This window comes from Cyprinodon tularosa, unplaced genomic scaffold (genome assembly GCF_016077235.1).
Source record: "Cyprinodon tularosa strain WSP-4 unplaced genomic scaffold, ASM1607723v1 ctg383, whole genome shotgun sequence".
NCBI lineage: Eukaryota > Metazoa > Chordata > Actinopteri > Cyprinodontiformes > Cyprinodontidae > Cyprinodon > Cyprinodon tularosa.
The window spans coordinates 195-143,639 of NW_024039100.1; the positions used below are offsets into that span (position 1 = coordinate 195).

Consider the following 143,445-nt stretch of genomic DNA (forward strand, 5'->3'; position numbering starts at 1 on the left):
TCATTCAGCAAAAGCATTCCCACTTGCTGTTTCTCCGAAACAGCTTTTTCTAGTTTTTTTATAATTTTCCCCCAAAAAAATATTTGTAGGTAAGGCTGGCCCACCTGTACCTCCAAATATATTTCTGTCTTAAATTGTTTTTTTTTTGTTTGTTTGTTTTATTTTGTTATTATTGGGTTGATTTGCATCACTTTTCAACTTTTCTTAGTTTCACTTATGAAATATACTCCAAATATTATATAAATATAATATGCATCTACTTTTGAATTAAGGCCATTTTTATTTTATTTTTATTTATTTATTTATTTATTTATTTATTTATTTTGAGGTGCGAGAAAAAAAGTGAGAATATTGAAAAATTACAAACAAAATGAAATATTCGCATATTTAATTTTTTTATATATTTTTTATTTATTTATTTATTTATTTATTTATTTATTTATTATTTTTTTGAGGTTCCATTTTACTGCGCTTAAAAAAACAGCGCCACCGTGTGTCTATCAGAGCAGCTGGCCATGTTTTCATCATAGACAATGGCCGACGTGCCTAGTGGGCGGCCATCTTGGATCGGACCACTGTTCAGACAGCTCCCGTCAGAATGAATAGAAGGCGCCTTAGATCTCATTTTAATCACATGGAAGCTGTGTCAGAGATAATATTACAATAATCTCTTACATGTCACAACCCCTTAAAAGAACAAAACGAATTCTAAGATTAACTTTCAGTTATATTACATATATTTATTCTGATTAAAAACTGTTTAAACTAAAGTCAAACTGGATGAGATATATGCAAATGTATATATTTTGCAAATAAATATTAATATGATAAAAACAAAGTTTTATATTAATATATTATACAAATATATTTTTTTAAATATTATATATTTATAAAGTATATTATTAATATAAAATATCTCTTTGATAATGAGTGTTATCAAATGAGTATTAAATCCTTATTTTTAAAGAGAAGACGGTGGTTGAAGGGAGGAAAGATGGATATTTGGTAAGACAAAATGGAATATATTTAAATATACATGTGAGAAATACATAGATTAATTCAATGTAAATCGAGATATAAAAAGTAAAGAGGGAAAGGTTAGGGAAGTTATATGGAAAGCAGCAAAAACAACATTTCCTATAAGGAAAGGTAAGAACAAAAAGAAAGCGGTACCTTGGTGGACACAAGACTGCAGTGAAGCAATAAGGAAAAGATATCGAGCTTTTAGAAGATTGAAAAGAACAGATAATTTTTAAAACAAGTAGTGACAAGACATGCTGGTTTAAATAAAAATTTACATTTGATAGGTAAACATCCAATCGGTAGCTCTGAGTGTGGTAGGGATATGGAAACAGTAAAACATGTAATAATTAATTGTGAAAATATACAGTAAGTAGAGAGAAGCTAAAACAAGAAATTAAGAAATATGATATACAGACATTGAAACTTAACAAAATATTAGTTAAACATAACATAACTAACCAGTTATATATATTTTTAAAGGAAACCGGATTATTTAAAATCTTTTTCATTAAAGGGAGATACTCTAGTCCACACTCCAGAACAGCAGGTGGCGATAATACATCTTAAAGTTAGACGTCACCCGCCAGCAAAACAAGAACGAAGAAGAAGAAAACGTCTCGGACGGGGCGAAAATGGCGGAGTATCTGGCATCCATCTTCGGTACAGAAAAAGACAAGTACGTTTTATTTGATATTTGTATATGTCGACAGTTTCAATGCAACTTTAACGTAAAGTTTGTTTGAAGCAGAATTGGTATTTATCACTTGGACCTTAGTTAGACCCTGCATTCTTTCTAAAATTCCTGTAGGAGGTATAGTTAGCCAGAGTAAGCTAACAGGCAGCTACCGCATTGAATGAAACTCATGTAGTTTCAAAGTTAAGCTAATGTAGGCTTTTAGTTTTGGCAAATTCTTATAGAACTAATATGATTTTATATTTTTTCCACCCGCTTTCATTGTATATCGATTCCTAAATTAAGGCCTTTGCAATGTTAGTCTAAAACCCGGGTTATTCCTTAGCTAGCTAGGCTAATTAGCTAGCTAGCTTGCTAGATGGTTGAGTTGTTCTGCTTTTCCAAAAAGGAACAGTAAATATTAAATGCTGCCTTCACTTCTTTCATTCATGCTGTTCTTTTCTTTTATTGAGTTGAAAAATATTTATTGTGGTTCATGGTCACAGTTCATTCAAAGTCGTCCATGTTAAGAGACACTGTTTAGCCACTTAGCATGTCTAGGTATTTATATAACAGTGGGAAAAGAAAGCAGTATCTTGTCTTTCAAAACACAAATGTCAGTTGCAGGCAATTATATATAACCTTCTTTATGGTGTTTTTATTTGTTTACAACTATAAGTATAATTCATTTCAATTTATACGTCGTTATGTTTTTATTTTGTTTTTTTTTTTTTTTACTATTTTCTATATAATATATTAAAGTATTATGTGAATGTGTCTAATATGCAGTTTAGTTATGATAAATGTTTCTTTTTATCATGGAGTATTTATTAATGATGGAGGTGGGTGGTTCTTATCAACTGAAATCTAAAATATTGTTCCTTCATTCATGAATAATAGGAACAGACTTTAGCACATAACACTCACTGAACAAGTTTTATATGCCGCTCACCTTTTAGCTACACATGTATCGCATACATTAGACAGTAAATTATGTGCCGAGCCTGAGTTAGCTACTAACAAGAGGGAAGTAGAGAAAGGAGACAGATAAAGTTTCTTTGTTCAATTAATTATCTAAAAATATTTTCATATTGCTTGTGTGTTTTTTTAGATTATGTTTTGTACACTACAAGAAATGGAAATATAAATGAGCCATTTTTATATTCATAATAAGTGAATTTTTTCATGAATTGAGGAGGCAACCTAGACATTTTTAACCTGACAACAGCCAGATGCATGTCTCGCTCCGCCCAGCTCCACTCACAGACATCTGGGAACCCGCTCATTGAAAGTGATTTCCCCAACCGAATTTATGGTCTGTCCAATCAGGACGCAGGGCGGGTGTGTCCTGGAGTGGAGAAGCGACCGTGAGATTCCAACAACAATGGCGGCTCGCATTGAGGAAGCAAGCGTTAGCATTGATGCTGCTATTTCTTCTGTGTTGTCCAATCTATCTGATATTGTTTAATTAAAAGAACATCAGAGAACGGCTTTGAAGGCTTTTGTTGGTGGAAACGATGTTTTCGGCCTTCTCCCGACCGGATTTGGCAAGAGCTTGATCTACCAAATGGCTCCTCCTCTCACAGCGTCACGGGTTAGCTTCGGTGTGAGTGGTTGAAATAGCACGTCAATAAAGATGACAGACAAGTGGCTTATCCAATCATATGCAAGGAGTTTTGATAAGGCCCAGCCTTCAGTAAAGGCAATTCCTATGGCGGAGTGAGACATGCATCTGGCTGTAGTCAGGTTAAGACATTTTACCAATGGAACCAGATAATTTACATTTAAATTAAGAAAAAATTAGTTCATTATCTTATTTGTAGTAAATATTATCTAATTATCTTATTTTAAGAGTAAAAATACTAATTCCATTGGCAAACCATCTTATTTGCATACTCAAATTCAGGGAAACTACACTTAAGTTAACAGTTTTTAACTTATTTGCACATCGTTTTTACAGTCTAATGTATCACACTGACAGCCATGGATTACTTTCAGATCCCGGGTGAAAGTTTTCCTTGCAGCAAAAAATTTAGGCTACGATAAACCAAAAATACATGTGCAGAGGGAATGGAAGGAAGATGTTTTATGTTCCAGAGATTAACATGTTTGGGTGTGAAGGTGAAGCTGATTAGCAAGGCAGAGGAAGACCTAACAATAAGTATCAGGGCGGCGGTATCATGTTGTAGGTCTTTAGCTGCAGTAGATAACAGTGAGTTTTACATCTCAAGATGTTAGCCTTGAAGTTTTAAGCTTGCTTACAAAATTGTGTAAGGTTCATAACTTTAAAACTGAATTGGTTTTAAAGCTTTAAAAGCTTCTGGAAACAATAAAGCTCAGATTGGGGCAAAACCTTCTCTTTTTTGGTGTATGTATGAAATTCCACTTTTAACTGTAAACATTTTTTCCATTTACTTATTACCTTACACTTATAGTTTTTTATTCTGCTCTATGCATTTTCAGTGTTCTTTTTTAATTGATCCATTCCTTTACTCTTGGTTGTGATGTTTAATATAACCTGTTAATCATATTAAATGTAGAAAGGGATCATAAATGCTCCACTTCCGCATTGCAGTGCTATCAGAGCTGTTACATTTAGATAATGACACAATATTAGCAAATGCTTTTAACTTGAATCCCTTGATTGTTGTTGGGATCAAAATAAAAGATCAAACATGATTGGATGGGAACATAGCAGACCTTAACAGATTTGTTTACATGAGCAATGACTATATTTCTGTATATTACAGCTGAATACTTTAGTAAAGTCTTTCTTAATGGGGTTAAACTCTCTTTCAGGGTAAATTGTTCCTTTTATTTCAAAATCGGAGCCTGCAGACATGGAGACCGTTGCTCAAGATTGCACAACAAACCAACCTTCAGCCAGGTGAGTTTTATAACCCTACAAATTATTATTTATTCAACAACTTTCTGGGCTGTAATAAAAACATTGTGAACCTTTCGGCTCCGACAATCACTTCCATACATACCAGACGTGTGGTGTCGGGTTATGGCTCCATTTGACTTGAGTTCTAGTGAAGTTCATATCTTTCAGACTTTTTTGGGGGGGTTGGGGGTATTTTATCCATCCAGATTTAAAGGTTGTTTAATTATAAAACATGATTATTTAACCAGTTTCACCAGATATTTATTTATTTTTTATTTTCTTGCAGACCATCTTGATCCAGAACATCTACCGCAACCCTCAGAACAGCGCTCAGACTGCAGACGCCTCTCGCTGTAAGCCAAACAGGTTTTTCCTCAATTCTTCTGAGGTTCTTCCTTATTCCTGTTAGCTGGCTTTAGCCCCTAACCAAAAACTCAGTCCTCATTCAGCTAAATTAGACATGTATCTGGCAGGAAAACTTTGCGTGACTCACAGCGATATGATATAAAAGAAAACAGCACTTCCAAGTAGTGCTGATTAGTGTACTTAGAAGCAGGAGGTGGGGCTGTCTGTAGTAAACATGAGGAGCTTAGTTAAGAGGTGTCAGGCCTCATACAGGTAGGTGTGTTAATTTTTAATATTTAAATGAAAAATCTACCAAAAAATGCAAAAATCAACATTAAGGTGAGTAGAAATAGTCAACAATAGCATTTAAAAATGTGTTTAAAGCTTAAAGGATACATTATACGTTCGATTCCCTCCTATTTATTTTTTAGGCACTCATTTGAGTCGTAAACGAGGAGGAAATGCTTATTTTTTTGCCTTAAATCCTTATTATTATACCTCATCATATCCCCTTTTGGCTCCATTGTTAAGACCCTTCAAGACGCCTCATTGTCCTCCCGTCTTTTTAATGCAAATGTATCCTTCACACCCCAAAACCGTACAGGGTACGGATTCGCTAGCTCCACCAGGGCTAGCCATTTTGTATTTTTCTAGTCATTAAACATTTTTCCTGCCTATGCTGCATTCGTTATTGTTATAAGACCCTTCTTTAACCTGTCGCAAACATTAGAAGATAAACAGTGCTGAAGAACGCACTAGTAAACGGATAGCTCAATGCTAATGTTATTGGACCCCAATAAGGGCTTAATATCAACGCTCAAATTGAAAAAAGTGGTTTTCCATTTCATCTTTATCGTGAGTTTAACTCAGAAAAGTGCCAGTTGTTCTCATACATCGAAGGTATAGATCCATCAATAAGCTAAAGAAGACCAGAGGTTAAATAACTTCAAGGAGATGCAATTTTAGCCATTTAGTTTGCACGTCTCCAACTATTAGCTGTGACAGGTTAACATCTCATCCTTTAAGTCACCGTGAAGCAGCTCTATGAGATCAAGATCTGGACTTTTATTTATATATTTTGGCAAAGTGAAAATTCTCCGTCTCTGTTTTACATTTCACTTATGTATACAGACAGTACAAAGTTTCCTAGAAATATAAAATGTCAAATTAATAGTTAGATCTATGAGGGAGGGCAGGCCAGGTCCCTGTGTAGCAAAGCATCCACAGATGATGACACTTCTGCCTCCATGCTTCAAGGTTTATATCAGGTTTATTTCATTTAATACTTAAAAACATCCCAGGCATCCCAGGCAGGTTAGGCTTTTCCTTCTGGTTGTTTACCTGTATTTTTATGTTTAAAATGTTAAGATAATCAAGGCAGATTTAAGACGACTAAAGTATCAACTTAAGCAAAAAAAACAAAATAAGATCGTCCTTTTAGATACAGCTTAATGTCTGAACCACTTAGCCGTCACTCGAAGCAGTTTTAGCAAAACATACCTAATAACATTCTTTTCCCTCCCCAGCTTCGTATTTGGTTGGATTTTTATCACAGAAGCTTATGTTTTGTATTTCAGACCATTTCCCTCTTGAACATTTACCTTCATAACCTTCAAAACTGCCCAGTCCGCTGATGGTTTACACTGTAAGTTCTATCTTTATCCACAGGACCCTCCAGCACCGACTGCACTCAATTCATTTTATTATACCTCCCCAAACCAAACTGCTACAGCGTACTGAGAGAAAAAAAACTACAGTTAGAGTTAGCTACACTGGCCTCATGCTGTTTTGCATGTCCTCTGGGCCTGTTTGTCATTCATTAGAGCCAACTTACAAATTTGGTCAGTGTGTCTTTGTCATGACACAGTTGTGCAAATAGTTCAGCTAAAAGAAAAAAAAAGGGTCAGAGTTTGGCTAAAGTCATTTTAAAGCTAAGCACCACAAACAAGCTGAAAATGGGAGGGATAAACGTTGTTTTGACTCTGCTTCTGAGAGAGTTAGATTCATTAAAGTATGTGAACATTCCTACAGTGTTTTTGAAAAGTGTTCACACCCCCTGAGCTTTTAAACCGTTGATTGATCATTGCAACCACAAACTTTAGTCTCAGAGGTTTGGGATGCATTTATGTGATTGTGGTTGTAATGAAAAGTGGGGAAAAAAGGTCCAGGGGGTCTGATTGCTTGTTCAAGGCGCAGTATGTTTACCATTTGAAGACTCCTAACAGTTCTGTCCATCCAGCTCGTCCTTTACTGTCTGTTGTTGACGTTCTGCAGGTGCGGTGAGCGATGTGGAAATGCAGGAACATTACGACGAGTTCTTTGAGGTGAGCGACCGTTGGTGCTCGTTTCTCTCTGCTGACTCAGATGTTGCACCGTGTGACGTCACTGACCCTGTTATCTGCCTTTTGTACGATGTTGCAGCATTAAAAGAAAGCAAAAAAGAGCGGCCAAAACGTCTCCTTTTTGCTGATTGGTGGTTAATTTAATGGGTTCTGGAGCCAGAATTGTGCAATACCTTTTATTTTCCTAGTAATGGAAATTTTTGGTATATGGTGACTCTAAGCTTTAAGACTTTTTGTTTGATTTTCAGATATATATGAATATGGGCAGATTGTTGTCTGATTTTTGATAAGCAATACTTTGTTGTATTAAAATATGAGCTAAATGTTGGTTGTTTTTTTTTTGTGTGTAGGAGGTGTTCACGGAGATGGAGGAGAAGTATGGAGAGGTGGAGGAGATGAATGTCTGTGATAACCTAGGTGATCATCTGGTTGGAAATGTCTATGTGAAGGTGAGTGAAATACAGCTAAATGCAAACATACAGATAAATTTTGCTAAGGTTATTTATTATATGCTAATGTTTCCTGCTTTAGGTCAGGTAGGACAACCAAACGGATCTCTTAATGCCAAAAGTCAGAATAATTAGAGGAAAAAGTTAAGGGTGCTTCATTTATCGGTACTTTACACACAACTGAGAAATATTTAGTGACCTAATAATGAAATCTTTCTGTCAGCCAGATACATTCTCTGATTTATCAGGAAAAGTTTAGCTTTGAGGGTTTTTTGTTTTGTTTTTAATGGGTTTGACTTTTCCTTCCATCTCTACGGTGTGTAGTTTCGTCGTGAGGAGGATGCAGAGAAAGCCGTCATGGACCTGAATAACCGCTGGTTCAACGCTCAGCCCATCCACGCAGAGCTCTCTCCAGTTACCGACTTTAGAGAAGCCTGCTGCCGCCAGTATGAGATGGGGTGAGTCCACAAAAATCATCATACAATGCGCACATTTTTTTTTTTATTAGAAAAAAAAACCCACATCAGTTTGCACTGCAAAAAAAGACCTTAAATCTGTATTTACCCTCAATTTGAGCTGCTAATTTACATAATCTCTCAATGGAAAGAGTATATTTGCCCTTAAATGGCATGATTAGATGTTTTGCACTTAAAATAGGACAACCGAGATTTGTTATTGTTATTTAAAAGAAAATATTTCTCTGTTAACATTATCTTATCTGCTAAAATTCACAGAAAATCCACTTTTTATATTTCAGTTTTTGCAGTGCGGTTAGGATTTATTTCATTTTTAACTTATAACTGATCCCTTTTAACATATGTCACAGATGAGTATAGGCCGTTATGAAAATCTGGTGGTTAGATAACCTTGAGCATAAAAACAATCCTGGTATCACGCTATTATTAAAGCAATAAAATGAATTCTTTTAAAATGACTGAATTTAAACTGGAAAAAAGGGGGGGAAATGAAATTCTTGCAGAAGTTTGAGCTCATCAGCTAATTTTGTGTATGGTGTGTTTCCCTATGCGCCACAGCTGTTCTATAAATTATTAAAATGTAAATTTTTATTTTACTGACGTTTCCATTTAGCTTATCTACAAAGATAAGGGGGGGGGAAATAAGATAATAAAGCAATTCTAATAACCTAACAGGGTTTCCGTGCCATAACCCAGCTTGCTATCTGTGCTAGCTGCAAAAACTAAAATATGACTAATGTAATAGGATAGATGTAATTTACTTACCCTGCAATGCATATCAGCATGGTACTTATGGAGGCATGGTAAGATAATTAGTTTAGACATTAATGGTTATTTTAGGAAATAAAGGAATGAGGTGAAAAGTTAAAAGACAAAAAATCCACCATTATTAGACATACAGGGACATTTTAGCATCTTCTTAGATGAAAAGACAATAATGACTTCAAAGGTAGACCTTTTACTGATGACGTTTTCCATCAGGATTTAAAAAGGCTGAAGAGCCTTGAACACAAATATGCTGCTCTCCCCACTTTGTTTAGTGGTCGAGGTTCACAAAATCCAGGTCAATAGGTTTTTCTATGCAGAGTGCAAAGACTCTCTGTGGAATCATTTTTAAGTTCTCAGTGTTATCCTACCTTTGAGGAAGTCGCAGCTCGCTGTGTGGAAATTAATCAGAAATCTGAGCTAATGAGGGCAAACCAGAAAAAACACACATACGCTTTCAAAAATTACTACCTGCGCTTGTTTCTGTTTACCTGGTGTTCCCTTCTGTTACCCAGTGTTCTTTTCCATTACTTCAAGTTTGTTTTCGTATAAGTTTAAAAACCAAATTCCTCTCTGTGCTTATGTTTGGTTCATACTGCATCATAAAATGATCATAAAAGTAATTAGCTTGTGCTTTAGGTCTCTTTTAAATTGGTAAATATGCCTCTTGGCGGTTTAGAATATTCCTTTAGCCAAAGATAATTTGAGGATATATTCAGCTGTTCCCTCAAAATAAAATCCTTTTTTAGGGGTAAACAATGAACTTAGATGGTATGTTCTGTGGATGTCTCACGAGTTTTGCAAACGGGACTGAAAGGCTTCATAAAAAAGCATAACAGAATAAAATCACCTGATATTGACCAGTGCCCATTTTGAATAGTTAGATATTACTAGATTTGGTGTAAATTATAGTCTTATTATAAATAAATTATAAGGCAGACTATAATCAAATGCAGATTAATTGGTTAAACGACACTAGGCTGGGTGTTTTTGTGTGTTTATGTTTTATAGAGGAGAAATGCATCTTTACAAAATAATCTACTGAGAATGGAACTATTAATACCTGTTAAATGTTCTGTTTTTATTAGAAACACTATGTTTCCTTTTCTAAGATAATCGGGGGGCTAATAAAGTCAAAGGTTACATACTTATTCACTTACTTATTAAAATTTATACTGCAGTTGATTAAAATCGGTCTTTTCTGCATTTCTTCAAAGTGGGCCCAGAATAAAGCCTTGAGGAACCCCACATGTATCGGCTTTGTTGAACGCAGCACTGAAATAATTCCAACAGTTCCAGTGGCTCTAATTAGGGCTGAAACTATTAACTGGATTGGAGTTTAGAGAGTCTAAAACACAACAAAAGAAGTTTTAAAAACATATGTAAACATTTTGCATTTAAGATTAAAAAAATAATAAATTTTGTCTAATATTCTCTATCCAGAACTCCTCCGTTGGAAAAGTTTTAGCTTCACTTGGTTTAATTCAGTAAAAAAAAAAAAATCTTCTTTAAGAAACAGTCCGATTATTAATCAAAAAAATAATCAATAGATGAATCGATTAGCAAAATAATCATTAGTTGCAGCGTTCAGTTGTTTTAGATGAAATCTATGAACAAAATGAGCCAGATAGTTGCACAGGGCTGTGGAAAGGGTTAAATAGTTTTTGGACCACTGCTTGTAGCGTTTGGCCTTCACTGTCTGGACCGGACCTTAGAGAACAATGTTGTTACTCATTATAAATCTGCTCTTTGTTTTCATTTCTAAGGCCATAAATCTTTAATGCTCTGATAGCCTTTAACCTAGAACAAGCCTCTATGAATCGACATGTACTTACCTCTGTCAGCATGCAGGAACAAGTGTTTATTACCAGCTTTGATTAGACAGTGTGAGGATATTAATCAGCAAGCTACAGAACCCACTTTTTATTTGTTTCCTATGTTTTTTTTACTAAATACAAAGCTATGAGGATATAAGAGAAACAAAGCAAACATATTCCTTTTTTTTTCCATGAGCAAAAATGGAAACGAAAGGAAAAAAAACTCTTATAGTATTTTTCACCTTTTCAAACATCTTAAAGAAAAACCTGCTGTCTTATTAATGAATATAACCTCAATCCTGACCAGACAAATTGCCAAAATACCATTTTATCCAATATCTCTTCTATAAACTCATTTGTCTTCATCTTGATTTTTTTTCCTCATATAATTTTAGTGGGGAAAGTAGGCGATCTGGTATGTGTAGAAAAAAGGGGTTTTTGTGTTGGTTTACACTTTGACAAAGCTTCACTGTTTTCTGCTTATCTGAGGTTGAATTACTTGTTGGCCTGCATTGCTGCTTTTAAATCTGAGAAGCACTGAAACCTTGCATGACTTTACCAGAGTATATAGAGATCTGACGAGGCAGAAGACGATCCATTCAGCTCTGAGAGCATGCAAAGAGTCATAAAGTTTCCCTTTTGAAGGAGTAAAACTGTCCCAGCTGCAGTGTGTTTGTGTAAATGATCACATTTTATTCAGAACCAAGATAAGCTTTGTGTCCTTCTGTGTTTTTCCGTTTGATTCTGGCTTGTTTGTCTGCAAGTCGCTGCAGGAGATAAAACTTGAGGCTTTTTCTGTTGGCATGTGTAACTAGGAGGGAGCGTTTTATGGTAGAGCTCCATCTGAAACCAGACCAGGAATTTAAACCCTTTCATGTCCCTGACTTTCCCACAGGGAATGCACCAGAGGAGGCTTCTGCAACTTCATGCATCTGAAACCCATATCACGGGAACTTCGTAGGGAGCTCTACGGTCGCCGCAGGAAAAAGTAATGAACCCTCAGAGGAGAGAAATGTTGTAGGGAGAGTGTTTAAAGGTTTTAAATGAGCTGTTTGTTCTCCAACAGGCACCGCTCTCGTTCCCGCTCCCGAGAACGACGCTCCCGCTCCAAGGATCGACGACGGGACCGCGAGAAGCGGAAGTCGAGGGACCGGGAGCGTTCTGGGAGGTTCTGAAAGAAGCCGGCACTGATGCATTGAATCCCTCCTTCCTACCCTCAGCAGTGATGATGTTTTAATTTTTTTCCCCCCTTTTTTCTTTTGGTAAATTGTTGAAATTGTTATTTTCTTTTATTCGCTTTTTTTAAAAAGACAAGCTTGTGTCGCTTTCTCAATAAAACAGATTTGTAACTGCACCGCCAGAATATGATGACATGGAACTTTTTCTTTATACATAAAGTCTGAAAAAGTGATGCCATTTTTTATGCATAATGTCCCGTATAAAGGTAACACTGCAGATTCCTGTTTCGCATCTGAAACTGAGTCTTTGTTCTTAGAAGTCATTCAAACCAGATCAAATGAAATAATCTGTGTGTGATCTGCTGTAATCCAGGATATAGATGCTGGAATTAAATCAACTGTCCTGCCACTAAAAGTCAGGACACCACTTGCTCTTTAAATGTTGCGGTCACTAGCGAGGCTAACCATAACTAGAAAAATAAATATTATTGTGGGTTAAGTCATAATGAGAGCTTGGGGGCTGCTTCATGTTAGTCTGTCACAGTTATGACCAGGTGTCCTTTAGAATATCAACAACCACAGCTGGTTTAAGCAGCTTTTCAGGTGTGGATAGTAGAAACAAATAGAGCAGGGGAAAACATTGTTTTATCCTTTATTCCCAGTTTATTTCCTTTCCTTTCTCTCACCTCCATGTCTTTCATATTTTTTTATTTGACTCTTCCTTCTGTGATTTATTTTCTTCTTCATTTCTGTGCCTTTCCTCCTTACCTTCCTCATGTCCTATCTCTTGTTCCTAGTGTCTCTATGGAGTAAATTTTGCTCCATTTTTATTGCAAGCAAAGAACACGATTTGTGGGGAAATTGCAAAAGCAGCTAATTTTGTCCAAAAAAATTTTTTTTTTTCAAAATATATTTTTTCTAATTTTTTTTTTTTTTTTTTTTTTTTTTCAAAAAGAAAATATTCAGATTAATCTGAAGGAATTTCATTCTTTTTTAAAATGCTTTTTGTAGATCACATTTGCTTCACTTCTGGGGACAGGCTTTTCGTATGAAATGAGACTTGTTCCTTTCTTGGATAAACTCATTTTGTATGAACAGAGTGCATACAGCTTTTTGATGAGGATGACATTGTAGCTGAAATAAATGTTAAGATGTATCAGTGCAAGGAGGGAAAAAAACTTTTAAACAAAAATGTGCAGAACAATGAATGTTAGTGCATTGTAATAATATATTGGTCAATGTGTGCATCAAGATGGAGCATCTGTAACGGGTCTAAAGTGAAGAGGATGTGATCTGTGAAAAGCAATTTGTAACTTAGTCTAAAGAAACCAAAATTATAAAATTATTAAGAACACTTTTGAAAATATTAAACCTAAAAACATTTTAAAAAATTGACAAATACATTTTGAAAAAAAATAATTGGAAATCATTTGAGAAAATTGTGAAGTTACTTCCAAAAGCCATTTTTAAAAGAATATGTATGTCAAATTTTAATTTATGGATTGCATTATTAAAATTTAATGTTACACATTTCCATTTATAAAACTTGATTTTTGCTTGCATAAAAAAGTATACCTCCTGAGCTCAGGTTTTCTCCATTTTTTTATTGCATTTTCTTTGCTTACCTGCCTGTGTCCCACATCCTTTCCCTTCATTCCCTCTGGATCCCTTTTCTTCACTATTAGGCTTCTTTCTTCTATCTATTGTTGAAATGTTGCCATCACCAGAGAGCAGGGTGTTACAGGACCAAAGCCTGCCCAAAAATAAATATTTGCTATTAATTACAGCTTTTGAAATGGAGCTAAAGGAAATATTCAGCTAAAATAGTTCAGTGAAGAACAAACCTTTAATTACAGACCTGGTAGGTTTTGGAAATGGACATATTTTATACTTTTGGTTAAAACCTCCCCACAATATTACCTGTTTATTTAATTAAAAGCAGTAACAATGTCAGCCACAAGTGTACACAACCTGACCATCAAGGAAAATAGATTGTTTTAAAAGTTATTCAGGAAGTTAAAGATCACAGAATGAATTTGTGATAAAAAAATTTTTTTTTTTTAAAAAGCCAGACAAAAAGCACCTTAATAGGGACTACCAACTGTCATGTGACATAAATGTCTTACCTGGGATGCTGGACAACCTTTTAACTTCTCTTTAATGTCAATTACTGAGGCAGGGTGTCTGAATCACTTGAGGGAGGTGTTGTAGAGATATGGGGGGATTTACCATTATGCAAAACTAGGCAGTTGCCTAGGGCCCCAAGTTCCAGGGGGCCCCATAAAACTCTGTTTACATGTATGGTTAATACAACTATTCCTTTTTTGTGCACATTAATTATGTTTTTGATAAAAATCCTTTGGCTAAAATGCCATCAGTACGCTGATAAATAGAGAGGAAAAAGGGACAAGAAGAGAGGGACAAAACCTAAAACAGATAATGGATGTCTATTCTATTAACATTTCTCTCAGAATAGGTCTGTTTTATGTTTTGTCTTCTTATTTCAGAAGGGCCCCCTGCCTGTCTTTGCCTAGGGCCCCAAATTTCCTAAATCCGCCCCTGGTAGCGATTGATGACCACAGGCAGGAATGATTTCCTGTGACGCATCTGGGTAAAAGAACAGACGTTCCCATACCGGGAGTCGAACCCGGGCCGCCTGGGTGAAAACCAGGAATCCTAACCGCTAGACCATATGGGAAGTGCAATCATCGTACACTGTCTTCAATAAGAATCGATCAGAATTCCGACGTTTTTCCTCATAATTCTGGTTTCAATGTCTCTATTCTTCATTTTTTTCTCAGAATTCTGACTTTTTTCTCGCATTTCTGACTTAATTTACGAATTTTGGATCTTGATGTAGATGGGCACCACGAAGGAAGGGATGTAGGAGCACACAGCTTCACTGAGAAAGATTTGTAACATATTGGTGGAAAATGACAGAATTAGGCACCTTTTTACGTGCCAAAGTGGTCCCCGGTGATGCTATTTCATTAATAGAAGGGTAGGAGGTGATTAAAACAAGAGAGCTAGATTATTCTCTAAAACAGAAATGACTGCGGCTTGATGCTAACATGTTTGTTAGCTGGCAGCATTCAGTCTGAATTCTGAAATTAAAGTCAGAATTCTGACTTTTTTTAAAATATTATACTGAAATAAAATGTAAAAATCAGTTAAGTCTTTTTTTTTATTCAGTGGCCCTTATCCTCTTCCGTATTATATCCTTAACTGTGGAGAAGGACAAAACCTGTAAAGTAAATCCAAATTTACATCATCTTTTTATTTTTGTCAACTCAACATTCTGATAGCAAAGGTAAAGCTCGTGAGAAGCCATCAAGATGTCACACTCAACCACGTACAAACGATGCGTGTTTGGTAAGTGAAAGGTAAACAGGTGTTGCGGGGAAAAAAGCCACCCTGTTTTTCCCAAACCCCGTATCGGAGAAATCTCCTCGTTGACTGGTCGGCGCCGTCCAAACAGACGCCCACGCGACAGCCAATCAGATCGCGGCTTTACTCGCGTCCTCTCCGTTTTTCACACGTGCGCAATCCGTTCCTAAACCGCTGTACCTCCCGGAAGCTCCTCATTCCGCTGCTTGGGGTCCTGAGCTCACATCTCGTCCTGAAGCAAATTTTTTATTCTCCTCCAGAACTGTTTCTGGCTGCCTTTAATCCTCCAGGTGAGTGAAAGCGGAGGGATACAGAGAATTAAGACTGGGGAGGATGGAAGAGACGTGGTTTGTGGGCATTGGCTCTGTGGGAAGGGGCTCTGAAGGACGGTGAGATGATGCAATATCCCTGCATAGTGCAGGCTTTCTGCTTGGGATGCTATCAGTTCAATTAACTATCAACTATCATTTAATGATTCGTTCAGTTTGTTAATCTTTTAAGCTTAAAATATAATTTTATTTCAGAAAAAAAGGTATATAAACCAAAAAAAAAGTTCTTTTGATTTTTTTGTTCAATTCACATTTTTTGTTATTCCTATATTTTAATTGCGTATTAATTGATTATGCTCTCCAGGAAATTCAGATGTATATGCTCATGAATATTTCTCTTCATTTTGATATATATATATATATATGTGTGTTTTGTTTTTAAGGCAGCATTCCTGATGTCTAGATTAGGGGTGGGTATTGGCAAAGAAGTCACGATTCGATTCGAATCACGATTCACATGCCACGATGCGATTCTATCACGATGCATCACGATACTTGAAATATTGCGATGCATTGGGATATTTTCACTGAACACTGTAAGAAAAAGATACACCCCTTACCAGTGGCTGACTGGCTGGGTGTGATCTGGATAGTGTCTTCAATTGATACATAACTGAAAGCAACTGAATTCATACATAGCTGTATTTATTTAAATTACTTGTGGAGGTGTTGCCATGAAAACAAATACTGGACAGAAATATTACTATTACTGGCATGGACACACTAACAAAAAGATCTTAGGATTCATCAAACTTAAAATAACAAAATGAGGATAATCAGTCCGGACATGCTTATGACACAAAGCAGCAGGCGTCAACACATCCGCAGCGACATCTGCTGGACTGGAAGTTGCATTCCACTTGGTTTGATTGATGTGCGCCAACCATTAATGTATTTTATTTGTTCATTTTTTTTTTTTTTTATAATCGATTCTTGCCTTCAAGAATCGATTCAGTAGATCACAAAAATTAGAATCACGATGCATCGATTTGACGATTATTTTGCACACCCTTAGTCTAGATATAAACTATTCTTCTTTATGTGTGCTCCAACAGCTGAATTTCATTAATTCATATTAAAGAAAATAATCATACTTAAAAAAATTTAAGAAAATGACAAAAGGCTGTTTAAATCTTTAAAAATAAGGAAAACTTTTCCCTTCAAAATATGTATTTCTGAGCCAGATTTATTTTTATTTTTTTTAAGTAACTTAATGTCCAAATTAATTCATTTATATTTCACCAGTCAGCTTCTGGTTAAGTTCTCGGGCTTTCACAAGGCAATTGTTTAAAAGTTGCAACATCAAACTGTCTTTTTAACATTTGCCAGAGTGACCTTAGTTGACTCTTAATTGTGAAGCAGCATTGCCCCTCCCCCACTTGTTGCTGCAAGCTTCCGATCAGATGGACGGAGACATGGTTTTCACCCATGTCTAAAAAGGATATACTGGTGTAAAGAAATATTGCTGCTCCTGATTAAAAAATGCACAGTCATGGTGATTAAAAAAAACACCTAAAGAAGCTCCACCCATTATGAAAAAAAAACTGTTTTACAAAGATAAATAGATTTAGATTATACGTCATCCATCAAAAACAGAATAGTAAAAAAAAAATCTTATGATTGCATCCTTTATTCATCATTTTTACCTTTTTTAAAATGAAGTTCCAGTTTCTAATCTTTAAAAGTACAATAAATGGGATAAATTCTTTTAATATGGCTGCAATAAATAATTAGATAGAGCTTGTTACTGTACAGAGAGAAAGAACAACTATCATTTTATTAAGTTAAACAAAAACGTTTAAAAATATAAACATTTTGACCTTTTTAATTGAAAGTAAAAAGTTTTTTTTAATTAAATAATGTAAAATGTAACCATCTTTCTTCACCTTACCTAACACACGAATCAGAAGATCCGGCCAAAGGTGATTTTTCAATATTAATCAGATTAAATCCCGTCTGGTGAGGGATTTCTTATTAGATTGGGTTTAATGTGGTGATCCTTTGTTGGGGGGTGAATGGGTCTCTCTGTGGGTAATCCTGGCTCTGTTCCCTCACCCCGCTCCCGGTCACAGAGGTGGGGGGGGGGGTCGAGTTACCTTGTTGAACCCTGTCAAGCCAACCACACGCTGCTCGCCACATTTACACCAGCAGTTGTAGATCTTGTCACTTTAATTAGCAGCAGCGAGCGTGAAAATGGAGTCGGCACATGTGTGCTTTGGGGGGGGGGGGGGGGGGTTAAATGCATCAGAAAAAAGTGGATGGAAAAAAGGTTTATGTTTGTCCTTTTTCCTGGTTGTTTAAACCCTCGGGGGCCCTCGGCCATGACGTCTGGCCTCTGATGTTTGTCCTGTGTTAGAGACGGCTCATCTGCTGCTGTTTTAGCTGGGGGTCCTAGGCAGCCGTATCCATGTGGGCCCCTGATGAATCTTTGCTCTGTTGGTTTGACGACGAGCCCTTCTTTGAAAAAAAAAGAACATACGTATCTTCTATGTATGTGTGAGGTAGATATGAAACATTGGAAATATCAGCATTTAGCTGATAACCAGTGATCAGCGGTGTAGCTTTAATGACGACTCGTCTCCAGGTTAAGGTTTATTTGGAAATATGGAATAATTCCTTGGATTATTTCTTTTTTTTTTCTTGTTAATAACTAACAACTCTTCCCTTTTGTTCTGTGTAACAGCTGATGCAATATTAGCTGGCGCCAGATCAGCCAGCCTTCCCTCTTCTTTCTTAGTCTCGGTTCTGTTTTCAAGTGTAGATCAAAGCAGACGGCTACTGGTACCAACTTTCGTGACGCTTTTAGAGGATGTGTGAAGGTGTTTATAGTGTCAAAGGGGCCAAAGCAGGATCCTGCTTGTTTTTCTCTGCTGATATGACTCAGCATTAGGATGAGGAAGTTGTGTAATGTTTGTATTCGGAGGTATGGACACATTAATGGCATTTATATTCAAATTCCTGTTATTTGATGTCGATACGCTTTTAAAAAGCTAAATTAAAACACCAGAAAATTGTTATTTTTTTTTTTTGTTTTTTTTTTTATCCCATTCCTACTTATATGTTCTATTCAAGCCATTGAGTCCCAAAGATTTGAAACTTTTTGCTCTGGATGCCTTTTTTTGACACAACAAAACTCCATAGAGGTTTTATTTTCCTTTATCTGTTTATATAAAGCGTTGAACCGTTACATAATCCTGCTTCCTGTTTTTGTTCAGCCTAAGCCATGCCGTCTCTTCCCTCGCCCAAGGAGGCCTCCGTCAAAGTGTGCCCTCACTCCACCAAGCTGCACGCCCACACCAACGGCGGCGGCGGCAAGCTCCGCGACGGCTCCTGCCCGGTCAACGGGAGCACGCCGGAGGACCTCGACGACTCCAGCAGGACCATTCAGATTAAAACGAAAAACCCGGCTGTGGACAGGAAGTGGATCCGGCCAGACCTCCCAAGCCGCTGCACATGGAGTCTGGAGGCCTCTAAGTCCGACTCCCCCCACGCACACGTTTCAAAGTGAGAGCCGCTCTTCTTTTACTTGAACTTTACGCCAGTGGTGACTCGCTCTGAGGCAAGCCGGCACATGAGCCCAAATCAGAAAAGGTTGTTGATTTTTCCATTTTGCTTCCCCCTCCATCAGGGCCGCCTCTCCTACAATCCTTCCCAACATTCTACACAGGATTGGCGACACTCCTATGGTGCGACTCAACAAGATTCCCAAAGCCTTTGGCATCAAAGGCGAAATACGTGAGTTATTTCCCACACAAGCCAAGACACATCAGCTGAACAGGTGAAACCTGTCGCTTTGGGATACAGTGAGGAGTGTGTAGACGTGGGAGGGTGTGTTTGATGTATAGTTCTTTAAAGGACAAAAGATGATCTAGGTTTGATTGAATGTTTTTTATTTAGTGGCCAAGTGTGAGTTCTTCAACGCCGGAGGCAGTGTGAAGGACAGGATCAGTCTGCGGATGATAGAAGATGCAGAGAAAGCCGGAGACCTCAAGCCTGGGGATACGATAATAGAGCCCACCTCAGGAAACACGGGTAATTTCAATGCATGTGCTGCCAGGAAACGCTTTTGTGTAGCTATGACTGGAATGTAGAATGGTTTAGAAAAGCGGTGCTGTAAAAACTCCTCACATGTCCTCAGGTATTGGATTGGCTCTGGCTGCTGCTGTTAAAGGGTACCGTTGCATCATCGTCATGCCTGAGAAAATGAGCATGGAGAAGGTGAGTTCTGTTGGGCCGGGTCAGGTACCTGCAGGTTGAAGTTTTGTAAACCAAAGATTGCAATTATTATTATTATTATATATATTTTTTTTGTTATGACCTCTTCACAGATTGGAAAACTAGTTATTTTGGAATGTTTTCCCACCCAGTTCTTGATTGTTTAGAAAAAATACGGGAAAAAAATGTACATTTGATCTTGTGTTTTACCAGAAGTTGTACGTTCCAAAAAAAAGTTAAAAAACAATCCACTGGATTTGTTTTCCAGGTTTGAAGACGTTTCGTGTCCCATCTAGGGAACTTTCTCAGTTCAAAATGTCTGGATTAGCGTTAAGTTCCAAGCTTTATAAAGTAGCCCAACTAAGCCTTATTATGGCTTAGAAAAAAAATCAAATTGAAGTGAAAAAACAGTAATGGGGAGTGCTTGAGGTCGTTGTTGGCCTGCAATACCCCCCAATACTGGCCCATGCCTTTGAAAAGGGATTCTTTAGGGTCATTGTTGGCCTGGCGGACCAGGCGGGATGTTTTGGTCCCCTGCATTACGATGAGGGTTGAAGTTTGTCCTAGAAGTTGTGATTCCTTTCACCTTCATGTCTTCTTTCATCCTTATGTTTCTATTTATAATCCTTTTTTTGTTACCAATTTCTTTTTTGCATGATTCCTTTCCAGTTTTTACCCTTCCTCTCCTTTCCTGTTTTTGTATTTTCTTGCTTTCTTTCTCTCCTTTTCCATACTTCATTCACTCCCTTACCTCGTTGCTTTTTGTCCTTCTGTTTCCTTGAACTTTGCCATTTTGTACACACAGAGTGTATACAAAACAAAATTTCGTTCAGTACAGCTCTCAAAACATTTCCATTTCTTAAAGTGCAGCAGTGATAAAATATAAACATGGGGATCAGATTTAAACATAACACTGAAAACTTTATAATCATATCTCAAATATTTGGTGCTTTTTTTTTTAACATTCCGCGGTCTAATGGTGGAGGGGAAGAAGCTTGTTGTCTGGATTCCTTTCCCGTCCTCTTTATCCTCGTGTTTCAATCTGTTGCAAATAGAAGCCGTTTTAATCAATGCATCAATTCACACTGACTCTGTGGCACCGCATGATTGAGAGCCCTTCTGAAAGATGGGGATTTTTTAACAGTTGATGGAGCAAAATGTTTTAATTTCCAAAAAACAGGTAGAGTCCGACAGTAAAAGTGAAGCAGATCATTTCAAAATGAGGAGACACTCGGCTACAATGTAAACATAACCTCAGTAACGGTGACACGAGGTCACAAATAAGTTGGTCAAAGTGTCTCAGCAGTTATTTGACACCAGAAGCTCAGTCTGAAAGTGGAAAAATCCCCCAAATGTTGTATGACACCACCTGAAGGTTATAAGGATCTGATGGCTTCTGCTGCTGTCAGCCTTCCTTCCTTCCTTCCTTCCTTCCTTCCTTCCTTCCTTCCTTCCTTCCTTCCTTCCTTCCTTCCTTCCTTCCTTCCTTCCTTCCTTCCTTCCTTCCTTCCTTCCTTCCTTCCTTCCTTCCTTCCTTCCTTCCTGCGAGTCTTTCCTTTTTTACCAGGATGACGGCTCTGTTCGAAAACCTAGGACGCATCCTTAGAAGACCGGATTCGAAGGCCGATTACGTCATAGCGTGGCGCCGAGGTCTGGTCGGATTCCAAGAGTCCTTGTTATGCGGCCTTAAAATGCGTCCTTCTTTTTGCCCGATTTGAAGGACGGGTCTGATGTATCCTCGGTATTCTTGGATATCCCAGGATTCATTGCCAGACCAAGCAAGCTGTGATCAGAGTAAAGGTTACTTGGCGCCGAACAGTGGTGAAAATTGGAAGTTCAGTTTAACATAATACAAGTCATTTAATAGTTCCGTCTGAGATTAATGAAAAATAGTTGTTTTAATGGTTATTGAGTCAGATATGTGGCGGTAATGTTTGGTTTATCTAAAGGTTTTAATCTGTTACTGTGTAAATGGGTTTGGCTGGAATTTAAGGACAGATTCTAATATATTTGCAGGGTGGGGACTATAAATCTGATAGGATTTTTATCTTTTTATTGCTGTTTTGCACAATATGCTTAACTACGTATTTTTTGTTGTTGAATATTAGAGATTTTGCAGATATATTTTTTATAAATACATTGTTTAGATTTACTTATATCTTTCTACCCCTTTTATAGAATAGAAAATCCCTTTATTGTCCCACAATGGGGAAATTTACAGCAGCAGAAAGATTATTGAAAATGGTCACACAAATGTGGACCTTAAAAAAATGTATAAGAATAACATAATAGGGAAGAGTTAAAATATAAACAATAAAATACTGTAAAGTGTTTTAACAATATAAAACTGGAGAATAAATAACCAATATGCAGCTATGGACATTTTTACAGTAATGGATATTCGAAAATAGCAGCAACATCAGAGATGTGCAGAATGACAGCAGCAGGTTATTTAACTGACTAAGGTTATTATCATTACATTTGATTTGATTTGTTCCTGCTCCCGGCTGTTGGAACATTTATTCCATTCTGGATTCTTGTGAGTGTAGTCTTTGTTCACTTCACAATAAAAAAGAAATAAATAAACAGTTTTGAAAACTTCTGTATTCATTCTTTTCCTGCTTTGTGTGTCAACGTTTACGGTTGCTAAGCAACAGAGCATACGGTGGTAAAACCCGTCGAAGGGTAGACTTGGTCGAATTCACAGCCTAAACTCTTCCGGTCTCCTTATTTTCAAGGACTTCGAAGGATCCAGTCTAGGTAGACCGCGTCCTTGGAGGACCCGTCCTAGGTTTTCGAACAGAGCCAATGAGTCTGTAAAGTCTTGAAGTGTTGGCCCCCTTTAGCTTTGTGTTGCCTGTTTGCAGACAGCTGGTCTTTTTTTTTTCTCTAGTTGTAATTTACCAGTTACCCACTAGATGGCGAACAAAGCATACAGTTGTGATTGAAGATCATTGAGAAGCAATATTACCTGTACCGTTTGTAAACTTTAGATCCAGCAAAGGGAAACAAAAGGCTGACTCTTACAAGGTGGATGTACCAACATATGTTCTTCATTATATACCCCCACCCCTTTCTGTTCAGGTGGATGTCCTCAGAGCTCTTGGAGCCGAAATCGTCCGAACTCCCACCAGCGCTCGTTTCGATTCTCCTGAGTCTCACGTAGGCGTGGCCTGGCGCCTGAAGAACGAGATCCCAGACTCTCACATTCTGGACCAGTACCGCAACCCGAGCAATCCCCTGGCCCACTACGACACCACGGCCGAGGAGATCCTGGAGCAGTGCGATGGTGCAGTCAAACGCTTTTTTAGTGGAAGTCATGTTCTTCTAACATTTTTGATGAGGTAATTTCACTGTTTGCTTCTCTGTCCAAACAGGTAAAGTGGACATGCTGGTGGCAGGAGCAGGAACAGGAGGAACGATTACAGGCATCGCTCGTAAACTAAAGGAGAGATGCCCAAACATCAAAGTAAGCTAAATTCTACTAAACAGTGGGGATAAGAAATGCCTGGAAAAGTGTGGATTCATTTCTCCAAATTCTCTTTTCCTTCCAGTATGGTTGTCTGGATATGTAGAAAGAACAAAATGTTTTTATGGAAGTGTATTTCCAGATGTTATTCTCTGTCTGAACTCTTATTCTACACTTTCTTCCTTGTTTACTTCCCTCTATTTTCTTCTTGTTGCTTCCATAATTTCTGACTGACATCTCCTTCCATATTTCCTCGTTTTCTTTTGTTCGTCAGTTTTCTTACTTTTTGAGGTGTTTGTATCATGATAACTTTTTTTTTTACTTCCTTCCTCCCTCCTGTGTCTCCTCTCTCCCTTCCTTCCTTCCTCCCTCCGGTGTTTCCTTTTTTCCTTCCTTCCTCCCTTCTTTGTTTCCTCTCTCCCTTCCTTCCTCCCGCCTGTGTTTCCTTTTTTCCTTCCTTCCTCCCTTCTTTGTTTCCTCTCTCCCTTCCTTCCTCCCTCCTGTTTCCTTTTTTCCTTCCTTCTTTGTTTCCTTCCCTCTAGAAAAGCTCCTATTCCATGACTAATGTCTCTCTGTAATAATGTGGACAGATTATCGGCGTCGACCCAGAAGGATCCATCCTGGCCGAGCCTGAGGAAATCAATAAGACTGATAAGGGCCCGTACGAGGTGGAGGGGATCGGGTACGACTTCATCCCCACCGTGCTTGACAGATCTGTGAGTTGCAGCCACTTTTTTCCTCTTTTTTTTTACTAAAAGAAAAAGCACATTCTTCACAACATTGTTTTTTTTTCCAGGTGGTTGATACCTGGTACAAGTCTAACGACGAGGAGTCCTTCAACATGGCTCGGATGCTCATCAGAGATGAGGGCCTGCTCTGCGGTAAATTTGCATTTCAAGTTAAAGCAAAGAATTTAATTGAGTTGACAAGCTAATGTTTTCGTTCTTCTTTTTTTTTGTCCACTAGGAGGCAGCTCTGGGACCGCCATGGCTGCTGCTGTGAAGTTTGCCAAAGAGCTGAAGGAGGGCCAGCGCTGCGTGGTCATCCTGCCGGACTCCATCCGCAACTACATGTGAGGAAGCATCATATTATTTCTTTAGAAAAACCTTAGATGTGGTTTCACCGCCTCAACCTTTAACTTCTCTCCTGCAGGTCAAAGTTCTTGAGCGACAAATGGATGGTCCACAAAGGCTTCCTTAGAGAGGAGGACATCATGGTGAAGAAGCCCTGGTATGTGTTTAAAAACGCTTTTTATCAAAGAGTTGAATCACACAGCAACTAGAAGCATCACTTCTCCTGTTCTGTTAGGTGGTGGAATCTGAAGGTGCAGAGCTTGAACCTGTCGGCCCCTCTCACCGTCCTGCCCACAGTTACCTGCCAGCAGAGCATCAAGATCCTGAAGGAGATGAGCTTCGACCAGGCGCCTGTAGTGGACGAAGCAGGGTGAGAGGAGACATTTGCTCCACCTGTTATAGTCGGGAATCAATAGAGAAGCAAAATTACCATTGATGGCTGTTCCTTTTTTTTTTTTCTGTAGGGTAATCCTTGGGATGGTGACACTAGGAAACATGCTGTCATCAATTCTGGCAGGGAAGATCAAGCTGTCTGATCCCGTCAGCAAAGTGCTCTACAAACAGTTCAAACAGGTGCGCTAATCAGCTAGTTGGTGATTGAAGAGAGGAATTTTAAACGCCATATGTTTACATTTCTGAATCGTTAAGACTAAGCTAGATGTATAGCATCCTGAGATGTCTGACATGCTTTCATTCTCCAACCTCAAACATTAAGATTGTTTTTCCTGCAGCATAATTACTCTTATCACCAGTGTTAACACACAGACCCACACATACTCGTTCTGCCATTCTAGTGAGGACCATGTGTTGACTTCCGTTGGTTTTCAGTTATTTTTAACCCTTTCTATGCCCTAGCCCCAAAACTAACCATAAACCTAACCATTGCCTCTGCATACCTCACCCTAACCCATTGACGCCTAAGCCCCAAACCTAACCATTAGCAAAATAGCATGTGAGGTTCAGCAAAATGTCCTCACTTTGCAACAACTGGTCCTCAATTTGATGGTGAAATTGGAAAAATGATCCTCACTCTGAGGGCTAGATGGGTACACACACACATTAAGACAACAATGGGGGATTATTTAATCTCATGACTAGAGCATCTTCATACAATATCTGATACATGAACCTGTAAATTATCCTCTTTAATGTTGCTCGGGAAATGTATTTTTATTAGAAAGGCACTCTGAGAACACCGACCCAGCAGCAAATTGAGCCTTAAATGGTGACTTACACCTATAGCTAAAACTGATACATGGTCTGAAGCATTACCAAATTTTAATGAATTATTCCTTGACCTGATGCACACCTCTAGTAAAGATGTCATTAAAATCTATTCATGACTTTTCAAGTAATCCTGCTAATAGAAAAAAAAACATGACAGAAAATATAACCTAATTGGGGTTGGGCTGGGGGGGGCATTGTTATAATTTCTTAAAGTCTTCAGGTTTAAGGTTTATGCTCTAATAATTGTGTTAAACATAAGAACTCTTCCCTATTTCTTTAAGTCTATAAATGACCATAAAAATTGTGTTAAAACTCGCATTCATAGCAGCTAAAATATCTGTTTTATTTTTGCATTTACTATAAAAAAAGAGCTTTATTTTTGTGTTTACTCTGAAATAATCTGTTTCTCTGTTTTTTTTACTGTTTTTGTTTACAGATTCGCCTGAATGATAATTTGGGGAACTTGTCTCACATCCTGGAAACGGATCATTTTGCCTTGGTGGTGCATGAACAGATCCAATGTAAGTTTAAAGAAACCTTAGATATGCTAATCTTATTGCTCAGACCGGTGACTCCAGCTGACCTCTAATGAACCTGCCAGTCTTTCAAATCAACATTTTTTTTCAAGGGTTAAACTCTGCGGGTCGGCCTCTTTTTGATCAAAGGGAGGAAACCAAGTTTGGAGAACCTTGACCTTAGGAATCCGTGGTAATATTAGTGTTTTCCTCCCTCAGACCTGACCAATGGCTCAACCGAACTAAAGCAGATGGTTTTCGGCGTGGTGACGGCCGTCGACCTGCTCAACTTCGTCACCTGCCGGGAAAAGCGAGAACGCTCCGTGTCGGAGTCCACTGACGAGCTGTGATCAGCCGTGTTGCACAAAAATAAAAGGGTAAATACTGATGAGTTCAGCGGACTTGTTCTAAAATTGGCAATAGAAAAAAACAGCTTTGAAGTGTTCGATTGTGGTTTTTTTCCTATTTTGAGTTTAAGAGAAATATTCTTTTAGGTTCTGATTTAATGTTTTTAATAAGGAAATCTAAATAATTGAGCTTTTGTGGAGTTTTAGTTTTTCCTGCAAGCTATTTTTTATCATTGTTTATACTTAAAGCTTTTTCTTAAGTTTTTTTTTTTTATTTCTGAACGGCTTATTTCTTTTCTGTAACGTCTCATCAGAGGCTGTTTGAGTTGTGCTTTAACTGTTTGATTGTAAAACTGTGGTGTTTCTGCACGAAGCAGAAAAAAAAAATGGCCACATCTGAGAAATGGACTGTACATAGGCATACATTGTGAGTTTACTGTATCTTTTTCTTGTCTGCCAGGCAACTGTAAGAAATCTTGACTATTTAATCTTAGACTTGTCTTGGAGGAAATATTTTGTATCGCATTGCTTTTCTTCAATGAATGTATGAAAAAGAATAAAGGTTAAGCAAAGTGAAACCAGACAACTGTGGTGAAGATGCTAAAAGCTGACTGGTGGGATCTTAAAGCTCCTGTCTTGCCTTTTTTCTTTTACATTTTTTTTTTATGGTAGAACTGCTTATTTTATTTTGAGGAATATATAGAAAATAGTTCACCATTATGCCAATTTTGTAAAGCTGGGTGGAATACAATAGAAAATCAAAATGAGGAAATTATGGTGTTACAGCAACAAAAGATTTTAGCAAAAGTGGTCACACAATGTGGACTTTATAAAGTGTATAGAAATAACAGAATAAGTGACAGACTTGCAAAAACAAATAAAATACTGTACTGTACAGTGCTTTTACAATATAAATACTGTATATCTTGAGAATATATCAATACATTTTTACAGTAGTGCATAAGGGAAAATAGCAACACCAGAGATGTGCATAATGCGAGCAGCATCTTATTTAAATGTCTAAGACAGAAACCGCAAAAAAAAGCATGAATGTAACAACGTATTGTTGTTGGGAACAGTGGTGGTTATAGAGTTTTACAGCTGCAGGGAGGAAGGATCTGTGATAATGCTCCCTGGTGCATTTAGGGTGCAGCAGTCTGTCACTGAAGGAGCTCTCCAGTTCTGAAACGGTTTCATGCATGCGGTGGTAGACATTAATCAACAGAGATGTTGGCTGAATTCAAATTCATGGGCTGCGTCTTCCAATGACGCAGTCTACCTGGACTGGATCTTTCGAAGTCTGTGAAAATAAGGAGACTGGAACAGTTTTGGCTGTGAATTCAAACAGGTCTACCCTTCCACGGCTTTTACCACCATATGCTCTTTTCGCTTAGCAACAGTTTAGCAAAACTGTATTTTATTTATTTTCTATTGTAAAGTGAACAAAGACCACACTCATGAGAATACAGAGTGGAATAAAGGTGACAACCACTGGGAGCATGAACAAATAAAAGCAAATTTAATGATATAAAAGGGGTAGAAAGATATAAGTAAATCTAAACAATGTAAAAATATATCTGCAAAATAGATTATTTTCAACAACAAAAACTATTTAGTTAAGCAAATTGTTAAAAATTGAAACAAAAAAAAACCTGATTTATAGTCCCCACACTGCAAATATGTCAGAATCTGTCCTTAAACTACAGCCAAACCCATTGTAACAGATAAAAACCTTTAGATAAATCAAATATTACCACATATCTGACTCAATATAACCATTAAAAATCTATTTTCATATATTTCAGCTGGAACTATTCGCATACTTGTATTATATTAAACTGAACTTCCAATATTCAACACTGTTGGGCGCCAAGTTCCTTTTTCTTCTGGTCACGGAGCAATGAATCATGGGATTACCAAGGCTACATAGGATACATCAAACCCATCCAAAAAGAAAGACCATTAGTAGGCCACATAATGAGGAGTCTTGGAATCCGACCAGACGGTGCCACGCAATGTCGTAATCGGCCTACGAATCTGGCCTTAGGAGGATGCAGCCCCTGAGTTCGAATTCAGCCGTTATTTTAGTTAGGGTCCTTTTGTTTCCCTCCTCCCGCAATGAGTCCAGAGTGCATCAAATCACAGTGCTGCCCTTCTTGGCATGGGAATTTGTTTATTGTTTTTTTTTTTATTTCTTATTGATCTGGGGAACATTTCTGAGATGTTTTCACCATGTTTTAAACATCCCTATCTTCCTAAAAATCCACATTTTGACCTATTTTAAGTTTCCTAGCAAAAATAATCTATTTTTCATGTTAGATCTGGTGTTTAAAAGAGCCAAATATGCTATTTAGTCCAACAATGCTCTACATGTATGGAGGACCAGAAGAGACACTGAAAAAGAAAAACATCCATTTTAAATGTAAGATTTAAATCGTGCAATCAGAAATGAAATTTTAAAAGGGTCTTTGTCATTGCACATTTTGAATTGAATTATTAAAGAGGAAGTGTAAATTGTATTCATTAATCCATTATTAACTATTGCAATTTGAAAATGTATTTTCATATATATATATATATATATATATAAATACCTTCCATAATCACACATCTGAAGAAGTAATTGCATTTTTTTTTTTTTTTATCTCCTGTAACCTTTTCTGGGATCCTTCTTGATCTGAAAACCAGATTAACTAATCACAGTTGCTCTTCGGATGTAACCAGCTCCCTTATTGGTCATCTTTTAAACAAGTGTTGCAGTCTAGCCAACAAGAGAAAGCGTATATAGTCATGTTCTTCTAAGTTAAATCAATATCAAAAACTGTGCTGTAAACTACAGTAAACTGTATACTGTAAACTTCAAACTGAATCAGCAAAGAGTCTAATATAAACTATATTAAGACAACATTTTGAATAGAATTAAAATTAAACTTTTTTTTATTATTACTATTCTTTTAAGTTTGAACCTGAAAAATTCCAAACTTGCCAAAGCATCTTCCCTTCAGAAATTAAAAAAAACCCATGGTTGCTTGGAGTTGGAACAGATCTTCCAACTTGAGTGTGAAGTGCTAGATAGTTTTTTTAATTAAGAGCAAAAACAGAAAAAAAATTAAGAGAACAGCTCTGTTCGTTCTAATGATCTATCTATGTCCCAAAAGTCTCAACATGTCCAGGGACACAGACACATGCACACAGCTCAGGGCAATTTAGAGACACCACTTAACCCGAAATAATGTGAGAAACCTAAGTACCATGAGACAACCAATTCATGCATAGGATGAACATACGCACTACTACCATTTGTTAGTGGGATCCCTTTTTCTTTGCTATCATATTAATCTTATACCTCATTTGACTTAATTGCTTAGTTAAATATTAATTTTATAGTTGTGCATTTCCATTCATATTAAAATTACAGTAATAATGCAATTATAACTTTTATTAAATACTTAATGTTTGATCAGTATTACCGTGCTATAACAATCCTACATAATTAGAGATCCAATTTTATCACTTGACTGTATCTACTTGAATATCTAAGTTCTTTGAGCACCGCAAACTAGTCAGATTGTTCCTAAAGGTGTGAGAAAGTAAACGACTTGTAAAATATTTTTCTTATTATTAATTTGTATTAAATAAATTCAAAATAAATTTTTATTTGGACAGCTTTTTAATACAGAAGATGATTAGGGCCATTTAAAAAAAAAAACAAAGCCCATTCAATGAGACAATTTGTTTGTTTTTTTATTTTAGATTATATTATTTTTATCTCAAAATTCTGACTTTTTTCCTCAGAACTATTCTCTTAGAAATATGACTGCTTTTAATATTCCTGCTTCCAACTTCTTTGTAATGATAATCGTGGGCTTTGGTATGACTTTTCAAACGAGATACATTTTTATTTATTTTAATTTTTTAATTTCATTTAAAAAATATAAAGTTAATAAAATTAACAATAAATAGAATTAACAATAAAGTCAGAATAAATTTTTATTTTTTTTTTTATTTTATGTAAAAAATTATAAGGTTGATAAAATTAACAGTTAAGTCAAATTATTTTTCCTTTTTTGGGGGGGATGACCGTTTTCATGAGTTTTTTTATTTATTTAATGGCCCCAGTACTTTTCTGTATTTTAATATGTATTAATCTACCAAAGCCACATTTTTTTTAAAACAACCTGAATGCCAGTGTTTTTGTCTACCATGTGTTTAGTGCCGCGTGTAACTGTTACCTTGGAACACCGCGTCAAAGCTCGTCGCTCACTTCTCATAGCTCCGCCCTCGACAAGCAAACATCGGGATGAAGAGTTGTGGCAAAGAAGCGCACCCCTCAGTTCTAGCTCTGTCCAATCAGCACCGAGGATGTTGGCTATGTGTTTTGTGTGGTAAATGCTACGAGCGAGGCTAGACAGTCAGTATGGCGGAGGGGAGCAGTAACAGCGACCCAGAGGGGCTAGAGAGACAGTTAGAGAGTCTGTCGAGTCGGTACTCTGGTGACGAGTCCGAGACTCGCAGTGAGCTGTTCTGCGTTGATTTCTGCAAGGTAAGGGTCCGATGTTATAAGCTGTATACCGGGCTCGTTGTTCAGGAGGAGAGCGTTGATGTTAGCCTGTTCCCCTCCCCCAGAATTACATTAGCAACGGAGCTGGTTAGCATGTAGCCGCTAATGCTTCTCCCCCCTTCAAACCATGAAAACGAGTCAAACTTATTTTATATCACATGCCAAGTTTTTCAATCGCCTACCAAGATGGTGGACTAAAATAACAAAGCTTATATAGCAGTTAAAACCGTGACGTTAAATGCTTTCTGTTCAGCTAAAAATATGCTAGCAGTTTAGCTAACACTTAAGATGTACCATCAAGTTGTTTTCAGCTATCAACCACCGTCATTCCAGTCAACCACTTACCAGTTATGTTTTATTAATATAGCCACATTGTATCTTTAGTTTCACATTAATCACACACTTAGAACAATTAGCTTCGACGTTTACCTTGATTAATTAATAACAAGGTAATGTCACCAGTGTATTAACGTGTTATAAATATCTATACTTGAAATGTACTTTGTGTATTTTTGCCGTAGAGCGAAATTTCTTTTAATTGCATTTTTGAAGTATTTATTTCATGGGCCTCATTTGAAAAAAATAATGGTGTGAAGAATGTTGACCAATTTAACATTATTTTTTGGCTTTTGTCGTGACGCTATTATCAGAAACGGTTTAATAATAAATGATATTTATTGTACAAGACTTATGTCATTGTAACATTATGTGCTATTATGTTATTAGGAAGTAGGAAAGATAAAGAGAAGCTTTTTATTGGTCCTGAGTTAGATGAGTCAAGTTTTGCATTCAAAGATGCTTCATTTAGTTTTCCCTTTTAGGAATACTATAGATGGACTTTCTGTACAATAAGAAAGTTGTAAAAAATAATTATTTTTCTAAATCGTCTTTACTGTACATCCACCACAAAGTGTGTCGTTTACAGTAAACGGTAGGATCTCATCAGGGAAAATCTAGATCAGCTGTTCTCTTAACAGATATTCCTTTTTTTTTTTTATACAAATTGATTATATTTCTATTGATAATAAAACTAAAGGTATTTTCTACCTCTCTAGAATTTGTATTCTGCCTTTAAATTCTGTATTTACTTGTTGTTTCAGTACATATCTGTGTTTCCAAGGAGCCTTTTATGCCCTCAGTTCAACTCTGTTAAAGGATGGGTGTTAAAATGCATGAATTCATATAGATACACTGCTCAAAATGATGAACAGCACAATTATAGAGATGCAAAAATGAAAACCTGACCCTAACAGCCTGGTTTGACTCGCAACTTTTTATAGAATTTGCTCAAGCCAGTTGTATAAACAAATGCCATTGGCCAGTAAAATATTATACATCCCACATGCTTGTGATGTGTCCCACATGCTCGGATATTATTCATAGTTGATGTCTCCAGTAGAGGTGAGTATTGGCATGAGTGTTGCGATTCGATACATGTCGCGATACTTGGGTCACGACACGATATTATCACGATATTGCAGTATCACTATATATTGCCATATTTTCCCCAGCTATCAAAATCAAATGATGAGATAAAACAGCAAGTGCTGTATATTTTCATCAGAAAATATTGATTAGGTATTATTATCCATGTTGTTTGGGGTTTTCTTCCACTGTGACTGCCTCAAATACAGATTTGGTGCTGCACGCACAGTTAAAGGGCTCCACAGCACTTTCTGCCAGAGTGGTGGTGCAGAGGTAGCCCATTTTCCCATCAATGTTTTATGTAACCATTTTTTTTTTTAATCGATACTAAGAAGTGAAAGATCGATATTATATTGCTCAGCCGAATATCACGATATATCTTCAAAACGATTATTTCCCTAGAGATTCCCTTTTTATATTTGGCTTAAATCAACGCAGCCATATTGTTTAGATGTTCTCTCATCTGTGGTCTGGACCACAAAAGGTTATAATGAGATGATCATTGTCATCAAAAAACATTTTGAACATAATAAAATTGCCATCTGCTTGTTTGACTTGAGGAATAAATATGTGAGCTGTAAAAGTTTGGTAAGAAGCTCCCAGTGAGCAGACTGGGATCGGCCATGTTGACATCAACTACCATTCTCCTGGATCTTTACCATCAGAGGGCGACATCAGCACATCTCCATCAAAAACTATAGTCTTGTTTTATTAAATCATGTTTATTTAAACACATTTTCATGGAGGAAAAACTGGTTTGATGATCTTAGTACCTGGTGCTTATGGTTCCCCACTATAATTATAGAGGGAAGACTCTGACACATCTGTGAATTTATTTTAATTTTTTTGCCTCTGCAGGTGGTGGAGGAGTACGCCTCTCAGTGGCGCGTCCCGCTGCCCCAGCTCAGGATCCTAGAAATAGCCCTTCGTCATTTTTCTCGAGCCTCTGCCTTCTTCCCAACAAGCTGTGATCATGTGCACCGCACGCTCGGCAGTCTGGCTCTGTAAGTGCACACGCTATATTTGCTTTGTTGAATTGTGCATGTTTTTGGATTCACGACAGACACAAAAAAATTGATTTTTGATTAGCTTGTAGCTTTGACTTTAGTTTAGGTCTCTAACAGCTGAATTAGGCATTTAATGCAAAGCTACAGAATGACAAAATCTAATACAATAAAGCCGTACACTTATAAGTTTTACCACCTTTAGATATAAATGAATCTCAGTCTATAGTGAGCAGAACTCTAAAGGGAAAGGCAGAACTTCTTTTTTTTTGTTTGTAAAAATTGGTCAAAGATTAGATTATTCCATTAATAATAACCAATGATGGTCATAAAAAGAATTGTTTTTTTTTAAATAAACTCATCATAACTCTAAGCTGTGATTAAAAAATTGTATTGGGACATCCCTAACTCTGGCTATAAAGATTACCCTTAAGATCACCTTTTTATCTTATAATTCTTGATTAAAGTTCATTAAGAAAACTTATACTTATAGTTTCTAATTAAATTTTCGGTTGAAGTTCATTATCTTTCAGGACATTTCCAAAATGGTTCTGTGTTTTAATTAGTTTAAATAAGAGTCTAACCTTTTGTTTGAAGAGGAGATTATGGTATTCGGATTGGTTCTGTGATGGCTGGGTTCGGTACGGTTGGCAGCGTGCTGTGGCGCCTGGGCGTGAAGGCTGGCGGTCGGTGTTGGAGCCCTGTGTGAGGTGCTGGCAGTTCTGGATAGCAGGCTGTGTTGCGCTGCTGAGCCTGGGTGGGGAAAGCAGTCCCTCGGTAATCCGATAGCAGTGAGCGGTCCAAGCACCGGGTCCTTTCTGCTGTCCGGGTGGGAAACATTGCCCTTTGGATGTGGCTTTTACCTGGTTTGGCTCATGGCTCCGGGCCAGTGGGGTTCGAGATGTGGGTCTCCGCCATCTCGGCTCTTGTTGTTCATAATGATATGGAAATCCGTCTGGAGCTGTGGCTGTACTAAAACTGCGCAACTAGCTAGGGTTTGTTGCTTTATGAAATGAAATATTTCATAAAAAATAAACGATGCTTTATTGCCATCAGGCACTTTATTAAACTATACAACAGAGAACACAAGCCGTTGCAACTTTGGTATATCGAATCCAACTGTTGCTGTAAGCGAACGTATGACTACACAGCCAGGGATCCCTAGAGGCGCCCAGCATACTGTCAAATACTCTTGATTTGTATTACTTGGAGCATTTTAGCACGATTTAGACCAGCCACATAGAGAAAAGAGAGGATAATCTACCATCACACACGATAAAACTAGACGCACTCCTTTATATTTGCCCTTTAATAAAGGCTTCATTTTATTTTACTTTGTTCACATGCAAGAAGTGTAAAACTGTATTTATTAAAACAGCTATAAATTGGACTATTTAGTGTTTTCGTATCATAAAATAAAAACGTTTTCTATCCTGATCAAACTTTTTATGTCTGATACGATGCTGATAACGCAGCTCTCAGTATTGATTGATGTCAATATTGACCCAATACGATATCAGCTCTAATCAGACCTACTGTTACTTACTTTGTATTGCTGAATGTTAGAAAAGGCTGTATGTGGGGATATTAGTCCAAACAGAGAACAATAATTTACCAGAGGCAGATTAAAGTGTTGTTTCTATCATCTTGATTATGTTGGAGATTATAGATATCAGCAGATATATCATAGTATTTTTTATTTTTTAAACCAATACCTGATTGGGTCGTCCTGAAATTGCAGTTATCTTCTGTATCCTGCTTATTGTTCTAAAAAATCAAGTGCAACATTTAATCAATTATCTAATTCAAAAGACGAATCCCAATTGTAACTAATTCTAAATAGTTTATTTCAGTAATTGAGAAAAACCTTTCCACTGGGTTAAATTCAGACTGACCATGATTACTGTCATCATTTACTTCCAGTCAGTATCCAAACAATTGCAAGTAACAGAATGGGGTAAAAGTTTGAGTGTTTACACTAGAGTGAGGCTGATTTATCATGGAAGTGGAGAAAGAAAATTGGAAGTTGCCTGTAAAAAGATTTACTTCTAAGTTTTCTGCCACATGCAAATACTGGCTATTAAAGTTTGTGTTCGGGATAAAATGATCTTAAAAAAGCAGTATAACCAAAGGAAGGTATGGAATATGTTTTTACATCTACTTCACCTGTTTTCTATCTTTGATTTTGTTTATTTTTTACTTTTGTCTTTAAACTAATCAGAGTAAGTTTATCAACTAAGCCTAAACTAAAGATGTAATTACGTGTTACCTGTTACAGCGAGTTAGCAGCATACGCGCAAGCTACACGAATGTTATGTGTGCCACAACTTCCCCATTTGAGGAAATTTCTTCCCTGCTCAGAAACTGGTTGCTGGCATAAATTTTTGTTTTCAAATATGCGTATTGGGGCTGGGCAATTAATTGCATTTGCAATACAATCACAGTTTAGAAAAAATTTAATTTTCAAAGCACACAGGCACTCAGTTTTTAGTCGAAATACATTTGCAAGAGTAAGACACTAAATTTGTCCCTCCAGTCCTTTAGGTGGCGGTAAAAAGATTGAAGTGGGTATGCTGTTGCACAAAAGGGAACAGAGAGTTGCAACAAACACCTAGATCTATGCATTATAGCAAAAGTAAGAACTATTTCAAGTAAATGTTACAGTAAATCCTGCAGTAAAACATCGACATGCTCAGTCCAAAGGAAAATCGCAATCTCAATGTTGGTTGAAAGTAATTGCAATTTAGACTTTTGGCAAAATCGTTCAGTCCTAGTATTTATCCAACTCTGCTGGCTTAGGCCCTGTTAGCGCTTCCAGGGTATTTACACCTTAAGATTCTTTGAGAAATGGATGAATTAAGAGTAGCAGGGCCGTTTTTAGGTCAGTTGCATCTTAATGGGAGAAGATTAGTTCTTTCTTAACTTTTAAATCATAAAAAAAAAAAATAATGATATAGAAAAAAAAACTAAAATAAACCTGTTATTGTTATATTTGTCATTTATTCCTTACTTCTCCATCATAATTTCTCCTTTTGTTTTCTCTTGATTTTCTCTTGAGATCCAGAAGTTCTTTAGTGCACCCAGTTCCTCAACACACACTGAAATGTCTCCCTTTTTTTTCTAGGAGTGTTTTTGAGTTGCTGCTGTTTTTCGACCAGAAGGAGTTCAACGAGGAGCCGTTGAAAATATTCACCGCTACATTCCAGGTGAGAAGGAGCAGGCTGGGCCTTATGCGAGGGTTTGTAAAACTTTGCTTTCAAGCTGCTGCAATAGTTAAAGTTCAGGAAGGTTTGAAAACATCTGAAAGGCTGCATCAGGTCCCAGAGATGCTCTGATGTAGAGATCATCCCAGAATAAGAACTTAAACTTTGGAAAATATCTTCATGTGTATCTTCATCAGTGTTTTGTCACTAATGTCTGACTTTATGTCCTAGTTAGTTATTGTCTTTAATCATAAAATAGTTTTTTTGCAGTGTATAGGTTTTTAACATCAGATGATGTCCATATTTTTTTTTCTCCTAGTATCTTGTAATATCTTAGCTTATTTTCTGAGTTTTCTAGGTTAATTAGATAAGAGCTCTTCAACGTGTGTTTGTCCTTGTTCTCCTCCAGGAGTGTCATTCGGTCTTGGCGAAGTATGAAAATGTTTTTTTACTTCAAGTGGGCCGTTTACTCCAGATTGGCGGGCTCTGGACCAGCCCAGCTTTACAGGCCATCCTCAGCGAATCCAGTTTACCTCAGAACGAAGGTACACCGTCATTTCAATGTGGCTGGAATCTTTTTTTTAATATTCTCCTTAGAGCTCATAAACTCAAAATATGTTTTCTCTCCCCAGTGGATTGTTACATCAGCTCCGAGCCACCGGCGTTCCTCGAACTCCGTGTTCGCTACCTTTCATCCTGTGGACGGGACGGCCAGGCCGCCGCCTTGGCTAAATGTTGCGTCTGGCATCCCGCTGCAGGACAGCTGTTGTTCTTCCTCCAGTTCTACCTCTCATGGCTTATCAAAACAGATCAGCACGACCGCCTGCAAGAAGAAGTCAGTGGAGCTCAGTTCTAACCCTCCTTCCTCGATCAATCGGTCTGTGGTCTTGTTGCTCAGTGTGTTTTACTGTTTCTAGGTGGCTGACATTAACGGTAAAGATGCGCTGCACATCATCTGCAGCTTGGAGGGTCAGGAACCAGATGAGCTGCTCTTAGCCCTCACCACTGCCTGTCTATCTCAGCAGCTCCAAAGGGGGGATATGTTCCATCTATGGTAAGTAAACTATGAATATATGGTTGAGCTTCTAAGTGATCATAATAGAACGGTGATGAGAGCGTTTGTTTGTTTGTAGCGAGCTAGTCCTTGTGTGGACTAATCTTCATAGACGGTTAAATTCGTCCAAACAGACTTTATTAGAACAGTGTCATCAACTGATGCGGTCTGCGACAAACGTCAAATCCATCTTCCCCTTCATTAGAGCCGTACTGCAGGAGGTGAGTCCAGAGATGTTGCTTTTTGTTAGAAGCGAGGAGAGGTTTTACCATTCCCTGACTGTTCCGTTTCCACCCGTCCAGGTTGGTGAAGACGCTGTCCAGTTCTGCGTGGAGCTCTGTGCGAACGCTCTGAGGTCTCGTCTTCCATGCGACGTCCTCACTAAGACACTCATTTATAAAACCATCGCCGGCCTGCTGCCCAGCGATCTGGACGTCTGCCGGGTGTGCGCTCTTCTCGTTTTCTTCCTGGAGCCCACCGTTGAGGCTTATAAGATGGTGTACCTGCTATATATGCACCCCGATCAGGAGTACCATGTGGACGACAGCCCGATAGGAAATAATATTCGATTTGAGACCCTACAGGTAGGGGGTGACACTCTGTGCACATTCTGATGGGTGGGGGAAAGAGTTTGGGTTCCTAAGGAGTCACTTTTTACCTGCTGCACTGCATCTCTGCTTCCTAAATCCATCAACTTGCAATGTTATCCTTTATGGGTATTGAGCAACTCTGTTAGAAATGCAGAATTTCATATTTTAGGAAAAAAAAGGGAGGATTGAGTCCACATTTTTATTTCTACTGAACATAACTGATGTTTTTGCATAATAATAAAAACTTTGCTGGCAATAATTGATGCTGAAGGCTGTGAAATGTCTGCATTTGTCAAAGGTCAGTTTTCAACGATTTAATAGTGCAAATTCAAGAAAAGGCATCTATGGTAGTTTTATATCAGCTTTTTAATATCAGTAATATAATCCTAGTCTGTAAGAGACATTGCAGATCTATTCTCTTTGCCATCCTCTGTATGGAGACCCGAAGAAATCAAAACCATCCTCAACAAAACTAAGAGGTACATTTTGAGCAGGGATTTGAGGTATCATCGTTGTGTCACTGAGTTGAGAAAATATTCATGCGTAACCAACTACTGCTAGTGTAGACTGGTGTACCTGGACATTCCACTCGAAACTGGAGGGGAGGTTGAAATTGCTGTAAGGGACAGAGATTGAGCATGGTGGTGGTAATAAAGTCCTGTGGGCTGGTTTCCTGAAGTACAACTAGATTCACCTACCAGGCTCTCTTTAAGTTCTAACCTATTGCATTTATGTATGTTTTAAGAAATGAAACTTGCAAACGTTTTATTTTACCATCATAATCAAAAGGAGATATGGGCTTGATGGGGGTTACTGGTATTGAAGGAAAAGATGATCGATTTGATTACAAGATTATGGTTGAATGCAAATGTTTTCAAGATTTGAAATACTCTAAAGATTTTTGTTCTGATGTTTGTTTTATCTTTTATCTGTTAGTTTATCTTATCCTGGCCCACTGCAGGTCAAGTTACAAGTGGCCAAGTTTAATCACTGATGGATTTATGATCAATAGATAAGATGTATGGTTTCTTTGGTGCTTCATCTGAACATCTTAGACCACAGTTTTTCAAAGTCAACCAACAGAACCAATGCAAAAGGTCTTCTTTTTTTTTGCGAATTTACTCTCTAGAAAATACCTGACGTTAAGGAATAGTTCCAATCAGGTCTTTTTTTTTTTTTTTTTTGTCTGATTGGTCAATACAGAAAAGTCCAGTCAATGTCAATCTGAGATATAAAGCAGGTTTTCATTCTAGCCTAAGGATGAAAGAACCAACTGACAAAAGATCCTGCCTGTATATATGTAAAAATAAAAAACAATGTTTGTTCAGTCTCTGAGCAAGTAGTTGCTAAATGGTTTAGTTCACATGAAATGTTTTATAATGAGCCCAAACCCTGCAAATCCTTTTCTTAGTGTTTAAAAGGAGTGCATTTCCTGGACCCAAGCTTACTAGAAGATTCACACCAAGTATTGTAATAGTTAAAGCTGAGCTGAGTCTGTTTTCTAGGACAGTGAACCACAAACATCCATCTGGAATTATAAGAAGTTTTTCAGCATTTTTTCAAGTTGATTTCTACTCATGATAAATGAAAAGTTTGAAGACTAATTGCTTTCTGTAGATACTATTACAAATGTTCCTCATGCTTTTTTTTGTTTTGTTTTTATTTTGCAGGTCTTAAAGAAGGACCTGTATTTTGATCCGGAGTTTTGGAATCTCTTCGCTTTGCGGACCAACTGTTTGAAGCTGATGAGCGAGAAGGTGGTCAGTGCTGCACTAGAAGAAATAATGGAGGACAAATGGATCTCTAAGTATTGCACAAGGAGTTCTGCCCTCCGCTCAGTTTGTCAGAGAAGAGCTTCAGCTAAGAAACGACACAATAAGGAAGATGTATTTTGTAAGCGAGACTCAAACACTGGATCTAAGAGATTAAGGGTGGACACGGATAAAATGCGCCTGAATAACCACACTTTGAAAAGAAAAGGCAAGCACAGGTCACAAGCACTGAGGGAATCTTCTTCGGGACCTTTGAGGCGCTCGTTTTGGCAGCTGGACAGAATACATGGCAGTTTGACACTGAGATATGATGAACACAGGCGGACAACACGCCTCTCAGAGAGAAACTTGCCAAAACGAAAGATCAAGAAGCCAAAGTGGCTCCTGGAAGATTCAGGGGCTCTGGAGAATGTCCCTATAAAGATGAAAAGGAACGGTTTGAAACAGCAAAAGCTTCTTCGATCCTGCGTAATGAAGAGATCTCAAAGTGGTCCGATCAAGAACAATACAAAATACAAACCTCCAGTAAACACACATCTAAATACAAAGGAGAACAATGAGTACAAAAACGGGTTCTCTTTGGATTCTATTAAACCTACAAACTCTCCACAAATCATCCTGGAGCTGTCCCTTCCAGACAATGAGCTGATGGATACCTTTAGCGATGATTCCTGCAATAGACCCAGAAGATTCCCTCAAGTGCTTCTTTACAAACCGATGGTGAAATATCCTGAAACTTCCCCCCCAGTTAAGACGGGACATAGGAAAGAGGTAATTCTAAGAGCACGGGACTCCACTATGTTTGTGCAACTGTTGCATTGCTACGCAAGACGGCAAAAAGGAAAAGGTAGTGGCTTAAACATTCATAGCTCGGTTTCAACGATAACACGCTCATCGGCGCAGGTAAGTCCATCAAAGGATTCAGAACCTAGCGAAAGACCCGTCTCTGATTCTAAAGGAACAACACCAGAAAAGGTCAAAGAGAAGGGTTCGCATGGTTCAGAAAAACTTTCTAAAGCGCAAAGCACAAAAGAAGCCCATTCCTCAAGAGCACCTCAAACTGAAACGGAGACGGATTTGCAAAACACCGTGAGAGAAGCATCACCTCATTCTCCATCACGTGTGACTGAATTGAAAACCGCGAAGGACTACCACCAAGCTCAGTCGGGAGGAGAAGCTTTTGAGGATTCTGCTGTCGAAATGAAAGTCACCATTGCATCACAAGCTTCCGTTTTAGACAAAGTCTCCAAGTCTGGAGAAGGCATAGACCAAATCTCCAAGGTAGCGAGGAATAGGAGAACCACAGATGAGATCCTTCCAGTTTCAATGAACAATATTGAGTCAGATAATGTTCGTCTTTCCCAATCTGAGAATGTTGCAGTCAATAACATGGAGCAAGGTACCGGGTCAATGTTGTCCGACCACAAGAACTTGATGCCAAGCAGTGGTCTTCTTACCAGTGGGGATGCTACAGAGGAGTTGAGAAAAACTCAGAAGGAAAACATGCTTCATAGTAATGACACAAGCCCGGCCAAAAACATCCATTTAGCTGCTTCTTGTATTGCAACGATCAAACATGGTGCAAGGGACAAGTCGACACGAACGTCAGCAGTTGACACAGTTACTAAAGGTGCACCTGAGCAGTTCCCTGATAAAGATCAGGAGAGGAACAAACCTCTGCCAGGCCTCTCCAAAAGTCTGAGAGGAAAGGGTAAGCCAAAGAATGCTCAGAAAATACAGACTACCTCTAGCACCAATGCGCGGGAGGAGGACACCTCTGTGGTTGATATCCAAGTTAAGAAAGAGGACGCTAAAGCTCATGATGCTCGTTCAGAGACTTCTGAAAACAGTGATCTTATGGAAATGGCTCCAGAAACAGAGGAATCCAAGCTGGAGCATTACTGTACTTTATGCAGCAAATTTTTCACGGGGGCCCGTGTCGTCGAGCACGCAATGTTCCATTTCCGCAGAGACGAGTGCACTTTCTGCAAAGCAGTCTTCAAAGACGACCTGCTGGCCATGATGCACCTCTCTGATCACATCGAGAAAATGAAGAGGTTGAAAGCCGGAGAAACCGGCGCCTCATTGCCCAAAACGAAGACGACAAACGCGCCTCATAGACACAAGGGTAAAGAGAAACCAAAGGAATCTACAGTATCTCCTAAGACCTCGGAAGATATAAGCACCTCTGAATCTAGAACTTTAAGATCTAATAAAAGGCAAACGAGTGAAAGGTCTTCACATGAAAAACAAAAACCCAAGCATATTGATTCTGAAACTTCCTCTCACAGGGTAAATGGGCACATTGGCAAAAAGAATGAATTTATAAAGTTGAAGAAAGATTCAAAGCAGGAATCTGTTCGACAGCAGAGTCCTGCCGAAAGAACACGAGACGTAGGTAATAACGTGCAACGCTGTAAAATATCTGAAAGTTCAACAGTTAAAATCAAAAAGGAGTTGGTAAAATCTTCAGAAGATGGAAAGAAAAGGAGAGAATCTCTACAGCTCCAACAAGAAAGCACTAAAAAGATTGGGGGTATGCAGAAAAAAACAGACGGGGCGCCAGAGAAAATGGTTTCCTGTCCTTCGCAAAGATGCACGTGGTTTGCAGATCTCTTAAAGAACAAAGTTGGTCTCCTGTACCATGCACTGGACAAACACTACGGCGACGTCAAGCCTTTAGAGCTGGCCTTCCGTGTGGCCGACAACAAATGCAGCATTTGCATGAGGGTCATGTGGAGTTTTGAACACTTCCAGCACCACGTCGAGAGGCACAGAATCATCCCCAGGCATCCCTGCCCTCACAGGGGTTGCAAGGCCAGGTTTAAAAGCGGAATGGAAATGAGACGCCACGCCAGGAAACACAGTCCTCTGCAGGCAATGTGCTGTCGCCCCGGCTGCTCCAAGTTATTCATTTGTCTCTGGGCACTGAACCTTCACGAAAGGGAGCACTATGCTTCCAAGTTAGCCATGTCGGACTCCAGTTTAAACGGACAAGGAGACGAAAAAGCTCTCAAAACACCACATGGAAAGAAAACTCAGAGATCAGAACATGCTTCTGAGTCAACCTTAAGAAAAGGTACTAAGTTATCAGAACAAGCAAAAAGTATCTTTACTTTTCCGACTGGTTCATCAGCTCAAATACAAAACAAACTTAGACCCAGAAATAAAAGCACAGATTCTAATGTTTCTGAGAAAGAAACCTCTCTTCCACCTCTGACCATTAATCTTAGGTTAAGGCAATCTTTAAGGGAAGCCAAAGCCACAAAGCAAGTTCCTAAAAGTCATAAAGTCATCTCATCATCCTTTTTGAAACACAGAAACAAAGTAAAGACGAGGATAAAATTAAGAAACATCAGAATGTCCACTAGAGGTCCTGGAAGAAGAAAGTGCCCTCCGAGGTTAAGCAAAACTGCTGCCGGTCAGAAGATGCCCCCTCCAGACACCCTGATGCTGCCAAGAATAAGCACCAAGGCGAAAGCTGTAAAAGAGAAGGGTGAAGCAGCTCAGGATGAAGGGACAACTACAGAAAAGACACCGAATGATTCAAAGTCAAAAACATCAAAGGCCAAGCGGATTACAAGGAACCAAATATCCAGCAAATCCCATTCCACCACTTCTAACAAGGCTGGATTCTCCGATCTCAACAGACAGAAGCCAACTGTGGACAAAACGAAACTCCACAAGATCCAAAAACATTCTGTGCCTTCAGATTCTAGAAAGCGAAAGAAAAATGACATTGGTAAAGTTAAAGACAATAAACAGACTATGAAGACGAGTCAAAAACAAAGTTCTGCTTCTGCGAAGGCAGAGGAGTCTGAACCAGTTAAAGGCAAAGTCGTAGTCGAAGGTTCTGTAGATAAGAAAGCAGAAAACCAGGATTTAGGTTTGATTAACGCCATTAGCTCCGTGCCTGATGGGTCAGGTAAATCCACAGACATGCCACCGAAACCACTGAGGGCGAAAACTGAAAGAATTTCAAAGGTATCAGGCGCCAGGAAGGATGAGAAAACCCCCGCTGCCAATTTGAAGCCGATGAAGAAAGCTGGATTGTTGAAGAAAAGGGTCAATCAGAAAGTGAAGGGAAAACATCCAGGCAAAAATCAAACTTTGGAGAATCTTGCCACATCGAAAATGGGTGCACAAGAACAGGATAAAAAAGATAAAACTAAAGGAGCTGAGGGGATATTGAAGGGATTAAAAAGGTTGATGAACAACACCCTTGACGAGAAAGGAAAAAGAAAGGAAACTCCCAAAAATGCGACTCAGGTTTCACCCCTTCCATCAATACCTGACGTTCAAAGTGCTGGTCCATCCAACGTTCCAGAACAAAGCAAGGAGAGAGCTGATAAAGTGGAAAAACCTAAGAAATCAAAGATGGCAGAAAAGTCTGAGACCAGTAGAGCAACAAAGAGACACAAAGAGACTAACAAAGACGGCACTAGAAAGGCTACCAAGAAAAAATGTAAACTAGTAGCCAAGCAGCCTGCAAATCCTCTAGGGGAAGGAGAGCTTATTCCAGCTGAAATGGGGGATCCTCCAAAACCTCCAATGTCTGACCTCGATTCTGCCAGTCGCTCCGAAACACCCGACGAAAAAGGATGGATTCACAACATTAAATTAAGGCCGTGTGAGAAAACCCTTGCTGCATACGGCAAGAAACCATACCTGCGCCTACCGCCCACAGCGTACCTGGACGAAAAGTTCACCACCATGCCAAAGCGTAGGAAAGAGATGCCGTTGTTCCAGTCCAGCAGCGGAGACGTCCCCCCCCAGTTGACCTGCGTGAAAGAAACCCTGAAAAGGCACCGGTGCACCAAGTGCTTCTCCACCTTCAGCAGCGCGGCAGAGCTACAGCGTCACAACCAGCTGCAGAAGTGTTCAAACCTCTTCGGGTTTGACTCCGACGATGAGGGTGAGTTCAGCCTTTGCGTCTCAGAGTTCTAGTTTGCAGGTTATAGTAATCCATCTTCACTTTATTTCTCTTCTTTTTGGTGTTTCAGGTAACAGCTGAGCTAGTTTTACAAGACCAACTACGGGTTAAGATGCTAAGCTAGCAAGGAGCCACAGGATTCATCATACCTCAGTAAGTCGGCGTTACAATATGCTGACCTAGAACTTCAAAGGAGCAGACATAGGTGGTGGTTTGCTTCTGTGGAGCAGACGAAAGAAAACTTCTGAACTGAAGCCAGCGATTGAAGGAACTGTAGTACTGAAGTGCCTGCTCTGAAAAAACACTGTGCCGCGTCGCCCCTCGTCTGGCACATAAAGCAAGGCTCCAAATTATTTTCCATCTGTAAGCCATACAGTGACATTGGTTGATTTTTATTTTTGCACTGTCCTCATCAGAGTTGGAATGGAGATGTCCCCATGTTGAAGAAACATAAAATCAGGAGTTGAGTTTTAACATCTTAGGGTTGCAATTAGAAATATGTATTATGAATAACAGTCTACTATATGCTTTTTTTTCAAATGTACAGCTCTTGTATAAATACTAACTGTATTTCCTACTAAAAAAGGATCCCTGGGGCTTGTTCAGCTCCTTTCTACTCATCATTGCAGTAACCAACCAATAGAGGGCAATGTGCACCAATCTTAAGCTCATTAAAGCAATTTATACTTTTTTTTTCTGATAAGAGAACATTTAAGGATTCATTGCTTTTTCACCCAAATACTTTTTGACATGCTAAAGCTGCTCTGTTTTTATTTACTACTGTGTTGAGTTAAGGAATTCAAGTTGATAGAATATAGAAAAGCTCTGTAATTTAACAATTATCATGAACCAGAAAATGTGCCAGTGTCCTATAACTTTTTTTTTTTTTAATATTGAATATTTTTCACATTAGTTAGGTTTTTTTTTTTTTTTCCTGAATGTTTTTATTCACATTTTATGACATATTTAGCCCAGTCGATCAGCTACTTCTTTTTCAGGCTTCTTTCAAATTCATGATGGACGTAACGCCGGCTCTGTCACCGTGAGGCCGCATGCGTCTTTCACGATCAGCAACAGGTTTTATTTATTTGCTTTCTTTTATAGATATATAAATGTGTATCTTTTGTAAATATTTGAAGAGTTTCAATGGCTTATATAAATGCTGGAGCTGGGTTTATATTTTGTTCTTGAGGGGAAAAAAAATAAAATGTTTCAAATTGCATTTTTTTCTGTCTTAGCCTGTCCTTAGTTTTTTATGTTCTGCACAGACGTCAGTATAATGATGCTAAAACTCCCTGGGATGAAATCAGTTTAATGTATCAGAAGATGTGCAACAGACTTTATTATAGTGTTAGTTTATTATGGTTAAGATGGGGCCAGACTTGCAGGCCAAAATAAAATAATTTAATTATTTTTTATCATGGCAGCTTGAGATAATAGACAAGGAAGAATTGAAGCAGCAGGAATTATCCAAGTTTAGTAGGACAATAAAGGAATAGTACACCCAAAACATGATTAGCCTTCATTTTCCACTCACCCCCATGCTGAACAACACTCTGGAGTACTTTTTTGATATCTCAAATGCATCTGGATATCTGGGAGGCTTCTTGCTGTCTGCTGACATTCAAATAATGGAGGTCTATGGCACCCGAGACAGAAAGGTCCATAAAAGTCCACAAAAAACGTGTCAATACTCCTCCATACTGCTCGTCCAATGTATTCCAAGTGTCCTGAGTGGGTAGCATCCATAATTTACCCGAAACAAAGTCATTTAGAATGTTTTTAGAGCATAAACAGTAGTGTATAGGATTTCCTAAAAGCGCGCGCCTGCGAGTTCACGACGCTACGGAAACCGCGGCAGACCAAACCAGATGAAAGTGCGCATTCAGCTCGGCAAAGAACTCATGCTCTTCCTCAACACTGAAGTCCTCAGACATTTTTCTTTCGTTGTTTCTTTCTTTGCACAGGTAAACAGCAAATTTCTTCTTCTACGCTTGCATTATTGGCAGAGCAGACGCTGAATGCGCACTTTCATCTGGTTTGGTCTGCCGCAGTTTCCGTAGGCTCGTGAACGCGCTTTTAGGAAATCCTATACACTACTGTTTATGCTCTAAAAACATTCTAAATGACTTCTTTTCGAGTAAATTATGGACGCTACCAACTCAGGACACTGAGCAGTATGGAGGAATATTGACACGTTTTTTGTGGACTTTTATGGACCTTTCTTTCTCGGGCACCATAGACCTCCATTATTTGAATGTCAGCAGACAGCAAGAAGCCTCCCAGATCTCCAGATGCATTTGAGATATCAAAAAAGTACTCCAGAGTGTTGTTCAGCATGGGGGTGAGTAGAAAATGAAGGCTAATCATGTTTTGGGTGTACTATTCCTTTAAACAAATTCTGAAGTTATCAATTAATAAGGGCTTAGGGAAGTATCTTTGTTTCTTTTTTGTCTAGAAGTAGTTAAATCTGTTGGAAAGCCTTTTTTTATTTACCCATTCAGGCTATAAAATGAATCAGAAAACATACATTCACAGAGCTTAAAAACATAAAAGGTAAATGATCTCTGAAGTAAATGACAGAAGGGGGGGAAAAAATGCCATTCCACAGCTGTGTAGGAAGGGACGCCATGCTGGGTAGGTATGTAACTTTTGTTGCAGCCTAGTGTTTGGGGCATTGCGCCTTGAATCTGGAGGTTTTTAGTTCTATATATGTATGTGTGTGCATGTATGTATTGTATTTCAATTTATTTCTACAGTGCTCCCCTTGTAATTACTCTAGTTCACCCCTAGGGGGCTCACTAGCCCACACACCCAACCCCATTTTTTTAACCACAGATTCAAAGAGGGAATAAACTGTATTTGCAGCATAAGATTCATGAACTGGGGGCCTTGTTAAAAATTAGCATGATGCCACCTCTTCCATGATTTACAATTACGCTAGGCCTAAGACTGAGGTGCTTTGGAATTATCACCTCATTAAATGTCAATGGTCCCACAGTATGATACTACCTCTACTGTGCTTTGTTTTTGGGGGGCGTTTTAAAGCATTTATTCCTTAAAAATCAACTTCTTGTATATGTATCTCTTTTAAGCATAAATCTTTGCTCACTTTAGTATTGGGTTTGAGCATATGGGTTGATGATCGTTTCATTTGAGCTTGAGCTCAAATGTTTGTATTCGATAGGTTGGTTGTTAGCTGGTATTTTAGACCAAATCCGTTTTCATAACTGCTTGAAAAGAGACTTCTAGCTTGTATTCATTTATAACACTGCTCATGCCTTCACCAGCTGCAGCAAAATATGCTTCAGCCTGTATATGTAGTTTAGAAGACAACACATTTTTAAGATGCTTGCAGTTTAACTCTCCGTCCAGCATTTTTTCAAAAGCCCAACAACGAGTTTCATAAGGCGCCTGAACATCTCACCATTTCTATTGGGTATCATAGCAATGCTATTATCATTGACAGTCTTGTAGCGGGAAGAACTGCTTTCTTCAATTTATTTATTAACGATTTGTTTGACACATCTGGATTTTTAATTACCGTACCTTGATTGAAATGTTTTTTTTTCTTTATATTTTTGCCCGCAATGCTGCATCTAATCAATTAAAAATACCATTAAAGAACCCAATTTATTCAAGAAAAAAGAAATGCAAAAATTTAAGACTCAACACATATATTTCAGTTCTTCTGTTAATTTAGCTAATTACAGATTAAAAACGTAAAAATCAGATAAAAAGAGTCAAAATATTACAACAGGAAAGGACTTTGATCTGGAAAAAAGGATAGTAAGAGTTTAAACAAAAATTACTGCAATAAATTATGTTTAAAAATATGCTTAATAAATCAGGACATACAAGTCAGTAAGACAGAGCCTTTTAATAAATATTTGATTAAGTAATAAAAGAAACTGAAATCCCTGCAGCACAAACGCTACAACCAGTGGCATGATTGGAAATGGGCAGTTACCCAGGGCGACATTGAAAAAGGGGGACACAAAAATGTACATATTACTTTGCATCTTGATCAATTGTTCAAATGCTTTCATACATCCAACTCTGAGTGGCCTCATTTCATGAATAAATAAAGCACTCATTTCGGTGTTTTTAATTTCTTAAGTTTTCCTAAACTTTAGGAGATCAGTGATTGGTCAATACTTGGAAGTGAAACCGACGTTTTCCATATTTCTTATCTACCTCTGTAAAGGTCTCAAAATCAATTCTGTAAATGTCAGTTTATATTTCAGATCTGCAATTTCAGACATTTTTATTGTTTCAAGGGGACTAATTACAAGAAGATTGAAATATGTAAGGGGTTTTGTGATCTTATAACAACTGTCGGTTATAAAAACAAAAATCAGCATCTATCAAAATTGAAATCGGCATGTCAGGCTTTTTAAAGATCGGGAATCAATGATCAGCAGTAAATGGTGCACCCCAACTTTTATTGTTTTTGGGGGTTGGAGATAGAAGTTACTTTACTTTCATGCAATAACAACCACAGTCTCAGCTACTCTTCAGTCGGTCCCCCCCCCCACCCCCCAACATCAAGCATTCTAATGAATTTAAATATTGAACGCTATTTAGGCAAGTCAGATTATTAAGCAGCAGTGCAGATTCAGATTAAACTCCAAACTTAATGTAAAAAACAAAAACAAAAAACTGCTTCACTTTATAATGATATACCAAAACTCACAATTAAATCTTCACAATTTCAATTTGTTTTGCTTTTTTTTTATTCTTTTTAATTACAAAAAAAAAACATTAAATATATAAAATATATTTATATATATATATATTAAATATATAGAACCCCAGTACAGGGTTGCAAATGGATACGGACAATGTGTCTAAAATGGGAGGAATGGAATGACACGTGATAAATAAAATCCTAAAAGTGTACAGGTCCCTGGTAAAAGGACCACTTTATTATAAAAAAAAGAAATCTGAACTGTTTCTTCCTTTACTGAAGCAGACATATTGTACAATCAAACTGAAATCAAGCTAATCTATTAAAGGTTAAAAATGTCCAACAGCCTGTTTGCACAAATTGCAGTAATATCTGCATTGATTTATCTATAGTGGTTTCATTTTATTTTTACTTCAGATAAACCCGTCATTGTAATGGAGGCTGTGCACACTTTGGAGATGAACTGTACCTGATTTTCCTTCAAGCCAATATGGGAACTTGCCTGAATTTTTTATTTTATTTTTGGCATTTATTGTGGAAGAAAAGCATGGTCTGTTATTATCTTATTCACATTCCATTTCAAAGAAGCATGAGCTGCAGCTCCTCAGCAGGTAGGTGGTTGGCATTCTTCTTGCTGAAACACGTTACAGCAAGATGAATGCCCGTCCCAGGTCGGCTCAATCTATCCCACCAGTCAGTTTCTTGGGGTTTTCCCAGACGTTGAAATAGAAAGAAGGCACACAAAATGGACTGTTAACTAAGGATCAGATATATAGATCCTTCTTTCCTCTTATTTTCTTCTTATGTAAGAGTTTTACCAAAGATGAGTGGCTTTTTGCCAGCTTTATATCCTGGGAAAGTCTCAGAACACCATTTGAAATGGTTCTTTGGAAAAGTGACTCAGCACAGGCAGCAGGACTCACACACGCTGCTCCTATTGCTGACGGCATGTCTCTGTTTGTAGATCCACTTCATGCTCTCCTGCAGGGAGTCATTCAGACAGGGAAGTAGTCTATCTAAGGTCAGTAATTCCCAGAATCCTCCTCCTCTTCCTCATTTCCCCGTTTGGTAATTCCACTTCATGTAATTGGGGATGCACTGACAGACCTGGCTGCTGTAGTAAAATCCAACCTTGCATTCCCGTCTGGGGTTTCTGCATGGAAGCCTGTAGCAACTTGAGAGAGAAATGTGGGCGAAGAAGACAAAAGGTGGATTTAAAAAGAGGAGAGAAAGAAGGGTTTTAAGGGGGTGAGGTTGGGATGGAACAGAGGAGACAGAGAAAAAAGAAAAGAGAAAAAAACATAAAGGAGATTATATTCTCTTGGCATGCAAACTATACACCCTTCTCATCTCCACATCCTTCTTGGAGGAAGCTCGATCCAAGTTTTATTTGCATGTGCATCAAAAGATTCTGTGTGAGGGGAACATAGAGTATTTTTCCAGAAACAGTCTGGGAACTCTTGTCTTTAAAATCTCAGCAGGTGTAGAGCTGCCTGCGGACTAACTACTGTGACCAGATGTTAAATCAGACAAAACAGAACAGAGAGTGATTGTTAGGAAAAATAAATTATCTGTGTGCACGAATGCATCCTGATCTTGAAAACAATCTTAAAATCAAATACTTTTCCCACATATAAAAAAGGGGGTTTCAATAGATAAGATGGAATGTAAAGAAAAAGTGTTTAGATAATCATGCAAATGATTTTACTAATTTGTGTCATACAATGTATTAAATAATTACAGAAAAATACAGTTTCCGGTTTTTGGATTAAAAGATTACTGTATCCCATTAACCATGAAGCATATCCTTTGGACTGCATTCAGTTAAATCCAGGTACAATAAATCTTTGGGTATATATATATATAAATATATATATATATATATATTTATATATTTATATATATATATGGAAGAGGATAAGGGCCACTAAAAAAATAAAAAAAGTTAACCGATTTTTAAATATTATTTCAGTTTGATATGGGAAAAAAAGTCAGAATTCTGACTTTAATCTCAGAATCCTGTTTTTAATCTCTGAATTCTGACAGCTAACAAACATGTCAGCATCAAGCCATAGCCATGTCTGTTTTAGAGAATAGCTCTCTTGTTTGAATCACCTTCTGCTCTTCCATTAATGAAATAGCATCACCAGGGACCCCCCAGGCACGTAAAAAAGTTGCCTAATTTCGTAGTTTTTTTTTTAACCAATGTGGAACTAGCCCTCCCAAACAACTCACGTGCTCCCACATCTCTTCCTTCATGGTGTCCATCTAAATTAAAATCCCAAATTCTGAAATTAAGTCAGAATTCTGAAAAAAAAAAAAAAAATCAGAATTCTGAGATTAAAGTCAGAATTTTTACTTTTTTCTCAGAATTCTAAGATTAAAGTCAGAAGTCTGAGATTTAAGTCAGAATTCTGTGATTAAGTCAGAATTCTGATTTTTTTTCTCATATTATACTGAAATAAAATTTAAAAATCAGTAGACTTTTTTAGTTTTTTCAGTGGCTCTAATCCTCTTCCGTATCTCACACACACACACACACACACACACACACACACACACACACACACACACACACACACACACACACACACACACACACACACACATTTTTATATAGTTTTATATACAAGTTTGCACTTGAACGCAACACAAGTATGGGTCACAGCTGTTGATAGCTCGCTAATCAACAGTTAGTGTCGTCTCTGTCATATTTACATCTATTTAAATGCTTTTCAGCAGTTCGTGTGGTTAAGGTAAAATCAATCTATTATTTTATGAAACTGAAAATGGTTATTGATATTATATTTCTCATTTATAGGCTTCCTCAGCGGTAAGCTTCATTCCCTCACTTAGTTTGTTGCTAAGTTAGCTTACAGGGTAGCCTACTTGGAAGTTTTATTTTATTTACCCTGTTTATTTTTTATACAAGTTAAATTTGTCTTAAGTCAAATTACATATTCTTCTTGATTAAGTGGAGCTACAAGTAGGTTTTTATATAAGTTATTGTAGTAAAATATATAATCTAAAAAATAAAAAGTGAAAGAAACGTAAACGTTTCTCAAAAAATGCAATTCGGTGTGGAATCAGATAATCCTAAATAAATGTGCTGCAGTCCATCATTAATCATTAAAAGTCACACCCAAAAATGGGATTTTTTTTTCAATAAAAATGTAACTGTATGTTATTTATTATTTATTTTTTCTTGGGAAGCTGTGTTAAATGTCAGTAGCCACACTGACAGGATCTGTTTTAAAAAAACACAAGAATCTAAGAAGGATCAGCTCCAGTTTGACAATAGTGACATAAGTTTAGGGCTGCAACTAAAGATTATTTTGTACATTGATTAATCGGTTAATTTTTTTTCCGAATAATAATCGCAAAAGGTTCCTTAAAGAAGATTTTTTACAAAATTAAACCTGGTGAAACTAAAACTTTTCCACTTGAGTTCTGGACGGAGCATAATGACAAACGAAAACAATTTTTTATCTCAAATGCACAAAATGTATAGATTATTTTACAATTTTAATATAATTACTGCTCTAAGTGGGTTTCTCTGTCACATAAAAGCATGCTTTAGATTCTCTATACTCCAGTTAACCATTAATCAATTACTAAATTAGTGGACGATTATTTCAATAACCGATTAATCACAATTAATAAGTTATTGACTCCCATTTTAGAAAATATTGACCAGAAAGAAGTGGAATATTTTGGAAGATTTAGAGTGGCCTAACCATACTCTGGACTTAATATCTCAGTGTCTTACCGGTAAATAGTTCATGCTTTGAACCTCTCCACTGTGGTCAAATTAAAGGACTACTGTAATAAAAATATAAAGGAGCAAGCATTTCTTCATAGCTCAGTAAACATTAATTGAGTTACACTTGGGTAGATACTTGGGTAATCTACTAAAGTTGGAAGATACTGTATATTTTTTACCTGATTCTGTTTTTCATTAATATCATTTAAATCCTGCATTTTTGTATTCAATCTGCTAAAATTTTTTTTGTCAAAAACAGTTTCTTACATGTCATACATGATATAAATGATATATTTGCTAAATCTGGCCCCACTTTTCATTGGTTTTAATGGAGGCATACCAGAGAAAAGTCTCCTGTACGTTATATCCAGAGTGAAAAAGAAATGTTAAACGTTGGTATTCTTGACAAAATACATAGTTTCTTTCTCATTTTGCAAGCTAAATATGGGCTGTTCTTTTAAACATTTGCTCCAGTCACCATATTTTAAGTTGTTTTAAGCTGAGAATGTTTATTGTACTACTATGAAAGGCCACTTGTCTTTATATCCTTGGAAGTTTTCCCACATGTAAAGCTACCAGTATCAGCTCATGTTTTTATAGCGCCTGTCACTCCATCTGTCTGTCTCGCTGTCTCTTCCCTCTGCAGGGCCTCTTAGGTCAGAGCAAGGTTGATCCAGAGCATCCAGGCTGTGGGAACCACAACACATAGACAAAAACCCCCAAGCACATGGTTTGGATCCCTGAAGTCCATAAAAGGTCACCATTAAAACACGCAGATGACTAAAAAGGACTGAGAAAGGGATATTTTCCTTTTAGAGAAGAATGTGTGACATGTCTATTAGGAGTGGTATCCAAAGGCGAATCCCAAAGCTAATGGGATTAAACGACTGATACCAGTAACACATCTCCGTTTCTTTCCACTGCTTTAGATTAAATACGATTAGAGCATTTGGTGGTTTGAGCAATGAGGGTGCAAAACGGCAGTTTTATGTTATATGCGCAAAAAACTAAAAGAATAAATGTCTTCTTTAAAAAAAAATCAAAAACTATTTCTTAATTTTATCATTGTCTTTTACTGACATGATAACTTTAGGATATCATGTTTTGATTGGGATACAGTAATCTTGAGCTGTTAATAATGATTATTTTGCAAATCGATTAATCTGGCGATTATTTTTTTGATGAAACGATTTTTATAATCGGATAGCCAAAGGTTCCTTTAAAGATTTTCTTTTTTTTTTTTTTTTTTAAGAAATTAAACCAGGTGAAACAAAAACTCTTCCACTTGATAGAGCATATCGACAGAAATGTTTTTTTTTTTTTTCTTAAATGCAAAATTTATATTTTTTAGGGCTGGAACTAACGATTATTTTGCAAATCGATTAATCTGTCAATTAATTTTTAGATTAATCGGTAAAAAATTGCATAGCAAAAGGTTCCTTAAAGAAGACTTTTCACAAAATTAGCCCAGGTAAAACTAAAACCTCCACTAGAGGAGTTCTAGATAGAGCATATTAACAAACAAAAAAAGCCTTTTTTTATATCTTAAATGCAAAATCTTTAGATTTTTTTTCTGTTTTTGTATTGTGTTGCTGCTGAAGTTGGGACTCTGTCAGCTAAAGGCATGCTTTAGAGTCTCTATACTCCAGTTAACGATTAATTGATAAATAAATTAGTCAAAGATTATTTTAATTATCGATTAAGTCGATTAATTGTTTCAGCCCTACAGTAATTCAAGCAAAAAACTAGATTACCAACCTACTCTTCTGTTAGATTTTAAGCGCTCCTGAAGAATTTGATATTTTAGATTTTAATATTCATAGTAAAAAAATTTAACGAGCAGTAGCTAGTCAGGTTTGTTAGTCAGGCTGCTTAGTCAAGTACAACTTGCTGTTAGACAAATCACTAATCTTTTTATGTGTTTTGAAAGTATTTCCAAACAGTTCAATATCTCTCTGGATGTGTTTCCATTCCAAATGTTTGCAAAGCTGTCGAAAGCAAAGGAAAGATTCGCAATTGGTGGTATTTTCATTACGTATTGTAATAAAACTGCATTCCGGTCTTCTGTGTCTTTTTACAAGGCAGTAAGGTCCAGTTACAGGTCACGTGACGCTATTGAAGTGTTTCCATTGCAGTTTTGCTTCTAGAACTTTAATGAAAAAAAAACATACTTTTTTTTAATCGCAGTATATTTAGCACATTTTCGTAACTACCGGTACAATTTGTGCCATTTAATGGTAAATTGAAATGCAGCTTCTCTTGTAAAAGCAAGCCCAAAAATGAGTCTAGGTAAAAGATAACCACAGAATCATTTGAAAGAAAGATTATACAAATATATGCTGCAGAGAATGATTGTAAATAAATCAATGCCTAAATTAAATCTAGAGGTGGTTCAACAAAGGATTAGTGTAAAGGTCTGCACTCAGGTAATCTGGTTGAGAACCTTACCCGCTTAAAAGATGTATACTCCTATTTATTGTTTATTTTTTTACTCAATCCTTTACATTTCAGCAGGGTGTGTAGTTTCTCATTATGCTGGTTATGAGCACATGACAATTCATGATTCACCTACTCTACTGAAGATGATTAATGAGTCCTTGTAAGACCCTTCACTCAATTGTCAATCATTGTGAAAGTTGCAAAGGTTTTAGCAATTTCAAAATCCCCAAGTAATGTTGTGAAAACCTCTCAGACATCGCAGATCTCTCGATTTTTCTCCCTTAACCTGATCCTTTCAACATCATTATCATTCTGAGCATCTCTGTTTAATCAGGTTGAGAAAATAGTTCTCGGCTTGCAGCCCTGCTTTCATCCAACATTCTTTTAAAGAAAGTATTAAAAGAAGCCTAACTTGGACTCATCTGGCCTTTTAAATGTTGGGCAATATCAGATCTGTCTTTCCCCTCAAACATTTTGGAAAGGGGATTGTTTTTGCAGATGTAGTTGATTTTTAAATAACCCAATTATACCAAAATGGTTCAGCCTGGTATTAAAACACTGCAGGGCTCGAAAACTGGAAATTTTAAAATGTTTTAATAGTCTTTTATTACCTACTGATTCAGTCCTGTGCTGTTATTTATTCATTTTTTTGGTTTAGACACCTGTAATTGATGCTGTTTACAAGAGTTATATAATTTCTCAGCTAGAAAATGGTATTACTATAACTATACTGCCAGAGCAGTCGTTTTTAATGCTTTATTACTTATGGAGTCCCTCAGGGCTTTATTCTGGGGCCAATTAGATTTTTTTTTATCAAAACTTTCCTCTTGAGAATTCAAAATGAGAAATTTAAAGATTTGTATGCTAAAAACACTTTGATCTACCTACAGTTGAAGCAGAACAGTTTAATTGTTCCTTTATGACCCTGAATGGACTAGCTAGTGAATGAATATTACATCAGTTGTTGTCGAGTTTAGATCTTATATTTTAATTGTTTACTTTTTTTGTCTGCCATATTGTATTTAAACATGCTTTATAATTTGACATGAACATCCCTCCCTTTGGCGCTCTCACCTGCAGGTGTTGGGGTCGAACCTCTTGCCCTGCCGTAGACACGTGTTTGGACTCTCTCTGCATTCACACAGGCACGTGTCGGGATTCAGAGGCTGACTCCTGGGACAGTCCATGGCGCACACGCAACCGCACAGCTCGTCGTCCCACCGCTGCCTTGCAGGACACAGCTTCCCATCGCCTTGCCCTTCGCACTGGCATTCACCTGACCAAAACGGTTAAAAAAGGAGGCGGGGAGGTCAGTTTATTAGTTTGCAAAACAGAACTTTTTAAAAAAATTTTTTACCATCTTTAACGTTCTTGCTCGTTTGCAATTGGCATACACATCTGCATTCCTTGCATGCTTTATCTTGATTTTCATCAATTACTCTTAATTATTGTTAAGACTAAACAATCCAGACCTGCACGTTTTAAAGTAATTTTCTAATCTATATAAGCAATACCCTGTCTGTTTAGGATCGTCTTTCACTACAATAGTGATCCATTGTAAAATGCAGCCAATATTTACATTAATATGTAAATAATGGGTTTCAACTGAGACAAAACATAAATACAAACAGTGAATCTGGGAAACACCAAATGCATAATATTGAACCCTTTCTACTGTTATTACATTGTCAATGTTGGCTGATCAGAGGCAGCTTCAAGTCAAATATTAGCCTCTTAATGCCATTTATACCTTTTCATTGAACTTTCCCACACTTCCTTGACGCCTGAATTTATATACAATTATATAAACATGGACAACAAATTGTATTGTTTGTGTTTCAAATTGCAGAGGCAGTCAATTTTATGGAAATTCAAATGAACACTCCAGCCCTTTAGGTGGCAGTAATACAGTTAAAGTGAACCTTTTCATGCAAATGTTACAGGGAAGTTCTTCAACAATGGAATCTGGACCAGCAAGCTGTCAAGGTCATGAAAATAATAAAACCCTGCAGTGAAACATCAAAATGATTGTGGTTAGTGCAGAGGTAAATCGCAAAAAGTTTGCAATATTGGTTGAAAATAATCGCCTTTTGATTTTTGTATAAACTATTCAGCCATTTTATTGTGTTTAAGTAGTTTCCAAATAAAGATGATAAAATTTCTGTTTATTACAAAGAAAATAAAACTGTAGGTGTATTGTAAATCGTGGCAACAGTTTTACGGGTCAGCGTTTCTGGACCAGTCGGACCAGAAGCAAAGGTTCCGAGGTCTGCACTGAATGTATGATAACTAGCATTGTGGAGAACACAAACTCTAGATTGGCTGTTTGTGTAAAGCAAAGGGTTTGATGCATATTTGCAACAACAGGCATTAAGGGGTTAAGTTTCAGCCACAGTAAACTTGGATGTGGTTTTATGGGGATTTTATGAGCTGGACCAACATCCAAAAATTCAAAAAACACATCTCTGCGTTGTGATTGGCCCACCAGTTCTAGGGCCTGGGGCATTGATTTTGGTCCCTGGCATGTGGGGATAGTTTATTAGGCTAAGCTTTTACCATCTTGCAGATCTCTGTCATTATGAAACCAGATGAAGTTGAATGAATGTGATTGATTGTCTCCTTACAGGTGTTTTGATCCAGTTTCCGGCCTGGATCACAGCTGGCTTCAGTGAGTCCGTTTTGACAGACGCAGTCACAGGTGGATTCTTCCAGAACCCTGTTGGGCCCGCAGAGAGCCAGCAGACCTGAGTCCAGCGCTTCTGGAAGACAAAAAGCATTAAGAGAAAAAACGGTACTTCACATAAAACACCAAATGGAAAAAAAAATGTCATTTTCAACTAAATTTAAGTTTATGATGGACCTTTTAAACATACCTGGGTATCTTTCACACCTAAGATGACGTTAAGCTGAAAGCCTCTTAGGGTTAATTACTGTTTCTGAAGCGCCAGGCGGGCAGAACACCTACAGTGTCTGTTTTGGTTTATTACTCTAAATCTGCATGTTGAGACCTGAGTTTGAGAGCAGTTTACAGAGAAGGCAATTTGAATATGCACCCTACAGCATCAAAAATAGATATTCCAATCATGCAGTAAGTTAGTCAAGGTGTTGGGGCTGTGCGTGATTGTACAAGAGCATTACTACATTCCAGCTTCATTTGTATCAACATTGTGGTGGGGTGAATTTGTTTGAAACGATCTGGCAGTGCCATCATACTCCTCGTTTCACACGGATTGTCTCTGGGCTGTATCTGCGGGGCATGAGTACAAGCTCGTCTAAAAGGCATGATTCATTTGGCTACATAGCTACCCTTTTTTAGGTGATTTATAAGGCGGTAAATGGATAAAAGTAAGTAGCAGTTTGCTGAGACGTGGCCAAATCTGCAATCAGAGGAATGATTAAAAGGAAACAGTAAACCTGCCTTATCACATCAGGATGGATGGAGAGGGTGTGGGAAAGTGTAAGAGCCGCAGCAAAGACGCCCTCTCTACATGTCAGCTGATTATTTTTGATTTGTTTTAAGGTATGCCAGAAAAATCCTTTTCTGTTCTATAATTGCAATAGAGACATGGAACTTAACTGGAGCGGCATGTTGATAAAGAAGTCTGAAGATTAACTCTTTTGTAAGAAGATTTCCAGTGTGTTTGGCTGGAAACAAAATAATATCACCTGATATCTACCGTGTATTTGTATTCAGTGATGATGTGCGGCAGTGTTTCTGCTGATACCATTAACACTTTGTTCAAGAAAAAGACAGAAAATATTAAGTTTAGAGTTTTAGATTGGGATTAACTTTTAGCCACTAGGGGCGCTATACCTGTAACTTTCAGGGCTTTTTTTCTTCCTCTGTGTTTTGGAGTGTGGCTGCAGACCACTTTGGATCTGACTGAAAAGTCATGGAGTTGCTTGTAAAAATGTCTGATCATTTTTAGCTTTTAGCTTAGATAGCTCATAAAGGAGGTGCAATGATGCAGTTGAGTTTTGTAGCAGGGCAGTCTGTATTGCTTTTATAGCTAAATTAACCCAATAATTGGGTCGAAAGTAATAGTTTGGCCTTAAATGCAGATTTTCCCGTTCTTTATATTACATTCTTTTTACTAACTATTTAGGGTGACCAGACGTCCTCTTTTTCCTAGACATGTCCTACTTTTCATACCTAAAAAAATCTCCGGGGGGGAATTTCAAAATCGTCCGGGATTTTGGTCGACTACAGTGCGGCACATAGTCGAAACACGCCGGGCAGTCGAACTGAGCCGTCAGCTCCGTGGCAGGTCCGGGAACCTCGGTGGACGGGGGCAGGGAGCTAGCGGAACAGGTAACAGAGGTTGGGTGCAGCTGTCTGTGTTCAGAGCGTTTTGAGTCTTTTTTTTTTTTTCCCTCTCTCTCGCACTACTATGTCCCGCCTCTCTGTGTAACATCATCGGATCGGTCGCTTTGAGCAATCTGATTTGTGGTCGCATTTCACTGCGTACAATGTAGCTACGTGGTTGGAGGAGAGACACTAGCCTCGTAAGACCATTCTGATCTCGCGAGCTTTCAAGATTTCCCTCGCTAATCAGTCTGGAGACTCTCCGTTGAAGAAAATTTGGAGCCGTTCACCAAACGAACGTCCAATCAGTGTTGGCTTTGAGGCGGGTTGAGGTGTGACGCAACGAGAAGCACGACAGTTCAGTCTAAAGAACATGGCGGCTTCAGCCGATGAAACTAGCGTTAGCGTGGCTATCGAGCAAGTTTTATCGGAATTATGGAGTATTTTTTCACTGAAAGAAGAGCAAAACACTGCTCTGGAGGCTTTTCTCAGAGGAAAAGATGTTTTTGCTCTTCTCCCGACTGGTTTCGGCAAGAGTAGCCTGGCTGTTAGTACGTCATATGCAAATCTGTTTGTTAGACATACAGAGCTTTTTCACCTAAAATGGCAACAGATTGTAAGTTTAAACAAGTTGGCATTATAACGCCAGATGCTTTACAAAACATAATTTGTTCTTCTTTAATAGTTAAGAAAAATCTTGGCTTTTCAGAGGACCATGACTCAAAGTTACAGGTTAAAATTAACATGTTCTCTTATTGAACAGCCAGAATCAGACTGCAGACCTTCTAAATATCTTGAAATTTAGTTTCTGGCATCATTATATTAGTAAAGAGGCTCATAAATCTCTTTAAACAGAGAGAAGCAGATTTACTGGGATATGCAACATGCAATAAATTATATCTCCAAGTTTACCACAAATTTTACGAGAAAATAATACTCTAAGCTATATTTAAAATGCAGCATATCCAATTTTTTTCTGGATGGAATTGAAATTGCACTTCTAGAGATACATGATATATCAATTTTGGCATTGGACTCTGCTCTTATTAAATTTTTTTTTTCATGCATTGATGTTATTGGTCCCTATATTTGTAATGCACTAAAAGGCATCCCTCTAACATGAATAAATAGTAATATCAGTGTGTGGTCTTGTGTTTTCAAAAATAGGAAAACATTCAATAAATATATGTTTGAGCTCATTTTTGGAAAATTGGCCTAATGAAAGTGTACCCGAGTGTCCCCACCAACTTTCATCACAAAGTTACACCCTTGCGTTGTACACCCTAACAAACTCATTTACTTTGTTTAAATGGCGGCAGCTGTCAAAATAAAAGTTGATGTATTTAATTTTTTCTTACAAATTTAAAGCTGCAGTCTGTAACATTGAGAAGAGAGCAGACTTCGACTGAAAATTTGAAGAAAAACTGGTTTCACGCAACTCCCCCACCCTTTCTGCTTCACTCATGCCTCACCTCCAAGCTCCACCCCTCTCAAAGCATCTGCTGCGGCTACCGCATGCGACCAGAAGGGGGGGGGGGGGGGGGGGGGGGGCGGGATTCAGCGTGTGTGAGCTGTGATTGACATTCCATCAGACGCTCCTCTGGCTGTGATTGGTTGTTTTGACTCGTCCCGAATTATTCTTTCCAGATTGAAATACAGGCAGTAGGCGGGACCAATTGAAGCAGTTTTTTTCACAGGTTACATATCACATGTACTGCTGTCTGGGCATAGGGACAGTTTTAGCCAATATGACAAAAAAGTGATTTTTAAAAACTTACAGACTTCAGCTTTAAACTACAGAATAGGAAAACTTTATTTGCGGCAACTGGTAACAGATATTCTACTTTTAGGGCCTTACTACCAAGCATTCCAATTTAACTACAAGAAAACACGTTAATAAATACAGATACAAAGCACATAAAACCAGATAAATGAAATCATGTCTACTTAAAACCTCTGAATTAAACTTTGGTTTTTAAGAATTTTTTCAGGTTGGTGGGAGCAGCTGGAATGAGTAATGAAAGGCTGAGCTGTTTCCTCTGTAATCAGGGTGGCCCTTCTCATCACAAAGAGATGTGCTGTAATTTGCTAATCTTATGACTTGGTTTTATAATATGGTACTGTTTTGTTTTTTTCCCCCTTTTTTATGATCGTGAGGAACCTTTTCCATGTTAAAATGTTAAAATTTCTTTCAAAACACTAAGAAAATCTATCCACTCATCTCCTACTGCTAGTCTATCAGGGTCAATTTCATTCACATTTCGGTTTTTTGGACCAATTATGTCAATAAAGTCGATTCCAGTGCAAAATAACATAGTTAATGAACATGATTTGGTTAAAAAAAATTATACTAAACATGTGGAAGATGAATATTTCTCCATGGGGATACAAAGTGATTTGTTTCCAAAGAAACCCTTCTTCCATATGGCTGCGGGATATTTTAGATAATTAAAATTTCGTATTGATTGAAATACACTCAACTATTTTAGTGATATCAAAACCTGCCTCTTACTTAACCTTGGAGCCCAGTCATGTCAGACGTAACAAAAACAAATCGTTAACCTATGCTCTACGGCTAAATCTTTGTTTTTTGCTTTATTTTAATAACTGTGTCATCTTCACAAACAAGACAAAGATTAGTCCTGGTTTTCAAAACCTTGACTTTTCTGTGTACTTGAATATAAGTTTTACACTTAAAGAAACTTTTGTGAAAGCAAGGCTGATGGCTGATCCTCATTTGATCTTTTAATAGGTTGTTTGTTTTAAGCATTTAGCCAAATCAACATGAGGAATAGACGTGCAGATCCATTCTCTGAACCCAAGAGAAACTATTAGGGTTGAGCTGAACTTGATCTGTTGAGTCTAGCTATCTTTTTCCCAATTTCTAGAATGTTATTAGAGGAGACAATTGTTCTTTTGGCACTTATTATATTCCCCTCTGTAGTAAGTGTCCCAGTCTCAAAGGATTGGGTCAAAGAAATCTCACCTGTATGTTTCTGAGTGTAGCTCATCGTGTCGGCAGAGATGCACCCGCAGTTCACCGGATCCCACAATGATCCTAAGGCACAGGGGAGTTCAGGAGGGGAACACCTGCACATCCCCAGACATAAAGCAGTCAGACATGTTTGAACACAGCGCAGTCACTCAGGCACACAGACGTCAGCAGGTCGTCTTACTCACAGATAATCTGTCGCTGCTCGTCTTATGATGGAGTGGAGCGGCCGCTTGGAGAGGCAAGTGCACGTGGTGTGGTTGACAAACGTAACCATGACGACCGTTTGGTCCATCCTGGGGGGAGACAGCTCCATCAGCTGGAGGGGAGGAAGAGCAAAGAGGTTAAAGGAGTTTCTTGTCATTTTATCCAAACTGAAGTCTGTGTGAGGGGTGGCTCTGGTCAGGCGGTGCGATTTGTTGTGAGATCGTGCAGCTGTGCGTGACTGTGTCCGCTGTATCCAGTAACAGCCTATTCCCCATGGAGCAGGGTGTGTGTGCTGTGGTCAGGCAAGAAACATAATTGGGAAGAATTGGTTTCAGCATGCAGATGGATTATGAAGTGTGAAAGCAGTGATGTACCAGATTTAATGTGCTGTTTTTGTTTTGTTTGTTAAAACGTTTAGTCCTTTCTAATCAAAAGAGATTTAAATTTCATGCAAAAAAAAACCCAACAAAATCTGTGAGAGTAAAAAAATATTTGTTTTAACATATTGATTTAATGATATAAAGTGAACGCTTCTTCCTAATTAAGGTGAATACATTTGCTTTAGTTTTACATCATCAATGTATGCATAAAAAAACAACACTAAGTAGGCCGAATGTCTCAAAGATCAAAACCCCACGCTCCATTCAAAAAAATTTTAGCTAACCCTGAATGTTTTATGACAAAACAACATTATACCAACATTCAGAGCTGGTCCGGTGGCGCTTTAGCAACTAAACTGAAAGAAGCTCAATGAACTGAAGGATTTAAGGTGGTCTAGTCAAAGTTTGCACTTAATTCTAATTGAGATGTGATGTGCCTTTTTACATGCTGGGAATTCTTCCAGCTTGGCTGGTTGAGTGAACTCTGCAGAGAAGAATAGAGATCGATCGATATAATAGGCCGGTATGTGCATGAATTTGCCGATTAATTAGTGCATTTAGCAACCATGCCATTAGATCACGAGATTACGCCTGCTTGATCTAAAAACCAATGTTTCTTGTTTTACATTGAGTCGTTTGTAAGAAATGGTATCATTGTGTCTTTTATATCATGTAAATAGAGAAAAGGTAAAGTCAATATCAACTTTAAAAATCAGCAGCATGTATCAGTTGGATCGATTTAAAAATAGTTGAAACTATGGATACAATTTTGGTCTTATTGCTACAAGAAAAATGTTTTGTAAATGGAATTTTGAAACAGAAGAAAAACAAAAACCAGAAAAAAACGAGGTTTTGAGAATAGCTCTTTTCTTGGATTTTGTTTTTGTTTTTATTGGACTTTAATACTCTTGTAGAAGCAATTATGTATAAGCTCTATAAAAGAAGGGAAATGATGTGTGTATGGGCATGTGTTTCACCGGAAAGGGCAAATCGGTTTGACCGCTTGGCAGGGAAAGTCTGTCAACTCACAGCTGGCTGTTGTATCATTTTTTTTCTTTGTTTTTTAAGCAGCAAGAGTGGGAATAAATCAGCCTTTAAACAGCAAGAACAGCGTCTGGGCATTTTCTGTTCACACCATCTAACACTGGCAAAGCGCGTCAACCATAAGATTCCAGTTTAAAAACACTCCAGTGGCTTTAAGCGTCGGCTTAGCCCCTACAACTCTGATTAAGGGAGAATGTAATCTATAAAATGCAATCAAATACAAGGATATATTTGAAAACATGAATTCTGAAAATGTCAAATTTGTAAGAAACATTAGAAAAATATAGAAAATAGAAAAGAATTATAGAAAAAATTTAATTCAAGAAAGCAGCAAAGCTACTCTCAAAACCTTTGTAATTTCTAGATTACATTTCTTTTCATATTATTTTTCTCAAATTTGAATTAAAATTTTAGATTAAAATGCAATCAAAAAATGCAAGTGTTAAAATTCTTATCTGAAAACAATGAAAAAAATATTATTTTTTTAATGAAGTTTCATTTTCGGATAGCATTTTTTTTTTTTTAAATAACAAAACACGTTTTCTGATTTCAACTATAATCGAACAAAATTCCCTCCATACAGAACACCATCCAGATGTAAAAGTCCCACTGCACCTCAATCTTCCTCACCGTCTTATTAACCAGACTGTAGCTGGTATTGGTGCAGTAGAAAGCCTCGTTCCCGCAGCATCCGCCACAGCGATGCAGCGCCACGCAGCGAGGGACATGTAACTGACCCGTGGATTCTGGGTACTCTTTGGCCACCTCAACACACACCTCCCTTGGCTGGCATTGTATCCTCTTTAGCTCCTCCAGAATTTCTGTGAACAGGGTCGATAAGTTAGAAAACAAGTGTTTGATTTTCCAAAGCACTAACGCCACTTTACTCTTTACCTGCTATATTTCCATCATCTTTGTAAAGAGGCTCTGCCCGCAATGGGACCCACAAGTCGTCGTCGCCAGGGCGGGCTAAAGGGCTCTCCGAAGAGGTTGAAAAAGAGGTGGAAGGGAAAGAGGAGGATGAGGAGTGCCATGATCTTTTCCTCATGCACTGCTGGATCACGCTGTATTCAGGGTAGAAGAACTGCAGGAGCTGGTCCATGTTTGTTATCTCCAAATTAGACTGGTCATCGGTCTTTGATGGAGCCTGGAGACGTTGAGAGGACAAAAACACTTTTTTTCATATGAACTTAAAACTTTTCGCCCTTTTTTTACAGATAAAAAATTAAGATTTTTGCACAATTTTGAGGACCAGAATTGTTTGGATTCAGGTCTGAGCTTCAACTAGGCCACTATAACACATGACAATCAAGATCAATAGGTTCCCCCACCTGAGGGCGGATCTCTGCAGCTTTTAGTATTGCTTGTATCAATGCTAATCTTCTTCTATTAATGCTAATTGCTCCCTTGGTGTTAATTCAGGGGGTTTCTCACATTTTGATGTCTCGCTCTGAGCCGTTTGATCGTTTTAGAATCTAATTCTGCTTTTAGCTACATGCTGACCCATCTGCTGTGTTCCTTGGTTTCACTGATCAACTGTTCAGAGGGATTTTATTTAATAGTACTAAAATAGTTGGGGTGAATCCAAATAGACACCATGCTTTGTAATTGTTTTGCATTTAAAAAATTGTAAATGTGTAATTATTTCAAAATTTTAATAAAATACAATTTTATTGCCATTATATGAAATGGGAAAGAAAATGGGTTAGAGTACTATTGGAATGTAAACACCTTAAGTAAACTCCTTTTCTCACAGGTTTTAATGAACAGTTCTGCCGTATGGTTTATTTGTTGTAGTAAAACTGTTAGATACGCCTGAGTTGAAATATTCGGGCTCACTGCTTGTGCAAGATAAACAATAAATACCTGAGCTACAAATGTGTTGCAACATGTCGCTGTCGGCTACTGTTGGTAATTAGGAGCACTTCCTTTACCTACTTTTTGTTTTTGCTTAAAAAAACAGTTTTTTTCCCCCATATTAGCTGTTTAAATCAGGTGAGTTGAAATCTTTATAACGCCTCTTAAGATGTGATCAAAGGTTCTAACTAAACAATCCGCCCTTATGACAAGTCTGCAGCCGCCTCGTTAAAAGGAACCAACCAGAGCGTGGATTATTCTCTGACATTAATAAGAGAACGTCAGTAGATTTCACACAGTAAATCAGATTCCACGGTTGACATTATCTTTCTGAAGCCTTCCTACTATATGTCACAACCACAAATGATTTTTTTCCCCCCTTGTGACTAAAGGAAGACTTGTTTCCCGTCCGCAGGGCAGCAGTAGATGTGAGATAGCAGAATAATTGTTTAACGGAGCGGGTAATGGAAGCTGCCGTATCAGCTGTGGGTTTCGATATGTCATGGGACCTCTCTTGTCTTTTGCAGTAATACGAGAGGCTGTTTAGGTTCACATGCGGAGAAGAGGCCAGCTGGCACAGCTGGCATTTTCTAAACAGAAACCAGATCCCTGCTCTGTTATTTATCTCCTCTTGTCTCCTACTCCCACATTTTCTATTGCAACATATTTCCTTCTTATCAATATTTTTTTTTCTTCATTGCTGTGCTCCATTTTATTCATAATTTCACATGCATTCTAAAACACACCCTATAAAACCTCCACTATAATAATAATTAGATGCATCTCTATGCTTTTGGCTCACAGCTGAGACTAAAATTGAAAATTTATGCAGCAACCGATGTTAGTTGGAAGTGAAATAAAGATCAAAATATGGCCTTACTGTAAAGTATGCTGGTGGATCTATGATGCTGTGGGCCTGTTTGTCTCGAGAGAAATGACATGTAGATTTATGATTGTCCTTCCAACATAGGGCCGGATTTATCGAGATCCAATTTTGCGTGCAGTAATTTGTGCTCGCAAACTGGAATTTTGCGCGAGGGGCTGAACCATGGTTTGTGGGTGATTTAACAAGAGCGATTGCGTAACTGGTGGCAGGCGCAAAACTGTTGGAGACGCCCTATTTAAATGATGGTTTGCGCGTTTTGTGGTTTGCGGCAAAGTAGTTTGTGCAAACTAGTGCATTAAGACATTTTTATCTTACAGTGACACCCCCACCCCCTCCAAAAAAAAAAAAAAAATATATATATATATATATATATAAACTTTGGCAGCCTTTATTCCCTAAGGTGGTATGTGGCTGAATTTCTACTTCACTGCAGTAAAAAAACAAAACAAAAAAAAAGAGGTGTTTTGTATTGGCCTGTAGAAAAATGCACATACCAAATGGCTCACAAGAAGTGACTGTGGATAAGATGACTGCGGGCACTTCTGAAAAACGAGATGGGGAGATCCCAGATGCAAAAAAGTGCATTGTTGCAAGGAGTTTTGTGATATCTGGTATTGCGTGGGTCCTCCTTGTGGCTGGCTCCAAATCCATTCGGAGTTCCCCCAACAGTTCCAAAATGGCAATACTGAATAAACGATATGTTTTGATGATCGTTTCCTCGTTCATTCCAAAAATATTCACACGGAGTGAAAAAATGCGTTCTGCGTCTCCTTGCTTCATTTCGATGTCTCCTTCTTGCGACAATAACCGCTGCCATGTGTGCGCAATTATGCATACAGACCATTTGCACCTTCTTTTGAAACGTGTTAAATATAGAGTCAGATACCGTTAGCAAAATTGCTTTCAGGTTTAATAAATCACTTTGTGAGTGCTAAATTAATATATTTACATGTTCTCTTCCCACAAGACGCACTTTTGCGTGTAAACGCCCCATATTGCATATTCATGGCAGAAAAAGTACTAAATGGATAAGAGGCGCTATTTAGCACGTTTTAAAGACCAAATCCTTTTAGCACGCTGTTGATAGATCAGTTTGTACATTTTTTAGCGTGCGCAGTGAAATAGCTCACGTTTTTATACACGCAAACCTTTGATAGATCCGGCCCATAATGGTATAAAACCTTTGATGATAAAGGTTACTGCAGATCACAGGTTTGCAGTGGCCTTCTAAGGTTGATTTCATCTTAAAAACCTAACTGGCTCATACAGTGGCCTGAAGGCCTCCTCAGGGGACAGAATATGGACTTCCCTTGTTTACTGGCTGTAATTTCCTTTACCTTTTAAATTCAATCCAGTGAAGGCGAGAAGTGCAGACTCGCTAGCGCTGCAGCCGTCAGCTGTTTTAATTCAGCTGGAGATTATAAACGTGTCAACAGGATTTATGAGCTGGTTGATAATCTGATCCCAGGAGCTCGACTTCTTGTGTAGCTTTTATGTTGGGTGTTACTGAAGGGTCGTAATTCTAATTGTTCGGTGACAGTCATGAAGAAACATCTTCTGTCTGAATAGATTATATCATAAATGAGCTTTTTTTTTTTTTTTTTTAGGATTTATTTCATGAGGAAATCCTCCAATCTAGGAAAATAAACCATGGATATGAGAACTTTTTTTGCTGATTTAGAACTTGTGCTTAAATGTTTTAGATACTACTGATAAGAAATCAAGCCAAAAGCATTATATGTCCACTGCCAAGCCTGGTGGTTTGCACAGCAAAACATTTTAATTTAAGTAAGCCAAGTTTTCTTTAAACAAGTGCATTTATTCTTGATTTAAATAGGTAAGTGAGACACTTTGCCAATGGAATAAGATAATTTGCATTTAAAAAAAAACAACTGCAGTTTCTTAATTCCTACTCAGATTAAGGGTAAATAAACTTCTTTTAAGACATTTTTACTCATTTTCATAAAGTTTTTGCAGTTCCAAGTCAAAATGTATCTCCAGAAACTCACCGATATCTATATTATATCACTTTGACATAATCTCCAGCATATTTTATTGTACGCTTAGTATAACAGATGGATTTAAGGAAGGGAATATAGGGAAATGCTCTTGTTAATTCTCGATAGTTGTCGAAAGTCCAGTTGCCTCCCATTTATGCCGATTTGTGGCTGAGATGACCCAGATAAATGAGAATCCACACAGGTATATAGAGTAACTAATCTTTAAAAAAAATAAAACCTGTGGATTCTCCATTTTGTTTTTATATATATTTTATTTCAAGAAATAAGGTGCCGCTGCTACATTTGTGTGGTTTATGCTCACAAACCGTACCAGGCTTCACTCTTTCAATGTTTTGGAAAAATTTCAGAATAATAATCAATTCTTGCATCATAAATGTTCTAGGGTTGTCACGATACTAAACTTTTCAACTCGATACCGATACTAAGAAAAATATTCGATACTCGATACTATTTTCGATACCACGAGGATAAAAACAAAGACTCCAAAATTCTACAGAAATATTTTCATTAATAAATAAAATACAATAAATAAATACAATAAAGGTTGTATGCTGTGCACAATATTATGCAAGCTTATAAAATAAAAATTAAGTGTTCCTTCCTTGGCTATGCTTTGCACACATAACAATGACACTGGCCAAACCAGTTAAGAAACAAAAATAATTCTCAGCAGCTGCACCTATTACAAAAAAAAGTCTGAAACTGAAAAGTGCATAGAATTATTCAATCACACAGTGTTCTGAAAGTGCATTGTCCTCTATTCTGCACTTTAGATGAATGACTGCTTAGGTGCCACTGGTGGCGGCACTGTATCGATACTTTTAAAAACGAGTATTGTATCCGGATACAACATTTTAGTATCGATACTTTTTTGAGTTTCGATACTTTTGACAACCCTAAAATGTTCTATAATGATCACAAGTTTTAAGGTTAGAACACTAAGTTTCGCTGAAAACCAAAGCACACGTCGCCTCTATCAGAGTCTTTGGTTTTAATTGAGTTGATGATATTTAAGGCTTTCAATTTAACAGTGAGATCCAGTCTTGCAGATTAGTTGTGGCTTTCCTTCTAAGTTTGCGGCTTTGGCTTGTTTTTGAGATATATTCTTTTTTCTCCAGAAAATCACCAGTGAACCAGTGTGATTTGAAACATTTAAGCTTGTTGCTTCTGAAATATTATCTGCTGCATCTCCCTAATGCATCCATCAGTGCTTAATGGCTTCTTTTTCAAAAGCACTTTTGTTTCTGGATGTTTTATTGTTCGACCAAGGCATATTATTGAATCTATATTTCTGAGGTCTGGGTGTGTTTTAGAAGCAGAGCTCAATACTGGTTTATAAGAGCTGATATTAAACTGTTTTATAGTGGAATAAACTGCATATGACATAATGCATTGGAGCTCATAGTCTTCGTCTGGTTCCTTTCATGTTTCGTCCTTTATTTTTTTAATTATTGAACGATCGCATGACATGAGGTCATGGTTCTAGGACTCTGCTGTGGTGATGCAGCAGCTACTTCTCATCCAGCGCTGTGGGGTGTGTCCGACATTATGCACTGTTGGCACAGAGACGCAAATATTTACACACACCCAAACACACACCCATATATTTATCACTCAGCCTGTTTCCCATTAGAAATAACATGTGTTTGAAACTGTTTAGATTTACACAAGAGGCTTCAACTGGATGCTCACCTTAATATGTGTGGTTGAAATATGTTGAAGAAGCGGAATTGTGGGTTAAGATCCCTTCCTTCAGAGGTACGCTCTGAGTTACTGACAGAGCTAACTAAGTACTAATACTCCATTACTTATATTTCTTCCTACTTCTGATTTCTATTCATTATATTTTCACACAAGTATCTGTACTTTCTATTCCTTACATTTTAAAATCAAACGTTACTCGTTACTCTTGGCTTTGGTATAATGTTTATAAAAATGTATTTTATATCATCCAATGCACATCAGATAAGTGGCGCCATCCACATCTAGTGAAAACTAGTGTAACTAGATGAGTCATATAACGCAAACACTCATTGGTTAGCTAAAGGAAATCATCAGAAGCAAGCAGGTGTTCAAACTGCAAACGTGAATTGTCTATGCCATGCTACGATGTCGGATTCAGAAAAAGATGTCGAAATGTCTGAAAGGTCGGACACAGGCGAGAGCGTGTCGGGAGATGGAGACAAACAAGACCTCCCTCATCCTTGGCCCTATCTCAAAGAATTTTTAGAAATAGTCGAAAAATTGAGCTTTCGCTTCATATAGTGGCATCTGGCTGTTTTTTTTAAAGGTTACTTTATACTTTTGTACTTTCAGTAGTTTTTGGAGCACATACTTTTTCACTTTTACTTGAATAAAGAGGTGAAGTTGGTACTTTAAGTTTTACTAGTGTGTTTTTAAAACAAACTTCTACTTGAGTAACAAGTGTGTGCACTTTTGACACCACTGGTTACTGAGAATCCAGGCAGATTCATGGTAGTAAGCTGAGATCTTTATCTGTCAATCTCTACGTTTATCTTCCCCAGGAGCTCCTTTTCCTGTTTTATTTTTTTTCGTTTGTTTATATATATATAAACAAACTTCTAGATAAGGATGCCTGTAAAAAAAATAAAAATAAATTCTCTCTATCCCACCTGTTTAATGAGCACCAGAGGAGCTGATGTTATCATTACTGTGTGATTTCATGCTTGTTGACTCTTAAGGAACATTAGTCCTGAGCACCAGTCTAAGGAATGCCTTCTAGATTTAAGCCTGGATGGAATGATGTGGTATTCTTTGGAAAAGGGTGGATTCTGAGTAAAAACAGCTATGTTTTATTAAAAAGTAATTTATAAATCGAAAGGCATTTTTTAAAAGGCTACTAAATGGAAAGTTATGTCTCAATTCTAATAAAATGAACGTACTGTAACAGCCTGCAGGGTTATGTATACTGACATATCCAGCAAGGAAGAAACAGAAGCTGTGTTTCTATTACAAAAAAGACAAAACTGTCAATATCATAACAAATACAATTAAAATGTCTCATAAAGACATTTGTATACATCATAACTCTGATAAAATTAACATAACAGCTATGAGATATAGCTATATTTCAGCCAAAACTCCAACTACTTCTGGTCGTCATCTTCATCTTTGCAAGGCAGAAAGGGGCGTGGTTGCAGATCATGTGATGCGGGAAAGGGATTCGCTTTGCAGTTTTGCAAAATAGACGAATTATGAGATGACTGAAAAACTACCTTACTGAAGCGTGAAGTTTTAATCTAAAATGTGAGCCTTTTCAAAATCGCAGTGTTAATTTATTTTCGTAATTAGAATTTGCGTAAGTTGAATCTTAATGGAAACGCAGTTAGAACCGTCTTCCTCATACCTTTCTGCTTTGTCTTCTAGAGGTCTTTAGGTAACAGAGATGCTTTCCAGCTTTTTTATATATATTGTTTATCTGTCAGTCCCAAGATGAAATAACTTGCATTAAATTAGACATTGAGATTATTTATACTCTGCCGACTATTGAGGAATGTGAAGTTTTCTGTCTGTAATTACAAATGTTTCCACAAGAATGACAACTCGGCCCCTTGTAGTTTATTTTCTGCATGTTGAAATGATGAAAACCTCTTTAAACATCTATTTAAAGAGAACACATATGAGATGATTAGAGGCAGGTGAGAGTGGAGGATGTTTTAAATACAACCTCAGTCAATGTTTAATGATTTTAGATCTGTTTTATTAATTAAAAAATGATATCGGTTTATGTTGGCTTTTTTATTAGCTTTTATGTTACGTTTTTGCTTTAAGAAATTTTAACCGTTAGACTGAGTCTAACTCTTCATTGGTTTAAAAACCTAAACAATTTATTGCAATACCACAATCCTTAAGCATGGCTGAAATGATGGATTGGATGGTTTGGTTGGAAACCATATTTCAAGTGCAAATCCTTTAGACTCTGCATGGTTGGATGGTTTCCGCTCTGCCTTTGATGACCACAAACACATTTCAGTCACTGAGAGGCTAAAACTCAAGAAAATATTAAGGAATTCACAAATATTAATTAAGATGTGAGTTAAACATGATTGTTTTCATTTTTTTTTTAAATAAAAGTATTGTTATATTTATGGAGCCCAAATTGAATATTTGTTGGTTTTCAGTTTGCTGCCTAATGATGATACTACAGCCACCGTGTTTCACAGCTCTAAATACTTTCTAATGAAAACATTTTATGTGTTGCATTCCATCTTTGTTCATTTTTTTTTCCTACATTTCATGCATAAATTTTTTTCCTATTCTATCTACCTTTAATAATTTTTTCCAGTATGTATATTTAGTTATTTGTGTGTTGTTTTCAGACGTTGGCTCTTTGAAAGTTAACCTGTTTGGCTTTGATCTAGATTGTAAATCTTATTTCGGTGTGTCAGGACTTTAATAATGTTTTTGAGTAAAAAAAAAAAGGTATTAATAGTTTTCCCTCATAAATCCATCTACTACACCATTGCTGTTCTCCTAATATTGGACTGGAATTAGTTCTCTTTACAGAAAACCTACTCTTGGTTCAGTGTTGATCTAGTTGGACTGATCTTTACCAACAAACATTTTCCAGTTGGGTTAATCCTTTATAGGGCGCTCAGTGAAATGCTTAAATTAAAATTTCCAGCGAATAGTGTTATTGGAATCCTGGACCAGATCTTATTACCTTTGTTACATTCAAAAAATATGGATGTTTGATGGCAAAAATGTCAACGCAGTAACAGGAAACCCCAACTTGCCCCAATATATTAAGAAAAATAAAAGTTCTTCTATAAGAAATTCATGAAAAACACTGAGAGTGAAAGAAACAAATTTTTTTTATCCAACATAACCTTAGAGGCATTAATGCTGATACTGACACTTATACTTTTTGTTTGTATACCACACTAAAACCACCCCCCATGGACATGGACAATACACGCACCTTAGTTTAGTTTTGTCTTCAATTTAATGTTTCGTTTAGCAATATTTATTTATGTTTCTTCTTGCAACAACTCAGTGCAATATATATATATATATATATATATATATATATATATATATATATATATATATATATATATATATATATATATATATATACACACACTCACCGGCCACTTTATTAGGTACACCTGTCCAACTGCTCGTTAACACTTAATTTCTAAGCAGCCAAACACATGGCGGCAACTCAGTGCATTTAGGCATGTAGACATGGTCAAGACAATCTCCTGCAGTTCAAACCTAGCATCAGTATGGGGAAGAAAGGTGATTTGAGTGACTTTGAACGTGGCATGATTGTTGGTGCCAGAAGGGCTGGTCTGAGTATTTCAGAAACTGCTGATCTACTGGGATTTTCACGCACAACCATCTCTAGGGTTTACAGAGAATGGTCCGAAAAAGAAAAAACATCCAGTGAGCGGCAGTTCTGTGGGCGGAAATGCCTTGTTGATGCCAGAGGTCAGAGGAGAATGGCCAGACTGGTTCGAGCTGATAGAAGGGCAACAGGGACTCAAATAACCACCCGTTACAACCAAGGTGGGCAGAAGAGCATCTCTGAACGCACAGTATGTCGAACTTTGAGGCAGATGGGCTACAGCAGCAGAAGACCACACCGGGTGCCACTCCTTTCAGCTAAGAACAGGAAACTGAGGCTACAATTTGCACAAGCTCATCGAAATTGGACAATAGAAGATTGGAAAAACGTTGCCTGGTCTGATGAGTCTCGATTTCTGCTGCGACATTCGGATGGTAGGGTCAGAATTTGGCGTCTACAACATGAAAGCATGGATCCATCCTGCCTTGTATCAACGGTTCAGGCTGGTGGTGGTGGTGTCATGGTGTGGGGAATATTTTCTTGGCACTCTTTGGGTCCCTTGGTACCAATTGAGCATCGTTGCAACGCCACAGCCTACCTGAGTATTGTTGCTGACCATGTCCATCCCTTTATGACCACAATGTACCCAACTTCTGATGGCTACTTTCAGCAGGATAATGCGCCATGTCATAAAGCTGGAATCATCTCAGACTGGTTTCTTGAACATGACAATGAGTTCACTGTACTCAAATGGCCTCCACAGTCACCAGATCTCAATCCAATAGAGCATCTTTGGGATGTGGTGGAACGGGAGATTCGCATCATGGATGATCAGCCGACAAATCTGCGGCAACTGTGTGATGCCATTATGTCAATATAGACCAAACTCCCTGAGGAATGCTTCCAGCACCTTGTTGAATCTATGCCACGAAGAATTGAGGCAGTTCTGAAGGCAAAAGGGGGTCCAACCCGTTACTAGCATGGGGTACCTGATAAAGTGGCCGGTGAGTGTATATATATACTTCTTTACCCTGTATATAGCTAGCTCTTAGTTATAGAAAACATATTATGCAGGAATAAGGTCTTAGCTCTGTTACACCGGTACCCAAGTAATCGACATTTCGTTGTCAAGATTCACCTCTGTATTTTTTTGTGCAATGACAATAAAGGAAGTCTAAGTTTAAGTCTAAATATAATTGCTAACCTGGCTTATTAACTTTTTAACTTTACAATTTAACTTTTCAATTAGCTTTTTACTTTTTTTTTTCTTTAATTGTTAACTTTTGTTTTTCAACTTAATTACCATTAGGTAATATTTCATTCAAAGGCTCATCTAATTGGTCAGATGCCAAAATAAGATGTTCAGCCATGTAGCAGCATCTTTGCTGAATGGCTGGAAAAATGGTAACTTGCCCCATAAAGGGTTAAGGATCCCTCTGACCAAAGTCTTCTTTCAGGTTTTCTTTTTAATGCTTTACTTGTGGAGCTGCGGGGAAATCTCTCCTGGTTTGTGATTCTCCTAATTGAAGACTGCCTGTGTTGTAATTTTTTCACTCTGGGATGTTTCCAATCTAAATATGTCTTATCTGCCTCAGATAGCACTGAAGTTATTTAATAATTTTTGCCTTAGTGCTCCTAATTAATGAAAACGAATCCCCCCTTATAAAACTTATACCATATCTGAGTTTAAAGATAAATGGAGAAGTGTTGGCTTACCTCTGTGCCCCTGTCTGGACTCTGATAATAGTTCATGTAGTCTTGTCCTGAGCACAAATAGCTGAAGTTAAGCATCCATAAGAGCACAGCTGGTATCCACATAGTGAGGGGATGGAGAGGGGGAGAGGGAGGAAGTTGGTGAACTTAACGTGAAGACAGGAAGGTGAAGGAGTCTGAGGTGGAGAGGAGGGAGAGGAACAGGAATGTTATGACAGATTAGGCTCCTCTTCTCCTTCTATCCTGGGACAAAGTTGCTTCTCCCGTGCAGCTCGTTGGATTTGTGGAAAACACCTGAATAAATCATGGTGAAGAAACCTTCTCCTCTTACTTCAGTCAAGCACAGCTCGGAGGTGGTCTCCGCTCAGACCCGGCTTCTCCTCTCGCCGTGCTGCTTCTCCATTGCTGCTGTTATGACGACAGGTGTCCCTCTGGATTTTGTCTTCACTTTGTATTTATATCTACGGCGGCCTTCAACTTGAATGGTCCCTTTCTCCTCGGCCTCCGATTGTCCTCGTCTGTCTCCTCTTGTCCTTGTTCACCTCGTTTTCTTTCTTTATCTGTCTGTTGCTCCTTCCCTTCACGCAGCAGCTGTGCAGATTATCGCTGCCCTTTTTTATCTGGCTCCTGTTTCTTCTTTCAAAGCCCTCAGGGCAAATCTCTTTCTCTCCCTCTTTTCTTTTTTTTTTAAAGCTGTCACAACTTCACGGCCAAGCTGTCTGATCTTTAGAAAAGTATTTAAGAAGAAAAGGAAATGGAAATCCTGTTCCTAGATTGAGTTGTTTTCAAATGAGTCCGTTTTTCCCCCCAAGTGTTGGGTTCTTGTCCAAACAGAGTGAAAGCGCGTCCTCCTCACAGGCGTCTCACTGGAGTGAATGAGGGGAAAATATACAAGAATGGAAGGCTTGTTTTTGGTGGGCGGGATGAGGGATCTGAGATGCATGGGATTTGTGCTCTTCAGCTGATTATACTGCCCCTTTTTTTATTTCCTCTGAAATTGCAGGTTATGAGGAAAAGCAAAGAAATCAGATTCACTGGAGCAGCCTTAAAAAAAAAACTCCCATAATTAGAAACTGTCATAATGTGTTAACTTTTGGCTTTAAATCAGACGCATCTTACCGTGTGGGAACTGAAGCCAGAAATTTAGCTCCCACACCTGCAGCTCAGACCATTTTCTCCCTACACTTCATCTAGCCCCATCTTTGTCCTCTTCCCTTCCCCCTCTCACGTTCCCCCTTATTCTTTCTTCTTGTGGTCCATTCAAAGTCCTAAAAGACTTACTTTGCATACCTTCTTAACTATTCCGCCCCAAGGCTTTGAGCATTTGTCTGTATATTACAGCCGAGGAGGAGGGGAGGAGAAGCTGAAGCCTACATCTTTATGTCTAAATGTAAAACAAAAAGACTGCAAGACAACCCAGTGACAGACAAATGCAAAATAAATCATACAGCCAGACAGAGATGGGTTAAATAAGAAAACAGGAAGAAATAAGAAAAAAGGCCAACAAGGAGGAGGTGTGTCTGGGAAACGCTCGAATGAGAAAACATCCGATTTTTGGGCCAGTCAAAGCCAGCCTTTTTTGACGCAAACACGCCACGCGTACACGCTTTCATGCACGCACACGGCGGCAAGTGTCTGCATGCAGCGTGCTCGCTTTATGTGTTGAGATCTGCATGGTAGAAATCCACATTCCACTCATTGCTCTCCCCATTTCATCATGCAGACTCAGAGATTGGAGATGAAAGGAAGGGAATTCATCATCCTATTCAAAGAAAAGAAACCGCTGCTGTAGAGGTTTACTTAATTTGAAAATAAATCTGGCTGAAAAATATTTACATACAGTGTTTGAAAAGATGAAACCCTATTTTTTTTTTTATCCTCACCGTCATTAAATCAGACTTGTTGGAGTGGATGAAACTGGAGCGCAGATCTGGTAAAGATTTAGACATGAAGCTTTCTGGTGAGCGAGACGACTTGGACCCAGAAGTTAGATCAGCTGGAAGCATATTGATCCAATGTTATAGAGATAAATGAGCGCTCCTGGAAACTCCAGAGCCTCCTCCAGGAGAGATGCCTTCATATTGATGAAGCTGGTTCTTCTGCCTGTCTGAGAAAAGGCAGCTTAGGAACCATGCAGGGAGAAAAAAAAGTTAGGCTCGGAACTTTTTCCACCACAACCTGATTAACACAGATAACTCAGTATGATTTTATATATATATATATATATATATTTATATATATATATATATATTCACTACCGTTCAAAAGTTTGGGGTCACATTGAAATGTCTATATTTTTGAAGGAAAAGCACTGTACTTTTCAATGAAGATAACTTAAACTAGTCTTAACTTTAAAGAAATACACTCTATAGATTGCTAATGTGGTAAATGACTATTCTAGCTGCAAATGTCTGGTTTTTGGTGCAATATCTACATAGGTGTATAGAGGCCCATTTCCAGCAACTATCACTCCAATGTTCTAATGGTACAATGTTTTCGCTCATTGGACCATTAGAACAATTTGATGATCAGAAAACCCTTGTGCAATCATGTTCACATGTCTAAAAACAGTTTAGCTCGTCAGTTTAGAAGCTACAAAACTGACCTTCCTTTGAGCAGATTGAGTTTCTGGAGCATCACATTTGTGGGGTCAATTAAACGCTCAAAATGGCCAGAAAAAGAGATCTTTCATCTCAAACTCAACAGTCTATTCTTGTTCTTAGAAATGAATGCTATTCCATGTTAGAAATTGCTAAGAAATTGAAGATTTCCTACTCCCTTCAGAGGACAGCACAAACAGGCTCTAACCAGAGTAGAAAAAGAAGTGGGAGGCCGCGTTTCACAACTGAGCAAGAAGATAAGTACATTAGAGTCTCTAGTTTGAGAAACAGATGCCTCACAGGTCCCCAACTGGCATCTTCATTATATAGTACCCGCAAAACAACAGTGTCAACATCTACAGTGAAGAGGCGGCTGCGGGATTCTGGGCTTCAGGGCAGAGTGGCAAAGAAAAAGTCATATCTGAGACTGGCCAATAAAAGAAAAAGATTAAGATGGGCAAAAGAACACAGATATTGGACAGAGGAAGACTGGAAAAAAGTGTTGTGGACGGATGAATCCAAGTTTGAGGTGTTTGGATCACAAACGTTTGTGAGACGCAGAACAAATGAAAAGATGCTGGAAGAATGCCTGACGCCATCTGTTAAGCGTGTTGGAGGTAATGTGATGGTCTGGGGTTGCTTTGGTGCTGGTAAGGTGGGAGATTTGTACTGGGTAAAAGGGATTCTGAATAAGGAAGGCTATCACTCCATTTTGCAACGCCATGCCATATCCAGTGAACAGCACTTGATTGGAACCAATTTCATCCTACAACAGGACAATGACCCTAAACACACCTCCAAATTGTGCAAGAACTATTTAGAGCAGAAGCAGGCAGCTAGAATTCTATCAGTAATGGAATGGCCAGTGCAGTCACCAGATCTGAACCACATTGAGCTGTTGTGGGAGCAGCTTGACCGTATGGCACGCAAGAAGTGCCCATCCAACCAATCCAACTTGTTGGAGCTGCTTCTGGAAGCGTGGGGTGCAATTTCTCCAGCTTACCTCAACAAATTAACAGCTAGAACGCCAAAGGTCTGCAATGCTGTAATTGCTGCAAATGGAGGATTCTTTGACAAAAGCAAAGTTTGATGTAAAAAAAAAATCTTATTTCAAATACAAATCATTATTTCTAACCTTGTAAATGTCTTGACTCCATTTTCTATTCATTTCACAAGGTATGGTGATGAATAAGTGTGACTTTTCAGGAAATATATATATATATATATATATATATATATATATATATATATATATATATATATATATATATATATATATATATATATATATATATATATATATATATATATATATATATATATATACAGGTAAAAGCCAGTAAATTAGAATATTTTGAAAAACTTAATTTATTTCAGTAATTGCATTCAAAAGGTGTAACTTGTACATTTAATTTATTCATTGCACACAGACTGATGCATTCAAATGTTTATTTCATTTAATTTTGATGATTTGAAGTGGCAACAAATGAAAATCCAAAATTCTGTGTGTCACAAAATTAGAATATTACTTATGGCTAATACAAAAAGGGGATTTTTAGAAATGTTGGCCAACTGAAAAGTATGAAAAGGAAAAATATGAGCATGTACAATACTCAATACTTGGTTGGAGCTCCTTATGCCTCAATTACTGCATGAATGCGGCGTGGCATGGAGTCGATGAGTTTCTGGCACTGCTCAGGTGTTATGAGAGCCCAGGTTGCTCTGATAGTGGCCTTCAACTCTTCTGCGTTTTTGGGTCTGGCATTCTGCATCTTCCTTTTCACAATACCCCACAGATTTTCTATGGGGCTAAGGTCAGGGGAGTTGGCTGGCCAATTTAGAACAGAAATACCATGGTCCGTAAACCAGGCACGGGTAGATTTTGCGCTGTGTGCAGGCGCCAAGTCCTGTTGGAACCTGAAATCTCCATCTCCATAGAGCAGGTCAGCAGCAGGAAGCATGAAGTGCTCTAAACCTTGCTGGTAGACGGCTGCGTTGACCCTGGATCTCAGGAAACAGAGTGGACCGACACCAGCAGATGACATGGCACCCCAAACCATCACTGATGGTGGAAACTTTACACTAGACTTCAGGCATCGTGGATCCTGTGCCTCTCCTGTCTTCCTCCAGACTCTGGGACTTCGATTTCCAAAGGAAATGCAAAATTTGTTTCCGTCAGAAAACATGACTTTGGACCACTCAGCAGCAGTCCAGCTCTTTTTTTCCTTAGCCCAGGTGAGACGCTTTTCGCGCTGTTTCTTGGTCAACAGTGGCTTGACACGAGGTATGCGGCAGTTGAAACCCATGTCTTTCAAGCGTCTCTTGGTGGTGGATCTTGAAGCACGGACTCCAGCAGCTGTCCACTCCTTGTGAATCTCCCCCACATTTTTGAATGGGTTTTTTTTCACAATCTTGACTGGGGCGCGGTGATCCCTATTGCTTGTACACTTTTTCTGACCACAGTTTTTCCTTCCCTTTGCCTCTGTATTAATGCGTTTGGACACAGAGCTCTGAGAACAGCCAGCCTCTTCAGCAATAACCTTTTGTGTCTTTCCCTCCTTGTGCAATGTGTCAATGGTCGCCTTTTGGACAGCTGTCAAATCTGAAGTCTTCCCCATGTTTGTGTAGGCTTCAGAACTGGACTGAGAGACCATTTAAAACCCTTTGCAGGTGTTTTGAGTTAATCAGCTGATTAGTTTGTGGCACCAGGTGTCTTCAAAATTTAACCGTTACACAATATTCTAATTTTGTGACACACAGAATTTTGAATTTTCATTTGTTGCCACTTCAAATCATCAAAATGAAATGAAATAAACATTTGAATGCATCAGTCTGTGTGCAATGAATAAATATAATGTACAAGTTACACATTTTGAATGCATTTACTGAAATAAATCAAGTTTTTCAAAATATTCTAATTTACTGGCTTTTACGTGTGTGTGTGTGTGTGTGTGTGTGTGTGTGTGTGTGTGTGTGTGTGTGTGTGTGTGTGTGTGTGTGTGTGTGTGTGTGTGTGTGTGTGTGTGTGTGTGTGTGTGTGTGTGTGTGTGTGTGTGTGTGTATGATATATATATATATATATATATATATATATATACATACACACCCCAGTCGGCCATCTGCCGAGGCCAACTAGGGTTCAAGGAGACAGAGGTGGACAAAGAAACTAAACAACATCATTTCCTCAGCAGCAGATATGTCTCCCTGTGTATCGAACAGTACGACCATTGTGCTCCTAAATGACGCCTCGGCTCCTTTGGGAAGCAGCAGTGGTTGCTTCTTATCTTGACCTGATGTGAAGGATGTTCTCCTGCATGTTCCACTGAGGTCATCTTGTTTTAGCCTCGGCTTAGAAGGCCTGCTATAACTATCCACGGCCTCAGAGCAGCTATGTATATATATTCAAAGCTGCAAAAAGCAAACTGGCAGATTTAACTTTTAACTTACCTTAACATAAAATTAAAATGAAACCATCCTGATTTTTCGTTGCATCTGTTCAACTCTTTCTCTGGACTTGACTTTGCTGTGGCTACAACATCTAGAGATGACAACATAAATCAGAAGCCAGGGTAGATTTGCTTTGGTAATACAATAACTGCTTTAAGATGCTGTTCTTTCAACACCGCTGAAGATCTTTGAGACGATTTAGTAATTGACTGCTCTGTGGATTCAGTGTAATCATGGCTTAAGTTTTATATGATCCAGACATTCAATTATACCTGTGATGCCAGCGAGTAACTGGTTGGAAGTAGCAAGAAACAAATATTTGTTTAATATGGGAACAAATAATCCTAAAATCCCACTGTAGCTTTCCTCACATCCAGTGTCGTAACAATCCTCGTTTTATCTCAGTGCATTCAGGTTCGTTAAGCAATCTGGCTTTTTGATCCAGAAATAATGATGGATGATGTTTAAGTTCTCTTGTTATTTTAAACTTACCTCCATTTCCTGCAATATGCATCAGTCAGTGGATTCAACAGGATTCATTAACCTGAAAACTTTATCCAAAGGGATTTTATCAAAGCTCAGAACTGGTCCGTGCTTATTCAGGAGCCTCCTCTCATTTGTTCTCAAACTATGCTACAGGTAACACGGATTAAGTAGAAGTAAATATAATGGGAAAAAGCTCAAACAACCTTGTTTTTTACATTTTAAACTCACATAATGTCCTAAATTATTTTTATGTATTTAATTAATATAATTAAAATGTATAACACAGAGCAGCGGGTAGCACCTTGCAGCAAGAAGGTTCCGGGTTTGATTCCCGGCCCGGGGTCTTTCTGCATGGAGTTTGCATGAAAGTTTGTTTGTCCTGTTGTCTCTGTGTTGCTCAGGGATAGATTGGCGACCTAGGTTTGGTTTACCCCACTCTCACCCATTTACAGCTGGAGATAAACACCTGCACCCCTCACGACCCCAGCAGGCATCAGCGTGACGGAAAATGCATGTATGGATGGTTTTAGTTAGCCTATATGGTGTATTAAATACGACTTAGACAAAATAGGTGAAAAACCTTATTAGGGATTCACTGACAAGGATTGAATAGAAATCAAATAAAACAGGAAAAAAATATGTTGGTATGACATCAAATAATCAATTACTTCACATTAACTATAAAAGCACTAATATGGCCTTTTTTTCAAATTAAAGAAGGAAAAAATAACGAAGCCCCTCCCCTGCTCCAGTGTCTTTAAAGTGGGTTCAACTTCCTGTTGGATGAAGCACAGTCACTGGCTCTGGTCGAATTTAAGGCTGTGTCTTCTAAGGATGCGATCTACTTGGACTGGATCCTTTTGAAGTCCTTGAAAATAATGAGACCGGAAGTGTTTTGGCTGTGAATTCAAACAGGTCTAGCCTTTGGCGATTTTTAGCAACCTTTAGCAACCGTGACAGTTGACACACAAAGCAGGAAAAGGATGAATACCGAACTTTTTAAAACTCTTTCTTTTTGATTTTTTTCTTTTCTTTTTTATTGTAAAGTGAACAAATACTTCACTCATGTGAATCCAGAGTGGAATAAAGGTGCCAACCACCGGGAGCATGAACAAATAAAAGCCAATGTAATGATAGAAACCTTAGTCAGTTAAATAACATGCTGCTGTCGTTTTGCACATCTCTGATGTTGCTGCTATTTTCAAATATCCATTAGTGTAAAAATGTCCATAGCTGCATATTGGTTATTTATTCTCCAGGTGCACAGTTTATAATGTTAAAATACTTTACAGTATATTATTTTATTGTTTATATTTTAACTCTACACTATTATGTTATTCTTATACATCTTTCTAAGGTCCACATTTGTGTGACCATTTTCAATAATCTTTCTGCTGCTGTAAATTTGCCCATTGTGGGACAATAAAGATATTTTCTATTCTATTCTATAAAAGGGGTAAAAAGATCTAAGTAAATCTAAACAATGTATGTATAAAAATAAATCTGCAAAATCTCTAATATTCAACAACAAAAAATACTTAGTTAAAGGAGTAGTACACCCAAAACATGATTAGCCTTCATTTTCTACTCACCCCCATGCTGAACAACACTCTGGAGTACTTTTTTGATATCTCAAATGCATCTGGAGATCTGGGAGGCTTCTTGCTGTCTGCTGATATTCAAATAATGGAGGTCTATGGTGCCCGAGACAGAAAGGTCCATAAAAGTCCACAAATAACGTGTCAATATTCCTCCATACTGCTCGTCCAATGTATTCCAAGTGTCCTGAGTGGGTAGCATCCAGAATTTACTCGAAACGAAGTCATTTAGAATGTTTTTAGAGCATAAACAGTAGTGTATAGCATTTCCTGAAAGCGCGTGCCTGCGAGCTCACGACGCTACGGAAGCCGCGGCAGACCAAACCAGACGAAAGTGCGCATCTTTGTGAATAAGTACATTTCCATGAATGTTTCCACGTTTAAGTCCATTACTCCATGATTATGTGTGATATGTGATCTGACAGCCTTCTGTAGGCATCAGTTACTCATAATAAGAGATAAAATGACTAATTAACACAGTGCAGTTTTCTAAATGTGTCCTTAGTAATAGTGCTTAACAACTTTTCAACAAGTATGTGTAACCTCGGTACACGCTTTCATATGGTGTGGTTCGATTCTGCGTTGTGTTAATGATGGCCAGGAGACAGGGTGAGTAGAAATGTTTATCTGTGCAGAACAGAATAATAACGATCAGCGATCAGGCTCATCACAGCCGGTACAGCACCTTACAAGGAACAGTATTACATGTTAGCATCAAGCTAACACAATTTTACTGGAGTGTTAAGCTCAGTGAACCTACCTTGCGCCCATCTCTCATGAACTGGCAACGAGATGTCCGAGTTCACTACACTTAACGTAACCAACCACCAGAAGGGGGTGCTGTTTCACCCATAAGCGATAAACCCAAACTTGGGAATGCTGACAAGTGGAATTCTATAACACATTAACTATGTTACATATGCATACAGTGAGAGACTCCAGGTAGTTTTGGAGAAGAGGGTGCAGGTTAGTGGAAGAAAAAAAAAAAGTATCAAATACTTGAATCACCTTTCACTGATTTTAGCCAAAAGTAAATATGAAATACAATAAAATAGGAAGTTTTCTGGATTAATGTACCTCCGTCCCCAAATTAGATTAGACTTAGACAGATTTTATTTGTCATTTTGTTTACGCAAGTGTAAAACAAAAATAAATTTTGTTTGGAACAGCTCTCTGGACAATATCATCTTTTTTTTAAAAGTGCAGCCTTGAAAAACAGTAAAAAATAAATATATAAAACAGTAATATAAACATATGACTGTAAATTTACAGTTTTTTTTTTATTGCATAATTTGATTAATTTAAATGTGCAAAGAATTTACAGAATATACACTTTAACTTAACATGGTTTCTCTAATACTCGTATATCCAGTTTCTTCATCAGCAGCAAAAACGTTATAAAAAAAAAAAAGGGCAATTTTGGAAAAATGTAGAGAATGGGGTATTAAAAGTATTTTAGGGACAGGTGGAGATGGGGAGGAACATTTGGTTATTAATAAAGCATATGTTTTTATTTTTACATAACACAAAAATAAAAAAAATAGAATAGAATTGGTGGAACTATAGAGCTACACACTCATGTACAGTAGGTGGCGGTATGCTACGGTGGCTGAGAAGTGCAAAACACATTTACAATTCAAAAACACATTAACAAATAAAAAACAAAATAACATTTGAAGAAACAAAATTATATTTTATGAAACAATTTATTTTTGAAAAAAAAGTAACAATTTTTAAAAACACATTTACATTTTAGCAAACAAATTTACATTAACAAATAAACAAAATAACATTTGAAGAAACAAAATTATATTTTATGAAACAAATGTATTTTTGAAAAAAAAAGTTTACATTTTTAAAAACACATTTACAATTCAAAAACACATTAACAAATAAAAAACAAAATAATATTTGAAGAAACAAAATTATATTTTATGAAACAATTTATTTTTGAAAAAAAAAGTTTAAAATTTTAAAAACACGTTTACATTTAAGGAAACAAATTCACATACTAAATAAGTTAAGATTTTAGGTGAGAGAAAGTTTCATTTTAGAGAAAAAAAATACATTATAGGGAAACAAATGTATATCTAAAAAAAAAATTGACCGTTCGGAAACACTTGTACAAGTGCAAAGACAAAACTGCAAGTGGCAAAACACATTTACATAGCCAAAAACAAATTAACAAAAGACGGCTACATGGAAAGGGAATGTCCCAGTGGCCGGATGTGACGTCACGATTACCCTGACTTGTAGTACAAACAGCTCAATCTGTAGTCCTCCTGCTTCACGTGAAAAGTCAGCGGCGATTTTAGATGGAAAGAATTGCACTGAAGCTGTTTTTCTTAAGTTTACGCTAACCGAACAATGTTTTCAGCCAATTTACACCATTTTGTTCTTCGTGCGGACGGTCTCTGGAACTTTTACGGGACACGGACCAGGTGGCAGGACCAAGCAGCAGAGCCGGGCGTATTACTGGCCGGAGCCACTATTATTTTGTCATGTAGTTTTTTAATTACTTTTCTTTAGTATTTAATTATTTTTTGGGTATTTTTCCTGCGGTTTTTCGGCAAATGCCTTATTTATAGTACTTCTAACTAGATTGTTTTATATATATATATATATATATAAAGGCTATATATTGTGATGTTATCGCTTAATAACCTGTATTAAAATGTATTCTTTATGGGTTTCTTTTTATTGTGATGTTAGTGCTTAATAAACTGCATTAAAACTTTTATAATGTCACATTTACTTGATGGAACGGAGTACTTTATCTGCGAATAAGTGGCCTCGGCCGGCAGCAGCCACCATCGGCCTCTCCGATGGCAAGCTCTGCCGGCAGCGGCCACCATCGGCCTCTCCGATGGCAGGCTCTGCCGGCAGCGCCCACCATCGGCCTCTCCGATGGCAGGTTCTGCCGGCAGCGGCCACCATCGGCCTCTCCGATGGCAGGCTCTGCCGCAGCCACTGCCACGAATTGAGCTCGGCCCTGCTGCTTGGTCCTGCCACCTTGTACCGTGTCCCGTAAAAGTTCCAGAGACCGTCCGCACGAAGAACAAAATGGTGTAAATTGGCTGAAAACATTGTTCGGTTAGCGTAAACGTAAGAAAAACAGCTTCAGTGCAATTCTTTCCATCTAAAATCGCCGCTGATTTTTCACGTGAAGCAGGAGGACTACAGATTGAGCTGTTTGTACTACAAGTCAGGGTAATCGTGACGTGACATCCGGCCACTGGGACATTCCCTTTCCGTGTAGCCGTCTTTTGTTAATTTGTTTTTGGCTATGTAAATGTGTTTTGCCACTTGCAGTTTTGTCTTTGCACTTGTACAAGTGTTTCCGAACGGTCAATTTTTTTTTAGATGTAAATTTGTTTCCCTATAATGTATTTTTTTTCTCTAAAATGAAACTTTCTCTCACCTAAAATCTAACTTATTTAAAATGTGAATTTGTTTCCTTAAATGTAAATGTGTTTTTAAAAATTTAAACTTTTTTTTTCAAAAATAAATTGTTTCATAAAATATAATTTTGTTTCTTCAAATATTATTTTGTTTTTTATTTGTTAATGTGTTTTTGAATTGTAAATGTGTTTTTAAAAATTTAAACTTTTTTTTTCAAAAATACATTTGTTTCATAAAATATAATTTTGTTTCTTCAAATGTTATTTTGTTTATTTGTTAATGTAAATTTGTTTGCTAAAATGTAAATGTATTTTTAAAAATTTTAACTTTTTTTTCAAAAATAAATTGTTTCATAAAATATAATTTTGTTTCTTCAAATGTTATTTTGTTTTTTATTTGTTAATGTGTTTTTGAATTGTAAATGTGTTTTGCACTTCTCAGCCACCGTAGTACGCACCTATAAGTTGGCTCTGTTCGAAAACCTAGGACGGGTCCTCCAAGGACGCGGTCTACCTAGACTGGATCCTTCGAAGTCCTTGAAAATAAGGAGACCGGAAGAGTTTTGGCTGTAAATTCGACCAGGTCTACCCTTTGGCGGGTTTTACCGCCGTATGCTCTGTTTCTGAGCAACCGTGAACGTTGACACACAAAGCAGGAAAAGAATGAATACAGAAGTTTTCAAAACTGTTTATTTATTTCTTTTTTATTGTGAAGTGAACAAAGACTACATTAACAAGAATCCAGAGTGGAATAAAGGTTCCAACCAGCGGGAGCAGGAACAAATCAAATCAAATGTAATGATAGAAAAAGTCAGTTAAATAACCTGCTGCTGTCATTCTGCACATCTCTGATGTTGCTGCTTTTTCAAATATCCATGACTGTAAAAATGTCCATAGCTGCATATTGGTTATTTATTCCCCAGTTTTATATTGTTAAAACACTTTACAGTATTTTATTGTTTATATTTTAACTCTTCCCTATTATGTTATTCTTATACATTTTTCTAAGGTCCACATTTGTGTGACCATTTTCAATAATCTTTCTGCTGCTGTAAATTTGCCCATTGTGGGAAAATAAAGAGATTTTCTATTCTATAAAAGGGGTAGAAAGATATAAGTAAATCTAAACAATATATGTATAAAAAATATATCTGCAAAATCTCTAATATTCAACAACAAAAAATAGGAAGTTAAGCATATTGTGCAAAACAGCAATAAAAAGATAAAAATCCTATCAGATTTATAGTCCCCACCCTGCAAATATATTAGAATCTGTCCTTAAATTACAGCCAAACCCATTTACACAGTAACAGATTAAAACCTTTAGATAAACCAAACATTACCGCCACATATCTGACTCAATAACCATTAAAACAACTATTTTCATTCATTTCAGACGGAACTATTCACAGAGTTGTATTATATTAAACTGAACTTCCAATTTTCACCACTGTTCGGCGCCAAGTAACCTTTACTCTGATCACGGCTTGCTTGGTCTCGCAATGAATCCTGGGATATCCAAGAATACCGAGGATACATCGGACCCGTCCTTCAAATCGGGCAAAAAGAAGGACGCATTTTAAGGCCGCATAACGAGGACTCTTGGAATCCGACCAGACCTCGGCGCCGCGCTATGACGTAATCGGCCTTCGAATCCGGTCTTCTAAGGATGCGTCCTAGGTTTTCGAACAGAGCAGTTGTTTGCAATCCGCCAAGAAGAAGAAAAAAAACTGGCTTCATTAAAACGCCATCTTGTAGTGCCTCCACCTGTGCGCTAGGTGGCGGTGTAATCATAGAAGGAACCTTCAGACACAGACATGCGGATGTTATTTGGTAGAAAACAGCCGACCACGTGTTTTAATGAAATAAACAAATTTTCGCGTCCGCTTTAGACATTAACACCAACACCTCTGGACTATTTATTTTTCATTCAACATGTGCAGTAATTATCCCACGCCGCTTTACTCCCACGCTGGACGCGGAAGCTTCCAGGATGTGTACGAGCCTGCAGAGGACTCCTTTCTGCTGATTGATGCCCTGGAGAAAGATGCAGAGAGGCTGCTGCACATGAGGTGCGAGTTTCTAATTCTGTGTTGTTCCTTTATGAAATGATGATCCTTAAATAAATAAAAAAATGTTTGCAGCCCCTGCGTGTGTTTGGAGGTGGGCTGCGGGTCTGGGGTCGTCTCTGCATTCCTTGCATCAGTGGTTGGACCTTCAGCTCTCTACCTGTGAGTTATTCTCATTAATTAATCCTTGTACGCTTAATTACTTCTTAAAATACGTCACTTCTACAAATATCTATCAACCATTGATCTCTACAGATCTATACAACCTGGAAATATCTAGGTTTTCAGAGGAATTAACTGAAACAAAGTGGTAAAGTGTGTTTTTTTATATCACAGTAAATGTTACTGTGTAAAAATAAGTGATCTGTAGTTATGTGGAAAAAAAATTCACCCAATATACATTATTTTTTTTATATTTTGGTGATTTTCAGAGAATTGAAGTAAAGCAGAATGGGCCGTACTAAAACACTTGCATCTTAAATATACTGTAAATTAAGATTTTCACAACTTTGTTTATTAATTATTCTCTGCAGTTCAAATAACATAACAAATGGGGAACTAATAAGTTATTATTGGAATACTGACATTAATACAGGAACCAGTGCAATCGAATCCTGTGCAAACTACACTGTGTATGAATATTTGGTAATAGGCTAAGGATTAAAAATCTTAAGTTATTGTCTTATTAGTTTTTTATTTTTTTTTAATTGACAAAACAGCTAAACTATGCAGACCTTCTAAGAGGCTGTAGATTCTGTAAAAACTCTCCATGACACAATACAGCACTTCTCTGGATGTTTGATTTTGGTAGATGTGATGGAAATTAAGTTTTTAAACATATTTAATGGACCAAAATAAGAATAAATAATAATAAAATGAGAACATCCCTCTGGCTCCTCTTACATCAATTCTAGATAAGTGAGTAGTTCTGCACATCCTCTCTAAATTGGGTTAATCTTGACAATGGTTCTTTTTCTATTTGTGGACCTCCTGTGGATTTGTGAGGCAAACCTGAAAGCTTTAAGAATTTAATTTAGTCTATTGTTGGTTTGATTAGTCCTAAAATCCAACGAGAGATTATTAAACTAAACTGAGTATTAATTATTTAACTTGTGAGCAAAAGGTGGAGTAAAACTGTGACTAAATCAGATGGATAAACTAGAGCAAACAAGGAGTAAAGCTCAGAAAAAGCACTAAATGTAGAGAAAACAAACCTTTTTGATTTGATCCTTCACTTCAGTCTCCACAGTGATAATTTAAGCTAATTGCTGTATATGTTATTCATATTTAGGCAAGTGCTAGACTGCTTAAAATCTTCGTAAATTTACAAAGTGAATTATCTTAGTACAGATAAAGTAAGATAAAATTAAAATGACATACCTCGTTATAATTTCTCAGAAATCCTGGTATTTTTTTAATATCTGGCGCAGGTCCCTCACCTCGGCAGCGGTCAGCACATTGAATAGGTGGGCTGGTGCAAAAATACTGCATATGAACCTGATATACCCTCATGTGTAAGCACTTGTGTTGAAAACGCAGACTGGGTTTTTATCATTATGGTATTTTTATATATATAAGTAAGTGAAATGGGGTTGAGTTTTAATGTCCGTTGTATTTTAGCGTGAGAAATTGGGGATACGGAGTGTGAGTGTGTGAAAACACTGAGATGCGTGAGTCTCACACCCAGTGGGTGAGAGAGGACAGCCCTTTCTCTATTTATTCATTGGATCGCTGATAGACGGAAAAACATGAAGTCACCTGTCGCCATCTTGGTACTCCCCACTTTCACAGAGTCATGCCCTAAAAATGCCTGTAATGTGATGTAACTACCATAACAATGTAATAGATACATGTATCTTAAATATACATAATCAATTTAGCACTTTTGGCACATCAGCTAGTGTGTGTGGATGTCTAATATTCTTAATATCTGACTACAGTATTATTATACTCCATTAACACACAAATGTTGTTGTGATGGATTTGTGTTATGTTACATGATTTATAAACTTTATGCTGAATATTCAATGTTCCATAGTTCCATAACTGATGCTATAGAACAGCACGTTTGTGTCAAAGTGATGACTTTATCTTAGTTTTAAAAGCCTGACGCCCCCTGAAAATGAGAGCATTATTGTTGTTCAATGTTGTAGAGCACGTATTGTTTACATTCCGACTGGAGTACCAATATGGCGGCTGGTGACTTTACAACACCATGTACTGCGTTCTGCGCATGCGCAAACAGATATACATCCAGGCCTCCATAAATAATGTAATTATGGTACTAAAACTACTTATTTCTATCCTTAGCTCACTAAAGAATAGTAATACACGTCTGTAAAAATGTTTTATGACTGTTCTGAGACAATTTTTATGCTTTTTACATTTTCTTTGTTAAAGTGCTTCTCTGACATCATCATTGGACATGCTCAGAGCAGTCAGGCGAAATATGATTAAACCCTGTTTATCTGCATTTTAGTTCTTTCTTTATATTACTCACTATATAGCATAAGGTTAAAACGAAACAACAACTTAAAACTCAAAAACACTAGATTTATGTTTATTTATTTATTTTTAACCAGAAAGTCCCATTGAGATTCAGAATCTCTTTTTCAAGAGAGACCTGGCCAAGGTAGCAGCCAAACCACAGGAAGTTCATACATATTTACAACATATTACAATTTGCAAAATAAAGAATAAAAGAAAAAACAAAAAAAAAAAACATAAAAAAATAAAATCAGAGCAGTATGTTAAAACACATTGAGCATCTCAAGAAAAACAAGCACATATCTCCATCACTACATTTTTCATGGTTGCTTTAAATTCATTAATGGACACGAGAGTTTCTAATTTGAGCTCTTTCTGGAGGTTATTCCATCCCCAAGGTGCAGAGTAGGAGAATGCAGTTTTTCCCAACTCAGTTGAAGCTCGGGGTACATTAAAAAGTAGCCACTGAGAGGAGCGCAACTGATAACTACCGGAACTCACAGAGAGGAGGTTACAGAGGTACAGTGGGAGTTGCTTTATAGATAAAGATATACCAGTGCTGGTTTCTACGAATTGTTAGTGATGTCCAACCAACTAGATCATAAAGAATGCAGTGATGAGTAAGGGACTTAGAATTTGTAATGAATCGTAATGATGCATGGTACACTGAGTCAATATGACGCAAGATGGAGGATGCAGCATGCATGTACAATTTATCTCCATAATCAATCACAAATCAATCCTAAATCCAAAGCCGAAAAAGCTGGCGACCGGAAGTAGCGTAGGATATCATTTCCGGTGCAGATCAGGCCCAGACGACTGATAAAAGGCATTTATTTTCTCAAGAAATACATTGTTAACCTTTAACACATTATATTTTAGTACGTTTACTATTTTTATGAAGGGAAAATGTCATTGAGGTGATTTTAACAAAATAAAATTGAGGGCGACCTGGATGTATATCTGAGCTGATGGTGCATGCGCAGAACGGATCGTGCTTCCCGGACAGATCGGGTAGTGAAGTGGACCACCAATAGCAATCCAGAGAATAAATAGAGATCAGTGTTATCAAACCGTTCAGGTAGATTCACTAGTGGCAGGATTAACTGGTCGTGGCAGCTGGGAACTGCTTTTGTGATTGACATGATGTAGAACAAATATAATACAATGAAACCTGCTTTTTCTTAAGAATGTCTTTATTACTGCTGTTCAAAAAAGACCTATCATTTCTGAGAATAAAAAAAAACAACAACTTTGAGTCATGTTTGAACTGATGCAGCTTGGTCTGTGTTCTACTCACCCAATTTTAATTTAGATATTCAGAAACTAGGGTACTTGGCTTTCAAATAACGTATTGCACATGTAATTTGGACTTAAAGGGATAGTTCGGTATTTTTGACATGAATCTGTATGGCATCCCCATCACCAGTGGCATGCAATCACACTGACTTACCCCTGGCAGCGTCCTGTGAGCAGAGTTATCGTCCAGTTTTGGTCAAGCCGAAAGTAGTCCGGCAGGTTTTTAGAACCAGCGAAATAAAACGTTTCTCTTCCCAAAACATTATGTGTTCAAAAGAGCGATATATTTGCATCCCAAAAACATTGTAGTGGAAAAAGTCACACGTCGTTATCAATTGGTCCTATTTTCTCTCTGTTCGTATCAGTGCGCGCCGTCATTCAGACAGCTAGGGCCTACTAACCTGACAACAGCCAGATGCATGTCTCCCTCCGCCCAGCTAGGAGCTAGGCGGAGGGAGACATGCATCTGGCTGTTGTTGAGCTCGCTGTCTGAATGACGGTGCGCACTGATACGAACAGAGAGAAAATAGGACCAATTGATAACGACGTGTGACTTTTTCCACTACAATGTTTTTGGGATGCAAAAATATCGCTCTTTTGAACACATAATGTTTTGGGAAGAGAAACGTTTTATTTCGCTGGTTCTAAAAACCTGCCGGACTACTTTCGGCTTGACCAAAACTGGACGATAACTCTGCTCACAGGACGCTGCCAGGGGTAAGTCAGTGTGATTGCATGCCACTGGTGATGGGGATGCCATACAGATTCATGTCAAAAATACCGAACTATCCCTTTAAGAGTTCCTCAGTTATGTACTTTTCCATTTGGGTATGCAAAATAGACGAGGATTATCGAAAATTAGGTGGATGTTGAGAGGTTAATGGGCTGTAGATTAATTCAAACACAGCTTATGATTTGTGAAAATGAAAAATAGCCTAATTTTTATGGCTTTTTAAGTATCTGGCCAACTTAGACCAGCTATTGTGGAGTTCTTTTATTGGGACTTGCTCTATGGTGGCTATTTTTCATTTTCACTAATCATGAACTATTGTCCCCAAAAAACATTTGAGTCCAGGTTTGAAGAATTGTGTCATGGTTTTTACACAGGACCACATTAAAGAGAAAAGATTGAGTGGAATAGCCCTTCAATCCTAAATCAAAACAGAAGCTGGGAACAGGTTGCCAACTTCAGTCTCCTTAAACTAAGCAAGCTCTTATAATGATTTAACTTGGATTGCAGCAATAACCTTTTAATTTAACTCGGTGTTGAATTTAATTCAGAAGTGCTGAATTTGTGTAAACTTTTCTCATGATCCGTTTTCCTGCTAGATGTACTGATGTGAATCTAGCTGCAGCGCAGTGCACAGCCACAACCGCTTCCTGTAACCGGATCTCACTGCAGCCCGTCATCACAGACCTGGTGAGACTCGTGTTACATTAATGTGAAAATAAAAATGACAAGAAGCAGAAGCTCTGCACAGATTTAGCTCATAGAAAACTAATACTGGGGACTTCTGGTTAAACCTCAACTTTTATATAGCAGAGACCAGAAACCTAAGGCCGTCATAATTTAAACAGAAATGTACTTATTTTATTAATTAAATTAAATAACGGTTTTAAAAAGAGATTTTAAGTGGTTTCATTCCTTTCTTTCAGGTGGACAGTCTCCTGCCTCGGCTGTGTGGGAAGGTGGACGTCCTCCTCTTTAACCCTCCGTATGTGGTCACTCCTTCAGAAGAGGTAGATCAGCTCTGGCTACTGCTCAGCAGGGTCTTTGCAGCTCCTAAGGTCTGAATGGAACCAGGTTTATCCTTCTACTGTAGGTGGGCAGCAGAGGTATAGAGGCTGCCTGGGCCGGCGGGGAACGAGGCAGAGAGGTCACCGACAGATTTCTTCCTCTGGTTGCTCAGCTGCTCTCCACTAAAGGCCTGTTTTACCTCATCACCATAGCTGAGAACAATCCAGGTTTGATTGACTTTTCTATGCAGTTATATGTGGGAAAAAAAGACCTCTATCAGATTTTTAATCATTTCTCCATCTAACAGAGGAAATCATCGGGTTATTAGGCCAATGTGGACTGGAAGGAGGAGCCTGCTTGTCTACCAGAGCTGGAAATGAAAGGCTGTCTGTCCTGCGCTTCCATAGAAACCAGCTGACCTGTTTCACCACAGAGTCCTGAGAAAGGTAGGATTGTTTATGCATTAATCTGGCATCTTTATGAGGTAAAACACCCAATTACCAAGAAAAAAAGTGAATCAATTTCTATATTTCGAGCAGTTAAATACCAGACTCTGTATGCTACCATACGACTGAAAAATTATTAGTCATGTTTTATCCAGACCAGCTGCAAAGATGGATCAAATGAGAAAATAATACTCCAAATGTCAGAATTACTTTATTAGTCCCTTGTTGGAAATTCTTTTCTTGCAGTGCAGAAGAGAGAAAAATAAAATATAGTACAAAACAGAATACAGTAAGTAAATATAACTCAATTATATAAGGTGTAGTCAGACAGATGATCATTACTTTTGCTCGCCATTAGTCATGTTGTAGGTACCAGATCTGCTCGGATCCTGCACATGCCACTGATGTAACACTATATGATTGGCTGAATGTTGCGGTTGCCCAGGAAACGATAACATTGCACCGTCTGTCCGTGTTCCGAGCATCTGTAATGTTAGCGGGTTTAATGACCAATTAAGTTTTACTTGATAGCTGAAAAAATATGTTTATGGTGAACAAAGAAATTGCAAGACTACGACATAAAGAGGGAGAGCTACGGCTAGCTGTGCTCAGTAGCTAACAGGTTAGCCTCTTTCAGCTCGGTCAGTTGGCCATATAAAGCTACACTTTAAACTTTGTGTCAGCAACCATTCGTTCTTGTATTTTCTACAAGTAAAATAACAGTCTTTGTGTCACATTGTTAAATGGCAGATCTCAGTCAGTCTGAGAATAATTGCTTCTATAAACTACTTGACATCCTTGATGAAACATAAAATAAGAAATATGGGTAATATGTTCGGACTCTGGAAGAGATTTTAGAAACAGGCGTAATACAGTTTGTCCGAAGGGCCCCAAGCAGATCTGGTACCTTCAACATAACTCCGCCTCCACGCACAGCATTATGGGATTTATCTGCTTGTCTATTGACCATGGATGATCACTGCTTTTCAAGGTGCATTGTGGGAAATTTCGAGTCCAGTACCTTTTTATCCACTGTATAGTGATAAGGGCGGACATTCGGACACAGCCTCAGTGAATTTTCAGTCAGCTCCATTGCTGTTAAGAAAATAATTATACTAGGAAAAGGATCAAAACCTAAAATCAGCTTTATATTTCAGTTGACATGATTCTGTCAATGGGCACCAAAATCTAAGCAACGTCTAATACACTGTTAAATTTATACCAAATTAGAGATAAAACAACAGGTGTGCCTCTTCAATCCAGATCTTAAATTACATTGAAAATATCCGTGTTGTACCTAATAAAGTGGCTACTGAGTGCATTGTAGAAATCAAAAGCTGAAGACGGGTGAAAATGTTTCCAGATACTTTTAATCATGCAGTTACTCTGACATCATCACAAGTCCAACCAATCAGGCTTTGTTGCTGTGCAAATCTAAATGGAATGTAGTTTTTCCTTTCTTAATAAGCCTCCATCATGTTCTACTGTAAACAAAACACACAGATCTTAATACTTTATGTAACGTTTAGAGACAGTGTCGGTTTCTACCAGTTATTTTAGATCTAATTAGGAAGGACGTGCTGCTAAACCACATCATCAGGGTTAAACCTGCTTTAGCTCTGTGGCTTCCAGACAACCTGTCCGTCCTCCCCCAGCTGCACGGCTCCACTGGCCACCAGCTCCATGGCGGCGGGGAAAGCTCTGTGCTCTGCTTCCCTGATTCGTTCTGACAGACTCTCCTCTGTGTCTCCGACCACCACTGGCACCGCCTCCTGGACAATAATGGCTCCTGCATCCACCTCCTCCTGAAAAAACAAAAGGCCTTTGATGCTACTAAGATCAATACACCAAAGTTATCGGTTTACTTTTTAACATGTTTGAGGTGGGAGTGTCATGGTGTGGAGATGCATTAGAAGATGCTGTTGAAATGAGCTAAAGTCTAAGGGGGGAAATTTAGAGCCATTAACTACTCTAGAAGTTGGATTACAAGCTAACGGGTCTATGACATCACAGAACATGGGAAATTTAGCAAAATCTTGTTCGAGTAGATCATTTTACTGTCATATCTGGATTAATCTATGAGTGGAGGGGATGCAGTAACTTACTGCCACGAAGTGAACGGTGCATCCAGCCAGCCTCACTCCCGCCTGCAGAGCCTGTTTCTGGGCATTCACACCTTTAAATGAGGGCAGCAGGGATGGGTGGATGTTCAGCAGTTTACCTGAACGGATGAAGAAAAAGCACACTGTAATTATGTCAAGGTTCATTTAAATAGAAAAATGCTTTGTTTTTGTTCTTTTACCGGTCCATTTCTTGACAAATGTTCCAGTTAGGATCCTCATGAATCCAGCCAGACAGACCAGCTCCACTCCAAATTCCTCCAGGACGCGGTCGATGGTGCCGTCAAACTCTGCTCGGCTCCCGTACAGCTTATGATCCACCACCTGGTGTGGATCCAAACAAAGCGCTACAATGATAAACGCCTAGCAGCAGTCGTTATATTTTGTTATAATAGTGACTCAACCCTGGAAACCTTTGATACACAAATTCAGAGGAGCTGAAGAAACTATTAAAGTCATCACTGCTCGGCTTCTCATTGTGTTCAAGCTATAGCCAGGAAATATTCAATACCATTAAAATAATTTTTATAACATGTAAAATGCCTTTTCAAAAGAATCAAAGTTAAATGAATGTGCTGACAAAAACAAATTTGTTAGGTCAAATATAATCTGACAGTTTTCTGAGGTACTTTGCAAATAATATTTAGTATCGATTTTCCAATTTAATAAATCGACCTACTTCTAAATGTTCTGCGGAAACTATAAAATTCACATCTGATGTTGCTAAGTAATAGAGTGATATAGATCAGGTGATGAGGCTAGCAACAGTCACCATAGAGACTAGATGGTTCTAACAGCTTTACTTTGTTAAGCTGGTTGTCAGCATGATTAGACACATTTCTGTAATTTGTAATGCAGACAACAATCTAAATGAGCATATAAACTCTTTTGCAATTAATCTAATTTAACATTCTAGTTTGGTAGACAAGCTCAAGGCGTATGTCTCGAGCGCATATGGGGCAGGAAGAACTTCAATCAGAACTTATTGAGTTAAAGTTAAGTAGAATTTAAGAATTTATCAGCACTTAAAAAATAAAACATTGTTGTCTGGTGTTTAACAAACGTACCCGTGTCTGGATGCCAGCCAGAGACGCCCTCTTCAGACCCTGAACCCCAGGCCTGTTGGAGATGACCACCACAATCTCTGCTGAGCTGGAAGGCCGTCTGGCCCGCTCTATCAGGGCCTGCAGGTTTGTGCCTGGAAGGTCCAAACAGAAAAACGCTGAGATCAAACAAATCACAAAGAAATAAATTCCTTTAAAGATAAAAGTAATCTGACAGACACCTGTCCCAGAGATGAGAACCCCCACTCTCATCCTTTTACACGGTGTGATGCTGTTTCCAAGGCAACCACTACCCTCTGCCTCCAGTTGCCCGCCGGCAGATGCATTTAGCAGGCTCTGCTTCAGGTTGCGAACCACCACAGGTGACGCCCCTGTCGGATCCAAACAGTTATTGTTTTTTTTTTTTAACAGTGCTTCATCTTCTAACCAATCAGAATCTCTAATCATTGTTTTCTTACCAGGTTGCTTGTGGACCAGTGAACCCACAATCCAGGCCTCTTCGTGGCCCTGAAGCTGCCGTAGGACCCTCTGAGCATCCGGCGGCGCCACCACCAGCACTGCCCCCAGGCCGCAGTTGAAGGTGCGGGCCATCTCCTCCTCGCTCAGACGGCCTTCCTTATGGAGCCATGAGAAAACTGCAGGGATGCTCCACTTGGATGCATCTGAGACACAGAAAAATTTTTATTTAATTTCATTAAAGCATCATATCAAAGTATAGAGTGCTTTCATCTCACCTAACTCCCCAGCTAGCTGCTTAGGGAGCACCCTGGGGATGTTTTCCAGGAGACCCCCACCGGTGATGTGTGCGTACGCTTTGATGGCGCCGCTGCGCAGGATCGGCAGCAGCAGGCGGCTGTAGATCTTAGTGGGAGTCAGCAACACCTCCCCTGGAAGCAACATACAGCTGAGCCGATTGCTGGATGCAGAAAACCGAAGTTTGGGAGCGAGTCACTCACCAACAGTCTGTCCCGCTTTACCAAACGGAGCAGGGGAGCTGTAACTTAAGGCGGCTCGCTCCAGAACTTTGCGGACAAGGCTGAAACCGTTGCTGTGAAGCCCAGAGGAGGCCACTCCGATCAGCAGATCCCCCTCCGCCACGTCGTCCAGCCTCGGCAGCAGGGTGCCCCGCTCTGTGGCGCCCACACAGAAACCGGCCAGGTCGTACTCCCCCGGAGGATAGACGCCTGGCATTTCTGCCGTCTCGCCTCCTGTTCAGAGTTCACAGACGTATAATCAATCAGCTCTTTGTTTGCACTTAGTGAGAGTCCAAGTGTCTATTATTTTACCCAGCAGGGCACAGCCAGCCATCTCACAGGCCTTTGCGATGCCGCCGACCACCGAGGCAGCAACCTCCACGTTAAGGGAGCCACAGGAGAAGTAGTCGAGGAAGAACAGCGGCTCTGCACCCTGAGCCAACACGTCGTTGACACACATGGCCACCAAATCCTGACCGAGGCCGCCATGCTGTCCACAAGCCTGAGCAATCTGGAAAGCACAGAAACAGAACTAAATAAAAACCCAGCTTTCTTTCATTTTTTCATTTCCTGCACAGATAACTGATATAAGACGACAAAAGTATTTGCATGAAGCTAACCTTTAGCTTAGTCCCAACACCATCCGTCCCAGACACCAGGATCGGGTCCACAAACCCTGCTGCTTTTAAATCAAACAGACCAGCAAAGCCTCCCAGTTCTGCGTTACAGCCTGGTAGACAAGAGGAAACATCACCCTGATGCAAAACCACAGGTTTCTATGACTGTTCATGGAGGAGGGAGATGGTTACCGGGGCGGGAGGTGGATTTGGCCAGAGGCTTTATCATCTCCACCAGCTGGTTCCCAGCAGCGATGTCCACTCCACTGGCCTTATAGCTGAGGCTCCTGTTGGAGATTGAAAGTGAAAAATCGAACAGATAATAAAAACCTGCTGATTTGGACCATTTTTTTGTACAAACCTGCCCTGGTTCAGATGAGCGATGGCCCGGTGGGCGATGTCTCGCCTGTACACGGCACCTGGGAAGCCGACGGTTGCCACACCCTGATTGGCCGCCTGCAGAGCGGCCTCTAAGGTGGACCTCACCGCCGTCATGGTCAAGACTCTGCCTCCGCTCGATACGACGCCCCCGTCCTTTAGGGCGGTGCCTGCGTGGAACACCTGCAGACCCAAATCCTCCACCTGGGACAGACCTGAAGGAGAACAGAGGCTCTAAGTACAAGAAACTAAATCTGAGATCAACTTAAATAAAACCCTCCTGAGCTGCACCTGTGATCTCCACTCCTTTCTTGTAGGAACCTGGGTATCCAGCACTGGCCATCACCACGGTGACCGCAGAGCTGTCCTGCCGCCACACGGGGGTGTTGGAGGCCAGTTTAGCGCTCATGGTGTTCATGATCACTTCATAGAGGTCGCTCTGCAGCAGAGGCAGCAGAACCTAAAACAGTAACAGTATTAATACAGCAATGAATATATATTTAACATATTTTTAAACTAAGACCTCACACATGCAAAACGTGTTAGAGCATCTACACTTGTATTAGAGCAGCTCCTGATACTTCTGGAGTATGGGGTGACACTTGGCTGCAGTTTTCAGGGACCAGGAACCTTAGCTCTTAAGTTTGTATCAGAAAGTTCTGCTGTGTTATTGGTAATTCTAGTTTACAGCTCAGTGTGATTTGATTGCAGTAACACTGTTCACAGTAACATTTATAGTTTTTCTGCACACTCTGCATAAATATTCTCCATGACCGGATCAAGCCAGTTAGTGAATGCTGGGTCAACAACTGAAAACCCAAAAGTTCAAAGTAACGAATTAAACTACTTAAAACTCAAATTTTTGTAAAAACTGCTAACTCAAATGCGTTTCAGATCAGTCTGAATTATATTTATTAAACATAAAGAAAATACTTGAACATAAGACATTAAGACTCCATTAGCTGCAACACCATGAATAAAGGGCAGATTATACTACTTGTGTCAAAAAGGTTCAAGACTAATAAATCCAATTACCGTACTGACCCCAATATAGGTTACCCCGATTATAAGACGACCCCGTTTCCTTAACCAGCTTTTATGAACAAAGAAAAAAAAATAAATAAATTTATTTGCTTAAAAATAACAATTTTAAGGTAGATAAATGAACTAGAAGGTCAATTTTTTTGTGAAAATGAACTAGAAGGGCAAATTTTAGCATCAAATTCAGATTATGTTAAAGAGGTACAGAACATTTTCTTACCAAGTGAAATTGGCCTCAGTTTGAGCTAATTTTATTTACTACCTGTAGGAACCTTGATCTAATAATAGAGGATGATTGAAGCCGAGCGGCACAACAACGCCCACCTGGCATTCTGGGTCTCCGAAGCGACAGTTAAACTCCAGGACCTTCGGCCCCTGCTTGGTCAGCATCAGACCTGCGTACAGAACACCTGAAAAAAAAAAAACAAGCATTAGATATTGAATATAAGGACGTTACTTAACATGTTGGATGAAAGAGAAACTCTTGCCCTTATAAGGAGTTCCTTTCTCCCTCATTCCATCCACAGTCTTCTGCAGGATCGTCTCTCTGATCTGGTGCAGCAGCTCCTGACTCACCTGTGGGGAATAAACTAACATTTAGTCTACTGTATTGAACTACTGTAGTGAACTATTAATGGTGATCCTCCTACTTGCGGGGTGGGGCAGTAGGCTCCCATTCCGCCCGTGTTTGGCCCCTGGTCTCCATCATGAAGGCGTTTGTGATCCTGAGCGGGAGGCATCGGCGCCACCGAGGTTCCGTCGCTGAAGCACAAACACTGCAAAGAAAACGACAAGAAGCAGTCGGCATCATTTTGATCCCAGCGAAGGTTGATGATGGACTTGTCAACTCACCGACACCTCCTCTCCTTCCAGAAGCTCCTCAACCACCACCGTTTCTCCCGCGGACCCAAAGGCTCTGTCCTAGAATGAAGCACAGCCGTGATGATATCCGTTATCCATGATTGATTTTAGAGCCTTTAAAAAGAAAATTACTTCTCGTTTTTCATTTTTAATCATTTTATTAAAAAAATCCCTCCAATTTAGATTAAATCTCTGCATGTTATAAAACTGAAAGGTTTTATTCACCGGTAACTTTCTTGTTGTAAAAATAAACATATTTATTTGAGCTTCATGCTAAAGACCCTTAACCCCAAACTGCTCCCTAAGGGCATGGGGTTAAATGCAGAGGTAAATTTCTCCAAAGTGAGATCAATAAACTTCATTATTATTATAATTATCTCAGAATATTTAACCAGTTATAAAGCCCTTTGGACGCTAGGTGGCGCTTGTGTGGAGCTCTTTTACAAAATGCAAGCAGCAAATGAAAGGAAAGACTTTGGCATCACAAGCTTAACATAGAAGAGGAAAAAATTACAAAAGATTAGAAAATATAAAAAAAGGACTTCAAGTCACGATGGAAAATGTTTGTTTTCAATTTCAAATTATTTTAAATAAATTTATTGAACTCCTTTTTCTTGTTTACTATAATTTAAGGTTCTTGTATTTGATCCATGTTCGCTTTTGTTAAATTACTAAATGTATGATATCAAACAATAAAAAGAAAATTTCTAAAATCTGAAGTTTAAGCACAATTATTGAAATTTTAAGTAAAAAAAATACTTTTTTTATGTTTAGCAAAAATTAACAAATATTTCAATAATCAATTCATATAAATAAAATGTTATATCTTTGACACATTTTGAGTCCTGTATCATTTCTTTAATTACAAATTAATGTGAAGTTTTATGGACCAGTGGTCATGCTGGTTCTCCTTTGCATGTTTATTAACGTGTCCCTTTATATCTGGTGCAGCCCGAGAATCACAAAGTTATGGGATATGGAGAATAGCTGCCTAGCTTTCTAAGCGTCGTGTACATTAAACCAAAGAGTTCTTTTTTTTTAAATAACAAAACCCCACACAACAAGGAGTCTCATAAATTATGATAATCCCACGCAAAAAAAATTATATGTACTGCAAATACATAGAAATATAGTATAAAACACAATTTACAGGACACATTTCTGAAATTTAATCTGATTTATGCAGCTAATTCAATTCAGTTTGTTTATATCGCACCAATTCACAACGCCTCATCTCAAGGCAATAGAGTAGTTTTTTATCAAAGGAAAAACAGTTGATTGCATTGACTCGAATGCAATCCCTCACACTAAGCATGCTTGTAGCGACAGTGGAGAGGAAAAACTCCCTTTTAACAGGAAGAACCGCCATCAGGCTCAGTGTGAGAGGCCATCTGCTGAGACCGACTGGGCTTCAAGGAGACAGAAGCAGGGATACAAAAGGCCAGTTAGAGCCTTATGGGAGTCATAACCTATTTTACATAAACAAATCTTCCAATCTTTGACTTTAAAGTCATGTTTGATCAGTTTTAAGAGAAAAGAAAATATCCAATAGAGCTCTTTCAGACCCCCTTTTCATGCTCACCTCTTCTTTTGTTTGCGAGGGTGCAGTAGAAAATTTGCGCATCCATCAGCTGTAGTGTAAGCACTATTTGAATAGTGCTGGCAGTTAGGAAGGAGCTAGGACTAAGAAGCAGGACGCCTACCGGCGTCATTTAGCATAGGGACCTCCTGACATCACTAACCGCCACTAGAAATTATGCAGGCACCAAAGAAAGAACAGCACTGATGATAAAGATTAATGGCCGGTTACATGGAGAGAAAAAGAACAGAGTACAGTAGTCTGCCTCCAATAAAATTGGCTAATATTTATTTCCAGTCCAACTGCAGTGGTGATTATCTTGGATTAATGGTTTAATCGCCCTCTACCTTCATGATGTCCATGACGGCCTGGCAGGCTTCCTCCTGATCTCCAGCGACGATTACTCCTTTCCCCGCTGCCAGACCGCTTGCCTTCACCACTAGAGCTGGGAATTCGGCGCTGGAGAGGCACCGAAAAAGGATTTACAACCAGGATTTTAGCCCTGTGCGTTAAGAACACCACCTGAAGCTCAAATCCGACCTGCGGATGTAGCTGCAGGCCTCCTGTGGGTCCGTAAAGGAGCCGTAACGAGCTGTAGGGATGCCGTGACGCTCCATGAAGGCCTTTGAGAAGCTCTTACTGGCCTCCAGCTGAGCCGCTTTAGCAGAGGGTCCAAAACACGGCACCCCTGCAGCCGTAAGGTCGTCCACCATACCTGAAGAGACACTACAAGTTAGAAACACTGAAAGATTTTCATCCTAGAGTGAAAAACTGATATGAAGACTACTTTACCTGCTGCCAGAGGAGCTTCAGGTCCAACTACAACCAAACCAACATGGTGGTCCTTACAGAACTGAGCCAGGATGGCGTGGTTACTCACAGAGACCTCTGCAGAGACACAAAGCCAAAGTGTTGCTTTTGACTGAGTTCAAGATGATGAACTTGGATCCATCAGGATTTTTATTTTTGAACTTCTATGTTTCTTGAACATTAAACCATTTAATCTCCTGATATTTAAGTCAGTTTTTTTTTTACCATCAGAAAAGTTCAATCCTTATAGCTAATCCTAACAGTCTTGCTAATTACCCTAGCTTCAACAAACATTTCTGGTCCATCTTTGGTATGTTTGTTTTCTGCACCTTCCAGTCTACAAAACAAAAGTATCCCCGGCAATTTCGGTTGAGATTTGATGCCGGGACAGCCCTCGAATGCGCTCCCTCTTAGCCGCCATCTTTACGCATGATTCCCTTCAAATTATGGCTCATAAAGTCCAGCTGCTATTGGTTAGGTTCAGGTGCAATATATGGCTCTCTAGCCAATGAAATCACCTTTAAAATAAGGCTAAACATGGCTAATTTGAATAGTTCAGCCCAGATATATTGCCGGTTGTAAAGGTACAGAGGCAGATTCGATCCGGGATCATTGAAAACTGTTAGATAATTAGATGGAAAGTTAGAAAAAAAAAAAATATATATATATATGCTTCAAAAATGTTGTGTGGCCATCAAAATGCTCCAAATGCTATTACATCGCTTTAAAAAAAGAGATGTGTTGGACAACTCTCTGATCCAGGGAACCATGGTTGAATATGTTAGTGATTTCTTAATGCGGCGCAGCAGATCCGCAACACAAAACAGACGTGGGCTAGCTTTAATTTTCTGTAGCCTATGCAGTTATCTTCTATGTTTTTGTTCAATGAAACCGTTTGTTTCAAACTTTATTTTCAGATTTGTTAAAAAATGCACCGGTGGCATAGCAGAGCTGACGCACAGCACATAAGTTATATAGGCTACCAGAGTTATGTCTGCGCACAGAGCAGTATACTGTAAATAAACTTGCATGATACTGTAATAAAACTCAGTAAATGCAGAAGCTATCCGTTTCATTTCATTTTTCTCATTGAAAAACCACATAAATTGCATTTAGATGATATTCTAAATTAAAAATAAGTGAAATAACGGTAAATTCGGTTTTAGTAATCAACCGCTTATAGTGTTCAAATTGGCTCTGGACCAAGGTGATCACTATAAGCAGATTCCACTCACCTAGAGGTGTGAAATTTTCTGCAGTTGTTGACATAATGCAGAATTCATGTAAAATAGTCTTTGTTACCGCTATTCAAAAAAATAAAAAAGAATGTTTTTTTCGAGAAGAAAAAACCCCAGCTATGAGTCATGTTTGAACTTTATTCACACCATTTTAATTTATATTTTAAGAAACTAGAAGAATTTGGGCTTACAGTTCCTTAGTTAATTTCTTATCCAGTTGGGTATGCAAAAAGGGGCCGTTTATTTAAAATGAGGTGGATGTTACAAGGTTAAAAAGCTTTGTTTGTTCTAATTAAACACCTTTTTTTGTCTAATTGAATTTGTCAATTTTCTGTTTGATGGCTTCTGATCCACAACAAAAACAATAATGCAAAACGGTTTGCATGTTTACCAGAGTTGCTGATCTTCCCACAGTTGGCCGTTCCTGCGTTACCCGGAACCACAAGAACCTGCTGAACCTGGGGCGACTGGGCCAACTTCCAGGCCAGCGCGTGCTCCCGTCCGCCACCTCCGACCACCAGCACTCGCTCCGCCATTGCAACTGGGAAAAGGAAACTCAAAACTTATCATACAGATTCATTTTAAACACAGATTCTCGCTCCATATGTGAAGTCACCATATAATTGCATGCAAATGCTGACCTATACGCGTATAAGGAGGGGGCAGTTTACTGAGCTGGAGAAAAGCACTGACCTTTTCCTGAGGAATGGGGGGTACTATATTATCTGGTGAAATCATGCAAACAGGGATGCAATCAGCCAGAAGAAAAACACATGTTAACTATTGGATCAAACGGTGGGTAGAGATTTGCATTGACAAACACAAACATTTAATCAGTGGACTAAATCTGCACAGATCTGCAACTGTGTGCAGAAAAGCCAAGATTACTGTCTAAATAAAAGAACCGACTAATCACTGGGACTGAGATGCAACACAAAGAGTTGAGTGTTGGACTCTGGCTGCACATGTTTAACTATTAGCCAAATCAGTTCCTTTGATTGGAGTCACTCTGCTCATGTGACCATGCCACTATGGAGAAAAATGCATGACAAATAGGAAGCTTTAGGGAAACTAAGAATGAAAGAAATATAAACAGATTTTATGCATCTCTATTGTTTTTACTTAATGAATTAAAATGCATGCATATTTTTTATATTTTACTATGATTACCAGCTTATTTATCTAGAAAATAAAAAAAACTCTTCTCCATCTGCTCATTAATTCCTAATGTTTATTTTTAAGTGATTTTAGCAGCAATGACACGAAAAGAAAGCAGCAAGAGAAACTAACCTGTTAGTGTTTGTGTGAAGCAGGAATTAGTCGGAGCCCAAGTTCACTGATGTGAAGTCTGTGTTGTCTGCGGGTGGACTGACCCTGCGTGGGGGCTGTAGGGGGGAAAATACCACGCATCACATAACACGAACACGCACCACGTGAATTCAGTGATGCACGGCGACAAAAAGATAGAAGTTAGCAATAAAACCCGAAAAGAGGAGAAATACTGGCTAGATTGACAACACGTGTGCTCCTTACCTTCTCCAGGGCGCAGAATGATTGGAAGCAAACTTTTTGGGATGTTTCTACTTCCTTTTGGAGTGAACGCGCAATGCCTCATGGGAGATGAAGTTCTTAAGCCGCAACGAGCTGCTAGCTAAAGTAAATACATAACAGAAACGGTTCCATGTATGTTTACTTAAAAAAAAAAAAAGTTTAGTAGCAAAAAAATGTGATTCAAGTTAAATTATCAAGAACAACACACTAGTTTTAACTTATATCTAAAACACATGGAATAAAATACCTTTGGTTTTCACGCATTAAGATTAAAAATTATTTCATAATGCTGGGAACCATCACATAATTGTATGTCTAAACGTGATTTTCACAAATTAAATCACCCTAAAAAATTATTTCTCAGTGGGAAAGTACCCCTTTTACACAATTTAAACATCAGATTTTTACTTCTTGCTTAATACAGATATTTTGAAATAGTTTTTTCTGATATAAGAACCATTTCTTGTTACTCTACTGAATTAAAGAAAACCTTTAGGGAATCCTCAGGGAGCATTTTACATGCAATAATTTACATTTGGTGTAAATTACATATGGTGGCAATTGTAAATTATAAATGCAAAATTTATTTCAATATCCTACATATATATTTTTTATTTCTATTTCAAATATATATATATATATATATATATATATATATATATATTTATATATATATATATATATATAGAGAGAGAGAGAGAGAGAGATATCTATATATCTATAGATATATGTATCTATATATTTATATATATAGATAGATATATATCTATATATAGATATATAGAGAGATATAGATATATATCCTAAATCTAAATGTTAAAATTGAAATCTAAACATATCTTTATTCCAAATGCTATATTTAAACACATAAATATCAAATCTAAAAATAAATCTATACATCTAAATCTCAATACAACTTTAATACATTTTTTTCATCATATCTAAGCATATGCCTTTAATACAAATGTTTAATCTAGAACATGCATCTTTTATCTATGTGTGTTGAATGTATACTTTAAATCTAAATATATATCTTGTAAACTAAATAAAAAAAAAGGCATTTTTGAAGGATCCCGCCCAGCTCCCCTTCTCATTGGTGTTCCAGTATGCTGGGGCCGTGGCCACACATTATGCCATTAAAGAGGTATGTTCAATTAGCATATCTTCAAAAGATTTAAGTCTGAGATAAAAGATTGAGACCAACTTTTGTGTTCCCTAATAATATGGAGGTCTTTGGTGGTTCTAAGAAAACAGAGTTTTTACTTTTTTAAATTACTCTGAAGGACCCTTTAGGGAATGTATCCTGAAAGTGTAAATTTTTAAATTCTGAAAAAGAGCTCTGGTAAAAGCCGCAGGAAATCTTTTTAGTGTTTTCTGAAGGTCCTTTAAATACTCAGGTCAGAAATGTTCCTGGTATTTTTCTAGAAAAACACAATTTAACCTTTGATAAATCTTTCTCAATTGTATCCTGAAGGCTTCCTAAAGGTCACATTAAAACAGGTCAGCCTTTAGAGAACCTTCCCTAATAGTTTTATGGAAACGCACAGAACTAATCATGTGAGAATCTCAAAGGAACACTGTCTAAAGGTTACAAAGTCAAACCTTTTGAAAGTAGATCCCTGAAGGTTCTCTACATGCTTCACTGCACCATTTGTGATGAACCCCAAGGAAACCAATGGAAAACATTCACCATTTCTAGATCATTCTTAGTTTAAACCAAGAAATCTTTGAGGAATATGTTTAATCCTCTTTGCTGAGGTCACGATTTGTTGTTTTAATATACCCATGTTCTTACTTAAATGTATATTGGATGATGTTCTTTGTCTGGGTGGAACATCAAAATAAGTGGTCCTCCCAACTGTCTATAATTTTGGTGATATGTTCACGTAAGGCCGTCCTACGTGCTCGTCCACATTTTCACTTACTGGTGGTGAGTCTGACAGTGAAAAAATGGCAAAAATCGGCTTTTGGAAAGTAAGCTTGTGTGAGCAACGCAAACAGCAACTATAAACAGAGCGTGCACAAGGAGAAATGGGCTAGTGCATGCTCTTTCAAAATCCTCCACTATACCTTTAAGGATCCAATCATTGTTTTAAAGTATGGTGGCAAGTGCTCCAGTTCAGCAGTAGAACACCCAGTATGTGAATGTCTCTAACATTTAGGATGACTCAAAGACCAAGATCCTGAATACAGGCGGACAGAAATGAGCTTTCTTCACAGGGTTGCTTGGCACTCCCTCAGTGATCTGGGAGAAGCTTGCAGAAGAGCCACTATTCCTCCACATAAAAGGATTCAGCTAAGGGGTTCTTACATCCGCCCTAGAACACCCATGGCCTCCCCTGGAGCAGCTGGAAGAGACATTTAGGAAGAGAGTCTTGGAGTTTTATGGATTAAACAGAAGAGTCCAGAACCGTCTTGCTGCAAGGCGACAGCGCTACAAACTGCACCGCCGTGCAGCCCTGCAAAAATATAGTTTTCTTTCTTTTAGAAAAAGCTCCTACAGCAGCAAGGAGACTAATTTCTAAATATATAAACAGGATAATTCAATTTAGTTTATTTCTATAGCGCCAATTCACAACACATGTCATCTCAAGGCACTTTACAGTTCACCAGATCATCCAGTCAAATTGATTCAAAGTTTTCTATCTAAGGAAAACCAGTTGATTGCATCGACTCATCGACTCAAATGCAATCCCTCCCACCAAGCATGCTTGTAGCGACAGTGGAGAGGAAAAACTCCCTTTAAACAGGAAGAAACCTCCAGCAGAACACAATAAAGGGCATGATTAAAACATTGCAGCTGAAATCTTGACGGTTGGATTTGTCCGGTTTGTTTTATACTGGACAATATTAAGTCTCAACAATTCTGCTTGGCTGGCCAGGGGGCGGGACTTACACCATACAGAATCAAGGACAGCTCCTTTGAGATTCTTACACTTTTTTTAGACAAAAAAAGCATGACCAAAAAATGTAGTGAATAATAAAAAAATAAACTCTAAATCTGGTCAATTCAAATTCACAGCTGCAGTTGAAAATTATCTAAATGAAACCCAGAAGTTGCAATGTAGTTTAACTCTTTAAATACTGCATATACAAAAACTGTGGATTATAATTTATAAAACCACAAACCAACTTTTACCCTTGAAAGGAATAAAAGCTAAAAGGACATAAGGTAACTGATATATTTACTACAAATGATTGCTTAATTGTGTAACTATTGTTTTCCTCAGTAGAGATTATGCCTTTATATTAATAACGCTTCTCTATAGGTATACCAGTAGTTATAACCTTGAGACTTAATGTTTCCCAGAGAATTGATCAATATATTTTGCTTCTCGGAGCAGAATAATCTACTAATCTAAACAAATAGGAAAATACTGATGTAGATGACAAAATGATGACTAAAGCACAAGTATGAGTTTCTAGTAGCTCTAATTATGAAAATAGTAAAAAGAAAAGTTAACTTTACTCACCTATGATATAGGAGATGAATCCAGGACAGTAGTAAACTGTGAGCTAACAGGCAGAACTACAGCAAATAAATAAAAAAAGAATAGTACCTGCTCTGTAAATTTGCTCTATTTAGTTTCTCACTGGAGATATATTCCTGGTTTCTTTTCCTCTATTTCATGCTAACTTCAGCTGGTGTTAAAGCTCAGCTGAACTTGGCTTCACTGGTTCAAACTGTGTTGTTTACGGATGTCGCTCCAACATTTCCTAGGTTCCTCTAGGAAGAGTGTCTGAGGTGCGATCCGGTTCCAGAACAGCAGTTTAGACCAGAATCAATGAAGAAGTCAGCCTCAAAATGTACAAATCTGTATACAGACATTTTTATATCAAGAAATATGAAGTTAATCGAGTTAAAATGTAAAATCCAGATTGTTGTCTGAAGATTTGTTAGTACACAAGTTAAAATAGCACCAATTCTATTCATTTTTACTTAACTAAATGTAAAAAGAAGCCATGTGAGAAAATACTTTTTAGTAATTGATGTTTGATTTATCGTTTTAAATAAACATGTTATCACACAAACACAAATGTTTGGTGAAAATTCTGGTATTTTAAAAGACAAAGGTAAAAACATGTAGACATTCATGTGCCACACAGTGTGCACATGAAAAATAAAGAATGTTATATTCCAATGGTATGTGATTATACACGTCTTGCAAAGGATTGTGGGAATCTGTACAGGTCCTTATGTTAAATGAGCTATGATAGGAAGCTTCCTGCTTCCTTTTTATATCCTCATCCTTGTAGGTTTTACTCCCCGGAAAGCAACTCACAAAACTGCAGTCATGAAATATCAAAGAGTAAACTCAGAATTTCTAAATGTAAAAAAAAAAAAAAAAAAAAAAATATATATATATATATATATATATATATATATATATATATATATATATATATATATATATATATATATATATATATATATATATATATATATATATATATATACACACACACACATACATAAACACACTGAACAATTCATGTGGCAATTCAAAACAGTAAATTAAAAGAAAAAACCTGTTCTGTAACAAAGAGGAGTTATCGAACAAAGTGTAAATATAAACCAGCAAGGAACTTCATTAAAGATATGGTATATAGTGCAAGAATGCCACTGACAATAATGTGTAACTAACTGCATATTCGATAGAAATATAAGGTTTAACCTATTTTTGTTTTGTATGAGAAGGGAAAGAAATAAGATCTCATAACTTCAACTTCTTCCTTTTCAAAGCTCATTGTGTAACAAATGTGTATGCACATTTAATTTTTTTTGTTTTAGTTTCTTTTATTTTTGTTTGTTCAAAAATAAATTGCTATGGGCCAGATGTAAATACCTTTTTCTAAACAGGGTGTGAAAATATATTTCAATTGTAAATTTTTAGACAACTTTCTGCATTTACATCTTTTTTATAGTTTGATGCTATATTCATTTTTGCAAGGTTAAATTTCTCCAATGTGAACAATAAAGTAAATTTTTTATTAAACTGACAAAGAATAAGTTCATTTATAAAAAGAAGAACTGAAGATCCACAAAAACCCAGAGAATTATTCTAACATGTCAAAAGATGCATCCTGAGAGCGGCTGGAATAAATCAAACTTGGAGCTGTGATGCTGATAGCAACTTTGAGCTTTTTATAGCATAAAAATCTGATCTGATGTAGTTGATGTAATTATTGCTTTTAGAAGAAAAACTTCTATATTTCGCTGGAGAAAAATAGTCGGTGGATAAAAAGGACCTGCTTTCTATTCCAACTTTATTTATGTGTAGATGCTGGATTATTCGAGAGGAACTTCAGGAGCCTCGAAAAGTTCTCTTCCCAGCTCTGAATCTCTCAGTGCAAACAGTGTAATTCCTGAACTATAAGCAGCTGGGATGGTAATGTGAGTCGTTTTGGGTCCATCTTCTTCCATCTCCTCCAAGATCATTTTTCTCACTTGACCTAAAAGAAATGAAAAACATCATCAAACGGTCTGGTTTAAAGGTCTGCAAAAGAAGCATCACAGGTAGCGGCTTCACCGTCGACGTCCAGCTCCCGCCAACGTGGGTCGGACTGATCCTCTGAGAAGGCGGGCGGCGAGCAGTCAGGCGCTAACCTCTGCAGGACGTCTTCCCGACGAACCAGCAGCACGGATTGGCTGCAGAGTCTCTGGTGCACCTCGTTCTCATTGACTGAATAAAAACACAGGACAGTGTTCCGAAAGGGTTTTAAGATGACAGTGAAGATCAGAGCGCAATAAGTTTAACTGCATAAAAAAACTGGACTAACTCACCTACATCCAAAGGGTTGGTCATAAACACAGCATTGGGTGCGACTCCAAATATTAGCTGATGGTGCCAAGCGTCAGGCACCTCCTCGCCATCAGGCACAGCCAGCTGCATGTTCATGGTCGCCACGGGGACGGCGCCCTTTCTGATCCAGCGTGCCAGCCAGTGGACCAACCTGATACGACGGCGGGGATAAAGGTGGAAGAACCGACCCAATGCCTTCCCTCCGCTGGCCTCCTCTGCCCCCTGGATGAGCTGAGCATGGGTCGCACCTTTTAGACGTTGAAAAGAGAGAAATGTCGGAAACTTTTCAACCATTTAACTCGTTTACATTTCTATCCTGTTTACAGCTACAAACTTTATTGTATTTTACTTGGGTTTTTTGTTTAATAAAAAAACTAATTTGTTCCTGATGTTTAACCAAGTACGGGATAAAGTGAACATGTCTTTACACAGATGGTATAAAAATATAAAAGCACAGCACATGTTAAAGGAAGTATTGTAGCGTTAAATTAGAAAAAATTAGAAAATAAAATTCTCACACCTAAGATAGCAAAAAAGAAAAAGTAAAAAAAGTATTAAGATGCATGGCCGGTTCAGACAGACAGAGGCCATCAGGGGCCAATGCCCCAGCAGAACTGGTCTTGGCCCCTATAATGAAGAAAATACCGCAGAAGGTAAATATAAACAAATATAAGACAATTTTTCTTGGAATAAAATATAGACGGTATGAAGTTATGCAGATGCGAAACATGTATGGAATAAAAATATATATTTTAAGTGCATATATTTATATTTCTCAGCATGCTTAGTGTGAGGGATTGCATCCAAGTCAATGTGTCAATGAAATCAACTGGTTTTCCTTAGATAGAAAACTTGGAAAAAATTTGACCGTATGATCTGGTTGACTTGTAAAGTGCCTTAAGATGACATGTGAATTGGTGCTATATAAATAAATTGAAGTGAATATTATTTTAACAGAAAAATTGGCAATTCCTTTGGCAGATTATCCACCTTCTTAAATTAAGGACACATTGACTTATTTTATTTCATTTAGATTATTTTTTACAATATAATAGCAATTACATTTCTGAAAATGTTATGTGCTGACAAAGGAGACTGTAACTGGTTTGTTCCTTGGATTAATTAAATGTTTTTCCTTTATAATTTACTTTAACAATGAAATGACAGCTTCATGCTTCATCCATTTTAAAATAAGGCGACAGTTTTCATCTGTTAGATCAGGAGTCTAATCTATGGAGCTAAATTGGAGCCATAAAGTTGATAAAAAAAATGTAAACCTCAAAAAAGGTTGACAATCTTTTTATAAAAACTCAAAAAAGTTTGTTGAAAAACAATTAAACCTGTAAAAAAGTTCGCGTAAAAGGAAAACATTTAAAGCTGAAAAAAGTTGGTAAAAAAAAAACATATTTTGAATTTTTTCCCCCCAGGTATATATATTTATTTTGAAGAAACTTTTTTAGACAAACTATATCGCCCCTAGTTTAGCTCTATATAGTATGACATTTTTGGCCCCCTTAATAAGCTAAACCATACACTTTTGCTCTTTTTTTTGTGTTATTTTATTTATTATAATTTTATCTTGCTTCATTCATATATTTTTGAATTATTATGCTCTTTGACCCCACATGGAAAACAAAAAGCAAACTGCCCCCCTCCAGGCCCGCCTATTACCGCCCCTGGAGCAGATCAAGCTCACCAGCTTCACTGCGGGACAGCAGGTAGTCAGGCAGCGGAGACTCGTTCCTCCTCAAGCGCGTCCTGACGCAGCGGTCAGCTTCTTCTGGAGCCACATCAACTCCCAGAGCCTTCAGGACATCAACCACTGCTGTGGCTCCGCAGGCAGATGCTCCGATCTGCAGGGTCTGCCTCTCCAGAGCCTCCTGGATGGACCACAGCATGGCTGAGGAAGCCTCCTCCATCTGCACAGCCGCAGAGCATGCACGCTCCTAAATCTGTAGCACATTCATACTGTCCACCATTTTATTCATTATAAAAGACGAAAGCATTTATGTCTCAGTCCTGCTGCTGAATGTCTGATATTTTCCTCTATTAGTCAATCAGATTGACAGCCACCAGCTGACTCAAACAACAAAGCAGACTGCGCATGCGCACTCCACATATTCGGCGGCTTTATTCTGGGGCGGCAGGGAATCAACGCTACGGCTAGCGCCCTCTACTGGCCATTATCCGATTTGCAGCCATACAGTGGATATTTTTCCCCATATTAAATAATTTTGACTAATTTACTCTGATTTAACATTTTAATCATCTCAGATGCAAAAAAAAAAAAAAAAAATAGTGTAAGTTTATTCAGACATAAAAATACAAAGTCAAGTTATGTTTGCAAGATAGTTAATTACATGCCTGGCTTATTACAGCAAAATTAAATTACACTTCACTTAACGAAAAACAATACACTGAGAATAGAAGAAAAAATAGTTCACTTACAATTATAATTTTCAAATATAATAATTAATTAAAATCAGTTTATTTCTATAGCGCCAATTAACAACACATGTCATCTCAAGGCACTTTACAGTTCACCAGATCACAGTCAAATTATTCAAAGCCATTTCTATCTAAGGAAAACCAGTTAATTGCATTGACTCAAATGCAATCCCTCACACTAAGCATGCTTGTAGTGACAGTGGAGAGGAAAAACTCCCTTTTAGCAGGAAGAAACCTCCAGCAGAACCAGGCTCAGTGTGAGCGGCCATCTGCCGAGGCCGACTGGGGTTCAAGGAGACAGAAGCAGAGATACAAAAAGCAGGGTTAAAAGGCGGCCCCGTCCAGGAAACACAGCCAGGCAGACGATCTCTGAGCCAACTATTGCACACGGGTTTTTTTAACTGTGCACAATACAAACATGACAAACAATGGGGATAAAAAGAGTGACAATGTTGTCATGTTATGACAATATCCACTTGGAGCCCCCCACATTATCAAGAAGGCATCTGAAGTGGAAACAAGCCCCCAGCATCCCAGACTCTTGCTTACAGCTAACACTAAACATTGATTTAGTTTTAGCATTTGCTGTACTTTGGTAGAAGTCTATCAGTATCTAACAGAAAATTTAGCACACCAGAAAGTCTAAATATCTTCTGGTGTTTTAGGGGAAAATTTTAAGGTGTTCGATGCATGTACATAAAAACCCCAGTTCCGACTGAAAGAGCACCAACCCCTCAGCTTGATAAAATTAAACCAATAGATGTTTACTGTTTTATTATAAATTCTGCATTACAACAAACAAGAAAAGTAGAAATTTTATACATGTAGAGAGGAGAAATTATACATGCATATACATATTCACAAACCTTGAAGGGTAAAGATAAATGATAATCTGATTGCTAAAAATAAATGAAAAATGAGCTAAACATCAATGCAGAGAAAAGCAGTCTGAAAGTTTATACATTGTATTCATTAGAGTGTAGACAAAATTTATAGAAAGTTTTAAATTAGTGTTAATTACATTAGTAAATTATGTTATATCAATGAAATTAATTCTTAGAACTAATAATAGCAAAAATCATAGTTATTGTGAAAATTGTTATGATATTGATAATAGTGTAATAGTAAAATAATAATAATATTAGTCATGATAATGTTTGCTTTTCCCAAAATACTTGTAGTGAGTTTGTCCTGTTTAATTGCTGTTTTCTTTGCAAAGCAGAAAATCCAACAGCTATGGAAAATAGTAGGGAAAATATTATCTCGAAAGAGTTTGCACATTTATACAACCTCTCATCCTCAAACTATTTTCTTTTTTGCTCTCAATCCTGAACACTTTTGACGAATCATGATGCAGTTCCCGTTATGGCCAGCAGATGTCAGTGTAGCTCCATGAGGAGCAGAGAAGATGGTATGCAAAGAATTTTTTTTTTATATCAGATGCTGCAGCCTTGCTGTGGTTTCATACCTAAATCAATATTCGAGATATTTAGAAGAGATTTCCTGTAATTATAAAGCATATTTACAACTCTCCCTTTTAACAAATTCAAACCAAGCTGGTTTAGATTCATGCAGAACTTGGAGTTAAAAACTATGAAGCATTAAAACAGGACAGCTGTTTCTTCCTAATTATTTTGGAGGTAAATTGTGCAAATAAGCAATGCTGACTCTTCCTGAATTTCCGTGAGCGTCATAAGGCTCCTGGATGAATTCCTTGATGCATCTGTTGGCAATAAAGACACAAATTAAACCTGATACTGTCAGTTTGATCCCTCACTACTGTAATGTGATCATCCCTGATCCAGCATCCTGGTTGGTATTCCTCTCACCTCCGCCCCCTTCTGCGTTTTCCCCTTAGTTACAGTGATGTCTGATAGAAGCAGCATGATCAGATGGTGATTAAACCTGACTGAGCTCTGAGAACGTGATCCCACAGCTGATATAAAAGAGAGCCAGCAGGAGGGATGAGTGAGGAAGAGATGCAGAGGAGAAATCTTTATGTGTTTGGGATGAAAGAAACAGAGGAGCAGCCTTCACCTCAGGTTCACCTTTCACCATCTGCAGATGTGAAGGATCTTGAGGGATTAGAGGCATATAAAATAGATTATGTGCTTATTTTATAAATAACTTCAGCTTAATGGCTGCTTTAGATGTGTGAACCAGAGATCAGCTTGGCTTTGATCTATAACAACTCGTCAATAATCACAAAGACAAAACACATTAAGATTAAGAGTAATAAATAAATAAAAAACTGTTTGTTTATTATCAGAGTTAAAATTAATAACTATTTTATTCATAACTGTAAAAATAACTTCTTGAAATACATCAAAGACAGATCATTTAAGCTGAGAAAAGCCCTGATTTGTGGGAGTTTGCTTTAGAAGCTGGAAACCAGATAAACACACTAATAAATCACCAAATGGTTTCTCCCAAAGTGTTTAAAATTAAATGCATCTAAAGTTTTTTTTTTCTGTTTTGGATGCATCTGGTACATACATTTTCAGTGTACACCCCTCAACTTATAAGACATATATATATATATATATGGGTATATTATAACATACACTGTTAGAGAGCAGTTCTAACAGAATCAAGAGTTTGCCAAATGTTCCTGTTCACTGAATGTTTTATAACTGGCAAGCAGTGATGGGACTAACGGCGTTGAAACTAACGGCGTTACTAACGCCGTTACCTTGTTTTAGTAACGAGTAATCTAACTAATTACTTTGACTGTAACTATAACGCAGTTACCATTGCAGACACCCCGTTACTGCGCGTTACTCAGGTCGCACAATGAACCTTTTTTCATGATAGGACTCGTGCGCAGCTGCGTGAAGCTGACACCCCACCCACGTCAAAAAACTCTGCAAATAGACTGAATGGTTAGTGCAACGTTAGTGCAGATTTGTGCAGAAAAAAATATTGTTTGTGCTACTTTTGTTTAAGAGATATTAAAGATTTATTTTAGGTCATCCAGAGGTGCGCGCCTTGTCATGAGAGAGGGGAGGATGAGAATCCGTCTGTCAGTTGAATAGGTTGGTGTTTCTGCTGGCGGGTGTTAACGTACAGCACACACAGAGAGATGGAGAGTGAGGATGACTCCAGCAGCAAAACAGCGTTTTCCACATGGAAATACCGGTGTTACGTAGAGCTGCGTTTCCCCATCACATAACGGTTTCCTCTGCATCTCCACACAGCGCAGGCGGCAAGAGTCACCGCGCAAGCGACATGAAACGCGCATGCTCGCTAAAGGCGCGCAACAGTCGCTCTGTGCTCGCGCCACAGGAGAACTGTGGAGAGCGGGAACGATCAAATGAACCTGACAACAGCCAGAAATGATAGCCTATATGGAGAAAGGGAGAAATCTGGATGGATGGATGGATGGATGGATGGATGGATGGATGGATGGATGGATGGATGGATGGATGGATGGATGGATACTCTGCCTTCTCAACCTACTGTATTTTTTATTTTAAACATTATTTGATGGCCTTTGTGGCAGGGATGGAGATCCATATTTTATGTCACACACAGAGTATACATCTAGATAGATAGATAGATAGATAGATAGATGTTGCAGTATCTATAACAACCCAAACACACAGGATTTCAGAATTAGACATCCCCAGTTATTAATTTCATATACTCACCGGATCTGAATGTCCTGTTATAAAACTTTACATCGCGTTCCCCCCTGATGTCATTTACGTTGAGTTGCAATAAATGCTTAACTCTCTGCAGGTTCTTGTCTTTGTCGTCCGCTCTATTCAGCTGGCTTTGGAAACACACGGTGAGAAGGTGGGGGCTGGGTGGTGAGGTTTACGGGGGCGAGAAACGCAAAAGTAACGCAATAGTTACTTTTACTAGTAACTAGTTACTTTTATTGTGGAGTAACTCAGTTAGTAACTCAGTTACTTTTTGGGAGAAGTAACTAGCAACTATAACTAATTACTTTTTCAAAGTAACGTGCCCAACACTGCTGGCAAGTGAATGCACATACGATATTTTTAATACAAAGGGTTTCACTTCAAATTCAAATATGAAATGTAACAAGCACAGATATAACCAAGAGAAGGATTAGAATACAGAGGTCAGTTAAGCAAGAAGTCAAGACAACCGCAATCCTCTACTCTATAATCACAAATAAAGCACAAGGAGGTGTTCAGATTCAATTTCCATCCAATTACCAGATAAAATAGCGCACAAAGCATGAAAATATAATAAATCAAATATATCACACTCACCAGAGATGCTGATTATTTATAAACAAAATGTACATGTACTTTAATTAACATGTTGACAACCCTGAAGACAAAGGTGCAAAAGAACTGTGTGATACACTTAAAAGTTTTAGTTTGACTCAACATGTTAAACAGCCAACACAGAATCGAGGACATATTTTTAGCCTGGTCATCAGCAAAGGTCTAAATATTTCTAATGTTTCTGTAACTGAAATTGCCCTATCAGATCATTTTTCCAGCTGATTTAATTACCAAAATAAATGTTTTAATAAAGTGTGTTATCATGGACAGTACAATTAATAACCCTACCTAGGCTTATCCCTCTGCTTCCACTTTACCCTGTAACTCAGTAGATAAGCTGGTTGATAGTTTCCATTCTAAAGCTGCAGATATCATTGATTCCATTGCTCCAGTTAAAGTGAAGGTTGTCTCTGGGAAGATGGAGAAATGCTCCAGGAGTGAGAAATGGAAAGAGGGACTGCAGAAATATCAATGCAGATGGCAAAAGAATGGACTCCAACTATACTATGAAATCTATGAAGAGATTTCACACATATACGACTAAAATATGCAAGAATCTTTCTTCTCTGAGATTATCAACAAAGACATCGACAATGCTCGCTTCTTATATGCCAGTCGACAGGTTAAACCCCCTATCACAATGGCAGATAATTCCAGAAAATGCTCAAATTCTGCCCAATAAGCTGCAAAAGTTTAGAAGAAACCATGCAGCAGCTAAGCTCTACTTCCTGCTGTCTTTATGTTTTACCCACAGATCTTATTAAGAGGGTTTTGCCTGTTTTAGAGTGTGATTTAATTCAACTCATAAACACATCCCTGTGTCGGGCGTTTACACCGAGCCTTAAAAACAGCAATTATTATTAAACCATGGTTGAAAAAGCGAAGCTTGGACAAATTGGTCGTTCAGAACTACAGACCCATCTCTAACCTCCCCTTCATCAGTAAGATTATAAAAAAGTTCTTAACAATTACCAGCTGCTTTGATGTTTTCCAGTCAGGTTTCCGTGCCAACCACAGTACAGAGACTGCCCTGATTAAGGTGTTCAATGGCATCCGTATAAACTCGGACACTGAAAGAACCAAAGTTCCGGTATTACTGGACCTCGGTGATGCGTTTGATACAGTTGCTCACTGGATTCTATTAGAGCCTCTGGAAAACTGGGTCTGCCTTTCTGGTACCACACTGGACTGGTTTAAATCCTACCTAAAGGACAGGGAGTTAAATGTGTAATTAGGGAACTTTAAATCAGAGAGCAGAAAACTCACATGTGGGGTTCCTCAAGGCTCCATCCTGGGGCCCCTCCATTTCAACATCTACATCCTCCCCTCTTCTGCATAATTGAGTTACCTTAAGTGTGCAGATGACCCAGAGGGTTTGCTAGATGCTTAGAACAGATCAATACGTGGTTGTGCCATAATTTTCTCCAACTAAATAAAAATTAAACTGTTCAGACCAAAGGAGGAGAGATCCAGAGTTAGCTCACAGCTTCATCTATTACAGATAGAAACCACAGATTATGGCTGAGATCTTGGTGTCTGATGGACTCAGATCTAAACCTTGAGAGGCACAAAAAGGCTGTTACAAAGTCAGCCTTTTATCATCTGATGAACATCTCAAAGGTTAAAGGAGTAATGTCCAAGCAGGATCTAGAAAAACTCATTCATGCATTTATCTTTAGAAGAATTGCTTACTAGAACAGTGTCTTCACAGGTTTGCCTATATAGTCCATCTGACAGCTGCACCTGATCCAAAATGCTGCTGCCGATGTTCTCACTAGAACTAAGAAAGTAGAGCCCAGGCTCCCTGTAGCTCAGAAAATAGACTTTAAAATCATTCTTAGTTTATAAATCCCTGAATGGATCAGCACATCAATACATAATAGATTATTGTCAGTGTATCAACCTCCCAATCAACCCAGGTCTTCTAGTACCAGTCTACTCTGTTCACCCAGAACTAGAACCAAACATAGAGAAGTAGCATTTAGTTCCTATGTTCTACTTATCTGGAACAAACTCCCAGAAGACTGTAAAAGTGCTGAAAACCGAGTTCTTTTAACTCAAAGTTAGAAACCCATTTGTTTAAAGCTTCCTTTGACTGTTGAAGTTAAACTATTAGTAGTAGTAGTAGTATTTTATTTTCTTCTCTACCTGCTTTTATCATTTTTGTAATTGCATTTAGTCTGCTTTTTTGTGGCCCAGTTGCTTTACAAATGTTTTTGCTTTTATTTTTCTTGTATTTTATTATCTAATTCATAAAAAGCACTTTGAATTGTCCATGTACTGAATTGTGCTATACCAATAATATTGCCTTGCCTTTGTGCAGCAAGTCTTAGTATATCCATCTAGTATCAGCCATTGATGCCAAAAAAACTTAGCAAAAGCGAACCTGAAATGCAGACTGTTGCCATCTTAACTTGGCTGTAAATATTTTTGCTCTGACCAATCAGAGGACAGAAAATGCTGACTTTAGGGTAGGTCCGCTAGCTGGTCCTGTAAATCATGAATCTGATTTGTTAAAGAAAACGTTCCTCAATATTTGTTATTGCCGCATGTGCAACCATACAACAAATCTTACAAATCTTACAAAGTCATGTAATTTTTTTTATTTAAATAAATCTCTTATATTTTACTGTACTGTATTTAACCTTTTTATTTGATTTGGCATTGGTTAACTATTTGGGTGCACACATTTAGTTGACTCATTTTGTCATTTCTTGCTTGTTTGGTTTGCTGTTGATTAATATTTCTCATTTGAGTTATTGGTTCCTGGGAGGCAGTCATGTGGTTGAGGCCAGTAAAGGAAAGGAGGCCTCAGCTGCAAAGTATCTCCTCAATGACATGGAAGCCAAGTTGGATTCTTCCACTTACTTCTAGAAGGGGTGTAGGAAGGGTCTATGTTTTTCTATTTGCTTTTGTTTACTGTAATTAAAATTGGGAAGTGTAATTATTTAAGTCCTCTTCCTCATAGGTTTCTGACTTAGTATTGTGCTGATTAGTTTGGGCTTTTGTAGTTTTGTTTAAGTAATTGTATTTTATGTTTGCCTCTTGTGTCAAAATGGTCTGATCAAAAAGTGTATATTCGTTCCCCTTGTGTGTCAGTTTGTTTTCCTTTTTGTTAGAAGTTTGAATTCTTTTTGCTAAAAAAATTTGTTCCCATTTTCCTCAATGGCTTCACTGTGCTTCTCAGATATTTTTGGTTCGTTCCTTCACAACATTGTTAAAAATTGGTAAAACAGCAAGCACTGCTGATTCTGAAGGCCCTCGGCAGATTTGATCGGCATAGCAACGCGCTGAGGCTGAAATCTGATTGGACAAAAAAATATAGCAACCACATAAATCTAATGGAAGCTCAAGAGTAAAGAGAAGCTTTACTTAATAAAGAGAATGGATTTTTTTTTTTAATGATACAGTTTAGAAGAAAATTAAAGTTTAGGTTGTGAATGTAGATTAGCACTTCTGTTTGATTTTAGGCCAACAGCAAAGGCCTTGAAGGCCCTGACCGGCAACCACTGCGGGTCACAATTTGGACGGTACACCGGAGTATTAGGGCCACAGGGAGGAAATGGGTCAGAAATTCATAAAGTCGAAATATAGTGCTGAGAATAATGAGAATAAAGTCCATAAAGTAAAAGCTAGGCAATCATTGGTTCTCAGTAATGTCATTTTTCATAAAATGTAATTCACAGGCTTTGGGTTTATTGAGAACCAACACTGAGAATTTGATTATTTATGCTTTATTTCCTTGGTGACAACCTATCAGCTCTTGATTAGTCATGCTTTGTCTTCTTGTAACTAGCCATTAGTGCTTTATCAGTCACGCTTTGTTTTCTTGGTAACTACCAATTAATTCTAGATCAGTCATGCTTTGTCTTCTTGGTAACTACCCATTAGTCCTTGATTAGTTAATCTGTGTTTCCCAGGTAATTAAGCAGTAGTCCCTTAATGAGGCTGGGTTGGGTGTGCCCCAGTAAATACTGGTTATCTGTCCATTGGTTCTTATTAGTTCAGGTATTCTCTACTAGCTAATCAAATTGTGTGTACCTTGTTGAAAAGTGTCTTCTACCATCATTATACAGTCTTGGTTACTTGAGGTGCTGAATGCTGTATGCATATAATTTATTTAGAAACTATTTGATTAGATTATAATTTGTTAAATTGATATTCTTTAAAGATAGATTAAAATATTTAACATTTGTACATAAATCCTATGAAAAGAAATGCTTGTAGGAAGGCCAGGGCCAGACATAAAGCCTATACCCAGTCCTACTTGTTAGGAGCTCACAGATCTTCTAGAGAACTTAATCAGGGTTTAATCATGATTATAATCATTTGCTGTGTCCCATTGTCTGCCCTAACCCCTAAATCTCCCAGTCACTATAAAGAGGGGAGACTTTATAGTGAACTCAGTTAAGTTACCACTAGACGTATAGACAGTCATCTATAATGGCGTCAGCACCATATAGTGCGCTATATAGTGATTAGCGTTGATGTTCAACAGATTGTCTGGAGTCAACTTTCTAAGACATCTACGTCTCTCATAATTCAAACATGGTCCTAGTTTGATCAGACAACTTCTCCAAGCATTATGGTTTTTTGTTCCCCTCAGTGCATTTTCAGAACTTAATTTGACTTTGTTACTTTTGGAGTAATGGATCCTTCCTCCCTAATTGGCCTTTTAGCCCATTTAAACACAGAACTCTTTTCTACGTTTATAATAACTCTCTGAATTGCTAAAAGTGAGATCTTAAAATCATTAGCTTTTTGTTCTGGGTTGATTTTTATATTTTCCGCCAAAACACCACCTATGCAACACAAATCCATTCTCTTTTCTGAATTATATGGTAGATCTGTTTCTCTAAAACAGCCGAGTGTCAATAAAGGCTTTGTCAAAATGCTGATAGATTCCATTAGTAACAGACTGTAGTAATTAGAAATCAGGTGTGGAATAAACCCAAAAGGATGTGGACGATCAAACCAACAAAAACTGCAAACTGTAATGAACCCAGCAGTTATAAAAAAAAAAAAACAATTAGTAAAAGTCTCATCATCGGACTATCTGGATAATCAGACCTGGCTTAAAATTGGCCATTTGAAGGAATTTCATGGTAGACAGGAAAAAAACAAACAAAAGTTAATTAACAAAAGGCACATAAAAGAAACAGAGTGTGATCATCTCTTGAAAACTACAGGGCCAATGAGAGGAACCAAGGCCAATACTTGGGAAGTTTTTAAACACCAATTCAGACTTACAGTGCTAGAAAAACTCAAATCTTCTAAAGACTCCAACATTTTTATCTAATCACTAAAGACTTCTCAGATGCAGAAACTCATGTTTTTGATCCCAGCAATGAAAGAAGCAAAAAAGGAGATGCTGCTTCTCTCCAATATGATGTTGAACATCTCTCCTCCCTCCAGGTCTACCTAGAACTATTGACATGTTTCCCTTGCAGTCTTCTTTAACATCTAGTTCTCTTTTTCATTTCCTTTATTTTTTTCTGTTCCTTCGATATTTTACAGCTACATCATTAGTAGCATAAAACTTATACGGGTCTTTGTGAAATCTTTGCCTCAGAATGTTCTTTCTATAGATTTAATAATACAGTTTCTCACATTTTTGTTCCTTTTCCCAAAACAGAGTTACAGCCAACCAAAGCCTGCTTAATCAAAAAGAGGTTTCTTGGTAATAAACTTTAATCCTGTAATTTTATTTTCTGAATCCACATTTCTTCATCTTGTAATAATATTAAAGCTACAGTGTGTAATAATTACAGGCATATAAATTCATAAATTTAATATATTATACATAACTATGTTATTTATCATCACCTATGAGCTCAGCCTTTTAACCATAACATTTGCGTTGCCTTAGAATTCGTTATTTATAATTACATAGGAGCGGGTCTCGCAGCCATGGAGGCTGACATCTTTGCGCTACGGCAGCGCAGAGGCAACAAACTAGCGATTGCGAGATCGCCCATTACACTCGAAAGTAACTACGGCAAGTTGAGAGAGATGAACTGAGACGGTACTGAACAGTAGATGGCAGTATTATGCCTGAGAAGCGTTTAGTCTGCCTGAAACCAAAGAAGAAGAAGAAGCAGGTATACTGCGCCTCGGTAACAAGAAAGGTAAACAAGGCGGCAGGCTTGAGTGACTTTGCAAACTGTTTGGCACTGTGTGGCCAAACATCAGACGAATGGAGGATCATGCCTACTCTGTATCACAACGAAAAGCGGCGGACACCGAACCCCCGTCATCTAAGAAGCGGAAACACGACGAGAATAAACGCAAGAGTGACAAGAAACGACAAAAAACACGGATCAACATTGGCACGGCATTTACACGATGGAAGTCACTGATGGAGGAAAAAGGTTTTCAAAGTGACGCTCAAGTTGCCAGTTTTCTCTTGGACAGGTAATTAATCCTACACACACAATTGTCTAATATCACTGCAGTTTTTGGAGTACAGGATGCTCAGACCTGTCTAAAACAATAACATGCTGCGTGATGATGCTGTTACTCTCCAGTATACTTATTCAGCAACGTCCCTGACGTTTCATAGGTAATGATTCAGTAATTTTCTGTAAAATAATTTTCTGGATATATACCTCGGTTACTTCTCTCCGGCTCCTTTGGAGATCTTCAAGCCTTTCCTCCTCTGCTCTCACCCCGCTGGCTCCCCTCTCTCGCCTGGCCCCAGCTGCACGCTCACCCCGGCCTCTCTGCCCTCTTCCTTTCCCTCTTCCTTGCCTTGTAACCCCCGTGCCACAAACAAGACTTGGACTCTGTAAACGGGGAATATATATTCTTCCAGCGAACACAATCTCGCTGTTAAACTAATGACTACAATTACTTCGTCTGTTTATATCACCATGCAAAGCAGCTCACCAAAACGTCACAACGACGTAGAAAAAATAACGGGTATATTTATTATCTTAAGTCTACATGAAATCTATACCCTACACAGACTAATGAAATACTATCTGTAAAATTATCTATGTAAACAAACCTCATCACTTGAGAAGGTAGGTGATGTGGACGTCGTGGAAGACATTTTGTCCCGTAACGCTCGCCGTACTGTTGGGGGGGAGAAGCGGTGGGGGGGAGACGTTCATGTTGCTGCAGTCTGCAGTCTGACCGCTAGATGTCGCTGAAAATTACACACTGTAGCTTTAAAGTTAAATCTATTTCAACCCTTTCATTGTATGGTGGACATAAATAGACAAAATTAAATAAGTTAATACCTATGTAGTGAAATTAAGTTTTCCGTAAATTTGAAGATCTTATTGTAGTTAGAAGATGTGTGAAGCAGTCAATCAGACATCAGGGTCAGTTTAGGACACGCCCCATTAATGCCTCTTGGGTTTGATGGATCCTTTCATCACTTTATCTGAACAGTAAAGGATCATGTGTAAATTTAGAATTTAATGGTATCTATAATAATTTCATAACAGATTAAATAGATGGTAAATAACATGATCTATTTTCTGATATAAATTTATTTAAACTGACATTTAGCCATTTATTTTGGCCCTTTCTGCCATAATTATTAATGTTTTTCTATCTGAATGTAATATACTGTAATTTTGGTTTGACATCTAAATATTGATCGTCTTCCTGAAAATGTCAAGTTAATATACTTCCAATTGCTTTTAATCACAATCTTTTGTGATTGTTTCAACTAAACTGACACTGCCTTTATGTATGGCCTATATAGGATCCCACTCATTTTATCAGGCTGTCCTGGGCAGTACTTAAAGATATAGTGGAGGATGTTCTTTTTCTGGATGGATCATCTAAATAAGTGGTCCTCCTAATTGTCAATCATTCTGGTGATATGTTTATACAAGGCCGTCCTACGTGCTTGTCCCCATTTTCACTTAACGGTGGTCAGTCTGACATAGTGGAAAAATTGCAAATCTTCTTTTGGAAAGTAAGCTTGTATGACTGATGCAAACAGTAACTTTTAAACAGCCCATTCGTCCTCGTGCACGCTCTCGCTCGCGTTTAATAGGCGTTCCCTCTTAAAAGCGGGTACAGGGTTGTGCATGTGCATTTTTTTTTTTAAGTGGAGAGGGTGGGTCTTTACAAAAAAATTCACAAAAATCCTCCATCTGATGGTCTTTAAACTAATTTTCTGTCTCTAAGTGTTTTTATTTTGTACTATGAAAAAGTTTTAAAGCACTCCAAACTACTTTAAGCCTTTTAGGTACTTAATCTATTGTATTATACATTTGTTGTGATCAAAAGTTCTTAGTGCTTTCTGAAGGTCTTCAACTGCCTTTTCTTTCATTATCTGTCCAGTCCTTGTACCTGACATGAGCAACATATTTAGTGGTGTATAGCTAAAGAAGGTAAAGTGTCAAGTAGAGGACAAAAGGAGTATCGTGTAAAACAAAATATAGCGGGTGAAAGAAAAATAGATAAAGAAGAAGAAATGCAACAGAGCAGGCAGAACAGTCATCCTGCAGCTTATTATCTACTTTATACCAGTTTATTTTGTCAATCAGCATATTAGTGCTGCAGTCTGTTTACTTTGAGTCAATGCAGTCGAATGGGGACAAATCATTTTTATGAAAAGCTGTTAGCAACAATGAATCAACAGAGCATCCAGAAAGTATTCACTTTTTCCATTGATGATGGAAACTGACAAGATCATTGGTTGAGAGGCAGAACATCAGGAACACTACGTTGAGCTACAAACTTGCTCTTTCCAATGAACCAAGACAGAAACAGAGCACGCTCAGTGGATAAGAGACAGAACATGATCAGGAAAACAGAAACCCTACAAAAACGCTAAAACCCTCTCTCACCACAGATCCCCGAGAACAAGAACATGACCTAAAGCATGAGCAATGATCTCAAACTCAATGATCTGGCCCCAATAGATAGGACTAGATGAATGGTAATTGGAAACCGGGCAGAGCTAGGTAGGTGAATGAAATTTTTATTTATTTATTTCTTTTTTATTTAACCCATTTAGGCCGGGAAAGCATTACCGCATTTCTACCATTCAAGCCGGGGGCGCTGTTGCGTAATTCTACCATTGACGCCGGGAGAGCATATAAGTCTAGCAAGAAGAAATAAGTTTTTTTCAAGCAAACATGGAGGAGTTTGACAGAGAAGAGTTGTCGGAAGGCAGTGATTTTGAGGAGTGTGTCGGCTTTGCTGACGGTATAGATGAAAATGATGACTTTGAACGCGCTGAACCAATCGAACTACCACCGCAATGCACGGAGTGTTTTCAACCGCACACCTGGAGTGAAAGTTGATTTGCCTGCAGACGCCACACCGCTGCAGGCATTTGAGCATATTTTTAATGAAGAACTTTGGATGCATCTAGTTACCGAGACGAATAGGTACAGTGACCAACAAACCAAACTCCATTTATTGGGCTGTGTATGGGCATGGGACTTCTTGTGTTGCCAGTACGAAGAGATTATTGGCGACAGAGTAAACCTCTCTTCAGGACGCAGTTCCCCCAAAATATGTCCCGGGACAGATTTGTGGCCATCTGGAGGTAAGTTGTATGCAATTTATAACAGACATATGCATTATTATGCATAATAATACTGTTAATAAGTAATCATCAGATAGTTATTTATGTAATGTTTGTTCTTTATTTTAAAAACGTTTTATATTGCACATTCTCAATGAAGACTTGATCACATATGGAAAAAATAAAAGGTTGAATTTTTTTATTTTTTGATTACTGCTTTTCACTTTTTTTTGTGAAGAATTTCAAAGATAAAATATATTTTGAGTTCTATCTGCTACAGAAGCTGAGATATCAATAATTTACTAGGCGTTGACACAGTTGCTGAATTTACAGGGAAAACTTCAGGTTTTAGGGGTATTTTTTAAAATCGGCCATAGGTTTTTAAGGTATTTTTTCCAGGCGTTTTAGGCCTAAATGGGTTAATCAGGACAGAACACATTAATGAACAATCGTAGACTTCTGTACAGATTGTAAATGAGCCAGATTATAGCATAGTTGCTAATTTACATCTGTCGTCCTAAGGCAGGAAGCCAAAACAACACAAGATCACATAACACAATATCAGTCAAAACACATAGACACACATTCACACACAAAATGAGCTATTACACCAGTTCTCAGGGCAATGATCATTAAATATTAGACAGAAAAAGGCATTTTTACCCCTAAACGAGAGGCTGGCAGCAGTGACTATAGACTATTGACAGTATTTTACTGAAGACAAAAAAAAAATTGGTATGCTTCGCTCTAAGTCTTGATTGGCCAATAAAAGAAGAAAGCAGATTGCAGAACAGACACCAGAGGCTGCAGAACCCAAAAAAAAACTCCTTCAGGAGAGCCATACAAAAGAATATTGGTTGGATGTTTTGTTAGCAGGATTACTTGAAAATGATGTATGGATTCTAAATATATTCATTATTCATAAAAATTTGATAATATCCAGATCATGTGTTAGTTTTATCTATAGGTGTAAGTCATAATATAGGGCTACATTTTCTACATATTTTACTCATTATGCCCAATATTATTTAGAGGTACCATTTTAGTTTAACCCATCCAGTTTCTATGTAATTGTACCAAATAAGGTAGTGTAAATATCTGACTAAGTTATATATGAGGCAGGAAACATGGAGCATTTATTCCATTTTTGTGTCCATCTTCATCTTAAATCTCCATGTCCTGCAGTTAAATGTCTCCTTGTCCCTGTTTTGTGGATTTTATAAGATCCCCAATAAACAAACAGACCTTAGCTAACCTCGAAAGGAGTAACAGCAATGCCTCATACAAGAACACGCTGCCTGATGCAACATACTGCTCCTTTGTTGGAGGACAGCAGGTGCAAACATTATCCAGAAGCTCGGTGTGTATTAAAGCGAGCAGCTGGAAGCTCTTCAAGATTGTTTTTCCTACTGGATCCAGGTTTTTTCCATCTATTTATAACCAGAAAGTGTCATTTTCTGCAGATAGCTGGATGTGCACCTTGAGGTGAAGAGTTCATAGAGACACAACAATCAGAGCAGTGGCGTTAATTAGTTAATCTTAACGTAGCTGCATATAGATGTGGCAGGGAAAATTCATGAACCTGTCAGCTGTTTACAGGGCCGCATGCTTGTCCCATCGGGATAATACAAGAGTCCATTTAAACACTATCTGCATGACCTCTTGGTGCACGGCGGCTCCTCGGGGGGATCTGCTGGATTAACTGGCGCCTCTAAGGTAAGCTGAATCATTATCAAACGCAGCAAACGTCTTTGAAAAAACCCATAGAAGCACATTAGCATTGAAATGAGGTAGCACTTTGTCAGGAGGTAGTTCTGGGTCACGGAGACAAACGGCGAACGGTGCCGGGGGGACCAGCGAGAGCAGCACCGTCTCTAATGTCAATAGATGCCGGCTCGTTTGCAGAGGAGCGGGAAATTCTGCAGGAGATTCACCTGAAGACTCCTCCTCATATGCAGTAAAATTTAAAGGTCCACACAAAGCCGACTTGCATTCTCCATTTCAAGTGACTGTAAAACATTCCCCCCACTCCTGACTTCCTTTTATATAGGCCATTAAAGCTGAAAACCTGTCCAGCTTTTACTCTCTTCCTGCAGTAAAAGTCTTCTGAAATCCAATAGGCAGGTGCATAAATAATAAGAGAGAACACAGAGTCTCGGCGAGGACAGAGCTTTTGTCTTCTGTCAGACACGAGCTGCATTATGCACTCCAGGAAGCACTTAAGTGGCAGCTCCGCTGGGTTGTACTTCAGTCACATAAATCCTGATTTGCAGGTAATTAACATGACAGACGAGTCAAAAACCTGTGATTCTTGTTCCTTTAATGTTTCACTTGTCAGAACGCTGTAAAAATAGTTTCAGTCCGTCTGTATTAAGCAATCCATGACAGTTTGTATGACCAACAACACACTAAAGTATTAAAATCTCTGCTCTCTTTCACATCAGTTATATCTGCAGATTTCCCTAAAGTTATGTCTTTAACATCAAATGAATACATTTTGTCCATTCTTTGAAAAAGATTGTATAGAGATCGTCCCTGGTCTTCAACTTTCAATTTTTCTCACAGATTTCGAATAAGATTCCAACCTGGACTTTGACTAGGTCATTCAAGCACATTTTATCCCAAACCTTCCATTCCGTCTCTGGAATTCTCCTGCACCCTAAAAACACCAGATTGGTGAAAATGGTTGAATATTACCATTATGGTTAATAGTTATGAATCCAACGAATCTTTTGGTTAACATAACTTATATAGTAATTTTTTAACCAATCCACATTGGTAAAAGAGCAAGCCAATAAAAAGAGGTAACTTTAACGAAAATATCAGTTAAGTAATATAGAGCTTTTAATTTAATACAAGTTAATACTGATCGTAACTAACCAGGGCTGACACCAAGATTTACATGCTGTACAGCAGTGGTGTCAAACTGGTTCCAGAAAGGGCCGTGTGGCTGCAGGTTTTCTTTCCAACCAAGTAATAGCACACCAGACTCCAGTCATCTCATCAAGTCATCATGTTAAGACTGGATTAACTTGATAAGATGACTGGAGTCTGGTGTGCTATTGCTTGGTTGGAAAGAAAACCTGCAGCCACACGGCCCTTTCTGGAACCAGTTTGACATCCCTGCTGTACAGGTACACATCATTGTAATTGTTCTCCAGGTCCATAACTATTACTAAAGTGTAGTCAAATGTACTTGATTATTAAACCATCAGTTACCAATGGTCAACTGCAAACTAGGTAATCAGTTAAATTGGTTGACCAGAAACCAATGGTTTGATCATTTTCTGACCAATATATTGGTTAATCTAACCTAAATTGGTTTAACCAACAGAATTGGTTGTTTTTCTAACCAATCCATTCTTACAGTGTAGAGGAACATAAACATTTATTCCCGATCTTCACACCATGATGGTGCAACTAAAGGAGGAGAATTGCTATTTGAGACTTCTGCTAACTGCAAACAGTCTCTCTTCTGAAATCCTGCCACTGTCTCCATAAGTGCAGATTTTTTTAAAGTGCACAACTAATATTTCATCTTTTGACCGAGTTTCCTATCTGGGCGATAGATTTCTGCAGCTCATAGTCAAGAAAGTCTTCTGTACTTCTCTGATAACAGTCTGCTTGTTTGGTAACCCCCTTATGCATCATCTATTCTAATGCAACACCATTATAGTTTGCAATAAAATGCTTATTGGTTGGTTTATACACATTTCTTCTATTTTTAAGCGTGCACATTTAGCTTAGTTGTGTATCTTTCTCAATAGTTCTCATTTTTGTCCGTGCTTAATTCTTGTATCTTTTACTGGTCCTAACCAGCTGTGTCCTGGTAGTTGCCTGAAAAGATGCTGGCCAGAGCTGAGCACACTTAAATACAATGAACTGATTGGACTGTACCAACAGTTCCTGCTGGAGAAGGGGGGACTTGGAGTTTCTTTTAGTTAAACCAGGCTTTTCTATTATCATATGGTCAGTCAATGAAGTCACATTCATCAACACATGTAAGTGATGCAACACTATCACCTTTTGACTTAAAGTAGATATTTATTTAGAAACTAATTATTTCAGTTGCCCCCTCCCATAATATGGGATTCTATTAAAATTTTAGGTCAAGTAAAATTGATATTTTGAAGCCATAAGTACTAATTTTCAATTGGTACAACCTAAAATTTTAATGAAGCTATGTAACATGGATATTTCACTTTATTTGCTGAGAACCACAAGTGGCTCTTTCATTCTTTGGCTCTCTTAATATATTTTGGATGATAAGCTATTGCCCTGTTTTTTGCTTCATGCCACCCAGTAAATTTGGCCTAGAACCACCACTGCTGCTTCTTGATGTTTGACTACACCAAAAACTTAAATTCTGCATATTCCTATTCAGGTGATCTTCTTAATAAGGTGCAGAACAAGATACACTGGGTGTCCAGTCACATACTTAGCATGAGCTCTGAAATAAACGACAACAGCGACAGCTTTCCAGGAGCCCTGCAACAGCTGCACGCCTCATTCACGAACACAAAATCAAAAGCTGCGCGCCACTTCCAATTAAATCTGGGAGAAGTTCTTTGGGAGAACAAATTGGGGAAGGCAGATGTGACAGGTTCCATCAGAACATAATATCTCTCGCTACGACGCAGAAACAAAAACAGACTTTTTTTGTTGAATAACTAATATTGTTTGTCTGCAACGTGGCAAAAAGAAGGGGGGAAAAAAGCCGGTTTATAGCCTATTATCATGTCCGACCAGGATCAGATCCAGTGCAGCCTGAGGAAAACAAATGCTCTACATCAGCGGCTAACGGCAAAAAACAAACCGTCCTTGGCAGATAATGCTCCGTCAAGTTCCTGCAGCCTGCTGATTTTCCTCCCTGAGAGACATTTGTCAGGCGTCTCAGACACGGGGATAATTTCTGCTCCGTGCTCGTACATCACAGCGTAAAGGTGATGAGTTCTTTTCTGAAGGCGTCAGCGCTAAATAGCTGCGCTGACATTCCCAATCATGCACATGACATTCAAGGAGCGACGAGAAAACTTCCCATCTGTTTACCTGCATGATGTAGCCGAGTGGCTATTCTCACATGGTGCAATAAGTTTGACTGAAAGGTGCTCTTTTGCTGCAGAAGAAAGCCTGGCATTAGATTATGATGCCTGCTGTGGTAGCTGTCAGCAGAGAGCCTCTGCAAATACAATTTCTTGATTTATAGCGCCTCTCGGCCTGCACTTTAGTCTCAAAGCAATGACATTTATCAGTTGTCTCACCAAAACTGGACTCCAGAACACATTTTGTCATCTGGATATTCTGAGTGGCTTTAGGTACCTTTAAGAAGGACCGTCTGCTTGGAAGCCAGAGTTCAGAAAAAACAATGTCCAAAATAAGACTGAGCTGAATTAAACTAAATTTCAGGTTAGGTAAAGGCAATTAGGATAACATCCTGGATAGTGAAATTACATAAATTTGGGTTAGGTCTGGTTTTGTTTATGTTAATCTACACTTTTAAGGGCAGATCTAAACTCTCTGGTTTTCAGCAAGTTCAATTATCTGCCAGGATTTAATGGTCTACACACTTAGAGAGCTAAAACAAACAAAAAAAAGAAACTTTTCTCCTCATACATTTCATTTCTGTTTTATATTTTTTCTTCCATTAAAATGCTTTGGATGAATAAACACATTTTAATGGACCCTGTATATAAAAACAAATCCCCCATTAACCTTTAAAATAGTTTTTTTTTTTCTCCCCGCAGAAACTGCTATTAATTGTTGGTAATAATCGATTTTGTGGGGGAATTTTCTGAATCTTTTTGGGAGAGAGTATTCAATCAGTAATGTTGAATTTTTGTTTAGACATAAACATCCAATTTAGCATAACGGCAACAGAAGCAGACTCTCTGTTGCACTTTGTTTTATTGTCCTGCTTTCTGACCCAACTTGGATTGAACTTAATGTTACAAACCAAAAGCTAAACAGTCTCCTTCAGAATTTCCATCTAAACAGCAGAATTCATGGTTCCATTATTTACAACACGTTCCCCCATACAGCGACGGAGCAAACCAATCCCAGACAATTATACTACCACTGCGATGTTGGGCCGTTGGTATGAAACACTGCCTTAGTTCAACCTCAGATGTATGCACACCTTCAAAATTGCTCCACTTGTGTCTTGTCAGTCCATAAAGATACAAGAGATCATGTGTAAACAAAAAAAAGTCTAAATTTTGTTTATAATGTGATTTTAAGTAAGGTTGAGGTGAACAGAGTAGATTTTCTGTGGCTTCCTTTTGTTCCCTCACTGATGAGGGGTAATTACAGTCCATATTTTCTTAAATTTTGGTCCTTACTTAGAAATTATTATTATTATTTTGGTTGTCAGTTATTCTGCTTCTTATCTGTTCTTTAATTACTTCTCAATTGGGGCATGATGTTCTCTTTGAGATGTTTTAGCCTACTTCATGTTGTCAAACAAGTCCTATTGAAGAGACTTTTATTGGTGTGTAGTCCCAAAGCCAGATAACTTCCATCAGGGTGGCCAGGCAGGGACCCCATGTGCACTAAAGGGTTGCTGAAAACAGATAAAGCACCAGAACAAGTCCAGGGTCAATCAACTCCGTACCAACAGGAAAATAAACAAGCACAACATCTGGACATTTTTACACGTCTAAATCAGAGCTACAGTGGACAATCTTCTTTCGTTTTCCTGTTCAAGGGGGATCATATAATAATAATCCTTATATTTGGATTTCCCACAGGTCAATCTTTGTGACGCGTTAACACTAATGTGTGCCCCCTTCCTGCACATATAGTGTTTATGTTTCTAGTTAGTTTCAGCCATTCATTGTAGCCCCATTTTTTTCGCCATTTACTGTGAAAACGGCACATATTTGCAAACAATCCTACAAATTTATGTGCAGAAAGAGAGACCAGAGAGGATTTGAGCAGGTGGCATAGTTTGTCACATTAACAGCTACTCAAAAAGCGACTTGAGTTTCCCTGACCATTTCAGGATAAATGATCAACTATAGTTTTAAACAATTGCAATTCTAAATAAAACTGATACACATTTATTATTACATAGATTAAACAGGTTTAGTTGTTAATTACTCCTAACTGATTAGACTTCAAAAACACTGGAAACTAACTGAATTTATTAGGTAGAAAATGTTTAAGTCCAGTATGAGAGAGCTTGGAAAAGCCTCCTTAAAATGTAATTGTTTATAATTAATGTTAATTGTGTATTGTTGCATTTTGTTATGTGTAACCTACTGTAACTTTTGCTGCCGCTTGACTAGGGGTCCGTTTCACAAAGCAGGTTTAACAAACTCAGATTTAAATCCGCAACTCTAAATTGATCTTGCCTAAAATCGGGAACTCTGAGTTTTAGGTTTCACAGCTATGAAAAAGTTAAATCAACTCTAAGTAGATCCACTCAGAGCTGAGCACGTACGTAACAAGTATGAAAAGCCATCATAAGTGAAGTCCCTATTCGACGAGTCACCTTGACAACAAACAACAGGAAGTACGTATTTCAGCCCACTGCAAGAGATTTTCATAAAGAAATGAAAAAAAAAGAGAAATGTGTTTAAAAGGGAGAAACAGCACTACAGCTGAAAAGGAGATGAAGATGGCAGAGAAGATATCTGCTCAAGTTAATGCGTAGATTTATATGAAGTACACTGTGGCAGGTCGGTTTTCCATTTATTAAAAACACTCTCCTCTCTGTTGTTCCATTTGTAGATCACTAAAATAAGATTCTTCCTGATCAAAATCACACTCCTAGACTGATCTATAATAATATATTTTCTAAATTATTGTAAATAATTGTGCAACGGAAACAAAATTTCAGAAACTAAAAAAAACAAAACATAAATTACTTGTAAGAATCAAGTTTTATCTACCTTGAAATGCTCACACATTTTAAGTGGCTGGTTCGACATTTATCAGCTTGACTGAATATTATATATAGAAATGTTTTCAGATATCATAAATACCTGAAATACAATTCTTCAGTCATAGAATATGAAGATCTGAAAATAATTTCTAGACATCCAGAATATTTTTTCTAGATGTGAGGAATGTAATTTCGTTTGAAAGTTATTTTGTCAAGGATTTTTTTTTCAGATATCAGGAATACATATTGAGTAAAACTAATACATATCAAAATGGCTTGCCATAGTTTGTGACCCCGACAACATTACAGGGTTATTTCCTGAATGTAATGGATCAATATATCTACACTATATTGCCAAAAGTATTTGCTCACCCATCCAAATTATTGGAATCAGGTGTTCCAATCACTTCCATGGCCACAGGTGTATAAATTCAAGCACCTAGGCATGCAGACTGTTTTTACAAACATTTGTGAAAGAATGGGTCGCTCTCAGGAGCTCAGTGAATTCCAGCGTGGAACTGTGATAGGATGCCACCTGTGCAACAAATCCAGTCGTGAAATTTCCTCGCTCCTAAATATTCCACAGTCAACTGTCAGCTGTATTATAAGAAAATGGAAGTGTTTGGGAACGACAGCAACTCAGCCACGAAGTGGTAGGCCACGTAAACTGACGGAGCGGGGTCAGCGGATGCTGACGCGCATAGTGCGAAGAGGTCGCCAACTTTCTGCAGAGTCAATCACTACAGACCTCCAAACTTCATGTGGCCTTCAGATTAGCTCAAGAACAGTGCGCAGAGAGCTTCATGGAATGGGTTTCCATGGTCGAGCAGCTGCATCCAAGCCATACATCACCAAGTGCAATGCAAAGCGTCGGATGCGGTGGTGTAAAGCACGCCGCCACTGGACTCTAGAGCAGTGGAGACGCGTTCTCTGGAGTGACGAATCGCGCTTCTCCATCTGGCAATCTGATGGACGGGTCTGGGTTTGGCGGTTGCCAGGAGAACGGTACTTGTCTGACTGCATTGTGCCAAGTGTAAAGTTTGGTGGAGGGGGGATTATGGTGTGGGGTTGTTTTTCAGGAGCTGGGCTTGGCCCCTTAGTTCCAGTGAAAGGAACTCTGAATGCTTCAGCATACCAAGACATTTTGGACAATTCCATGCTCCCAACTTTGTGGGAACAGTTTGGAGCTGGCCCCTTCCTCTTCCAACATGACTGTGCACCAGTGCACAAAGCAAGGTCCATAAAGACATGGATGACAGAGTCTGGTGTGGATGAACTTGACTGGCCTGCACAGAGTCCTGACCTCAACCCGATAGAACACCTTTGGGATGAATTAGAGCGGAGACTGAGAGCCAGGCCTTCTCGTCCAACATCAGTGTGCGACCTCACAAATGCGCTTCTGGAAGAATGGTCAAAAATTCCCATAAACACACTCCTAAACCTTGTGGACAGCCTTCCCAGAAGAGTTGAAGCTGTTCTAGCTGCTAAGGGTGGACCGACGTCATATTGAACCCTATGGATTAGGAACGGGATGTCACTTAAGCTCATATGTGAGTCAAGGCAGGTGAGCAAATACTTTTGGCAATATAGTGTATTTAGGTGAAATCATCTGGCAGCAGAAGAAGATGAAGTCTTAAAAATGTTCTAACAGGTAGGACCTGTTCTTCATCTCATGGGGTTCTTCCCCATTTTGATTCTGTTGGATTCTGTCTTCCATCACACAGTAAATACTAAGCGGTTGTTTGCAGCTGCTTCAGCTGTGATCATCCCATTAAATTTACATTATTAGGGGTTATCAGTCCCACAGAAAGACTTCAGATTGAGCCAGTAGGCTCAGTAGGTTATCACCGAGTGAATCCTAAACCTGAGGTAATTCCTTTCCCTCCCTGGAATTACTTGATCTATTTATTTGTAATGTGAAAATAATTTCAGTAGTTCTTCATGTAATGTAAAAATACATGAAAATAAAATGATCCACATGTCACTCATATTAAACCAAAAAAATAATAATGCTGTGCTAAGAGTTGCCTTGTTCACCCTCCCCCCCCCTTCTAGTTCCACCCCTGTTGGTGTGAAAGCAATCAGATCTGGGTGTGGACAGTGAAGCTAAACAAAAAAATGTGAACTTGTCACATCTGCCTTCCCCAGGTGATCTTTGATTTAGCAAGGCGTGTTTTGGATTTTCTTTCACTAAAGCATGAAGTTGGAAAACAAAATTTTTACAGCAATGAATGAATGGAACTCTGTAAAAGATGTATTTGTTTTCATAAACCATCATTCAATTTCATTTTCCTTTTGGGCTGATAAAATATTTTTGAATAAAATTTTTTAAAACATTAACTCTCAAACAGGATATGTCACCTTAAAGGTATGAAAGAGGATTTTTCTCAGAAATTAAGTGTCCGGATTTATCTAAAATGACTTAATTGATGGAGGGCATTCTTGCACTAATCCTTTTTCCTGCCTTTGAATGACAAAACTTTTCCAAAACTCAATTTTAAATTGAAATGAACGTACAAGGCAGCCATATTTGATCCTGAGGTAAAGTTACAAACTATTAATGCTGGATATTTGCACATAAAGAAAGCTCTATGTAATTTTCCAGCACATTTTTTTCCTATTTCAATTTCTAGCTCAAATTAAATGCAACACAAAGGTCCCTTTGAGGGGCGAATGTGTGAATATGAAACTGAGCTGGAGTGTGCTGGACTAAAGAGAGGTAGATTAACAACATATTTAAATAATGGCAGAGAGGAGTTTTTATATTTCTATAAACACAGAGTGCTGGCTCAGATCTGTTCTCATCAAGTTATTTCCTCAGACTTCATTGAGGAGAGATCATTGTCCGACATGATTGGGCCTCAGAGGAACAGTATAAAGCTGTTTACGTGTGTGTGTGTGTGTAGGGGGGGGGGATCAGACTGAGGAAGGAGAAGGAGGGAGCCACCATCTTCTGATCTCCAACCAATTTCTATGTAAATTCTACAACTTGATTTGGGCTAAGCTGCCATTGTTCGCAGCTCGCAGACGGGGTTGGTTTAAGGTGCTGCTGCTGACGCCATGGAGGGCCCAGCTCATATTTTCTGAACTGACAAACTCCCCGTGTGATGCATTTTAGCGCACCATCGTGAGGCTGGAGGGCAATACTTTAACGCAGTCGTGACAAACAGCTACAGGGAGGAGAGTCGTAGAGGAGGCCGGCAAACTAATCGCAGGACTGCGGGGAAATGTTCCTCTTACCCAATGGGCCAGAAAGCTGGGTGCTCATATTTCTCAGCCACTGCATCAAGCAGTAGCATCACTCAAGCTGCAGACATCACCATCTGCTGAGTGCCGTGTTTCTCTTCAGCAGGCGGGTGGCGGGTTTCATCAAAGGGCAGAGCATAAAAACAGTATCAGCGATGCTGTTAATGGCTGTTGACCTTAAAAATCACTCGATATTACAACAGATAAAAAGCAGCTAAAGTGAAACCAATGCAGAAGAGCTGGATGTTAACCATGAAGGCGGCAGAGAAGAGAGCAATGCTTCAACTTTAAGAAATGTCCATATGTCCTTCGTTTGAGTTTCAGGATGGAGGCAGCTTTGTTAGGCTGCAAAGGAGCGAGTGTGGTGACCCTAATTTCATTTACGTGTTCTTGGAAGTTTTCAGACATCAAAGGCAGTATAAACAGCAGTCGCCTTGCATCCTGATTAAAGCTGAAACTCCCTGCATCCTCTGTGGGAAGAAACGCACCACACCTTCAATAAAAAGACGCTGCTTATCTAAGTGCAAACATGCACCAAAGAGAAGCTTTATACTCATGCCATCAAGGCGAGAAACCGGGATGAACTCCTCCAGCTAATTATATGCTCAGATGGTCTCTAGGAAACGTGGAGCTGTAGATCAGCTGCACTCAAAGTCTCGCTCTAGGGGCCACTTTCAGTCTGATGGAGACTTCTGAGTGGCCCTTGAACATTTTCCTACATGCAACACCCCCATCTAGGGCTCGCTTTCCTTAGAATAGCACTATCCATTATTAACAGCTTAATCTACACCTCTGCTGCACAATCTGCTGCAATATTATGTTTAAATGCTCCTGTTTTAATACACTGTAATGATGATTGCTCTGAGCAGCCAATAAAATAGCTGTTTAAAGCGCTCTCAAGTGTTTACAAGGACACATTTACTGTGAGGAAATATGTGGAGCTGAGTGTTTGTGCAGCAGTTTTAAAATTACATGTTTAATGGTGGGTGTATAGTTTATTCTTGAGCTGATGCTTGCTACCTTGGATGCTCAGAGGGGATTTTAATGTTGGGCAAAAAAAAAGAGTTTGTCAGGACTGGAGCATAAGTATGACCTAAAATGTCTCTCATTGTGTGACCTAAAACCCGAAGGGTTCTTTATATATACTCCTAGAGATGTAAAAAATCTGGGTCAATGTCCTAGATCGATATTCACTGATATATAGTATATATTACTGATATAAAGTATATACTAATAAAAATGTTATAGTAGTTCTTGAAGGGCAAAGGTCGTTAACCCTTTGAGACACCAAGGAAATTACAGTAATTCTTTAAGTTACCCGTCAGAAAACATGTTTCTCTCAGTTAAAGAGCCGCAATCCTGAGCTTTATTATAATAACTGTCATATGATCAAACAAACGCCACATAAACATCCCCTTCCCATCCCACTCCTGAAACAAAAACAACTTTTTCTAAAAATAAATATCGGTTGCGAATACTGACTCAGTTCTGCTCATCAAATGGATGATGGATTAAAAAAAGGAAGGTAGACAAGAAGGAAGGAAGGAAGGAAGATCATAAAAAGGAAAGTAAGAAAAAAGGTAATGAATGATGGATGGCAGAGGGATGCAAAGAAGAATACAATGGAAAAATAAAGGAACATTAAGAAAGGAAAGGGTAATGTATAAGGGAGGTTGGACAGAAGGATACAATTAAAGATATAAATGACAAAAAGTACATGAGGATGTTAAAGAAGGACAGAAGCAATGATGGATAGAAAGAATAGAGGTGGCTGACAAGGATGGAAGAGCAAGAAAGAAAGCAAAGACAGACAGCAAATTAAAGTG

At 38.1% G+C, this 143,445-nt stretch overlaps 7 protein-coding genes and 1 non-coding gene across 13 annotated transcripts; 4 read left to right on the forward strand and 4 right to left on the reverse strand.

Moving 5' to 3' along the window:
* Positions 1-1,563: 1,563 nt before the first annotated feature.
* Positions 1,564-12,140, forward strand: LOC119791188 (splicing factor U2AF 35 kDa subunit). Of its 2 annotated transcripts, none has more exons than XM_038297141.1 (8): positions 1,564-1,699; positions 4,496-4,583; positions 4,870-4,936; positions 7,203-7,252; positions 7,621-7,719; positions 8,044-8,177; positions 11,673-11,765; positions 11,844-12,140. In XM_038297141.1, the coding sequence occupies exons 1-8, from the start codon at positions 1,656-1,658 to the stop codon at positions 11,950-11,952; spliced, it is 684 nt and encodes a 227-aa protein (XP_038153069.1). In that variant the 5' UTR covers positions 1,564-1,655; the 3' UTR covers positions 11,953-12,140. The 2 variants fall into 2 exon arrangements, with proteins under 2 accessions (XP_038153069.1, XP_038153070.1); XM_038297142.1 differs by lacking the exon at positions 1,564-1,699 and adding an exon at positions 6,506-6,573 and having other exon boundaries at positions 4,511-4,583.
* Positions 12,141-14,581: 2,441 nt separating this feature from the next.
* On the reverse strand, positions 14,582-14,653 carry trnae-uuc. The gene has a single exon. It is a non-coding gene; the product is annotated as a tRNA-Glu (tRNA).
* Positions 14,654-15,476: 823 nt separating this feature from the next.
* On the forward strand, positions 15,477-27,100 carry LOC119791185 (cystathionine beta-synthase-like protein). Of its 2 annotated transcripts, none has more exons than XM_038297135.1 (15): positions 15,477-15,632; positions 18,887-19,175; positions 19,300-19,406; positions 19,569-19,703; positions 19,810-19,889; positions 22,971-23,175; positions 23,264-23,355; positions 23,946-24,071; positions 24,152-24,236; positions 24,322-24,427; positions 24,508-24,585; positions 24,664-24,798; positions 24,893-25,001; positions 26,092-26,176; positions 26,390-27,100. In XM_038297135.1, exons 2-15 carry the CDS (start codon positions 18,895-18,897, stop codon positions 26,518-26,520), a joined length of 1,755 nt encoding a protein of 584 aa, XP_038153063.1. In that variant the 5' UTR covers positions 15,477-15,632; positions 18,887-18,894; the 3' UTR covers positions 26,521-27,100. The 2 variants fall into 2 exon arrangements, with proteins under 2 accessions (XP_038153063.1, XP_038153064.1); XM_038297136.1 differs by having other exon boundaries at positions 15,486-15,632; positions 18,893-19,175.
* Positions 27,101-30,891: 3,791 nt separating this feature from the next.
* LOC119791189 lies at positions 30,892-46,281 on the forward strand. The gene is made up of 10 exons (XM_038297144.1): positions 30,892-31,060; positions 33,362-33,507; positions 36,632-36,713; positions 37,120-37,255; positions 37,343-37,545; positions 37,628-37,764; positions 37,844-37,985; positions 38,067-38,348; positions 40,025-45,041; positions 45,130-46,281. Exons 1-10 carry the CDS (start codon positions 30,935-30,937, stop codon positions 45,138-45,140), a joined length of 6,282 nt encoding a protein of 2,093 aa, XP_038153072.1. The 5' UTR covers positions 30,892-30,934; the 3' UTR covers positions 45,141-46,281.
* A 3,599-nt stretch (positions 46,282-49,880) lies between these two features.
* Positions 49,881-77,888, reverse strand: LOC119791186 (vascular endothelial growth factor C-like). Of its 2 annotated transcripts, none has more exons than XM_038297138.1 (8): positions 76,675-77,888; positions 65,775-66,027; positions 65,511-65,701; positions 63,438-63,568; positions 63,244-63,347; positions 58,576-58,707; positions 57,026-57,227; positions 49,881-50,923 (listed from the first exon to the last, which is right to left on the reverse strand). In XM_038297138.1, exons 1-8 carry the CDS (start codon positions 76,774-76,776, stop codon positions 50,803-50,805), a joined length of 1,236 nt encoding a protein of 411 aa, XP_038153066.1. In that variant the 5' UTR covers positions 76,777-77,888; the 3' UTR covers positions 49,881-50,802. The 2 variants fall into 2 exon arrangements, with proteins under 2 accessions (XP_038153066.1, XP_038153065.1); XM_038297137.1 differs by having other exon boundaries at positions 58,576-58,710; positions 76,675-77,884.
* Positions 58,605-96,247, forward strand: n6amt1 (N-6 adenine-specific DNA methyltransferase 1). 2 transcript variants are annotated; one of them, XM_038297140.1, is made up of 7 exons: positions 58,605-58,742; positions 90,147-90,275; positions 90,348-90,434; positions 95,388-95,478; positions 95,715-95,798; positions 95,882-96,023; positions 96,104-96,247. In XM_038297140.1, exons 2-7 carry the CDS (start codon positions 90,271-90,273, stop codon positions 96,235-96,237), a joined length of 543 nt encoding a protein of 180 aa, XP_038153068.1. In that variant the 5' UTR covers positions 58,605-58,742; positions 90,147-90,270; the 3' UTR covers positions 96,238-96,247. The 2 variants fall into 2 exon arrangements, with proteins under 2 accessions (XP_038153068.1, XP_038153067.1); XM_038297139.1 differs by lacking the exon at positions 58,605-58,742 and having other exon boundaries at positions 89,994-90,275.
* A 1,343-nt stretch (positions 96,248-97,590) lies between these two features.
* Positions 97,591-108,560, reverse strand: gart (phosphoribosylglycinamide formyltransferase). Of its 2 annotated transcripts, XM_038297132.1 has the most exons (24): positions 108,458-108,560; positions 108,215-108,309; positions 107,566-107,649; positions 107,316-107,465; positions 105,669-105,764; positions 105,417-105,591; positions 105,224-105,335; positions 103,289-103,357; positions 103,087-103,212; positions 102,925-103,012; positions 102,761-102,846; positions 101,687-101,855; positions 101,379-101,610; positions 101,210-101,304; positions 101,021-101,130; positions 100,713-100,911; positions 100,383-100,634; positions 100,161-100,313; positions 99,885-100,088; positions 99,648-99,797; positions 99,430-99,560; positions 98,545-98,686; positions 98,348-98,463; positions 97,591-98,047 (listed from the first exon to the last, which is right to left on the reverse strand). In XM_038297132.1, the coding sequence occupies exons 4-24, from the start codon at positions 107,458-107,460 to the stop codon at positions 97,856-97,858; spliced, it is 3,042 nt and encodes a 1,013-aa protein (XP_038153060.1). In that variant the 5' UTR covers positions 107,461-107,465; positions 107,566-107,649; positions 108,215-108,309; positions 108,458-108,560; the 3' UTR covers positions 97,591-97,855. The 2 variants fall into 2 exon arrangements, with proteins under 2 accessions (XP_038153060.1, XP_038153059.1); XM_038297131.1 differs by lacking the exon at positions 107,566-107,649 and having other exon boundaries at positions 108,458-108,559.
* Positions 108,561-113,724: 5,164 nt separating this feature from the next.
* Positions 113,725-116,390, reverse strand: LOC119791184. The gene is made up of 4 exons (XM_038297133.1): positions 115,976-116,390; positions 114,261-114,527; positions 114,007-114,159; positions 113,725-113,929 (listed from the first exon to the last, which is right to left on the reverse strand). Exons 1-4 carry the CDS (start codon positions 116,196-116,198, stop codon positions 113,766-113,768), a joined length of 807 nt encoding a protein of 268 aa, XP_038153061.1. The 5' UTR covers positions 116,199-116,390; the 3' UTR covers positions 113,725-113,765.
* Between the last annotated feature and the right edge of the window lie 27,055 nt (positions 116,391-143,445).

Bases quoted from the DNA above. Each gene is read 5' to 3' on its own strand.
- LOC119791185 (XM_038297135.1), top strand. From the start codon at position 18,895: ATGCCGTCTCTTCCCTCGCCCAAGGAGGCCTCCGTCAAAGTGTGCCCT. The intron at 24,799-24,892 runs GTGAGAGGAGAC...TTTTTTCTGTAG, and splicing joins CCTGTAGTGGACGAAGCAGG to GGTAATCCTTGGGATGGTGA. The intron at 26,177-26,389 runs GTAAGTTTAAAG...TTCCTCCCTCAG, and splicing joins GGTGCATGAACAGATCCAAT to ACCTGACCAATGGCTCAACC.
- LOC119791186 (XM_038297137.1), bottom strand. From the start codon at position 76,776: ATGTGGATACCAGCTGTGCTCTTATGGATGCTTAACTTCAGCTATTTG. The intron at 63,569-65,510 runs GTGAGGAAGATT...CCTCCCCTCCAG, and splicing joins ACAGTCTGGTTAATAAGACG to CTGATGGAGCTGTCTCCCCC. The intron at 57,228-58,575 runs GTAAGGAGACAA...CGTTTTGGTCAG, and splicing joins GAAACTGGATCAAAACACCT to GTGAATGCCAGTGCGAAGGG.
- gart (XM_038297132.1), bottom strand. From the start codon at position 107,460: ATGGCGGAGCGAGTGCTGGTGGTCGGAGGTGGCGGACGGGAGCACGCG. The intron at 99,798-99,884 runs GTAAGAAAACAA...TGGATCCGACAG, and splicing joins ACTGGTCCACAAGCAACCTG to GGGCGTCACCTGTGGTGGTT. The intron at 98,464-98,544 runs GTAAAAGAACAA...TCATCCGTTCAG, and splicing joins ATTTGTCAAGAAATGGACCG to GTAAACTGCTGAACATCCAC.
- LOC119791189 (XM_038297144.1), top strand. From the start codon at position 30,935: ATGGCGGAGGGGAGCAGTAACAGCGACCCAGAGGGGCTAGAGAGACAG. The intron at 37,765-37,843 runs GTAAGTAAACTA...GTTTGTTTGTAG, and splicing joins GGGGATATGTTCCATCTATG to CGAGCTAGTCCTTGTGTGGA. The intron at 38,349-40,024 runs GTAGGGGGTGAC...TTTATTTTGCAG, and splicing joins TTCGATTTGAGACCCTACAG to GTCTTAAAGAAGGACCTGTA.
- n6amt1 (XM_038297139.1), top strand. From the start codon at position 90,139: ATGTGCAGTAATTATCCCACGCCGCTTTACTCCCACGCTGGACGCGGA. The intron at 95,479-95,714 runs GTGAGACTCGTG...CCTTTCTTTCAG, and splicing joins AGCCCGTCATCACAGACCTG to GTGGACAGTCTCCTGCCTCG. The intron at 96,024-96,103 runs GTTTGATTGACT...TCCATCTAACAG, and splicing joins CATAGCTGAGAACAATCCAG to AGGAAATCATCGGGTTATTA.
- LOC119791188 (XM_038297141.1), top strand. From the start codon at position 1,656: ATGGCGGAGTATCTGGCATCCATCTTCGGTACAGAAAAAGACAA. The intron at 7,253-7,620 runs GTGAGCGACCGT...TTTTGTGTGTAG, and splicing joins ATTACGACGAGTTCTTTGAG to GAGGTGTTCACGGAGATGGA. The intron at 11,766-11,843 runs GTAATGAACCCT...GTTCTCCAACAG, and splicing joins TACGGTCGCCGCAGGAAAAA to GCACCGCTCTCGTTCCCGCT.
- LOC119791184 (XM_038297133.1), bottom strand. From the start codon at position 116,198: ATGGAGGAGGCTTCCTCAGCCATGCTGTGGTCCATCCAGGAGGCTCTG. The intron at 114,528-115,975 runs GTGAGCTTGATC...AACGTCTAAAAG, and splicing joins GCTGTCCCGCAGTGAAGCTG to GTGCGACCCATGCTCAGCTC. The intron at 113,930-114,006 runs GTGAAGCCGCTA...CATTTCTTTTAG, and splicing joins GCGGGAGCTGGACGTCGACG to GTCAAGTGAGAAAAATGATC.